The following is a 121,896-nucleotide window of genomic DNA, read 5'->3' on the forward strand; positions in this document are numbered from 1 at the left end:
TCACTTATGTTGCCGATCGGTCTTTATGCGGCTTGATGAACAGCGCCACCTACTGTCCCAGGGGTTAAAAACGAGATCGAGTTGGGGAACAAGACTCTGGGAATAAGGCTAAACCTAAAGTGGGTTTCAGCAAAAAACAGTCATGAACTCTGAAAACATTCTCTGGTTAAATTTGACGAGGAAACAAATTTGTACCCCGCGGGGCCTAGATGAGGTCAGCTGCGTACAAGTATGACAATTTTCTAGTCACATGTAAAGAGGTGGTTTTTTACAGTATGATATTGAGCGACAAGTAGTTGGACCGAGTGTCAAACGTGGAGGTTCTACAGCACACTCAATATGCAATCAGGCACACCATCCTCACGGTGCGCCGGCTCAGATGGTTCGGACATGTCTGTAGGATGCCACAGGACCGTCTTCTCAAGATAGCCCTCTTCAGCGAAGTCAACACTGGAGCCCAAGCTCGAGGGAGACCACTACTCCGTTTCCAAGACCGCGTGCGGGACGACTTGCGACACTGCCAGATAGAGAAACGCGGAGTGGAGGAACTTGTTGCTGAGAGAGAAGCGTGGCGGAAAGCGGTCCACGAGGGGGCAGCTGCAGCAGAGAAGAAGTGGCGCGAGGAGGGACGGACACGCCTGAAACAAGCAGACCAAGGCGCGGTGGCATGATCCTCATGGATCTTAATACGCGGCCAACAACAACATCGAATACCTAACTTTTTGCTGCGCGCTAATACTGTGTGATGACTATCTGTTTGGTCACCTAACTAGACTATATAATCTTCCAAGAAAGATTTAAATTGTAAAGCGAGCTGAATACGGCATGGGACATTTCTTGATACTTATTGCCCGTGTGAGGACATTTACGGTAAAAATAAAATGCAATCTAAACAACATCTATCATGCAACAATTTTAATCTACGATTAGTAAGGAGTAAAATAAGATCGATCTTGTAAGATATCAACAACAAAAGTAAGCAATAAATAAAAAGACTACTTAAAAAAAAAAAAAAAAGGAACAAGATAAACAAAATAAGTTAAAATACGTTGGAACTATTTTGAGACCTTCAATCGTGGATAATGATGACGAGAAAATGTAAAGTTTACAATTTCTAATCTTAAGTAAATCACTTCAACATGTCCGTCATCATCTCATCGGTAATTTGTCGGTGGGTAGGTTCAGCAATCAAAAGCGTCATTGGTTCTTATGTTTTTCGTTGCAAATTATTCTAGAATGAACTGAGTTTATCTGGTGCGGTCTGCACAAAGTAAAATCAATCCGGGGTTGTTTTCTATTCACTAACGTAATATTTTTTGCATTGATTGTTTTATCCGACCTGAACGGCGGAATTGACCAACAAATATCCTCTACCAATACATAAAAAATAACAAGAAATTGAACTTTAAACGTCCAAAAAATAAATGTCAAAAACAAAATTGAACAAGAAATTGAACATTAAAAGACAAAATAAATTGTAGGAAAATCCAAGGGTAAATGAATTTAAAAATCAAATAAGGTGTCCAGTAAATTGAAGCAAATGATGTTGGAGCCTCCAATATGAGGAATCGCATTTTAAATTAAAAACAATTGTTGTATATATCAGCTCTGAGAAACATTCCCAAGTTACTCAGTTCGTTGGTTTTGTACTGGTTTGAGATACGAGTGCGGCTTAAACGGTTGGGGTATTTACTGATATATGTCTCACTATTATACTGCAAACTTGGTTAAACCAAATTACCAGATGTTAAATTTGAAGGCATTCAGGTTCTTAAACGTTTAAGCCATGATTATGCGAAGTGCAAACGATTTTCTTCTCATCGTGTAGCCGGCCAGCAGTCTACATAATGAAAATTTGACCGTTTGGTTTTAAAGTGATACTGTTTGCGAAATCAGCAAATTATTTCGCCGATGATTCTGACCATCTTCCGGATTCCCATCCTTCTTAAACTGGACACCTGATGAAACGAACAAAAGCTAAAAACTAAATGTTAAAATTTAAAGCATGCAGCAGGTTCGCCAACGTTGAAGTCACGAAGTGGGTTATGCACACGATTTAATTTCACCGTGTAGCCGGCCAGCAGTCTACACAATGAAATTCAACCGTTTAGTTTGAAGTGATACTGTTTGAGTGTCTGTCTAGTAAAAATATTTGGTGATCATAGCCGATGACGTTGACTTGGTATCGTTGTTAAGAGCTTCAGGGTTGATGTGGCAAATATGTTCTGACGCATCTCTGTGGCCGTCCATCGTGGGGTCAATTTAGTCTGTAGTTGCCATCTTGCAGATGTGTGGCCACACATTGTCGCATTTGGCGTCATTCCATTTGGCATACTTGTACCGCATGTGAGCACACGGCCTACTAATGGAGTTGTACTTGGGTCTGCCATCGCTCCATGCTGTGAAACCGACCGGTGATCCATCCGTCCAGATGAAGTTTTTTTCCCCTGCCTTGTCAGTGCAGCCGATCCACAGTGCACCCGTTTTTTGGGGCTCACTGGCCGACTTCCACATCGTGAGGAGCAGATTATTCTCTTCGGCGCTGGCTATGGACGCCACATGACCCTGGCCGACTTGAGTGAACTGCTGGCAGTACTTCTCAGCTTCATCGTAGGTCTTGCCAGTGCCGAAGAAACGGTAGCAGTTGCCCTTGTAGAAAATCCACATCGGTGGACACTTGGGGCATCGTGGTTGACATGCCGCGGCCAAACCAACCAACAGGACGAAGCACAAGGAACGGATGAAAGCCATGCTGTTTACAAGTTGTCTTCCTACACCGCTGAATGTCACAAGCCAAATTGCAGTTGCAGAGTGAGGTTAAGAGATGACAGACACCGCTTATAAACCCCTCGATTGGTCCCAGTTTGGTATAATAAACACCCGACATATTTAAGGCTTCATTGGCGTCAAGCGTCACGTGGAGTGTTTTAACTGGCCAATGAAAGTTGGAGGTGTGGCCAGAGCCACATTTCCCACGAAAAAAAACATTTGAACTGTATATATTGTATTACTGAAAACTACGTATCACGTCATCCTCTCTTAGTGCCATGGTTGGTCAGTATTTTTCAGCGATTAATGAATTTTATGCACGACACCATTAGAAGTCTGACTAGAATTCTTCCTACACCGCTGAGTGTCATAAGCCAGAGTGCAGTTGTAGAATAGGGTTAAGAGATGATAGACACTACTTATGGTCCCAGTTTTGTATAATAAAATGCACATTCGACATCTGTGTGAATTTACATTGCGAAATATGAGAGGATCGGTTTTTTTTAACCCGAATGGTAAATAACAGTTGGAGTAATTAGATTACACTTACATGTGCTTCGCCCGTAAACTCGTTCAAAACTTCAAATAAAACCCTCAAGAATCCAAGACAAACGCATCAAAAATACTCACAGAAAGAACCACAAAACGTAATTTTCAATTTTTATTTTGCCTTTGATTCCACTCTGCAGACGATTATAACCTTAAATGCAAACCATTGCAATGCATTGCTTCTTTTCATTTGTATTTGGAATTGTTGTTTTTCTAGCAATATAAAAGGTATTCACGATGAACTCGATCTTTGAATTCAAGCATTTTCCTGGTAACAAATACTCCTCCTTAAATCAATCAAACTAATATGTTGTATCCCCTCGACCCCGAAAAACGGGGCAACCAATGCCCCTTTCTTCACAATGTACAAATCGAAAACCCCGCCAAAAATGTAGACTTACGAATATGGCACGCCAAAGCGGAGTTTATTCAACCCTGCACGGCAACTGCCAACATTATAAAATACATCGCAACTTGTCAACATTTTAAAAAAAGGCAACATTTTTATTTTTAAATATGTCATTATTTTTTTAAATGTCAACATTTAAAAACAAAAAATATGTCAACATCAAATTCACAGTTTTCACAGTTTTATATTCCTATCAAGTAAACATGCATGCTTGCATCCGGGAGCGCCAACTTCTAACGATGACTGAAAAGCGCAATGGCCAGGAAATCTGAAAATCCCCCTCCATAAAAAAAAATAATAAATAAATAAGAATTAACATAATAAAAGAAGTAACTTGCTCTTCAGCCTACAAATTGATCAAAAGAATAAACTTAATTAATGTAAGTTTAAAAGAAACTTTTTTTTCATCCCAAAAAATTGTTCGTGGTTTCCCAAATTTTTCTCGATTCTTAGATTCAAAACTTCATCTAAAAACAATGCTCCTGCAGTTAAAAAAAAATTCACAAATCGTCTAATTAAACGAAGCCGTTTATGGGTCTAAAATGAGAACACGATAAAGTATTTGACAACTTAGACGGGACAGATTTTTAAAATTACCATAACATTGCATGTAGAGCCTGAAATATATGACGTGATTATCGTGATAGGTAGTTTCCAGTGATACACATTAAACCTTTACAACCTTCAATGGCCAATTAAAACACTCCATATGGCGCTCGACACCAATGAAACCTTACAGATGTCGGGCGTCAACTATTACACCCAACTGGGACCACGCGAGGAGCGTGATTTGAACCTACAATCGCTACTTAAAAGTTGAAAACAATATTTACGATGTTTCTTTTGACTTTAACCAGCAAATTTTGTGTCAAAAACGGTCTATTTCGTTAAGAGGATGAGACCGAATTGCTGTCCCATCTCAGGTTTCAAGTTTCTATTTTACAAATCGAGTCAACAAGTGGGAGAAAAATAAGTTTCTTTTAAAATAATATAAATTAGCTTAATTTTTGTATCAATTTGTAGGTTCAAAACTAAGTTACTTCTTTTATTTTGTTAATTCTTCTTATTATTATTATTATTTTTTATATGAAGGGGGATTTTCAGATTTCCTGGCCATTGCGCTTTTTAGTCCACCGTTAGAAATTGGCGCTCCCGGATACAATTATGCATGTTAACTTGATAGGGATTTCAAAGAACTGTGTCAGCTGTGAATTTAATAGAACGTGCATGGCTAAAGGGGTGGACGTGCGAGTCGTGGTGTCGCCAACATTCCGTGAAACACCCCCCCCCCCCTTCCAGAATTTTTTTTTTTTTAAATAAATAAATAAAAAACAGCAAAAGCAAAAACAAATGTTTTGCATTAATTCATGAGGCATATATAATTGTAATTTTGCAAACAAAAACAATGCTTTTCGTGTATGATTTCCGGAATATACACCCGGAACTAGTCCCATCTGTTGATAGCTTGATGGCGCCGTGAAAATGTCTGTGAATATAATTAAAAATATGAAACTATGATTTTCCTGCTGTTAAATATCAAAGCCATATAGGCACGGCATGTACGTAAATTCTAGATTGCCAACAACACGCAAAACGCAAACTGTAAGGAGGCCATGGAAAGTTGTTCTCTTTGTAACTATTGCCTAACCAAGGGCGGATCCAGAAAACAATTTTTTGGGGGCCCAAAAAAATTGTGTCTCCCAAAAAGTTGGTCCAAACATTACGGCGTGGGGTTCGGGGCCCGCTTAAGGGCCCCGAATTTTTTTGGATTCTCGATGCTCTGTGTTGCGATCTGAGGCAATTTCTGACCACTTTAACCAATGTTTTTTGAGGAAAAGATGGTGGTGTACTCATTGCCTGCCTTTATTGCGACGTCACATAAAAGAAACCAATTGGTTTCGTTTTGGGGGGGGGGGCATGGCCCCCTTTGGCCCCCCCCCCCCCGGATTCGCCCTTGTGCCTAACTGAATAACTGACTGATCGACTGACTAAATGTCCACAGTGGCGTATCCAGGATTTGGTTTGGGGCTCACAATTTTTTTAGAAGTTTGAATTTTTCAAAAAATATTGCCCAAAATTGTGGGCCGTAGCAAAATAATTGTATTTATTTTTTTTTGGGGGGGGGGTTGATTTTTTTTGGGGGGGGGGTGGGAGAACGGACTATTTTGACGTTGGTGGGGCCATTTACAGCCCTATTATACTACTCGAAAATATGCCACATACATATCACCACCGTCTAATCATGAATAATGATCTTCCATTTATTAGTTACGGTTTATTAATTATCTTAATTAAGCGTCAGATTGCTGCAAATGGTGGTAAGTGGCCATTACATTGTCTGCATATGTATAATTATGTACAGCCTGTCTCAAAAAAAATTGAACAATCAAAAAAAAAATTGGTTAAATATGTAATTTCAAAATAAGTCATTCTTACTTGGCATAATATTAATTAACAAAGACTGGGTTTTCCAATAGTGTTTGTTTGATCTTATTTGCTTTTGTCAATTCAGAGATATAATCAATTTAGTGCAAGCTTCAAACGATTGGTCGGCGTACTGACTAGACAACATGTGTACTTATATCTTATCTCATTTTTTTGTTTTGTCGGCAAACGACTGAGGGCGCATGCGTTCTTCGGCTCAATCGTACCAAACCTCGTTCTCAGGGTTCATTTTTCATTGGACCCTGGAGAAATTACTCCTCACTGTGTGATTTACAGCTTTAAACACATTCGCTGAGTGCGAAGGTGAGTCAGTTTATATTTGTATGATGTTTTTAAAAGTGTCACCGCTATGATTTTAGTCCTGAAGTAAAGAAAGTTGTGAGAAATATTAATTTCAGATACTTTTGCTTTTAATTAGTACTATTTACGAAGTAATCTTTAGGCTTAAGTTGGTGTAATCTTTAGGCCCACGACTTGATTTGGATTATTTACTGTCTACGTGCAGTCGGTAAATAGCACGAGCTGGCAAGCACAGCCAAACGACATTAACGGTAGATGGCGCTATCGACGAGACGAACCGAAATGCAGGCTATGCGATTCGGGCAGGCCTCCCCAGAAATTTCCGAGCATATCCCACGCACGTATTATCATGAATAATAGAGCATGCGCATAGACGCAAAACCCTCGCTGCGCAGACTGGTGCCTTTATTTGTACCGGTGACTGTCAACGCCGCGCGGAGCCGGTCTCGCGCTGAGCTGGAGACCGGTGTCACGGTCTCACTTCTCCGGCGTGCTAGCTTCTCCGGGTAGATTTGGCGGGTAATTGAGCACGTTACAGTGCATGTTACATGAGCACAATTCATGCTCATGTGTCCGCTGTGATAACTTTTCCTCGGGCTGTGAGGGACACCCAAGAATGCGTTATGTAACACTTCCTGTGGGTCAAGTCATATTGCAAGCGTTCTGAAGTTGTGTTCCCATCGTCATTGCGTGTGCGTTGAAGAATAATTAAGAACCGTGTTCCTTGCTCGGTCGTGGTCCATCACATGCATGTCCAATTTGCAACCACGTTCAACCACTATTTAAAATAAATGTGCATCCTTCAAGTCTTTTTGGTTATAATTAGGATGTTGGTTTATAGTTAATTGCGCGCTAGTTCTGGACTCGATGGTACCCTGTGACGTATACAAAAGTGCACCAGTAAAACCCCAAAGAACTCAGCACACAAATAAAGTTGGCGAAAATGAGCACCATACTGCGCAATTTTGTGCATGCGTGTTGAAGCGAAATGTCCAACTTGGAGAAGCTAGCACGCCGGAGAAGTGAGACCGTGACACCGGCCGCAAATATTTTATTTACACCATAGTACAGGGTACCCATTTTTCAGGCGACTTGAATCACGGTTAAAGGATTGTAGAACCTTTTACCTACGCGCGCGTGCGTATACTCTCTCCACATTGTGTAAAAGTATATAATTTTTGAATTGCAGAAATTTTCCGAGCACTGTCGTTTCCTAGCGGTTAGGCATGCTAGCTAATGATCCGAGGTCTCGAGTTCGATTCCTCGCTCTGCCCGCAATGATTTTGCTCTTTTTTTCAACAATTTAAAGTTGTATCTTAAAAACGTTATTTTCAGTCGGATACTACTTGTATAGCAGCAATTTCCTTTTTCTTTTCCTGATCTGAGGCTCTGGAGGATTTTTTTTAAAAAGGGAAATAAAGTCCGAAATCCGTACCAAGTTGAAAAAATAGTAGCCTCCACTCAAGCCTGGTTATAAAAACCAAGCCCCATAGGAAAGCGCACAAAGTACTCCAGATAGTTGTGTAAAAAAAAATATCGCAGACCGGCCGCACCGCGGTGGGCGATGTGGATGAACGCCGATCATGATGCGGCCGCGCCGATGACTGGCGAGCATTTTCGCCGCAAACACGGCGACTACGGCAAGCTCACAAAATGGTTGACGGTGTTGAATTTGTGGTTGCAGGTGCAAAAGTATTGCCTCCTGTCAAAAAGTGGGTAATATACCCCCATCCCCCGGATTAATGCCCCTGCTAATAACAAACCCCAATACAAATCAATCAGTCTGAAAACTAAAGTTGAAGTGTAATTTGATAATTTTTCTTTCTTTTCTCAATTAATCTCTTTTTCTTTCTCTAAAACTTAATCACGATTTCTTATACTTAAAAATGGCGTGAAAAAAGACATATTTTGAACAGTATTATTTCGATACATTTTTGTGTGACTGCTACTTTTCAGTTATATTCAAGCAATACTTTTCGTAATTCCGGGGAAAACAATTAATTTAATTCCAAGGCCAACGTCGACTAAAATAACTGTCATTTTCACTATTGGTATTTGCATACACAAAATCCAATTATTGCCTAGAAACTCGATAAAGACAAACATCTGTCGACACAATTCAGAAACTGTATAATATTTCACATAAATATAATACTTCACTAGAATGAGGTTTTTGTTGATTAGCACGGAAAATATTACTCGGCAACAGCATGGTTAGGCCTACCGGTGTAATATGCCATTCTGAATTGAAAATCTGTATTTTTGGAACTTGCGACGAGAAATGAAAGCAATGACATAAAGTATGTTGCAAATTAATAACAGTCTGGTTTGATGAATAATTTAATTGTTGTGATTAACCTTACCCCCAATGTTTTAAGCAACATTTTACAAAGAATAAACGTGTGAATAGAATGTTAAAATAGTCTGGCACCATCCCATTCAGTGGTTTCCAATTTACAAAATACATACAGGGAACACGACAAAATGGCTTATTCGTGAATATGGTTGATCATACCTTATAAGGACTCTGCCTCTAACACGTGACCCTGTCAGGTTTCTTATTGGTTACATTCCAGTATAGCTTACACCTGTAAGTAAAATCTTACACGAGAGCGTTCGAGTAGTGATCACGTGATCATCGTGTCTGCCCGGTGTGAACCACCACTGCCTCAGCGCGCGAGCGGATCTCTGGTGGCGTTTTTAACACATTTAAAACTTTCGATGCTTTTTCCGGACAACTGAGGGCGATGTTGCTGTGATGACATTTCAGGAAGAGACTGTTCAGATTAGGGGTTTCTTAGTTCAAATTGTGAACCAAAAATTTGCTCATTGAAAACATCGCACGGTGAAAAAGATTTGCTCATTGACTTACTGCCGTGTACTGACACAACAGTGAATCCGCAAAGAAAATTTACAACAGCAAGAGACAAAAGTTCTGGTGTTCAAATTTGTTTTTGTGCTTAAATAGCTGTAACATTCAGGTTTCTTCCCAGAATGACATCACAGTTTTGCTAATGAATGTGGATAAATGCATTAGCAAAGAAACAAAAAAGCACCAAATACCCTGGAAATGGCAAAACGAAAATTTAAAAAAAAAGTAGTAAAGTGGGACAAGAAGGAGAAATTTCAAGGATCGCATCAAAAAATGACATTGAATGAGCCCTTTAAGCACGGAATGAAAACCCGTGTCATTTGAAAGTGTGAGTCCTAGATGTTATTTTGCTCACATAGTGCTAACAACATAGACATGCCAAATACAAATAATGAGTCCGCATTTCATAGAGTTCAAATTTCTTATCACACCGGCCAATGGCCAAATGTCACGGAATGTTGCCATTGAGTGTACGCTTGCTTTTTAACCCTAAAACTTAGGGCCGGGTTATTTTGACCATCTCTCAGCCGCAGATCTCGGCCATCGAGTGACGAATCTCGGAACACGCATAGAGCAACTCATCATAAACATACCCAAGAAATTTCATGACTATAGTTCAAAGGGTTTTGGAATTATGGCTAATTAATTATTCATATGTACGAATGGTAATTCTGCTCTGTGTACACGACATGCCGCAGCAAAACCAACCAACAGGACGAAGCACAAGACTCGCAGGAAAGCCATGATGTTTACAAGTTGTTTTCCTATATGCACGCCGGACTGAATGTCACAACTTGAAGCCAAATTGCAGTTGCAGAGTGAGGCACCGCTTATAATTCACGCCTATGATACATGTATATACATGTACAATGTACTTCGTTTGCGTCGAGCATCACATGGGGAGTTGCCAATGATCGAAGGTTGAAGGTGCCGGCAGCCATGGTCACATTGTCACATGAGGGAAAATTGGTTAAAGGAGAACTACGTCCTGAAATGTCATCCCTCATTTCCACGATTTGTCAGCATTTACCAGCGATTGGTGAGTTTCATGCACGAGACCATGTAGAATTCTCACTGGCTGCCAAGTGCATTTACATTGAAAAAATACAAAGAAGATTATATTATTTTTGAAACTGAATGGTTATACACTTTAACAGATTAGATAACACTCGCATTTGCTTCGTCTATATACTCATTCAAATCTTTAAGGATGATTCTTTTACAAGCCACGATTCGGCAATTCGCCAAGCTAGCTGCTGGATTCTGCTCACTATATCGCTCTTTGTAATTGGACCACGTGTCAATGTAATCAAGCATTATTGTAATGGTATTATGTGCACACATAGATGCAACCGATACACTTTCCATCGAACAAACACACTTTCATTTTTTGAAATTATTCTGTGCACTCGGTTGTTGAAGAAGACTGTTTGAGTTCCGTCGAGTCCGGTTCGTCCGGTAGAACACTGGTATGAATGCACACCATGGTGTTGTACTTAGGATTCAAGTTACAGCAAACACAATTACTGAGCTCGATCAGAAATATCTCGGAAGGTGCGGGCCAACGAATTCGCGTTAATTAACCCTTTCCTTACCATGGGCGACTTTTGTCGACAAGAACTACCCGCCTGCTGGTTCCCATGGGCGGCTTTAGTCGACCAGGAAACCACACACAAAACACTCTCAACACAGACATATTCACTATTTTTCAGAAAAGTGGCATGTTGATATGTTTGGCCGCCCATACATCAACTATATACCAGCTGAAAGAGTGTTTTCGGATCTTTCTTTTGGTGTGGTTTATTTATAGTGTTATTATTACAAAAAAATGAGACAGGTGCTTCAGAAGTATCCACGCACAATTTCACGTGATTGTGCCATGTATTGCCTGGAAGGAGTAGTGTTTTGGGGAAAATGTGACCGAATCCCTCGAAATGAGTCTTATAAGGGCAATTTTTTCCGTTATTAGTTTTTAACCTGCAGTAAAAAGCACATATTATTTGCTCTTCGTTTTGGTACATCACTCAAGTTGATGACACCTTATTATATTCAGATGTTAAGTGGCGAAAAGGTTGATTGTTTGTATTGATTTCTATTATGTAGGATTCTGTTAAAAGGCCTATAACTCAAAAGTAGCCCTAGTGACTTGTGACTCATTTTGTTGGGTCGGGTCACAAAAATGCTTATACCGGTACCTTGGGTAATAATGTGCAACGGGTTTATGTCAACAGCATAAACCCTGCGAAATAGCGCGAACCTCACAACATGCACAAGGTAATACGCACTCGGACCACTTCAAGTATTGACATTCCTTCAAAACCATGTCGGTGAAGAGCACAACTCAATCTGACATTTATATCTCTCCAATGCAAACTCAGTCAGAATTATAAAATGTTTGGTTACGGTACCCGCTCTTGCATCAGACTTGAACCCGGCGACCCCGATCCGTGGTTAAGTGGTAATAAAACGTCTGCACTAGTACACATGAGGTCGTGGGTTCAAGTAAGTCCCATCGGATATGGCTTATGAATCCGTTTTCTCGTAAGCAAACATTCATGAAACTTTGTTGTACGCGCAGCACGCCAGGCTTGACGCAATAGCTGATCTAATTCGAAACAACAATAATTTTCATTAGTGAGTCTGCGATTAATTTCGGCGGGGTTTTCGATATGGAAAAGTAAAGCTTCAGACGGAATTGTTTTCCTTTTCTCCGCGGGCTGGAGACGATCAAAAAAGTGGTTTCCTGGTTGATTTTGGGAGACTCGGATCATTTAATGGTCAAGGAAATACTGTGAACACCTTTATATTGATATAAAAACACCAATTCAAGAATGAAATCTATTTTGGGGGTTATTGCAAAGTAGCATATGTATATCTTTCAGATTATAATCGTTTTCAGAGTAGAATAGAAAACGAATAAATATTGATTGTAAATGACTTTCATACTGTTCCGCTATAGTGGGGCCCTTCCAAAGCGTTTGTCTTGGATCCTTGAGGAGCTTTCTTTAAAAATTTGAATGAGTTTATAGACGAAGCAAATGCGAATGTTATTTAATCTGTTAAAGTGTATAACCATTCAGTTTCAAAAACAATACAATCTTCTTTGTATTTGTCAATGTAAATGCATCTGACAGCCAGTGAGAATTCTACATGGTCTCGTGCATGAAACTCACCAATCGCTGGTAAATGCTGACAAATCATGGACATGAGAGAGGATGACTATTTCAGGACGTAGTTCCCCTTTAACCAATTTTCCCTCATGGAACAATGTGGCCATGGCCGCACCTTCAACCTTCGACACCCCACGTACGTGCGTGAAGCTCGACGCAAAGGAAGCATATACATGCATTACTCGGACACTCTCGATAGAAGTGACATTTAATTGAATGTACACGTGTACAAACCAGAATGAGCCAATAAGACAACAGCGCCGATGGTTTGTGCACTGACAGATACAACCAATGAGAAAGCATACAATCACTGGTGGTCATCGGCCCAGTGACCTTGCCTAGCTCAGCTATCAGTGAGATTTACGTAACGTTGCGTAACAAAGTGTATGTGGGGAAACTGTGGTCAGGGCCCTGGCCCTGCACAAGGCCATGCATGTGCATGCTATCTTAATATGTTAATGTAACGTACACTTTGTACAGTTGAAACCTTATAATTCTTTGCTTCTATTTCTGGACAAGGGATTGCTGCTTGCACTTTAATATATTAGTTGGACATGGTTGTACGGAAACTTGGAGAACGAAAATCTAAACAGGAATATGCTGAAATGTAGCGCTCACTGAGAAAGAGAACTGGAGTTCACATGTACATGTCAACCGTGAAGACAAGTTCTGGGAGAGAATATTCAACCGACGGCGAGATTACCAACACAAGCTACAGGATTTAATGTCTTCATTATCTGGGCAATTCCACCGTGATTGAGATGTCTAAACAATTACAGCCAACTGAACCATGTTTGGCAAAGGGGTTACTAGGACCTACATACACAATACAGTATTGAATCTTTGAAATTTCATGGTTAGCTTTTTTGACTTGGGGTTGTTTAGTACCGTGATAGTCCGAAAATTTGGGAATCTCAATACTGTGTATGAGAGTCCCAAAACGGGAACTAGCGGGAACTAGTCTCAATTTACTACAAATTTCTCCATAGTCAAGCCACCAGACTATTGTCTTTGAATGAAATGAGGTCAGTCTTTTCAAATAGTTGGACCATGGTTGAACATGTACCAGTCTAGTATTTAGCCCCATTTTGAAAACACTTGACTTCCCTCTCATGTGCAAAATATTAAAGAAAAGTCTCCTTTAAAAATTGAATTGAGTCTGCAAACTTGGTTGGTGAAATACTGAGGACATTTTCTTTGCCCCAGTGGAATTTTTGGAGAAATTTGCTGGCTAAACTGTGAGTAAAGTGGGCCTGATTTAGTTTTGCACGTTTCAGAGCACTCCAGAGCCCTGATTGGTGCTGTGACTGACATTAAAAAAAGCGATGCAACCCAAAAATGTCAAACATGTTTTTAAAATTTCTCTTCAGGTTAAAAGTGCTGCAGATCAAAATCCATTAGAACATTAGAGCTAATAGGGTAACTAACGCATATAGTAAGATGGGGGGTGGGGGAATCATGAATTTTTGCCTGTTAATATAAAACAAATTAACACCCAATTAAAATAGCCTCGTCTGTCAACAATAGAAGTTGATATACCTAGACCCCGTGCTAAGAAAACAATGAAGGGCAGATTTTTATTGCTATCCTGAATGCTTTTATGGAAAAAGCATCGTTTTTTTGTGACTGACATTACACTAAGCCTAAGACCGTCACTGACATTACATTTTTACTAATTTTGAATATCAATTCAGCTCTCATGTGTAAACAATTAAAGCCAACTGAACCATTGTTTGGCATGGGAGTTACTGGGACCTGAATACACAATACGGTATTGAAAATTTAAAATTTCATGTTCAGTTTTTCCAATTAGAGTGGTAGTTTACTGTCGTGACTGACATTACAAAAAGCGATGCAACCAAAAAATGTCAAACATGTTTTTCAAATTTCTTTTCAAGTTAAAATTTCTACGTATTTAAATCCATACGAGCATTTTAGCTTATAGGGTAACCAACACATGCAGTAAATGTGCACAACTTTCATGATTTCTTTTAATATGCAAATAAACCTCTGTGACTGACATTACCGTGAATGACATTACGCATTAGATTCATAATACCTGTTAACAACAAATTAACACTAAAACAATACAGAGAAGAGAAGAGTAAAATGACTGTTTATGCTATATTTAAAGGAATAATTGTAACTTTAAGATGATTAAAGGTTGGAACATGGAGTGTATACAAAATACACTAAATACATACAAGCGCATTACGCATGACTGACACTTTTATTGAATTGACCAAATCTTTAAATAACAATTATTTGCCCACTTGGTAACATTGTTGCCGGGTTATTTTGACCACCTCACAGCCGGGGCGGATTCCCCTTTCTTCTCTTGGCACTAACATGCTGCAAATTCACGCCCCTCCCCCCCCCCCCCCCCCCGAGTGACGAAAAAAATACATAGAGCAACTCTTCATAAATATACCCAAGAAATTTCATGATTATAGGGCAAAGGGTTCTGGAATTATGGCTAATTAATTATTCATATGTACGAATGATTATTCTTCTCTTGGCACTAACATGCTGCAAATTCACGCCCGCACCCCTATTTTGCCTTCCCGCACCCCTTTCTTCTCTTTGCACTAACATGCTGCAAATTCACGCCCCCTCCCCCGAGTGACGAAGAAAATGCATAGAGCAACTCTTCATAAATATACCCAAGAAATTTCATGATTATAGGGCAAAGGGTTCTGGAATTATGGCTAATTAATATTCATATGTACGAATGATTATTCTTCTCTTGGCACTAACATGCTGCAAATTCACGCCCGCACCCCTATTTTGCCTTCCCGCACCCTTTCTTCTCTATGCACTAACATGCTGCAAATTCACGCCCCTTCCCCGAGTGACGAAGAAAATGCATAGAGCAACTCTTTATAAATATACCCAAGAAATTTCATGATTATAGGGCAAAGGGTTCTGGAATTATGGCCAATTAATATTCATATGTACGAATGATTATTCTTCTCTTGGCACTAACATATGCTGCAAATTCACGCCCGCACCCCTATTTTGCCTTCCCGCACCCTTTCCTCTCTATGCACTAACATGCTGCAAATTCACGCCCACTCCCCGAGTGACGAGGAAAATGCATAGAGCAACTCTTCATAAATATACCCAAGAAATTTCATGATTATAGGGCAAAGGGTTCTGGAATTATGGCTAATTAATTATTCATATGTACGAATGATTATTCTTCTCTTGGCACTAACATGCTGCAAATTCACGCTCGCACCCCTATTTTGCCTTCCCGCACCCCTTTCTTCTCTTGGCACTAACATGCTGCAAATTCACGCCCCCTCCCCCCCCCCCCGAGTGACGAAGAAAATGAATAGAGCAACTCTTCATAAATATACCCAAGAAATTTCATGATTATAGGGCAAAGGGTTCTGGAATTATGGCTTATTAATTATTCATATGTACGAATGATTATTCTTCTCTTGGCACTAACATGCTGCAAATTCACGCCAGCACCCCTATTTTGCCTTCCCGCACCCCTTTCTTCTCTTTGCACTAACATGCTGCAAATTCACGCCCCCTCCCCCGAGTGACGAAGAAAATGCATAGAGCAACTCTTCATAAATATACCCAAGAAATTTCATGATTATAGGGCAAAGGGTTCTGGAATTATGGCTAATTAATATTCATATGTACGAATGATTATTCTTCTCTTGGCACTAACATGCTGCAAATTCACGCCCGCACCCCTATTTTGCCTTCCCGCACCCTTTCTTCTCTATGCACTAACATGCTGCAAATTCACGCCCCTTCCCCGAGTGACGAAGAAAATGCATAGAGCAACTCTTTATAAATATACCCAAGAAATTTCATGATTATAGGGCAAAGGGTTCTGGAATTATGGCCAATTAATATTCATATGTACGAATGATTATTCTTCTCTTGGCACTAACATATGCTGCAAATTCACGCCCGCACCCCTATTTTGCCTTCCCGCACCCTTTCCTCTCTATGCACTAACATGCTGCAAATTCACGCCCACTCCCCGAGTGACGAGGAAAATGCATAGAGCAACTCTTCATAAATATACCCAAGAAATTTCATGATTATAGGGCAAAGGGTTCTGGAATTATGGCTAATTAATTATTCATATGTACGAATGATTATTCTTCTCTTGGCACTAACATGCTGCAAATTCACGCTCGCACCCCTATTTTGCCTTCCCGCACCCCTTTCTTCTCTTGGCACTAACATGCTGCAAATTCACGCCCCCTCCCCCCCCCCCCCGAGTGACGAAGAAAATGAATAGAGCAACTCTTCATAAATATACCCAAGAAATTTCATGATTATAGGGCAAAGGGTTCTGGAATTATGGCTTATTAATTATTCATATGTACGAATGATTATTCTTCTCTTGGCACTAACATGCTGCAAATTCACGCCAGCACCCCTATTTTGCCTTCCCGCACCCCTTTCCTCTCTTTGCACTAACATGCTGCAAATTCACGCCCCCTCCCCGAGTGACGAAGAAAATGCATAGAGCAACTCTTCATAAATATACCCAAGAAATTTCATGATTATAGGGCAAAGGGTTCTGGGATTATGGCTAATTAATTATTCATATGTACGAATGATTATTCTTCTCTTGGCACTAACATGCTGCAAATTCACGCTCGCACCCCTATTTTGCCTTCCCGCACCCCTTTCTTCTCTTGGCACTAACATGCTGCAAATTCACGCCCCCTCCCCCGAGTGACGAAAAAAATACATAGAGCAACTCTTCATAAATATACCCAAGAAATTTCATGATTATAGGGCAAAGGGTTCTGGAATTATGGCTAATTAATATTCATATGTACGAATGATTATTCTTCTCTTGGCACTAACATGCTGCAAATTCACGTCCGGACCCCTATTTTGCCTTCCCGCACCCCTTTCCTCTCTTTGCACTAACATGCTGCAAATTCACGCCCCCTCCCCGAGTGACGAAGAAAATGCATAGAGCAACTATTCATAAATATACCCAAGAAATTTCATGATTATAGGGCAAAGGGTTCTGGAATTATGGCTAATTAATTATTCATATGTACGAATGATTATTCTTCTCTTGGCACTAACATGCTGCAAATTCACGCCCGCACCCCTATTTTGCCTTCCCGCACCCCTTTCTTCTCTATGCACTAACATGCTGCAAATTCACGCCCCCTCCCCGAGTGATGAAGAAAATGCATAGAGCAACTCTTCATAAATATACCCAAGAAATTTCATGATAATAGGGCAAAGGGTTCTGGAATTATGGCTAATTAATTATTCATATGTACGAATGATTATTCTTCTCTTGGCACTAACATGCTGCAAATTCACGCCCGCACCCCTATTTTGCCTTCCCGCACCCCTTTCTTCTCTTGGCACTAACATGCTGCAAATTCACGCCCCCTCCCTCGAGTGACGAAGAAAATGCATAGAGCAACTCTTCATAAATATACCCAAGAAATTTCATGATTATAGGGCAAAGGGTTCTGGAATTATGGCTAATTAATTATTCATATGTACGAATGATTATTCTTCTCTTGGCACTAACATGCTGCAAATTCACGCTCGCACCCCTATTTTGCCTTCCCGCACCCCTTTCTTCTCTTGGCACTAACATGCTGCAAATTCACGCCCCCTCCCTCGAGTGACGAAGAAAATGCATAGAGCAACTCTTCATAAATATACCCAAGAAATTTCATGATTATAGCACAAAGGGTTCTGGAATTATGGCTAATTAATATTCATATGTACGAATGATTATTCTGGTTTGTGTACGCTGCGTATATGGGAAAATTCGCATGGCGCCGGAAAATTTTTCGCTGCGCAACAACCCCTGGTCTGATTTTTATATTTTTTTGTTGTCAAAAGATGTGCAAGGCTCGAGGCTTAAAAGTCATAACAGCTCAGGTTGCGAAAAAAATTGTTTTAAAGGCTATCGCGGAAAATGTCGAGGGGGTGGCGAATTCCGCCCCCGGCTCTTTTAGGGTAAAAAAACCCACATTTTGGATTTTTCCTTCGTTACATCAAAAGTAAAAACTACGCTGGGTTAGGTTTATCCGTCGCCAAAATGAGGGGGACGTGAGGGAACACGTATCTGCCCCGCCCCGGAAATCAGTATCAACATTTCCAAATTATATCATGAAAGTGTGCTCCGTGGAATATGGTGGCGCAAAGGAACTGCTTTTGGTGGAGGGGGGGGGGCATGTACAGCTTACATGTTTAATTGTTTGCAATTGCTTTTTTCATTAAATGTATGTATTAATTCATGTTATAGGGGATTCCTACTCGACAAGCTCTGCTTTTTGGAAATACCCTTCCTTCATCTCTAATTTAAAAATAATGCGCTCAAAGTCTATAAATATATTTCTTTAAACCAGTACCCTATCAATTCCTTAATATATTACATAGTGGTGTTTCCTAACTTGGCACACTTCGACGTTTACCTTGACTTTCCTAATGTAGTGTTGCCAAACTTATTTGTTGATAAACTTCAAATTCAGTCCGTGAAATACTGGTACTTACACCTTATTACTGCGGCGGTTTATACCTCTGTAAACTATTTCGGTGTCATGAGATTATATTCCGAAATTGGTTGGGATCCGGAAATTGGGCACACAAACGGCTGAATGTTCCCTAACGTGGCGCACTTGAATAAATATCGGAAAATTCCATTGAAGAATTCTGTAAAGTTGATAAAATCTGATAAACAATTATTATATACCCAACTAGAAGTTTGTCAGAAAATTATTTCCTCTTTTTGGGGGGATATTTTCAAAGGGTTTACCCATGCACTTTGCAATAAAATAGGAAAATCATGTCGAAATAATGTTTTGTTGTAACTTTGTAACAGGAATCGGATTAACTCGTGATTTAGGAACGGGAGTGTTTAGAACTCGATGAAATTATACCGGTTTTTGTGAAAAGTTCAGTACAAAACTGTTGCTCTAGATAGCGCGACAGACGAACAAGCAAAGTACACCACGTCAGTGGCGGCGCCATGCTATGTTACATCATACATCAACAAATATCTATTTATGCCTTGAATATGGGATTTAATGGTAATACCACCAGTCCAGTTAAAATGCAAAGAACAACAATTTATTGTTTGTTGGTTTATAAAACAGGTTTGACAAAAATTAATGACCAGTAATAACAGATTAATTAAAATAATCACGGCCGGACCATTTGGAATAACCATAGAGCAAGGAAGATGAAAACATTAAATCTTTTACAGTTTTAGCTTGTGTAAGCATGGAGGTGTTCCTTCCTCCATGGTGTAAGTAATCTCGCCGTCGGTTGAATATTCTCTCCCAGAACTTGTCTGCACGGTTGACATTCATGTATTACAACTCCAGTTCTCTTTCTCAGTGGGCGCTACATTTCAGCATATTCTCGTTTAGATTATCGTTTTCCAAGTTGTATTTTTCTATTCCTTCCTCCATGGTACAACTATAGGTCCTTGCTATACAACCATGTCCAAGTATTATTATAGTGCATGCAGCAAACCTTAATGTCTGGAAATAGAAGCAATTAATATAAGGTTTCAACTGTACAAAGTGTACGTTACATTAACATATTAAGATAGCATGCACATGCATGGCCTTGTGCAGGGCCAGGGCCCTGACCACAGTTTCCCCACATACACTTTGTTACGCAACGTTACGTAAATCTCACTGATAGCTGAGCTAGGCAAGGTCACTGGGCCGATGACCACCAGTGATTGTATGCTCTCTCATTGGTTGTATCTGTCAGTGCACAAACCATCGGCGCTGTTGTCTTGTTGGCTCATTCTGGTTTGTACACGAACCATCGGTACCGATGGTTCGTGTACATTCAATTAAATGTCACTTCTATCGAGAGTGTCCGAGTAATGTGTATCATAGGCGTGAATTATAAGCGGTGTCTCACTCTGCAACTGCAATTTGGCTTCAAGTTGTGACATTCAGTCCAGCGTGTAGGGAAACGACTTGTAAACATCATGGCTTTCATGCGAGTCGTGTGCTTCGTCCTGTTGGTGGGTTTGGCTGCTGCAGCATGTCAACCTGACTGCGCCAAGTGTCCACCGATGTGGACTTTCTACAATGACAACTGCTACCGCTACTTCGGCACTGGCAAACCCTTCGCTGAAGCTGAGAGGCACTGCCAGCAGTTCACTCAAGTCGGTCAGGCTCACCTGGCGTCCATAGCCAGCAGAGATGAGAATAATCTGCTCTTCACGATGTGGGAGTCGGTCCGTGGAACGACAGAAGGCGGCCTGTGGATCGGCTATAATGACTTGGTAAATGAAGGGTACTTCTCCTGGACGGATTTGACAGAGATCACCTACACCGGATGGAGCGATAACGAACCCGGCGGCTACGGTAGTAATAGGGACTGTGTTGAGATGATGCGGGATAACGGTGGCCAATGGGAAGACAAAGCGTGTGGAGGCGAGAAGTCCTTCTTCTGTAAGCTGGCAGTTACAAAGTAAATCGACAGTCGACACCACAATGGGCGACCACGGCGATGCGTGAGAACATCACACCTGAAGTCTTCAGTCACAATCTATACCAAGCCGATACCAAGCGGTTATGATCACCAGACAGTCTTACCAAACGGACACTCGCAAACAGTATCACTTCAAAGATAAACAGCTGGATTTCAATAACCCACTTTGCATCTTCGTGGCTTCAACGTTTACGAACCTGCATGCTTTCAAGTTTAACATTTGGTGTTTAGCATTATGTGTTTGTTTTACCAGTTGTCAAGGTTAGTATTGAGAAGGATACATGGACGAAGATCATAAGCATCAGTGAACTAATTACCTGGTGCCACAACATGTATCGGTCTAAAAACTGAACGGTTGAAATTTCAAGGTGAAACTCAAATCGTTCCCATAATTCAAGTTTAAAGGGGCACTAGGTCCTGAAATCCCCGAAAATTTCTTGTTTTGGATTGTTTATTTAGCCTATTTCAAACTTCTGGTTGAAAGGAAACCAACCTTATGTCTTACCGTTCCCGAGAGAAGACGGGAAAAAACCGCTTGTTTACATCAGACACAACGGAGTACGAATACGTTTTTCGTGTCGTTCTCAGTGTACGATATACACGTTGTGTGTCTCGGAAACAGGGTGACCAATCACCAATGCAAAAAAGAGGTTCTTCAACGTCCGCAAAAGGCGAGAACTCAACGAATGAAATCACAACTAGCATCCAAACAGTTCGAATTTATGGGGTTGCAAAAGTGGACCCCGAAATTCGTTCTCGCACGCATAATACAGGAATAGCACAAAACGCCCAGTTTTGAAAGAATAGTTGTGTGGATGTTTATATCCTACTTTTAAATGTTCTTTCCGATTCACATCGTCTGGTTCAAAGCGCGTTTTGTAGCCTAATTGGGGTGTTCCAGGACCCAGTTTCCCTTTAATGCGTCTATTTTGCCGTTTAATGTTAAACTTCTGGTTAATTTTTACGTAATGGTAGTGGAGATTTGTTAAAGTTAATTTTGCTGTCAAAGAAAAGAAAACCCAAATCTCAGATGTTGATGGACAAATTAAAAACTAATTGCTTAAGTAAAATAAAACAAACCGGATAATTGAATTATGACACAGACTAAACTAAACTTGATTTTTTTGAAACGGGATTCATAACCATTAACGTTAGTTTCCGGTGCTTAACGTTCCCACCAACAAATTACAACTGAGATGATGACAAAAAAATGTCGAAGTGAATTCTTTAAGATTTGAAAGTCTGAACTTTATATTTTTTCATTTCACCATTATCCTCGATTGCAGTCTAGCAAAATAGTTTCAAAATGTTTTAACTTAATTGATTATTTTACATTTTTCCTATTTTTAGGCTTGTTGGTTTGTTTGTGTTGGTTTGATTTTGATTATTTACTTTTTCGTTATCTTGCATGAAACATGTACTCACTTTACTCCTTAGTTATCGTAGATTAAAAATGTTGCATGAAACATTGTGTTGTATGGAGCGTATTTGTTTTTAATCGAAAATGTCGTTACATGCGCATAAATTATGATTTGCAATGGTGAGCGCAATGATAACACCCCCCCCCCTCCTTTCCGTGCCTATGTACTTTATGAATGACCCCAAACGTCTACTAATATTCAATAAGAATCATGATCATTCTTCGTTAAAACTGTCTTCTTTCCAGCTTCACCCCAGAGTTCTCTCTGACACTCTTGTTTATTACCCCGTGGATCTTTACAAGTTTTCCTTGGCCTGATTGGCCACTCCAAAAGGCGAAGGATTTTTATCGTGTGCATGGTGGTCTTAATTTTCAACTTATATTTTGTGTTGACGTAAATTGGATGCTCCTTTTTGTGTTCAAGATGTTTGCGAATTTTTGAAAGGGAATGGATGACCAAACCAAAAAAAAGGCTGCTGCAGAACTTTCGAGGTACCTCCTGTGATTTATCCCACTAATAACGTCACTCAAACGCCACCAATATATACAAACCTAAAGTAGTCAACCGATGAATTATGTGATTATCACATGTGTCTCTGCCTTAGGTGTACTAGCGCCCTCATTCGATCAAATTTCGATCTGTTCACATGGTTCATTCTTTTCAGACTATGACGTACTTGACTTTAATTATCTGGAGATTCATACTTCCTCAAAAAGGTTTCTGGGAGTTTTTCAAGGTTTAAGGGGTCCCGTCCCTCCCAATTTCTTTTTTATATTTTGAAAAAATCACTACAGTATTTTCAAATATTTGAAGCTTTCGGAATTATACACAACGTGAAATCTAGACAGCGCCCTTTCACGTCTATACACTATCGTCCATGCTCATAAGTCTGGTTCCCAGACCTGACAATTCCTCGACGCTATGATGTCTTATTGTAGGTCATGTTACCGCCACGGCTAAGGGTGCACCCAAGTTTAAAAATTCCAATACATGTAGACACCAGTGTTAAATCCCCACACTTCAAAATTATTTTAAAATACTCAGAACTCTCACATGTGTTCAGGCTGCACAGACAAATGATGATCAACATGTCATCTTTCACTTTCTTTTCAATTTTTGTTGGGTTGACCATTGACTTTTTTGGAAAAATTCTCACCCAAAGAAGACCACCCCTAGAAAAGTAGCCATTTTGAAAAAGGATCCCTCCACAACATGGCTACATAGCGCCACTTTTGGACCCAATTGCATTCAATATGCTCAGAATTGGAAGCCCAAGTTCAGGCCAGAGGTGTAGTGCCATTATGTCTTCAAATCCCCAATTCCATGGCTCTCAGAACTCTCTAATATAGGATAAAATTGTGTTTTAAAGTGTTTTTGGCCTATTATCTTGGCTGTACCCCTAAAAGTAAACATAATGGCCCTAGAAGCTCCGCTTCGTTTTCAGTTGGGCTTTATCATCAAAAGATTATAATGTATCGACCAATATATTCGATGACTTGCTTCGGATATATCACACAGGTTGATATTTCTGCAAGAAAACATTGACTGATGTTGACCTGAAAGCTTTAACCCTAAAAGGGCCGGGTTATTTTGACCAGCTCTCAGCCGGGCCCCCCCCCCCCACCCCTAAGATCTCGGCCATCGAGTGACGAAAAAATTTGAAACTCGGTACATGCATAGGACAACTCATCATAAACATACCTGAGAAATTGCACCTGAAAAAAATCGGACCCGTGGTCCGATTTTTATGGGTTTTTTTTGTATCAAAATATGCCCAATGCTCGAGGCTAAACAGTCATAACAGCTCGGGTCGCGAACAAAATGTTTTCAAAGCTATCGCAGAAGTTGAGGGGGGCACGGATTACGCCCCAGCCCTTTTAGGGTTAAAGTTAGGGAGCCAAACAGCAGGCGAAGCCAAAATGGAGACAAAGCCGAGTTTTGGAATACCTCTGGGTACAACCGTCGTTAGATTCAAAATGGTACATGACGCAGCAAAGCTCATCCCTGGTACGATCCGACTGCATACTTCATGAACAAAGTCGTCGTTGAATTTCCATATGTTTTTTTTAATGCAAGCACTGAATATATGAAGTCATTTTTTTTTAATAAGCATGGAACCTATTTTATACCCGGAAATACCCGGGTGCAATCCGAGAGTGTCGACGAAATGCTTCGGTAAACTTCGGACATTTTCGGAAACGGGAGGAATTCCTACCATTTTGGTCACACGACATTGGCGGCTGCCTGACCTAAGATTGGTCAGAAATCGTCAGAATATTTTGGTCTGGGGTACCAGACTACTATGCTGATATCCTCAACAGCCCAAGGGATCGCTCGGCGAGCTGACTAAAAAAAATTGCATATTCAAATCTCGGTTCATTTATTTAATTTTGGTGAGAAAACGACGGAGGGCACTCGCTGTTGTCGATTTACTCGTTAGCTTGCTCGATCTCAGAGTCCACTTATTTTTTTATAGTGGACCCTGAGATCATAATAACAACTTTGACATATATAGCTCGACGGTAAGTCAGTACAAATTTGTATGATTGTTTGAAAAGTGTCGCCGCTGTGATTTTAATCCTGAAGTAAAGAAAGCCGTGAGAAAACATTTCAGATACTTTTGCTTTTAATTAAACAGCATCTACTTACGATGCAATCTTCAGATGCATTACAAAATATCTATAAAATAAGCTAATCATAACATATGAAGGAGTTACTGAGTTACGAGCTAATAATTTGGGGAAAAGAGGACCAGCATATTCTTATATTCATCTTAACAAAGCAATACAAATGGCACTAGACTTCATATTGTAGCGGTACTGCCTCGGACGACTGCCCCGGCGAGTAGCGGCGAACGGCCTAGCCTCTACGGTCGGGTACGCAGATCCGTTTCGGCGGAGATTTACCGCCAGGCCCGCAGCAGACTACCAAAGGATCACCCTCGCACGCACTCTCGCTCACACAACCCAAGCGGACTAACTAGGGGGACTGGGGAAGGATGGGGACCTGACACCAGATCTGTGTTTCGGAAGATTATTTTATTCGCCTACCCAGGCGCCTCGCCTACGTGATCTTATACTCAATCACTTCCCTTACAAACTCAGAGATTACATAATTATCTGGATTATGATGCGGGAATCATTTATCAATTACACTCACACAAAGTACGAGGCTCCCTCCGCTGCGACTATAGGTGATTGGTGATTGGTTAATTGTGGGAGATTAGAACAGTGCAACTTTTCCTAAGACCGCGCACGGGTTCCGGCCACAGCAGAAAGAGGGCGAAGCTGAGCGCATGGCCGCTTATATACACTGGCGCTAATTGGCTGGTGCCCCCATAAACCTGGGTGTGTGCACGCGCACCCCGCTGGCTACCAGTAAAGAACTAAAGTGCGCCCTCTATAAAATGCATTGCGCTACAATATAAACATCCTCTCAACCTGAAACTGTACCAAGAACTCCGGATTTCCTTATAACCAACCCAGGTCCTCGTCTGCATGGGGAATGAATGAAAAACTACATGGTGATTAATCTTTGATCCGCTGTGCATTTATGTTGAGGAAACTGATACATCCCGTCCTGAAATGTTCAACCACAAACTGTGATTGAAGATAACAGCTTTTCATGAAGTTTATAAAACTCATGACTATAATTCACGTTAATATAACTACAGGGTGAATCAAAAAGGAAGTTACTAGGAATATAGTACATGTTCTTGACTAGTTTTTTGTGTGAATATTTCACGTAATATGCGTACTCTATTCACAAGTTATATCGAATATCCCAAAATTCAGCTGTCAATCACCGCTGCTCGTTTACCTATTCGCATTGATGCATATCCTTTAAATACAATGAACCATGCATGGAGGTTTTCCTACCTCCATGAACGAACGAAACCTTACAATGTAAAAAGGACATAAATTATCATCATCATCATTACAGAAAAAAACAAGATTTGTTCCTTATGTACAAAACACAAAATCTGACAATAAAATTAATGTTTCAGTCTTGACTCAAATTATCATGAATCTCATTTGTATTTTTGCCTGCCTGTGATCACACATTCTCGCTGCAAATTCAAATGATATTCCATGGACTGCTGTAAAAATGTGTTCTTTTAGTAAAACCTGCATAACCTTGGATCAATTTCAATATTTGTTTTTCATTAGTGGAAGAACATGCACGTTTTACGACTTGCTTCATTGGTGAGTTTAATATATTTGCTTTTAAGGGGGGAAATCATTAATCAAGGTGGATTTCTTTTGACTCACCCTGTATTTAGAGGAATTATACTACCATTGTTTTGAAGCAATATGTTTCACAGCGACTCGATATACCAAGAGTTAGAACTGTATGGCGAAAAACGTTTCTATTCTGTAATCTGTTCAGTGTTGCCTTAATGTTCTTATCCTTGCACACGGAGAATGAGAGTTACAAAGTTGCTATCCTTGTGTAATTCACAGTATTTGGACGGTTACACAACACAACACAACGGGCTTCTAGTCATGAAGAGTTCGGGATGTAATGATACTCATCTACCTGGTAGTCTGGCTCGAGAAGTTTGGTGATTAGCGAAGAATTGTGTGGACAATCTAAGATCGTACAGATCAAGAGGTCTTTATTGGTCGTGCATGATGGATTTACTGGTTGTCTTTTTCCTCCGCGGTGGACACCTTGCAAATGTACGGGAATTCGTACTGGCTGCAGTTGGCATCATTCCATCCGATCGCGCCTTGCCAGTTGAAGAAGTTGAGACAGTGCTCTGCGTTACCACTGTTGCTCGGTTCGCCGTCCCGCCATGCCCCGTAGTTGAAGGGCGACCCGTCGGTCCACTCGAAGCGAGATTCGTGGTCGATGTCGTTGGCTCCCAACCAGGCGTGGCTACCAACCCCGTCCAGCGAGGGCAAGGAGCTTTCCCACAGCTCCAGCAAGACGTTGTTCTCAGCTTCACCGTGGATGGACGCCAGGTGACCCTGACCGAAGCGGGTAAAGAACTTACGGCAGTGGTCCTCAGCATTTTGCCATGTCTTGGGAGGACCGAAAAACCGGTAACAGTGATCCCCAAAGCGGGACCAGAGCGGGCCGCATTCTAGATCCGCCCTGGCGATGCTGACGAGGACCAGAAGGATCAATGCATGTCGCATAGCCATCCTGATCGATGTTGCTTAGCCTCGTGATAGTTGAATAGACTGAAAGTGTCCTAATGGTCTGTCACTCTTTATAGCATCCCTGGTTTGTCAGGGGACTCGAAGAGTCACGGTTTCATTGGTCATTGGTCGTGGCGTGATAAATCGGTCAATGGAGTACGTGACAGTGTGGCATGTCGTAAACATCCACGCTTTTGAAATGAGAGTTTCTAATCTAGGGTAAACTTCTGGAACTTATGCCCATGGCGATCCTTATACATATATAGTGAGGCATGACTGCGACATTTTCTACTGATACTTCCTCGTTTCCAGCAGTTTCACCTCGACCAACTGCGCATGCTCATTTTATGGATACAAACATTTACCATGGAGCGGCATTATCATCATTCGCCATATGTAAAGGAAAAGTAAGAAAGGAGCCATTTCAAGCATGATCACGTCACTCATTAGACATTCTGAAGATGGTTTCAAAATGGGACAAACTAAATATGAATTCCACTTTCTATGAAGTGCTTAATCAATAATAAAATTCTCCGTGGACCAAAATGATAATTAAGGAAATATATTGAATAAAAAAAATAAAAAGCGTTATTTGGTAAATTTATTAAAAACAAAACTTTTAAATGGCAACACTGAATTTTGAACAAATGCTTCAACTGAACTTGAAGGCCAAAATCGAAAAAGAATATACTATTTATTTTCACTAATTGAAGGAATCACACAAATGGGATAGACTTGGATTGCGCAAAAAAATAATAATAATTATTATTATTACCGAGAATGGGTCATTTGGGAGACATTCCCATAGAATTGTGCACACAATGTGCCCTAACCCAATATTCCCTTGTCCTTTTTCCACGAATGTCGGTATTTTTACTAATTAGACCACGCGCAACAAATATAACCTACTTGCGACAGTAAAATGGTGCCTCTAAAGGGGGGCTGTGACATTAGGGAGACATGAAAAGGTCTCGGTCCTTCATAAACACAAGACAAGGCAAGTCTATAAAGGCTGGTCCAAATAAGCACACAATTTGATTCAAGCGATTCAGAATAACTATTCACTGGAAGTTTGTTCAAGCATGTGGCCTACACAATGGGCCGGATTGAGCCCGTTAATCATATCCCCGTGTGCGGTGGATTTTTGCTGACTTTTCTGCCTCGCGAGGCCATGAGGAATATGTCTATCCTGTCTTTCCGCCTCGCGAGGCGAAAAACTCACCGTGTATGGTCTACCTGAGCTATATACGTGCTGAGCTAAAACAGTAACAAGCCAATGAAAGCGCATACTTTGGTCACGTGATTTCAAGATGGAGGTCCCCTTTGAAAGTGTCAGCGACTTTGTCAGCGACTTTATTTTAGAGGACTAGCTGGTTGAGTTGTGGTCAGATTATCCTTGTTGTCGGTCGCGTGATTTTAAACATGGATACAAACGCCAGCAGGCTTTAGAAGAAATTGCAAAACAATATCATGAAGTCACGTGTCCAGAGTATTTGCTTTCATTGGCTAATAAATCTTTTAAGCTCAGCACGTAGCTCAGGGTGACCGCACACGTTGAGTTTTTCTCCTCGCGAGGCAAAAGAAATCAAACAGGGTAGATATTTGCCTCACGGCCGCGCGAGGCAGAAAACTCAGCATAAATTCACCGCACACGGTGATATTTTGCGAGCGACGTACTGAGCAAACGGCCTCCAATGAGTTTTTGCACGGCACGAAGCTCTCAGTGTGCGGCGGGCTTAAGCAAGTCAAACATTTATTAGTGAGTGAGCCAGTGATTCAGCTGTAAACGGGACTGTTTACAGTTTATTGAAGTGGGTGATGATAAAAACAAACCGTCACTTTCAACATGTGCATGGGCTCTTGCAGTTCCTCGAACCGGCGACCCACCATGTACTGGCACCGCCTGTGTTTGCTTCCGGCGAAATCTGAACCGTTGTTTTTATTACCAGAAAAACCTCAATCACTTCCTGTCCTCGGTCTCAAACCATAACCACGGGGCTACATTTTGTCGACTCATGATCTCAATATCCATATGCCTACACCGGGCTTCTGTAATACGTGCAACGGGTTTATGTCAACAGCAGCCCTGCGAAATAGTGCGAACCTCACGCCATGCATAAGGTATGCACTCGGACAACACTTGAGGTTACATTGCTTCTACAAATCCGCCGGCGAAGAGAAAAACCAAATATAAAATTTACATCTCCCCGATGCAAACTCCATCATAATTATAATTAAAAAAATAATGTGTGGTTGCAGTACCTGCGAATTTCATCACTTAAAATGCGTAGGATTTACGTAGGATTTATGATTTACCTAATAGACTTTAATTTGTCGTACCCACAGTACATTGCTAGACTGCTATAGAGCCAATTGGAGGAACCTCGTGACAAGGGCGGATCCAGAACAAAATTTTTGGGGAGGGGGTGAGAGGGCTAGAGTAGTTTATTTTGATAAGGGGAAGGGGATTAAGTATTATAGGATCGTGCGCTAGTGCCGCATTTAAAAATTTGAACTAAAAGGTATTGTAGCTGATGGCCTGCAAGGGCCCGGAGATACGCAACGTTTTAATCGATTTCCGAAAAATAAAAATAAAATGGGGGGAAAAATTGAAAAAATAAATCGGGTCTTGGGGGGGGGGGGGGGTGTGCCCCCCGTTGCCCCCCCCCCCCCTCCCCCACCTGGATCCGCCAATGCCTTTTGACCGGCTGCGCAGCCGATAGTTGTATAGTGCATGTAGTGGCATTTTAAGCAACGAATTTGTCGCGCAGCTGAGCAATAACCTTACGATCGATTTTACGAAACTTTTTAACACAAACAAAATAAACTTAAACTGTTTTATGAACTGTTTTTGTTTGATAACAAAGCAGTCGTTGAATTATCCTGTCCGCCATTTTGGAAATACATTTGCCCGACTTTCTTTGGAATCGTGTGGCAACGCTAAAAGTTTTGTCATGGGCAAAATAGCAATTAATTTACTTCAAAAACAAGTTGTGAGTTCATTGTATCAACCTTGATAAGTCGGACAATGACAGGCTCCACATCGATCACGATTAGTCATTAAAATATACATATTCAGTCGCTACGCCACAACCTACGCCGCCTAAAATGATTGCGTAAGTTGTACAATAATATGTAAAGTCACGGACATTGAGCAGTTTCTTAAAATCGGCCGCAGTTCCATGTGCTGTTTTAAGCAGGAATTGGGAGGAACTTTGCACGAATATTCTGGGTAATTTCAACCGGTGATTACATTTGCATGTTATTCCTGCATCAGTTTCTGTTTCAACAATAAACATTCACGGAATGCTGCACGCTACAAACAAAACCATCCGCTTCCTCTCGATTAAACATGAACTTTCATCTAGTCTGATATCGCTACATAAAAGGTGCTCTGAAAATTACTTCATGTTCATTACATGGTAACAAACCCGATCGTCAACGCTTCATTTTGCAAGAAGCATTTTGTTTTTGAACTCTGAAGTGAGAAGATTACCGTTTTTCCGTGCAATACGTTTTAGACGTTCGAAAAGATGCTAACTCGAGGTAAGTGCAGTTAATACGCGTGATTTTCGAAATGAGTAACGACAGAAAATCAGATAAACGAGCCCACAACTGTGTAGTCCTCGGATCATTATTCATCTAAGATACTAGCGTTTTGTTCACATTTATTTATTTCATCATAGAAACTAGAAACAAACAATGGACGTTACTTTATGCTCAAAGCAGTGGCGGCGCTACGAGTGAGGCAGGGGCATGGGGGCATTTGCCTCCCAAGTTTTGTCCTTGCCCCCCCCCCCCCAGTTTCCTCCCCCCCTCCCCCCTCCCCACAGTTTTCCCCGAACGAACACTTTATCTACAAGTAGATTAATTTTGTTTTATTTTCTTTGCTGCTAAGATTAATTCAATTTGGGGCCAATGAAGGCATTAAAACACGCCACGCATGCATTTATAAGGCCGTACATAGTGCGCAGCCAACGTGTTTGTACATTTCGTCACCGACACCACGAAGTAACACTCTACCGTGTTAAAGCCTATTTTTTTCGATTTTCAGTTTTTTGGATTTTTAAACATTATTCATCAAGGCCTACCATTGCACGAAGTTTCAAAGCTTCAAAAGCTTTACTTTAATAATTACGCTAAGTATCCATGGCAACTTTTGCGCAAAAGTGACAATGTTCTTTTTCACGAAGTAACACTCAAGTTCCATTTTCCATTGCAATGCATGGCGCGCACTCTGCTCACAAGTGAGCAAAAACGTTTTCACGAAGTAACACTCTTCTTGTAACAAGTTGTATGAGCGCGCGCGCGCTGACCTGAAATTGCACTTTCCTCGTGTTAAATACATTGAAGAGTGTTACTTCGTGAAAACGAAAATTTACAGTTTCGCAGCTTTTTCGGTTTCACGAACTAACACTCATTTTTTTTCTCTTATTTCTTGTTTATTTAATACACAAACGAGTGAAAACCAGCAGATTTAATCAATTCAATTCATCAAGTGTCCACAACTAGAAACCCAACTGAAAATACTCTGTCGTTTTGACGCAAAGTGTTGTTTTAGAAAGCGTTCAACTTTAGTTGCCGTTTTCTCCGACTGTTAGTTTTTACTGGTATGTAGATGGGTGTTACTTCGTGGTGTCGGTGACGATTTGTACAGTCTTGTCATACACCATTCTGCAGTATGATACATTTCTCATTCATAAAAACGCCAACACCTCTAAGTCGTTCTAGTGGCTTATTTCCGGACCATTGACAATGGTACGCGAGCGCGTACAAAGGCTTGATTATTTTCGATTCCCCCCCCAAAAAAAAATTGGTTCCTTTCCCCCAATTGCTCCCCCCCCCCCCCCCCCCCCAATAGAGTCTGGCTCCGCCACTGGCTCAAAGATGGAAACTGCTCAAAGTGCAGCCGTGCTTTTGTTGTGAATGGCGAATGGGTACAAGGACCAGGCGCGGTTCTAGAGCCAATATTTTGGGGGGCTAGCGAGTTGGATCCAGAACTTTTTTTCAGGGAGGCGTGCTGATGTGTAGACAGGTTATTTTCTCCAGACACTTAGGCCTCTGAAAATCAATACGGGGAGGGGGGGGGCGAGAGGTGAGGTGGGGGGGGGGGGCTTTTGCTATATTTTCAATGGGGAGCGCTGATAAAATTCTACAATCAGGCACACTATCTAAAAGTGTACAAATGCACCCTTCTCATTTAGGGGGAGAACGTTCCCATGTACGTCAAATTCTTACATTTTGCTAGTGCATTTTTTTATGGAATTGTTTTTTTTGGGGGGGGGCTAAAGCCCACCGCCCCCCCCCCACCCCCCCCCCCCCCCCCTGAACGTACCGCCACTGACAAGGACATATTTCTTGCTGTCATACTCACTTAACCCCACATAATCATCTCTATCTTCACAATTTCTCTCCTCAGGTCTCTTTGTGCTGTTCAGCACTGCTGTCCTCTTCTCTGAGCCGGCTCATTCCCAGAGAGACGCAACTCTTGAACGCGAAACATTCGGCACGGCAGTTGTTGAAGCAACCAGGTTGAACATCGATCGTCTGAATAGGGCTCTGCGTGCGAATCATAGGTTCTTTCGGCGCCTCGCTTGGGTTGAAACTGCTGATGGTACGTCCTCGATCACCTACTCCAACCGGACGTATCACGGCGGAATATGGAGAGTGGATCGCTCTGTCTATGAAGCAACCTTGGCATTGTACAACGACCCGAGTTACGCTTTCACCTTTAGTGACATTCAGGGCCAACTTGGCATAAACTGGAGCACCAGTACGTGGGAAGATGGCCGTAGACCACTGTACTCGGCACTCGCTGCTCGACTCTATTTCCTTAGCTTGGGGCGTGATATCCCACAGGTAAAAAAAAACATGGTTTATAAAAGCCGTTCTTGTTTCCTTGTCCAGTTTCGGTTAATAGCTTGTTTTGTTTGTGTTCTGACATGGGAAGAAACCTTTCTGATCTCTGCAATGACTGTGTTGTTAATTGACAGGAATCTATCGCTAATTAAAATGTGAGGAGTTTAGAATATAATTGTATAATTACCTTTCAATGACAAATAATCCGATATATTCTAAAGATTGAGGTACTAATACCTAAGAAGAAAAAAATCGGTTATATTTTTTGTTCATACAGGATTTGAATGGTCAGGCTATACTTTGGAGAGAAGAATACCATGATCAACCGACAGATACGGTGGACAATTTCATCAGGAAGGTCCAAATTCTTGAAAGTGAACAAGGTTAGACATAGAAAACTTAAGATTTTGTTGTATTATATGTATATGAAATGGATTAAATCCGCAAAATTTAGGACAGACTGAAATCATTGTTTGTTTGTCGGTTGTCGATTTGTTTGTTGGTTTGTTGGTTGATTGGAGTGGGTTGGTTGGGGAATCAAGAACTTCAACTTTCCAAATGGTCGTTGTTCCATCGATCGGCCAGACAAACGATCTGTTGGCTGGTCGGCCGATTGGTCGTTCGGTAGGTCTAAGTAGTTCGGTCATCGGTCGGTTGGTTGATCGGCGCGGTTGAGTCGGACTGGTTCAGGTATTGTGGGGTTTTGGTTTTAGCATTAGGTGAAATCTGGTGATAAGTTATTTGTTTGATTTATTTATCTGGATTTTATTTTTCTCCAAAGGATGTTCCGTCAAGGGCATAGACCTTGTCTTTGTTTTGGACAGTTCATGGAGTGTGACATCCCTTAACTTTGACATAACCAAGAACTTTGTTGCGAGTGTCGTTGACTCGTTTGACATTGGTGCCGACAAGACCCGAGTCGGTGTCATCAAGTATGCCACTGACGTTACAGTCGAGTTCAACCTTAACGAATACACCGACAAAGCACTACTCATTGAAGCCATTGGAAACATCTATTTCACCGGTGGGGAAACACACACAGTCGAGGCACTGGAAACTGTGGAAAGTGAAGCCTTCCTAGTCGCGAACGGAGCCAGAGCGGACATGAATGCGGTACCTCGAGTAGCAGTTGTCATCACGGATGGCCGTTCACAAGACGGGCCTGCAGCCGTGGCAGTACCGGCAGACCGGGCTAGGCAGAGAGGAATCACCATCTTTGCCATCGGTGTGACCGATAATGTGAATGACGCCGAGCTTAACGCCATTGCTAACCAACCAAATGACACCTACGTGTTCCGCGTCAGTAGTTTTAACACTATGGACAACATTATGGCCACTCTTCAAGACAAAACATGTAATGGTAAGTTCACTGGAACAACTGCTGTTAAAGGCATCTGATGCATCATATCATATTGCATATTATTTTCCTCGTTCTCGTGCTTATTCACCAACGCCACCACTGGCATCTTCAACCTAATCCGGTTAATAAGTGACTGCGTCATTCACGCGCACGCACCACTGATTCTTAGCGCCTATTGGCTAAACACGCCACTTTACACTTCTTCTGGTTCCAGTGTTCCATTACAATCTCGTCCCCATGAATATGAGATCTTGCTGCGCCATGTTGTTTCCCATCATGCCTTGCGCGATCTTAGTGAAGGAACGCGCACGCGCCCATGGAGTCGAGGCTGGTTCCATTCCCACTACGAGTGCAGTAGGCGTGGTTTAAGTTGAAAAGAAGCCACACTTTCGAACCAGATTGACCATCACCAAACCAACCTCCACCAGAAAACAAAATAAATTATTAAAGAATAATCAACCTCTATTTGATCTGCATATTAAACAGCTCCCAGCACTCTCCGAGTACCAGTACTCAACAATTCTCTCAGTCTTGGAGACAAGCAATTCTTGGCACAGCCCATCACTGAGGAAGGAGTCACCCTAGACATCGCAGCTGCAGAAGGCAACGTGGTCATGTACGTGTCCACAACCACACCCAACCCGAACGAGGCACTTCATGACTACCGTCTGGAAGCGACAGAGGGCCAGGGAAGGGCAGAAGTCTTCATCGGACCTGAGGTATTCGTGGACAAGCGGATATTCTCTCAAGATACTGATGGTGGCCGTATCCGAAGACAGGTGAGTGAGAAAACAACATTCCATGACTCTTTTCATGTGTAAACATGGAACTAATAACCGCTTGACATAATGAACCAAGGAACTGACAGGGGTAGGGCACGGACCTATCACCACCGGAAAACCATCCCATTGTCCGTAAAATACTGTCTTCTGATCATCTGTATTTATAGGCACCGAGTCAGAATGACACCAGAGATGGTTCCACCATCGGCACTGTGTATATGACCCTGGAGGGCCTGCAGGATACCAACGATTTCGTGTTGAGGGTGACAGAAGGTGACGTCACTGCCGAGCTAACCACTGTAAAGCCGGAGGCTACACCTGCAGCTGGGGCTGCTAAGACCATAGCTTACATTGACCTAAATCTGAAGGCACTTGTCGCTGCCGTGATGATGAAATTGGCAATGTTTTAGACTGGGTGACCTCGAGTAGCGCGGGGTCAGATTTCCTCAGTGCCCCAATGAGTCCAGTCAAAACAAAAATCGCTTTAAAACCGTCACCTTCGAAGGACATTTTACTCAGACCAATTAATGCATTTGAAAACCATCAATGTCATTACTTAATTGAATTAAAGGATAAGAACACTTTAGAACGGTGTTTTGGTAAAACGGTAAGCGAACATAAATTAAATTACCGTATAGTGTCTGGCTATTACTCTTAATAATTTGGCTGTGTACTATAATATTCTTCATAACAGAGCGATCCTTTTCGGTACTGTACACACACTCTGAGTGCGGGAAAGACGTGTGTAGTAACATCTGTAAGTTCTAACAACCACTTAAATCTTTGCATTTTCCCCAGAGTACAGAGTACTCATAGTTCACCCCCAGGTATAAATTGTGGCAAGTGGTGGCAATACCGTCTGCTGAGAAACCCTCGCTGCAGGCCCAGAATATAATGGCCCAAATTAGATAGTAAATAACGATATAAGATACTAAACTAACACTTTAGGCACATCCTATTCAGAGCATTGCGAACATATTTTGTGACAGTTGAAGACTTGTAGACTTGTAGGTTTCTTCACTTACTGCTCAAAGCTTTCATGCACTTCTTCATAAGACAAAAAGTAATTGCCTACATTATGGTATTTAAACAGAATGGTACACAAAATGACGGCTTCCTTGTTTCTGTTGACAGGTGCACTAAAAGGTTGAGAAAAATCATTGAAAACTTATACTTATACGATAGAGCTAGGAACCTTGCCCTGTGCTTTAATTGCAAAAGCAATGGCTGGAAGCCTCACCTAGTGTATCATTTACATGGTATTGTCTATGCATGGTTGCAGGACCGTACTACCGTTTGCAGTACACGTTTTAATGGGGGGAAAATAACTGCTAAACTATTTGCTATCAAATTTAGGTTGTAAAGTGGTCAGAGGACTGCAAACAGCCGTTAGTTTAGCTTGCTGACTAGTCTTGTTAACAGGATGTTTATTATTCATGCTCACTCTCAACGCTATATTTGGCAATGTTTGAGTGAGGAACTTGTGAAATATTTAATTGATTGGCCAACAAATTTCGGGGTAATTAAAACCAACGTAATAGTCACTACAAAAAAATAGTACCGACCCTGCAGCGTTTCTCAGCAGACGGTATTGCCACCACTTGCCACAATTTATACCTGGGGGTGAACTATGTGTACTCTGTACTCTGGGGAAAATGCAAAGATTTAAGTGGTTGTTAGAACTTACAGATGTTACTACACACGTCTTTCCCGCACTCAGAGTGTGCGTACAGTTACCGAAAAGGGTCGCTCTGTACTGTTATGAAGAATATTATAGTACACAGCCAAATTATTAAGAGTAATAGCCAGACACTATACGGTTATCTGTTTTATTTCATTTATCATTACATGTTTTTTTTTTCCCGGGGCTCCCTTTGTCACTTTGATATCTTAAAGGAAAATCTTCAAGAAAATGTGATGAAAATCCTAATGTGCGCAGCTTCGTTATTTCTCTCACAATTCCTCGATCTTTAATTACTATTATTTGTTTTTTTAAACAAAATTTAATTTAGTTATTTATTAATTTATTTATTTATTTGAGGGGGGGGGGGGGGGCTACTATGACAGTTCCCTTTTTCGCTCTTCCTCCAGCTTTCAGGAAACTAGCTTTCAGGAAACGAGGGGGAGTATAAGCTGGGGGTTGAGTCTAAGGCGTGCCGACGTGTAGGGGGTCCATGGCATGCCATGGAAAATCATAAAATCTACGATGATTTATCCTGCATTGTAATCCAATAATACATTTAGGAATTTTAGTATTCCGTTTAATATTTTTTGGGTCAATTTACTAGTTTCATAAGATTGGTCACAAGCTGAATGGGGGGGGGGGTGCAACCGCTCCCCCTCCCCACTCACCCTCCCCCACCCCCCGCCCAGATCTGATTTTCCTTATATCAGATTATCCTTATTTCTGGTCCCTTGTGTGTTTGTATTTGTTTTTGTTTTGTCTTCTTTTGGAATTTGTCTTTGATTGTACCTCTTTTTTTCTGGGTTATTGTTAATGTCTGTGTTAAGATCGTGTGTGTACCAGGCTGGTCTTTACAAGCTAAGGCTCACCGGCTCAAACAGCCCCATACTCCAGTTTTTACGATGATATTTACTGTCCATTACCGCATTATGCGTCTATTGTAATATGATTTTACATGACATGTAAAGAATTATCCCTTTTATTTGTATATATTATTTCCATTTCTGAAAAAAAGTATTGAATTAAATAAAAAAACTAAATCAATGGGAAAGGTACGTGTGACTATATACTCATCAGTACCATGTTAATTACATGGTTAGAGCGCCCTCTGCAGGCCGAAATCTTTGTCTGCATGTTCTTAATCTGCGGTGCACGATATTGGAATTAACGAATCGGGTCAAGAATTGTTATGGAGACTCGATTCGATGATCGCGAATTGGAACAAGTCCTTAACCAGCCAATCGACACTTTTTATGGCCCGGACGCGATTTTTTTTCCCCCAAAGTACATGGGCATACGGCATACATGGTTGTTTAGCGCCCTCTGCGACACTTTTTTGATACGTACGCAGGTATATTTTTTCCCCAAGTTTCGCAGAGCAGTACGATATAGCTCAGTCGATACAGGGTCGTGATTTTGCACCGCGAGGTTGCGGATTCGAATCACCGTTTTGTACCCGAAATTGTTTTCTTCTCTAACCCGAGAGGCATCGGAGGATTTGTTTTAAAAGGGAAATAAATTCCGAATTTCATTACGTTCGAATTCGGTTTTTGTTTCTCATTTTATATTTTCTGTTCATGTTTTTACAAAAGTAAAGTCCAAAACGTCATAGCGTACACCCATATCCGGATGTCGTTTGGGAGAAAAAAATTCACGGCCTGGACATAATTAATGCCCGGTTTATATTACAAACATCTTATTCACTAGTGCACTTTATGGGATTATCGTCGTTTGCATAACAAATAATTCAATTGGGAATTAAATATAAACATTTTAAAAGGGTTGTAAAATGACTTGTTTGAATTTGTAATATAACAGCTGTTCCTGAGCATCAGGTCTCATTGTAATGCTCAGCTGTAAATGTTTCAGTCGACTGTTCGGGATACAGGTGAGTTTTATTAATATAATTTAGTCTTCCAAACATTCTGATACCGGAACTAAGATGTCATTAAAACACAGGGTTTGTTCCGCCTTTTGGAGCCAAGTTGGTCCGTTCTGCGATCGTGCGGTCATAAAACATACTTTGTTTCCTTTTCTTTCTTTTGTTTGTGTGATTTTGCCAGCCGCTCTTCGTTGTGTTGTGCTTGCCTATCGCAACAATATAGCCTGCATGACTAACGAAGAAATGGTTCCTGTCGGTAAACTCACACCTTGTCGATATAAATCCAAACCGCAATGAATAACAATACCCCCTAATGTGCTAAACAGGGTGGATAAAAAAAAAACGAAACCCAGATATTATTGCTAATTGGAACAGAAGTAGGGCACATGTGAATCAAAGGGAGATATCTTCTATTAGGGTTGAATCCCTCTTTAAAATGACACCCTGGTCATGACACCATTACATTCACGGTTGACTGAGCAGTGACCAATTTTATGAAAGGGACTATATTGCCCCACTTTTCAATTGTGTTTTTTGTTGTGTCAGTTGTCACAGAGTGAAAGGCTGTGGTTGCCAATCAAGGCAGGTGGGGAAAAAAAATTTCACCATGAAAAGTGGCGCAAGTCTCTAAATAGACCTTTTCATAAAATCGGTCACTGCTCAGTCAACTGTGAATGTAATGACATGATCAGGGTGTCATTTTAAAGAAGAGATTCAACCCTAACAGAGGATGTCTCCCTTTGATTCACATGTGCCCTAATTCTATTCCAATTAGCAATAATATCTCGGTGTCGGTTTTTTCTTTGATCCACCCTGTAGTGTCCAGATTCAATGAATTAAAGAACATTCCATTAATCAAAGGGTGTCCTGTCTTCTCTAAATTCTAAAGAGTGAAAATTCACTCCATTCGAATGAAGATTCACTCCCACGGTCGGAAACTAGGGACTACACATTTTAGAGTGGAATTCCTTCAATCGTAAAGATCGAGGTTTCACTCAAGCTTCGACTGAAGTGGTTCATTTTTCAGACTATGAAAATGAGAGTGATTTTCACTCTAAAACGTCTAGTCTCTAATTTCACTGTTTGGAATTTAGAGAGTCCTCCCCACCCTGCTAGATCCCACCTCTCCCTTTGCCACAGCATTTGGAATGTTGCTTCGAGCCTGAAAACTGCAAGTGGAGACAAGTTAGACCAACAGCCATCTCACAACCTCCCCTGCAACCCCCTCACCCAGTGCTCACATAAGCAATCCCCTTCCAAGAAGCCAACATCTACGCGTCGTGTCTAAGCTGCAATGAAAAATAATGCCCCGTTGTACAATGGTGTCCAATGTCCTCTGAATTGGAAAGCATCTCGTCATTAAGATGCTGTCTAGTCCCCCGCTCCCCCCTTTTTTGTGGCGGCAAAAAGTGTCGACCGGGAATAAAATAGTGGCTACATAGTGGTATATTTGTTACTTACTCCATTAGGCCAAAAAAAGTCTCCGGTTTCTGGTATGTGCGCGCGTCGCCGTAGCCATGCGCGTCGGCAAAATGAAAAAGGTTTTTTTTTTCAATAAAAGATGATGTCTCAAAACCGCCAAACTCATTGGTTTGACTGGAATCCTGCTGCTGCACAATTTGTAAGTGTTTTTAGATGGGGTTATGATCGAGAATAAGCTTTATGTGGCCTCTCTGTACCAGGCGCGGTTCTACAGGGGGGGGCTGTAGCCCCCCCCCCCCCCAAAAAAAAATAATTGTGTCTAGCCCCCCCAAAATAAATTCCGTAAAAAAAAAATTACATTAGCAAAAAGAAGGATTGTGATGTGCGAACGGTCTCCCCCTAAAGAAGAAATAGCCGTGACAAGGGTGCATTAGTTAATATAGTGTGAATGATTTTAGGATTTTATTGGCGCTCCCCATTGAAAATATGGCATGAGCCCCCCCCCCCCCCCCCCCCGATTTAGCAATCGAAATTGTTGACGTCCTAAGTAAAGAGCGGACACTTATAAAAATGTATCACAAATCTATACATTATAATTATCGAAAGAGTTCAACTGAAGTGCAGCCACAAGCATATACGGCTAAAAATGTGTCCAATTTACTTTTTTATAATCTTAGTATGAAAGGTAATATACAACACTTGAACACCACATTCCAACAAATTTATCAAATTATTATCAAATACCTTACTTCAGTATCTTACATTCTGAAATCATGGCACTTGGTGTGCTGTCATTTTCAAGAAAAGTGTTTTTGTTTTTTTTAATTTCCAATGATTGTCGGCCGACCATCGTTGGAAAACGAGCATTTTGTTTGCAATCGGTTACACATCCGTGAACTGGTGCAAGCCAGCAAGTCTGGTTCCCTGAAATCACAATTCCCGGACGTGTATAAGTTACCACGTTTCGTCTGAAGCAGGGTCAGTGAACCAGACAAGGACAGCTTTTTTTTTCAAACCTTTAACACAGGTCAGTGTAACAATATTCGCTAAAAAAATACTAACCCCGAAGTCTATCCATTTCTGAAAATTGCAGCAGAAGCAAATGTCGTATATACCTTTAAGGACGTTTCAATTTACACAAAATGGCCGTGCCCCCATTGCTACAAAATGACCAAGACGTTAGTGCGAGAAAGTTGTGCTAGTCTTGGGCCAAGACCAGCACAACATATGATTTACTATCAAAATTGTATTATTGAAGCTTTGAACAAACATCGCTATTCATACGCCGGGGCTTTAGTTGGATTTTTAACAGGAGGACGGGGGCTTCTCACAAATGTAGCAACGCTCGTCTCCTGTGAGATGATCCATGTCGTTCCACTTGCTGTCCGACATGCGTACCTCAGCGGCATCCTCGCGTCCGTTGTGGTTGTTTGGCTCCTCTGGCTGCCAGTTGGTGTAAGTAACGGGATCTCCATTTTCATCCCATACCCAGCTTTTCTCATTTCCGATATCATTCGCCCTGTATGAGTACATATAGGAAAAATCAAGATTACCATTTCGCAAGAATGTAAGTACCTATACCTAATACCTTTTTGGTGGGAACGGCGCTGGGTGGAATGCCTACCTACAACGAACGTGACAGTCCAACAAAACTACACATGCGAACGCAAATATTGTTTCAATCATAAAACTTACCCAATCCAGTAACCATCAGAACACGGACGAGGACTGTGTCTTTGGTAGAAGTCGGTGACCCAGTTCTGGTCAACTCCGTTCCTGATAGTGACCAGCCAGCCTCCTTCAAGTCTGCATCTTTCCCGTGCCTGGATCCACAAGTCTCGATGAAGCGATACTTTGTAGCAGTTGCCATAATACCCGCGTCGGGTGTAGCCGTCGCCGCATTGCTGCACTGCGCACACCATCCCAATCACAACCACCAGAAACGCAAACACTAACAAAGTACGACCCATGGTGATAACTGCTCTCAACTCAAGGTAGATCTATATCGAAAAATGATCAAAAAACGGTGTGCTTCGTAGGCAAGAATTCTGGCTCTTTTTATAGGGTTTAGAAGCCTCGTCGGAGCCATGCCAAGGAAGCGAAAATCAGAATTTTCGACCTTGGGAAGTAGCATACGAGAAACCAGGATCTTGAAGGGTTAGGGGAGAGTGGGGGAAATCCAAAACACCTTTCCCTTTTGGCTTTTTAACAAGCTAAGGCCAAAAACAAAATCAAATCTCCGGTTTCTGGTCTGCGCTGCGCACGCATCGCCGTAGCCTAGTTGAGTATCATCCGTTCTCCACGCAGCCCATCTCTGGTAGAACGTCTGATAAACTAAGCATGCGTGACGTCATTTCATTCCGAAATCAGGACTAAGATTGTGATTGGTCAATTTCGATGCCACTTTTTTTTTGTAATACAACAACCTGTACACAAATTCTACTCATCGTGGGCGTGATGTTTACGCACGTTTGGAGCTCGCATTACGCGCGTATAGAAGGCGCCTGCTGATTTGTCAGTTTCTCCACGGCAGTCTAGTTGCATAATCGCCGAATCTGTTTACGTATCATGCATAGACCATGCACGGTCAGCTTCGCCAGGGCCAGGGTCTATCACATAGACTAGCCGTAGCCATGCGCGTCGGCAAACTTGAAATGTTTTTTTTTTCAATGTAAGATGTTGTCTCACAACCGCCAACTTCACTGGTTTGACTGGTATCCTGCTGCTGTACAAACGTGTTTTTAGAGGGGATTACGATCGAAGCTTTATGTGGCCTCACGGGTTCCAATATATTTTACACTAAATTTAGTCGGGCACCATTTGCAGACGGTGTTGTAATTTTGTAATTGTGCATCTTGAAGCCAGACTGCAGGGAGCGATGGTCGTGTATCTGGAACCTGTAAACGCTTTTTAATTAGCGCAATTAAAAAGGAGCACACTAATAACCAGCCTGGCAGCAGATCGATGCACGATGTCGGTGTCGCTGTATTTTTGCGTGTATGGTCTGACGTTACCGTTTCCTCTGATTTTTCTCTTGCCTATATCCCAATTTCCCGAAGAATGTTCGTGTAGGTCGAGATCGTAAGTGGGTGCAGAATTCTCAAGCCTTATGGCCTTACTGAGGTCACCTCAAGCTCCACTCTGAAGGATATTTTTGAGAGTTTTAGGGGGATCGAAGCGTCATCTGCAATATCAGCCGACAACTTTGTTCTGAATTCTGTGCCCCAACGGAAAAAGTGGGGGGGAAAACGCGTCGCCGCACCACTTTTAGGGCAAGTTCCATATCAGAAACCGGAGACTTGGGGGGGGGGGGGGTGTCCTAATAAGGTTCGTGAATATACAGAAGCTAATTCGTGCCAGGTTTGCAGAAACAAATATTGTTTATTGCGGAATAACGCAGTAGTAATTCTTGCGATATAATGACGCAATAGTTTTTGCGAAATAAAAGTCCGCAATTTTGCAAATACCTTAAAGGAATGCATTGTGTCTGTAGGCATTGGCCTTAATACTGGCCTAGTACGGCAAATTATCAGGCTAGCACGGCATTCGATAAAGTTTTCGCGGTGTAAAAGCCTAACCGCCGGGTGCGGCATGTTGGATCCTGGATTTTTGAAGGGGGTTGGCGACGGATGTTGAGGTAAAAAAAAAAGACAGAGGGATCAAAGGCCTAAAACAATGAATCTAGATTGTTTAACGAATGATATTTCGTGAAACCTAAGAAACATTTGGATTTTCTCTCCAGTTTATTGGGATTTTTTTCCAGCCTATAATAATGGCCCAATCTTCGCTAATTCAGATAAAATATAGTTTCAAGAGTGATTCTTGATGCAATTCAGGCCAACTTTTCTTTATTTCCAAATCAAATTGAATTGACTTGTTATAGATGTAGTTTTTTTTGGGGGGGGGCGGGGTTGAAATTGGAGGAGGAAATCCTAAAGGTTGGGAAATATTTCGTATGTAATTGAAATAAGCTTGAATTTAGTAGTTTTCTTTATCGTGGTGGAATATTGAGCGTACAACTGACGCCCAAAAAAAATTATATCTAAAAAAATATCAATCAGTAATAAGAATAATAAAAAATAAGAAAAACAACAACAACAACAACAACAACAACAACCACCACCACCAACAACAACAAACAAACAACAACAACAACAACAATAATAATAATAATAAAAGTGTTTATAAAGCGCTTTCACAAGATAGATCAAAGATCAAACCATCAGTACAGCTTGCTCTGCACTGTGATATGCATCCTATAGTCAAGTGATTATTCTCATTCTTCTGTGGGGTTCCTTCAATGGAGCTACAAAGCGGAGTTCCTTTCCGTCAGTGTGTTCGTGATTTATGCCCATTTTGTGGAAAGATTTTTTTTTTAAAACCTTAAATTCCTTTAGCCCCCCCCCGGAATAAATGTCATAGAAGTGTCCTCTAAATGTCAACGTTTCCTGAACATCAAATCGTTAAAATCTGAAAAGATCAAACTACTTTTTTTCCCAACACCCCCCCCCCCCCCGCTATAAATAAGGCCAAAATAACATAAGCGCAACTGACGAATCGAAATGACGGAAATTCACTTAGACAATGAAAAATTAATTACTCCATTTAATTCGGGCCAACAAACTGAACACCCGGTGTGTAGTTTGTACATAAAAGTATATTGAGTTATTTCGCAATATAATATTGCATTATTTAAAAAGATTTTCCAGTTTTTGAACCTGGCACGATCGGGCTTCCGTTGAAAAGAGAGAAAAAAAAATTAACCATCGTGATGTACATCTCATTGAAGTCAGTGCACAAGCACAAGTTCGCATTGAAGTAATGCATTAAGAGGCACCTTTTCCCTGCTGGCTAAAGAAAGATATGAAAGTTTTCGGGCTATGATACCCCGCGTTTGGGATTACCCCCACTAGCTCCCATACATCAAACCAGGATATCTTATTAAGGGTTAATCATGTTATTAAATCACACGCAGGATGTGTGCCGGATAGGTTGGCAAATACTTTTCCGGTTGGCGCAATGCCCTGTACCGAAGCTCAGGTTTTGGGCCAAGTCGGTGTTGCTATGGAAGTAAACCACGCGAGGTCGGCAATGCATCTTCCACAGCTCCATCCCATCCATCATATTTCAAAACATACTGCTTGTTTATAGCTGTCGCAGCGGTGGATCAAGGATTTTCCAATAGGGGTGGCTTTGGTGTTGAATTCTAGATGCTTTGTGGTGCGATCTGCATGAGGCCATGGACGTCGCCAGGATTGTTTCTAGGGCGGGGGGGGGGGGGGGCAAAGCACCTTTTCCCCCGAAATCCCTGTATTTTTCCAGCATATTCTCGATTTATCATTTTTCGAGGGTGGGCAGGGACATTTGCCCCCCTCCATCCCCCACTTATTAACAGCAATATGACTCACGTGCCTATTTTTCTCCCCCTTTTATTCTCAGGGGTTTTTTCCTTCGGGGGGGGGGCGCCCCCTTGGCGCGACGCCCATGAGGCAATTTCTGGCCACTTTAACCAAATTTGTTTTGAGGAAAAGATGGTGATGATCGCAGTGCCTGTTTATTGCGACGTCACCTACAAAAGAAAAATGAGTTCGTTTTATAGGGAGCCATATGGCCCCCATTCCCCCCCCCCCTTCAGTGCCCCACCCCCATCCTGGCGACGCCCATTGTTGCAGGTGTAAGGCCAAAAAAAAAAAATCGGTCTCTGGTCAGACCGAAGTTCTATTGGTTGGTGGCTTTTTTGTTTTCAAGCTTGAATTGTACAGACAAGGTGGGTACTATTTTGCTTTTTTGTGTCCTCATTATACATTGGTGTCCTCCATAATTTGCCTTGGTGCCCTATATCATTTGCCTTGGTGCCATTTCCCCAATCCTTGGTGCTCCTTGGTGCAAAAGTTTGAGGAGGTGCGGCAATAGAGGGCGCTGTTGTAGCTTCCGTGTTAATTTGAAGAAGAAAAAAGGTTGACGCGCATGATTAAAATCGACGCGCGCGCTGACCAGAGACCGAGTATTTTTGGGGGTTTTTTTTGGGGGGGGGGCCTAACCCTCCTTTACCTCGGCTATCCGCGGACACATTGTCAGCCTCTGAACCTCAGCGGTTGCTCATTTGAAATCTGTGTTATGTTGTTTTCCCATCATGGGGGCACACCCCCGACCCACTTTCGAGGCCGCTGTGACACCCCACACCCCATACTCCCGCTCAGAATTCACAAAGCCAAAAAAGAAATTGCTTTTTACATTGTGGACATCCTTTGAAATTCCCGTCTAGAAAATGAGATTCTTTAAGTGTCCCGAGTAGAGAGAGAGCAAGCGCACGCCACTTCCTACAAGTGTAGGCTTGCACCATTAAGTTTCGTGTTTCTATAAAGAGTCACCTGCTGAGATGTTCTTTTTTGTCATCCGTAGTTTGCTGATATTCATCAGTATGGAACCCATCTTAGAAAGCCTACTTTTATACTTACAAAAGTCGGGTGCCAGACTATACCGTTCAACGCCACATCGGGCCCACGCAAACGATACTACATGCTACCGGTAGTACACTTGTGTCTTGTGAATGTGACGTTTCTGTCAAAGTTGACATCTAAATCATTGTAAAACTAAGTTTTTATGCCACAATGCCTCCCAAAAAGAAGAATAGGAAGCAGAACGGTTTCTACATGTACATGATCGACAAGAAGCGAAGCTTTGAGATTGATCTGAACAGAGACTTAACGATGGCGGATTTGGTGTCACTTGCGCATCCGGGATGGAAGGTTAGTGTGTCGTAGCCCCATAAATGTGGCCTATTTACTGGACTGCCTCCGTAAACATAGCCTAGGCCACACATCCACATGTACAAAAACGGGTCGCACTTTGCCAAATTTAGATTTTCGCATTAAGGCTTAGTTTGTAGGATTTTTTTGCTTTAGAAGCATACTCACCCTCTTTATTGGCTAATCAGAAAGTGCTGCCTTTTTCAGATGTATATTTTTCGTGAAATTTTCAGATTCATTTTTACACGTTTGCGTATCAAAATTTCAACATGAAATTTCACAAAAATTAGACATCTGAAAAAGGCAGCACTTTCTGACTAGCCTATAAAGAGGGTGAGTATTCTTCTAAAGCAAAAAAAAATCCTACAAACTAAGCTAAATGTGAAAATCTAAATTTGGCAAAGTGCGACCCGTTTTTGTACATGTGGATGTGTGGCCTATGTTTACGGAGGCAGTCCAGTAAATAGGCCACATATATGGGGCTAAGTGTGTCGATGTCCGATGTCGCAGCCTGCCCTCGAGGCTCGATGTCTGGCATATCTGATCTGACTGACTGACTAGTGACAGTGACACTAAAGTGACAGACAGTTGTGTTTTTAGTGCTGTGAATCCCGGTACTGTGCATCTTGCATACTGTGTGCACACACTGCAGACTTGGCTTGGAAAACCCAGCTCTTATCTTATCATTTTTTTTTTCATTTTTTTTTTAAAATTTCACCCAAGATGAGCTCCGGCAATGTGAAATTATTTTAGGAAAAATATGGGTTTTTTTTAGAGCACATTTTGGATGCACACGTGGTGCAGAACTAAATTGGAGGTAACCGGTCATATACATGTAGGCCTAGTGACTGAAGTGTCTGGAAGTGCAATACGTCATTATGAATATTTAAATTCTCTTTATTTCAACATTTTCAATGGATACTTTAAATACGTCCAGATATTGATCATTGCAACAAGTGATCGTACGTGTTCTAGTTCTAGGGGATTGTGTTTCAAACTAGCCCCACTAGTGTGCATATGATGCAACATTTGAGACCAGGTTCACAGACCGCACGTCATGTAGTATACACTACACGCTACACACTTTTCACAGACCGCACGTCGTGTAGATACACTACACACTACACACTACTGAGCACCCGAAACATCCCTCAATATAATATTAATTGGAACTAGTTTCCGCCAAAGTGCCAAAGCTTTGATGTCTACAGCATCGACACAGTGCTAAGGAGGTCTACATCATCTACACAGTGGTTAAGAGGTCTACAGCATCTACACAGTGGTTAAGAGGTCTACAGCATCTACACAGTGGTTAAGAGGTCTACAGCATCTACACAGTGGTAAAAAGGTCTACACTATCTACACAGTGCTAAAAGAGGTCTACAGCATCTACACAGTGGTTAATAGGTCTACAGCATCTACACAGTGCTAAAAAGGTCTACAGCATCTACACAGTGGTTAAGAGGTCTACAGCATCTACACAGTGGTTAAGGGGTCTACAGCATCTACACAGTGCTAAAGAGGTCTACAGCATCTATGTACACAGTGCTAAAAGAGGTCTACACTATCTACACAATGCTCAAGGGGTCTACAGCATCTCTTTAGGCACTGTGTACTGTGTACGTATCGGACCCAAGCCAACTCGGACCCATGCCAATTCGGACCCACTACCAAATCGGACCCACAACCAACTCAGACTCATTATGCACGTTTTCAAACATTCCCCATTCAGTTTAAGTTACATGTGTTACAGTGATGCTGTTAAGTATAATTTTTCATTGTAATTGTAATGCGATAACTCTAGTAAAACTTTTACTAAAAGTGTATTTTATTATTATTTTTTTTTTTAATTAACACATGTTAAGTGATATCGTTCATGCCATTTTTCTCATGTTATTTCATTTTTTATCCAAACTTTATACGTAACGAAATTAACACATCCAGCACAGATCTTCATAGAAAAATAAAATTGGAAAGCATGAACGTTGAAATATAAACACTTTCAAACAAAACATTATTCATTTGTATATACTACTGGATAAAACTAAAGTCAATAAATAAAATATAAGATATAAACCATTCACGGATCTAAACGATAACCAACTTCAAAACACCCACAAAAAGTCAGCATATTTTGAATATGAAATTAACAGCCTAGATGGGTAAAAAATAATATAAATAACTATAAAACTACCATACAGTTTGTATAAACGAAACGAGCCAAAAATTTTTCCAAGTGCCAAAAAAATATGAAAAAAATAAAAATGTTTGATTTAAAAGATACATCAACACCATTGCATACACTTTATAAGAAAAACGAAAGTTCCATATGAATCTATATAAAAAATTAAATCAAAAAAGTATAAAAAGTTAAACAAATCCGTTAAAAGAACAAAAATCAAAGTATAAGCATGGGAATAAAAAAAATAATCAATTACTTTTTTGCCTAAATAGTTATTTCAAATGAAAAACATCCTCTGACCTCACTGAAACACGTTCACTGCCTCGTAGTACATAAAAAATACCATTCGGTTACCATTTGTTTTACATCCTGAAAATAACAACAAATGTGTAGGTTACTGTTCGTCGTAGTGATCGTATATCAAAGATATGTAGGTCTACATTGTGCACATCTGTAATTGGATGCGGGCAGGTTACCGTTCATCACAGATCAAAAATATAAACAATTTGGTAAGGCCTTCCTTCAAATGTGCTTATGCCGTGTCGAATAAAATTGATTTAGTGTTACGTTAGCATGGCATAAGCGCGGCAGTGTCTTCAAACATCGAACTTAATTACAAACGCCTAGTCAAAATTAAATACCCCAACATGGCGGACCAACAGTCACAACGAAAAATATGATTTTGTGCTCTTAATCGATTACAGTTACATAATGTTTTGCTTCAACAGGCCTAAGGTTACCATTAATTGTAAGGAGCCAGGCTTTAAAGGGATTTAAAGTTGGTGTATACATACAGTCGTTAGTACAAACTCTGTTTATACAAAATTCTGGTTATAACAAACATAAAGCCTTGGTCCCGACTGTGCATTTATGTGCACAATGAATGGGACTGATGTTCCTCTTAATACAAAATTCTGATATAACAAACAATTTGGCTAGGTCCTAACGAGTTTGTTATAACGAGACTCGACTGTACATGTTTTGTTGGGTGTAGCACCTTGAACAAACATTTTCAAATTAAGTTGATAATTTTTAGTAATGAGCTTTACAATGAATCATCACACAACAAAAACAGCCCATGACAAGTAATCAACTAATTAATTTCAACTTTGGCGGGACGCTCCTTAAAACATATACCGTACCAACCTGTACAAAATGATATATGGTAGGCCTAATCTTTGGGCCTAACCTGCTTTACATGTACATGTACACATCTCTTGGTTTAGCTTCATATACAGATATTCCCGCCATGGTTAAGTCACGGTTTCGAAAAGCTAAGCACGTTGAGTTTCATGACGCTCAAAACGATAAGCGTTTAGCAACAACTTCCGTACACATCATAAAGTACCGCTCAGCGACAGCAAAAGAAAACGATAAATGCCAAATATATTACAGAATACATCAAACACTGTGAGATGACCTATAATCCCTGAAACTAATGATTGAATCATTGTTGGGTCAGAGTTGGTCGTGCTTGGGTCCGAGATGGTAGTGGTTCCGAGTTGGTAGTGGTTCCGAGTTGGTCGTGGGTCCGAATTGGTAGTGGTCTGAATTGGTAGTGGGTCCGAGTTTGCGTGGGCCCGAGTTGGCGTGGGTCCGAGTTGGCATGAGTTTAGTTGATTTGGGTCCAAGTTGACCGGAAACCAGATGCTGTAGACCTCTTTAGCATTGTGTAGATGCTGTAGACCTCTTAACCACTGTGTAGATGCTGTAGATTTCTTTAACCACTGTGTAGATGCTGTAGACCTCTTAACCACTGTGTAGATGCTGTAGACCTTTTTAGCACTGTGTAGATGCTGTAGACCTCTTAACCACTGTGTAGATGCTGTAGATCTATTTAGCACTGTGTAGATGCTGTAGACCTCTTAACCACAGTGTAGATGCTGTAGACCTTTTTACCACTGTGTAGATGCTGTAGATCTATTTAGCACTGTGTAGATGCTGTAGACCTCTTAACCACTGTGTAGATGCTGTAGACCTCTTTACCACTGTGTAGATGCTGTAGACCTCTTAACCACTGTGTAGATGCTGTAGACCTCTTAACCACTGTGTAGATGTTGTAAACCTTTTTAGCACTGTGTAGATGCTGTAGACCTCTTAACCACTGTGTAGATGCTGTAGACCTCTTTAGCACTGTGTAGATGCTGTAGACCTCTTAACCACTGTGTAGATGTTGTAGACCTTTTTAGCACTGTGTAGATTCTGTAGACCTCTTAACCACTGTGTAGATGCTGTAGACCTCTTAACCACTGTGTAGATGCTGTAGACCTCTTAACCACTGTGTAGATGTTGTAGACCTTTTTAGCACTGTGTAGATGCTGTAGACCTCTTAACCACTGTGTAGATGCTGTAGACCTCTTTAGCACTGTGTAGATGCTGTAGACCTCTTTAGCACTGTGTAGATGCTGTAGACCTCTTTAGCACTGTGTAGATGCTGTAGACCTCTTTAGCACTGTGTAGATGCTGTAGACCTCTTTTAGCACTGTGTACATAGATGCTGTAGACCTCTTAACCACTGTGTAGATACTGTAGACCTCTTAACCACTGTGTAGATGCTGTAGACCTCTTAACCACTGTGTAGATGCTGTAGACCACTGTGTAGATGCTGTATGCTGATTTTGTGTGGGGTATTCATTGTGTGCATGTGACCGTAAGAGAGGGTTCACGATTGGATATGCCAACTGTGTGTTCTGGAATTACATGACCGATTTTTAGTTCATCTATATGCACATCGCGCATGCTTCCATATTAAAGTTTTGTCACGTCGTAAGCAGGTTGTCCGTGATCAATCTAGCTTCATCCCTGCTGCCTTGTGAGGGCGCTTTTTTGGTGTAGGGTGTAGTGTAGCTACACGCACATAGTGCCAAATTTTTTGGTCTCAAATCTTGCGGGGTATACTAGTGTGGCCTCGTTATTGCTGCATTGGGAAGGATTTCCATATACGAAGTTCACTCAACTCAACACTCTGTGTACAAACCCTATGAGAGTGGACTGAAAAATTCTAAGTGTTTTCTAGGAAAATGCTTGTATTTTCTCACTGCTCAAATTGACTTTGATGACATGGAATTGCTATCTGCGGGCTTGTTAGTCAATACAGAGGAAAATTAGTGAACTTCGCATATGGTATTCTTGCCCTGCAGTAGGGGAGAAGGGCGGATACCAGACTTTGCCATAGGTCTGGGGGTAGTACAGGGCCAATGGGGAGAGGGGCAGGTACCAGACTTTACCCCTCTCCCTTTCCCCCACCCACTGGCCACGCCCCGCCCCTTGATCTCTCCCAATGATTTCCCTCCCCCTCCCAATAATCTCCCTCTCCCATGCAATGATCTCCCTCCCAAATATATCTCTCTCAATATCTCAGTCTCGAAATAAGGCCAGGCCCTCTATATTTATATTTTTCATTTTTGATCTTGTGTTAAATACGACTCGTACAAGTCTACTCCAACCCTGACTTGCAAAATATGAAGTGACTCAGGGTCACGGTGACACACTTTTGCAGTTGGCGTAAACATCTATTGAAATTCAATGGACCGTGATGAATTGCTTTTGTTAGTTGGGGCAGCCAGGATATGACTCATCGCAACGTCAGAAGCAAACAATGGTTGCTATTTTTAGTTCCTATATAAGCCAGATACCCTCACAGCGGATGGCCAGTCGGATTTATAAGGCGGAGTTCAGTGGTATCTAATCATATCCAGACTCGACAGCACTGTACAACTGTATAGCTTCATTTCCGAATACGAGCAGCTAAACTACCAACAGACCAACTTTCAAAGGTAATTATAATACGCTTATAACGTGTATTTTTTATACATCAGGTGTCCAATATGTCGGGGTGATTTGTGTGTAAAAGGCGAAAACCATAGGCGTCTTTACTTGTCAGCGGCCCCGAACACGTTGTAGTTGCGTCTTTTGCAATTTAACATGCCAGATACGAGTAAGGATGATTAGGCCCCAAATTATTATTACTGTATGTTTGTGTGTAACAAAATTTACTTATTAAGGCCTATTTCTCCTTTTTTTCAGATGAACTGTCCATCTAGTGTTGTAGATGTTACATACGGGCAAGATTTCGTCACATTGGCAAACAGCATGGTCAACACGGTGGGTGAATGGATCGTGGTCAAAATAGGAGATTTGACTCAGCAGTTAAAGAATGCAAAAACCTTTTGATATATGACAAACCAAAAAGCTATTTAAATGAGCTAATTTGAATAACAAAGAAAGAGCCACTCGGAGTGGCTTTTTACTGTATATATTAAGATGCCAGAAAAGCTATTTAAATGAGCTACTTTGAATGACAACGAAAAAGCCACTCGGAGTGGCTTTTTACTGTATATATTAAGATGCCAGAAAAGCTATTTAAATGAGCTAATTTGAATAACAAAGAAAGAGCCACTCGGAGTGGCTTTTTACTGTATATATTAAGATGCCAGAAAAGCTATTTAAATGAGCTACTTTGAATGACAACGAAAAAGCCACTCGGAGTGGCTTTTTACTGTATATATTAAGATGCCAGAAAAGCTATTTAAATGAGCTAATTTGAATAACAACGAAAAAGCCACTCGGAGTGGCTTTTTACTGTATATATTAAGATGTCATAAAAGCTATTTAAATGAGTTAATTTGAATGACTAAGAAAAAGCCACTCGGAGTGGCTTTTTACTGTATATATTAAGATGTATGAAAAGCTATTTAAATGAGCTAATTTGAATGACAACAAAAAAGCCACTCGGAGTGGCTTTTTACTGTATATATTAAGATGCCAGAAAAGCTATTTAAATGAGCTAATTTGAATAACAACGAAAAAGCCACTCGGAGTGGCTTTTTACTGTATATATTAAGATGTCATAAAAGCTATTTAAATGAGTTAATTTGAATGACAACGAAAAAGCCACTCCGAGTGGCTTTTTACTGTATATATTAGGATGTATGAAAAGCTATTTAAATGAGCTAATTTGAATGACAACGAAAAAGCCACTCGGAGTGGCTTTTTACTGTATATATTAGGATGTATGAAAAGCTATTTAAATGAGCTAATTTGAATGACAACAAAAAAGCCACTCAGAGTGGCTTTTTACTGTATATATTAAGATGTAATAAAAGCTATTTAAATGAGCTAATTTGAATGACAACAAAAAAGCCACTCGGAGTGGCTTTTTACTGTATATATTAAGATGTAATAAAAGCTATTTAAATGAGCTAATTTGAATGACAACAAAAAAGCCACTCGGAGTGGCTTTTTACTGTATATATTAAGATGTAATAAAAGCTATTTAAATGAGCTAATTTGAATGACAACAAAAAAGCCACTCGGAGTGGCTTTTTACTGTATAAATTATAATATATGAATATCAAATAAAGAGAACGTATGAATGATAGTTTTATCGAGTCCAAGTTCAATTATAATACAAAATCAATAGAGGGCGCTAATGGATATCAAAATAATATAAACCGAGGGCGGTTATGATAAATGATCGATTTATCGAGTCCAAGTTCAATTATAATAAAAGAAATCAACAGAGGGCGCCATTCATTGGTGGTGAGGTATTATAAACAGAGGGCGGTATTTAATTTTATGATAAGGAGTTCATGTACCGATAAAAAACAGAGGGCGCTATTAACGGGCACTAAGAGATCTGATTTCAATTATATAAAGAACAGAGGGTGATATTTAATTCTTTATTTAAAATTGCAATCATTTTTATTTAAAGTTTATTAAATAGATGGAATACTTTGGGACGTCACAACTTGGGGATAAGTGCGATCATCATATAATCATCGAGAATGGTTTTTTAATTTGTGAAACGTGCGGTGAAATAGTTTCACGTTATTTTGATTTTTCGGCAGAAAATGCGCAAGAAGATCGTATCAATTGGTCAATTTTAAAAAGAAACAAAAGAAAAACTGTGGAAAAACTTATTTTGTCTGTTTGTCCAGAGCAAGACTTAGAAGATGTCCAAGAAACAATCAATAAATATAACGAGCTCGTTAATTACAAAACATTGAGGGGAAACGGATGTGTCAAACGGTCGTTAATAGCCGCGAGTTTCCATCACGTCATTGGATTAGACAAAGAACGAGTTAGAGATTTATTTAAAGTGACTCAAAATCAATTTAATAAAGCACTAAAAAGATACGATGACCACTACAATAAAGGCGGGGCCGAGGGTGTAGCCCCAAGAGGTGAAATAGAGGTATAACTCGGTGGATCGCTTTCATAATGTTTATTTACCGAGAATTTGAACTTGTAAGTTTTTCGATAAGAGATTTTTTTTCTTTTGCCAGCCGTTCGTCTACCCGTTTTTTAACTTCTTTTTCAAAGTCTGTATCGTTTTTAATTTTTTGAAGCTTTGTGCTGGTCTTTGTTCTAATTTTTTGTTTAAGCTCGTTAAATTTTGCGAGCTCTCTCGTAATCAATATAAACTCTTCGTGCGATATATCTCCGTCGTTGATGGCTTGAGACACGTATTCTTCAATCGTGTTAAGTTTGGAGTCTGCTAATATTTTAATCTGGTCATGCTTTTTTAGCTTGGCGGATAATCGCTTAGACGCGATTCTAAGCAGAATATCTACACCAAAAGCGCCTATAAACGTTCCTTCTAGCACCAATCCAACGGGGGCTGATATAACACCCAAGAGAGCGGGAATACTGACAGCCCTCGCTATAGCCCCCAATCCTTCTAATCCTATCTCTACGTAATTAATAGTGTCGATCACTCTCTTTATTTTTTTATAAGTGCGCTCTCGGTGGTCTCTCTCTTTCAAGATTAAAGATCTAATCTCTTCAATCTTTTTAAGTCTGTACACTTTTGTTTCTTCGTTACTATTTAATCGGAGTACATCTCCAGAAATATCGGGGTATAACGCCTTACCATCTACACTCATGTTTTTAATATAAAAAGATTTTAAAATTAAAAGATCTCCAACTCGATAATGATACCCTCACCCTTATTGTTGAATACCTGTCCTTTTTCACCGCTGATAGAAAATGTCAGTTTGTCGATTATACCGTTTTTAAGATTTTTGAATCCCTCGGCTCTATCAATATCGGGTTTGCGCGTAGCCACGGGTACGATTTTTAAGATGTCAGAAGGACGACCATTAAAAAAGTTTTCACTCGTACTTAATTGCGGGCAGCGAATAAACAAAAATTTAAACGGATTAACGTCGTAAGACCCCGTATACACCACTTTGGGTACCAGTCTTCCTTTGGGTAAATTGAGTAATCGAGATACTTCTCTGTTCAAGCGCAATTTGAGATTTACGTCGGTTATCACCAATGTCACCTTTTTAGATTCTCTAAATATTCGAAAACTTACCCCGGGTATAGAATTTAAAATGAAATCGAACCAATCGACGTCGTACCACCCCGGTGCTATGATGACCGAACCGGTGACTCCGAGTGGCAACGGCGCTAAATGACTCGGAAGAATAAAATCTAAATCCTCACCCGTCACGATAAGACTTCCCCTTATAATTACCCCTGCTTCCCTACTATCTCTCAACTCGCTCAACTCGCTCGCACCCATTTTTCCTTCAATAAACTTTGAAGCCAATTCCTCACCTTCAAAGATTTTTCTTTCTCTAACATATAATAATCTTACTAAAGATTGAAGCGTATTAAGTTCTAATTCAGTTTTTGGTATTTCTGAAGACATGGCGGCTAAAATCAACCCTCGCCGTTCAGCTATAATAGCTCTTTTTCTTTTGTTTGATTCTAAAACGGATTCTAGTCTATCGTCTTCGTACGCTTTTATAAGATCGTTTATAGTTTTTTGTAAAACATTTTCATCGTTAATTAAAAAGTGGTATGGTATATCGGGTAACAATCGCTCTATAAAATCTCTATCTGGCGTTCTTATGTGTACATCTGAAAGAAACTCCGCGGGTATGGGGGGAGGTTTATCTGTGGTAAACGCGGGTCTCCCATCTATTTGCGTAAACCAATCAATCTCCGTGGCGCTGGAAATATTAAAATATCCGGGGTTAAACATTAGCCTTTTTACGCGTACAGATTTTTGACCGTTTAAATTATCTACGACGTCTTCTAATTTAAACGTCTGCTCATTTTGAAACAAGTGAAACGAATGCATTTATTTTAAAGTCTTTTTATATTAAAACTGAAACTAAAATAATGAGTGATTTTAAGTCGTTAAAAAAGCAGATACAATCGATAGCCGATCAGGTAACGAAACAAGTAAATCAAAATGTAGCCAAGGCAACCGAGCTAAAGCATCAAGCTGCACCCCAAGCAAAGTTTTTAAACAGCACTAAACCCAGTGAACTGGAAGTTATAGTTAATAATACCAACGGGTTTTTAACCTTGTTCCCCGACTTAACCTCAGACTATAAATTGTCTCGCATCACAACGGATGAGGATGTAGATCGTTGGAAATCACACCCCATGTCGTTTTATCAAAATCAGTTAAATTTTGCGATCTACTGCGCTACTACGGGCTGCGGTGTTGGATTCGATCTTTTAAACGCGAGCAACCGTTACGTTTGGGCCATCTTTAACTTTCATTTATATTTTACGGTTAGAAAGATCCTGTACGACTTTGCCGCTCCTTTACCGGGGGATGACGCATTTAAAGCTCTAGACAACAGTTATAATCTCAGAGCTTTTACCGATACCTGTTTGTTGTTTGGCATAGATCAAAACAAGTCTTTTAAACAGACGAGAGACACAAACTCTAACGGTTTAGGTATAGCTTATTACTGGGACACGTCTTACGTACCCGTACCCGGAAACGATTATGATACAACCGACCTTAATCTCGAGTATAGTCAGTATCGTAAAAATATGATGGGTGGAACTAAAATGGGGTTTGGTTTGGAAGATCCACCCAAGGGTTCGGGGCGTTACAGCGATTACACCGTAGCCTTTATCGAACAAAATGAATCGGTACAAAGGGCTTGGTTAGATTTTATACCCGACACGAGTTCGTTTACCCCCGCGGGAATCATAAAGATCAACGAATCGATCAGATCTTACGTGTACGCTTTACTCGGTGCGCAGGCTCAAACAAAAACGAGCGTATTATCACCAGGCACCGGATTAGACGCTCAGAGACAATTTAACGTCATCGTTGAAGATATCATCAATGCAGTAGACGACATGGAAACGAGTATCAATCAATTCCAAGACTCTTTGCAGTATGCCAGAACGCCTCTAAATTTTGTCGTGAAACCGGGGTTGTATTTAATTCCATCGGATATGAACTTGAGGGTTGGAACGCACGACGGCTATAACAACAATCTTCAAATCGCTACCCAGATTATGAAAACTGGTTTGGTGCCAGATTTAAACTCACAACCTCAACCGGACGACTCTTTTGATGACACCGATGACGTCGCGCCACCAACACCCCCAGAGCCTATGACCGATGTTGTATCACCAACACCAACACCAACACCAACACCAACACCATCACCATCACCAACACCAACACCTACAGTTTTAACCCAAGAACCCACGAAACTACAAACTCACCAAGACGAAAAATTATCGTTGACGGTAGGAATATTAGCTATCGTTGGCATGGGTATTTTAGCTTACGAGGCAACGCGATAAGTCACACTCTAATCTCACCAAAAAAAATTAAGCCTTACCAACTTTGTGCTGGTAAGGCTTATTTTTTTTGTTTAAACTTAATTACAACTATTACTACCATCGTTTTTGCAGGTACGCAAACACCAAGGCTCCCACACCCAAAAACAAAGCCCACACGTGTTCGGCCAACCACGATACGGACTTACTCAGCGCGTTAAATATCCAACTTAGTACGCTGCCTATGATACCCGGCAGAGCACCCAACGCGCTCACTCCGAGTTTTTGAAGAGCAGATGCAAAATTAGCGAGTTGTTTTGAAATCCACTCTTTGATACCGCCTTTTGGTGGTGTTGGTGTAGGTGGCGCGGTTGGGGCACCCACACCTCTCACGCTAGCGACGATGCTACTCACTATGGTGCTGATGGCTAAACTCAAAGCGGCTAAAATACTCACTACGGTCACACCTTGTTCTCTAAACAGAGTTCTAATCTTTTCCGCCAGAGTCGTGTCGTCGCCTAATATTTTATTAATCGTTTCTTTGATTCTAGCGATCTGACTTTTGAGCCCTCTTTCGTTGGTTTTTGCAGCTTCTAATCTGGCGGATCTTTCAGCGTCTAAGTCGCTCAATTTATCGTTTAACTCTCGTCGTTCTTCTTCGCTGATCCTATGATCACCTAATTCATGTTCGGCATCGAATATCTCTTGGTCTAGTTCTGTGAGACGCGCTAAATTAAGTTCTAGGTTACCTCTCAACGTCTGAAGACTTTTGTCTAAACCCTGGAGTTCTCTGTAATTTAATCCTTCCGTTTGAGCGCTGGTGTCGCGTTGTAAATCGTCTATAATCTCGGTTACCTCATCGGTGGCTCTGGGTAGTTCTGTCAAGGGGATACTCTCGGGTTGTACTTTTTCGAGTTTATCTTTTAGTTTGGCAAGTAGTGTTGGTTTATAGTCAACGATTTTGAGGGTGTCGCGAATAAATGCGGTACCATATTTATTTTGTAAGGTACTTAATTTGTAATATATTCTTTGACCACCTCGTCTATAAGATAATGGTTCTCGACCTTTATATGTTTTAACGTATAGATTTCTGTCTTTACCAATTTCAAAATCGTTGGGGTCGATAAACGCGGGGTCTATATTATTTTGTTTGTAAAATGAATCAACATCTTCTTTTATTAGTTCTATAGATAATCTGCTTATTGTTCCCGTGCCGAGGACGCTTTCTGTGTCTAGCGGTGGTGTAGTAGTATCAAAGTCGTCATCTACATTGGTCTCTGCTACATAATCATCGTCATAATCATCTGTTCTTTCATAGTCTGGATCATAAAATCCTCCCTCATCCATTTATTTAATAAACCTATTTAAATTATGCCGTTTTCATTATACTGCCCGGTAGTATACCCTGGGTCACCAACCAATTTTGCGTGGCCAGAGCTCCACTTATAATGCCCGTCAATTTAGCCGCATCTTCTACGCTTAGTTTGCTTAAATCCGGCGCTTTTATTTTGAGTAGTTTAGCTCCTACCATGGCGTATCCCATCACCAGACCCGATATGACGGCTCCGTGATAAATCGTATTAGCTATTCCGTTTGTGTCAAAGTTACTCATCGTTTTTAATATAACAATTTTTAAATTGCTGGTTTATTCCATGTCTAGCGTTTTGGGGGCGATGGGTGTAGTGGGTTGCGTGACTACCGGCACTGGCTGTACTACCGGCGCAGTCACCCTCCTTTTTAGTACCAGCAGCCCCACTCCTATTATAGACGCTATAGCTCCCCACATCGCCCAAGAGTTGTAGTCTGGTGAGCTCGTAGCTTCGTCCGATGTTACGTTCATTTTTGCTAATTTTAATTTCATCTGTCTATTGTGCTCGGCTAAAGCTTTACCCTGCTGAATTCGTTTAGGATTTTTAGTCTTGGTCACTCTCGTTACCGTCGGTGACGACGTTGTTTTTATCGGTTGAGGCGTCTCTGTCTCTGCTGGTTGAGCTGTGATCGCTGCTTGTTGATCTTCCATTTATTATATTAGGTTTATTAAATTTCAAATGTTTTGTTGTGATTATCGTAGCAACAAGGGGTGATATTAAAGTTCCGTACTTGTAACAAACGTCGCTCAACATACCAGCCATACTCGCGCTTATAATAGGATCAGAACTCAAGTCGTTGGTGAGTTCTTCTTCAGAATCTATAGTGACGTTATATCCTAAAACTTGTACGGGTGTAACCACAGCTAACACTCTCGAAAATAGACTTAAAGTGTATTTACCAACGGTTTTAACAATTTCATTTCCAAATTTAGTTTCGTACAGATGATACAGCTTTTCGAGTTCTTTACTGTCAAGAGCTTCGATTTGTTTAACGGTGTATTCCTTTCCCAAGTACTTTCTAGAGTTTCCAGCTGCTACGACACCGCACAAACGATCTTTATGTTCTGCGTTGTGATCTTGTTCGTTTGTTAAAGTCAGTTTTAGGTCTTCCATTTAATTAGAAAGGAGTTTAATTTTGTTGTGGCTGTTGCAACTTTGTTACAAAGGCAAAGGTACTCGTAGGTGTAAAACGATAAATTAATCGATATGACGATAATAGCCAAGAACTGCAAATACTCGAATATTGCTATCATTTACTAACAGCAAAATATAATTTTGTTGACGTTTGTTGATTAACAAATTGTAACGCTTGTGTAGTTTGTTGAATAGGTTGCTACTAAGCTAGTTATTAATTGTTACTCACCTAGTTATTAATTGTTACCCACCTAGTTATTCATTGTTACCCACCTAGCTATTAATTGTTACTCACCTAGCTACTCAAGTAGCTCGTAACTAACTGGAGGTTCGGTGTATACGACCAATTTACTATATTTCACATCTCTCAAACGTCGTTTTATATAATCTCGTTCTTCAATGGGTACGACGTCATTTTCGTCTAACGCTTGATCAAACGATGTTTTATCTTTGCAGTAAAATAAAGCCAACCAGGCCGTGTTTTCTCTATAATCTTTTAAAACGCTGTTGTACTTTTGGGTCAGTAACCAACAGCTGTGATTTACGTGTCTTCCGCTAAACGCCATCTTGCTTAAAGCGCACGTCTTTTTACGATATTTAATCTCTTGATCCGAAGAGCAATCGTCCACGATAAACAGCGTGGCAACACCTTCGAATATTTTACTGTAAAAATCGATCGCTTCGTTGAGCGTCATCTTGTACAATTCCGGATCGCAGAGGTATACCTCGGGATCTGCTTGAATCCACTTTCTTTCGATGTACGTTTTGTTTTTAAATATGGTAGGGCAAATGATGACTATCGCTTCAAATGTATTTTTATAGTCTGACTCTAACAGATCCAAAATCCATTTGGTTTTACCCGAATTTGTTTTGCCGACGATTAAAGCGCAATGCGGTTGTGTCATTTTAACTTAACAGAGATTTAAAATTTCCGTCTTCCAAGTTCAATTGAGCATCCATGACCAAAAATACGTACATCGTGAGGTCACCTTGACTTTCGGCTTCTCTGTTAAATTGAATGTTGATGCCTCCTCCGTCTCCGAGTTTCCTACCGGATCCGTGAGCGGAATTGTCGTCGTTACTTCTAAAATCGAGCCACAGACCGTACTTGTCTTTTAGGTAGTCTCCGAGGTCAAAACCCGTCAAATTTAAGTCTTTAGCTACTCCGCGCCCGCTTTCGGTATCGCTGTCTCCAAAGAACTTGCTAATTTCATTCCAGTGTTGATACTGAAACATGCCTTGACTGTAGAGTTGATTGGGTTTACCTTCTACGGTCACTGATGTTTTGGTTATTTTTGGATTGTAAAATCGCTGCGGGTTTTTGACCGCGGGATCTTTAAACAAAAACAAAATACCCTTGAGACTCCTGATGGGTTGATTGACGCTGACGTTCCAAAGCGTGTCCGATTTGTTGACGGATCTAACTTCTAGCGAGTGGATTTTATCAAACAGATATTGCATTAACCCCTTGTGTTTATTCCTGATGGTGATAGCTAGGTCTCTGTTGGTCACCACTTCGTATTCGAGAGACAAGTCTGAGATAGAATACATCGCCGCCGTATCTGAACTGTTGACTACTTTTTCGTGATCGTTAAACTTTATCTCGTACGTCAGAGGTTGTTTTAAACCGCTGGGGTAAAAAGGGTGATGCGAAGTCAGTATGTCAATGTCTAGGGGAATACAATATCTGTTACCATAGGCATCCGCGATAGCCTGATCTTTACCGCTGTTGGCGCCCGCGTTAGCATCTCCAGCCCCAATTCTTAGTTTAGACACGTTTTCTTTTTCTATGCCCGAGTACGCCATGTTTCGAGTTGCCGAGCTGTTGATCCAATTGTCTTTAAAGTTGTGGTACACGTCGGCGTGACGATAACTCACGATTTCGTGACCTTGAAGCCTGACGCTGATTTCGCTGACTAAATTTCTGGCCAAATTGCTAAAAATGGTTCTATTGTCGTCGCTTCCACCTTCGAGTTCTAAACTAAAAGCTAGTTTACAAGTGCCGGGTACGATCACGTCGTCTACGCCCAATTGAGGAAACTTAACTCTCAGCGTTTGCCCCGCCGATATACTACTGGGATTGTGGGTAATGACCACCTCTTTTCTCTCACCCTTGATAGATCTGGGTATTTTTAATAGTCTACTGGGATTGAGCTTTTTTCCGTACGCATTCATTTTATTTATACGAGTTTTAAATTTAAAGATATCTATAAGCCAAGAAACCCACCAAAAGCGTTCCTCCCGCGATAAACACCAGTTCTCTTTCTATTTGTTGGTCGCTAGGCTCGTAAAAATCTTCGAGTTTGGGTTCGCGTTGCAGTCCTACGGGTAGTTTGGTAGATTGTCCACTCACCTCGTTGTAGTAACGCAACGCTCGGTCTACGTTGGAAAATGTTTCTTTAGAGGCATTTTGTTTTCTGATACGTTCGTTGAGAAAATCTAGATATTTCGTTCGTTCTCGTTGCCACTTATCTTTGGCGGCCGAGAGTTGTTCTATCGCTAAATCGTGTCTCTTACGCTCCTCGTCGGCATCACTCTGTTTCAGACTTGAAAATAAAAAGTTTGAACCCGTAAAAGCTAAAGCGTTGACGATCGCGCCTCCAACCATCATAGCAAAGCCAGACATATTATTATTATAAACGTCTTTTATATTAAATAATATGCAAACATTATCTAAACTGTATTATAGCCCGAGTGGTTATTGGAGAGGTGAAAGCGCCGTCGACCATTTACACGATAAAACAAAAATCGATAAAAAGGTAATCAGAGATTGGCTTAAAAAACAAGCGATCTGGCAAATTTATCTACCGGGTCCCGCGTATGTACCCAGACCTACGAGTACATCGCAAGAGTTTGAAACACCAAACGATTTTCACCAAATGGATGTGCTATACCTACCCTGGGATAAAGTAAAACGCAAGACTTATAAATACGCTTTGACGGTTGTCGACGTAGCGAGTCGATACCACGAAGCAGAACCTTTGGTTTCTAAAACGGCGGATTCCACCCAAGATGCTATCGTCACGATTTACGCGAGATCTCCTTTGAGTTACCCTAAAACGTTGAGAGTAGACGCCGGTACCGAATTTAAAGGCGCATTTAAAAAATGGATGACCTCAAAAAACGTCGAGATTATCGTAGGTGAACCAGGAAACCACCGATCGCAGGGTATCGTAGAAAGATTTAATCGAACGCTAGCCGAGAGACTGTTTGGTCATCAGTACGCTCAAGAAATGTTAAATCCCGAGAGTAGAAACACGCAATGGGTCGAGCGATTACCCAGCGTGATCAAAGCTATAAACGATGAAACGACGAGATTAATAGCTAAAGCACCGTCAGAGGCGGTTAAACTAGAACAGGTCCGGCAATCGCCGGCTAACCCCGTTAAAACAAAAGAGCAACAATTACCGCAAGATGCTATGGTTAGATATTTATATTACCCGGGCGAGCAAGAGGGTGGAACCTCGAGAAGAGCCACGGACCCCATTTGGAGCGTAGACATCTTCAACGTGGAAAAAAGAACGAGTCAATTTAAAATGATTAACGGTAAAAAAGTCACGACGGGTCCTACTCTTTATTACCTTCAAAACGGCCCAAAAAGGAGTTTTGTGAGACAAGAGCTTCAAGTCGTACCCGAGGACACGCAATTACCGCCGTAGTGACCAAAAGCCAGCGTGTTTATACCATCCGGTAAAATGTACCTCTTTGTGTCCAACGGACTCAACGATAGTTTATTTAGAGATACGGTGTAAAGGATGTGATTTTCCGATCTAATGTGAGTCATGGTTTCATAATGAGATTTCTTGTTTAAGATGCAGTCGTAATAGTGTCGGTGTTTTAATTTCTTAGAGGTAACCGATTTTGTGACACCCTTGGCTTTTTTCAGGTTGATGTCAGCGGTTAAAATGGAGTACATTTTAGGTCTTATACAAACAACTTCTTTGACTATTTTACCTCCAAACTCGTCTTTAAATTTACCGATCACTTTCTTATTGGTTGGGTCGTACAAAGGATGATCCGTCGGATAATTCGAAAGGTCGTATTGTTGCCCGTTTTGCTGCATATCTTTGTATACGTCGTCAGTGTGCACTACGAGTACCAAACTGTCCGTATCTGTGTACATCAACCTGATTTTCTCTTTGTACTTGTCTTTCAAATGGTTGTAATAAAAATCGTACATCAGCGTCTTAGATAGATCCAAGATACTCACTCCGCAATAGATTGGTTTGTTTAACACGGTTTTAGTCTTGTACTTTTCGACAAATGACAATTTGCATTCTGAAAATGACGTCGTCGTTTTGTAGCTCGGTTTCTGTATAATTTTTTGGTATTTATCTCGATCGTCATCGTTATTGTCTCTGAGCAGGTAACCGTCAATCCGGTTTCTGACGTTTTCCATCGTCTTACCAAACACGCTGTTATTCATCAGTTTAAAAAAGTCTTTCTCAAAATCAGAGGTCGCTTTTGTTCGGAGTTGCGTGTTTTTGTCTATGTAAGATGCCATCCAAGGAGCTTGTTTAAATTGCAACACTCGATGTACCTTTTTAAGTTTCAAGCCGAGTTTGAGATACAACTGCAACGTGACGTAGTGCAAAACATATTTTTGTTTAGGATTAAGGGTACACGTTAATTTTTGCACGTTGCTACTAGGTTCGGTATCCAATAACTCGTTTTGATAATCAGACATCCATTCTTTTGGTATGACGATATTTTCTGGCGCTAGGGGATAATCGTTGTGCAGGTCGTGGAGATTATCCGGGTAATCGAGGTCTACTTCAAAGCAGTAACCGGTGTTTGACGTTTTCCTGAGAGATAATATCTTAGACTCGGTAAACGTTTTTGTAGACGCCCATTTAAAGTCTTTGTACGGCAGGTATTGACTCATGGCCCAGCCGTACAGATTGTTTGCATCGAGGTAGGTGATGTAACTCGACGGCTCGTTTGGATTATGGTCGGGTAGGTATTTGTTGTTGGCTTTGTGGTATCTCATACCACCCACGCTTGAGATACCACCTCTTTTTGCTTTTTCAAAAAATAAATGTTTGTCTACGTCTTGCAATAGTTCGAGTTTAATTTCCGAGTGTTTTAACAAGGCATCCCACGACAATCCTGGTGCTGTATAGTAATTAGCCGGATCTAACGCGTAGTTTGTAATGCACGTTTTCCTAAAGTTTTCAAATACGCATGCCAGTAATAACGTATCGGTAGTGACGTACAAATCGTGATATTCCCCCATGTTTTTAACTTTAAACTCGTTCCACGTCAGTTTAGCTCTGTCGTAGTCCTCTCGCGATATATTTTCGTCTTTTAGGCTGCTGTAAAATTGTTCGATGGGGGGTAGGCTGGTCTCTTGAAATCTGTCAAACGAGTCCATGTATTCATACGGATAAACTCCTTTTTGTAACAACGAGTCGATATTTTGACGATTAAAATGTTCTCTGAGTAGTTTAAACGACTCTCTCGGACAAGCTTTAGATAATCTATCCAACGAAGACGCCATAAAATTAAACGAGTCTATAAATCGCATATTTCCGATCGAAAACGAAATATACTTTTCTGAATTTCTAGCGATAACTTGTATTTCCTTTTCATCGTACTCTGAAATACTCTGCATGATCAAGTGAGCGTCGTAATTTTGCAGATTGTGAAAGACGACTGGTATGGGGGTAAAACCTGGTTTAACTTGTAATTTTAGATTGCAGTAGGCGTGCGCGGTACCTCTATATCTACCCGTGACGTGGCAGTGATCTCTCACCTTTCTAAATTTGTTGATTTTCTTTTTGCATTCGAGGCATTTAGACTCTGTAAATCCATTTTTGTTTTCGTACTGATGTTCTTTTATTTGTTTTTCTGTTTTTGGTTTTTGGGGTTTCTGGCACTGACAGTTGCTCGAGTAATTGGGATAAATTGGTTTCTCGCAAATCCAACACGTGTTTGTTGTATCATGATGTTCTTTAGCTCGCTCATTAAATTTCATGGGTTGGGGTTTTTTAAATATGCAATTTATGTCGCTTTGTATTTTTAACATTTTATTTACAAACTTTGATACAGCATCTTTACCTCTATAAGTCTCTTGATACGCATTGGTGCCGTCGCATCTAACTACTACCAACGAGTAACCGCTAGCTTTGTGAATGTTTGTCTTTTGCGTGTTGTTCTTTTTATCGTCCGAGTTTTTTTCTAATATCGATTCAAAGTCGGCGTAAACTACAAACGGTGCTTTTTGTTTAAACCTGTAGTTTTTAAATTCTAATGTTGGCACATCGTTTTCGTCGACTATCCACTCGTTATTTACATATTTTTGCTTAGCGGTAGGAAATACAATCTTTGACGGATGTGTATCTATACCGTTACAATCGGCCATGTGTCTATCTAATTTTACTTGCGTTCTATAATGACTCAGGCACCTTCGACAAAAATATTTCTTACTTTTATCTTTTGTAACGTTGTGAATCAATCTCGAAAAGTTATTTATCCAGCAGTAGTGATGCTTGTCGCCCTCAGAAAACAAAAACAGATCGATAGGTCGTGACTCTGGTTTGTAGTTTTTAGACACGTATAACGGATATATTTCCCCCTCATAACCGTATACGTTTATCGTTAAATTATTTTGTCTTTCTATCTTTGGTATCTGGTCGATCGGTGTTGGAAAGTCTACGCCTTTAAATTTGAGTCCGTCGTCTTTGGTGTATACAACAGGTTCTTCTTTATGAATTTTATATTTAGGATCGTTTTTTATGTTATTTTTTACTTTATCCGTATACAACCCAAGAGCAGCTCTCAAACACCATCTCAAACACTCGTCGTCTTTGTTTTTAATGTTAATCATCGCCGTTTTCTGTTTGATACATTTTGGTAGGTCAATATAAGAACTACCTCTCACAGGGTTAAACCTGTTGATGTTGATATACAACGCCATTATCTTTTTTAAAACCCAACCCGATCCTTGATTCGTATACCTTTCATCCTTTTTAAATATCTGGTCGATGTCTTCTTTTAAAACCTGTTTTATTTGACTTTGATTTAAAACGACTCTCTGATCGGTAAAATGTGTAGCTTCGATCGTTTCGATCGTACCATCGGGTTTGGTTTTTTCGTATTTTATTTTGATTGTGAGCTCCATTTTTAAACCTCTCAGCTCTCTCAATTCTGACTTGATTTTATTTACAATTTGATCTTTGTGCGTATCAAAAAACTTGACTAAATCGTCGTTAAAAAGTCTAGGAATCAGTTCCCAGTTTCTAAAGTTGTTTCTAAATCTTCTCGTCGCTCTAAACTCAGCCTCTTGAAAATCCTCGGGTTGCCTAGAGTTTTGAATCGCCGATAGTAAATCTTTTTTCAATAATCGACCCTTATAACCCGACGGGTTATATTCTAGATCATAATCGTCTACAATCTGTTTGAGCTCATGTAGCTTCTTTTTCCTCAAGTTTCTAAATTGAGCTTCGTATTTTTTTATCCCGTTGATGTAGACTTTACGCGTAAGAGCAACATTTTGATCGTACGGTATATTATATCGCTGGACGTAATCGCGCAGCGTGGCTTTATTCCATCTAGAAAATCCCTTAACGATTGGCTTGATCATACTCATCATTTATATATATCAATATAATTTTTTTTAATTTTTTTTAAGAGGTCAGACTTTTGGATTTATAAGCAATCAGACTCACCGGCTGGTGAGGGAGATCTTCAAGACGAGAGATATTGAGCCCCGGTTTTGGCTTGGGGCTGAGATATCGGGAGGGGCGGGTGGGGTGGGGGCGTGGCTAGAGGGTGGGGGAAAGGGGGAGGGATAAAGTCTGGTACCTGCCCCTCTCCCCATTGGCCCTGTACTACCCCCAGACCTATGGCAAAGTCTGGTATCCGCCCTTCTCCCCTACTCCTGCATTGTGCCTCTGGCCACATGCGAAGTACGGTACCCCGACCTACTGGGGAGTTTGTCCAAAAATGTGCAAATTGTTTAACATGTACCATTGTGGTACAAGTACGGACGCCACTTTATACATGTTACATGTATATGCCACCAGAAATGTCAGTTTTCACCTCACCTTGTGATTTTATTGAAGACAAATTCATTAGACTTGGCAAAACTGAAAACATGTTGGGAGTCCCAATCATCCAGCACCTTGGGGTCATTAGTTTTCACTATTTCCCGACAAACCATGTTGTACTTTTAAAGTATTGCATTACAGATCAGAAGGCTACCGGTATTCTATGTTGGATAAATTTTCAATAAAACTATAATAGAACGTAACGTACGAATGGATTTGTTCCGACAATTCTTTCCATTTCTTCTATTGTTATGCAAATTGGTCTGCAAAAGCGCATCCACTATGTAGTAAACAGATTAGCCTTGACCTTTGACCTTCAATGTAAACTTTGTCATGTTTGCAGGCCCACTAGTTTAAACGCCTCACTATTTACCCTAAAATAGTCTGATACATACCTGTACATGTAATTTATAAGCAACCAATCCAGAACTACGTATATAATCATGTGACACCATTATGTCATCCTGCTATCCTGGGGAATTCCCATGGACTGCAATCCTGAATTGCAACACACGAGGAAACCAAAAATAGTTTATGTCCTGGTACGAGCGGACACGTTAGACACTTTCCTGAATGACTACAAAAACATGTGTTTTCAAATGCCAGGGACTAGGAGGTAGGGCAGACTAGGATCTTGAGTGGAAAAAAAAACATACAAAACAAAATCAGGCCAACTTTACTCACTGTTTAGATGGCAAACTTCTCCAAATTTTCATGAGGCAAAGACAAGGTCCTCAGTATTTCACCAGCAGAGTTTGAAGTCTCAATTCAATTTTTACCCTAAATGGTAATTTTAATCCTCCAAATTCCTCATGGCGGTTTTGGAGGATTGAAGATGAATGGTGTTTGAAAAAAAAAAAGGATTGAGGAGGATTGAGGAGGATTGAGGATGAATGGTGTTTGAAGAAGAGTAGGATTTCGGATGATTGAGGATGAATGCATTTTTTGAGGCAGGACTGTCTGACGATTTTGAAGTATTGAGGTGCTGGATACCCTTCATTTGAACATTTGAACAAAATGTTGGAGGATTGAGGAAGATTGTGGATGGTTCCTACAAAATGTAGCAAAAAGGCCCTGGGGGTTAGGGTTACTAAATCACATGAAAATCAATATTTGGTGCAAAAAGATGAGACAAACTGCATTTTCAGATTTTTTTTTTTTAAACTTAGACTTGCCTGTTGATATAGTGGCAACCTCAACTTTGTCTTAAAAAAATGCTTAGAGGTTTTCTGGGCTGATATTTCTCCCTGATTTGTGTTTTGCCTGATTTCTTCAATCAACATCAAGGTCTCAGTCTTGGCTGGTCTGATTAGGCAGGTATTTTTTTCCAACCTAATAGCGCTACAGGTGCATTTTCGAATATTATAGTTTTCGATCATTTGACCTGGCATTTGATCGAATATTTGAATATTCAAACATTGACATTGAGGTAAAAAATTATAAAGGTAACATTTGGACATGCACCTATATTTGTTCGAGACAGCAGACTAGTTGATGTATGACATGTTATTCAAATTAAAATTCCCCACAGAAGCTTTCAAAACATACTTATGACTGTCCACAAATATTTTGCATTTGATGAAGAATAAAACCACTCAACTTATTTCAATATTAGGTTTTGCCCTTCAACCTAATAATAATATTAATAGGCCTATATAAAGTAACTAATCAAACACTCGACTTAAACAACTTACATGTTAACTTACATCACGGAGGTTTCCATCGTCTTCTTGAGACCACTCACTTTTTCAAATATTCTCTTTAAAGGGAATATACAACATTTGCAAACATCGAACAATAAAATTACCAAGTTTTTAACGAAATACCTTACTAGGATGTTGGTAAATGACAGTCCCAAGCATCTTGTAAAATTATGGCACCTGGTGTGAAGTCATTTTCAAGAAAATTGTATTTTTGTATACATTTCCAACGGTGGTCGGCCAACCAGCGTTGGAAAAACCTAACTATTTTTCAACTACTGCTCCAAATTTACCATTTTTTCAGTCCAAATTTTGTTTGCTATCACTATTGGTTACATGTTCATAAACGGGTGCAGGCCAGCTAGACTGGTTCCCTTGCTTTACAATTTTCCATCATCTATAAATTGATCTATTTTATCTTTTGTGGAGTCAGGGAACCAGACTACTTGAACATTTTTGTTTTTCTTGGTTATTCCAACCTTTTCGAACACAAAACTTCAAAAATGTCAGTGTAACAATATTTGATCTATTATACTAACCCCTCAAATAGTTCATTTCTGAAAGTTACAGCAAAAGCCAATGATGTACATTCCCTTTAAATAAAATGCTATTTAGATATATTCAGTGGATGATTGTACAGGGTGTTTAAAAAAAAGGAAACCCAACTTCAAATAATGAGTATGGACAGACGATATGTTTACTGGCTATAAAACTGGTATCATCTGAAAGCGTCATCTCTATGCCTTTCAATGATACCGTGTTTAGGTTTTCTGAGTCATGCATCACTGAGCATCATTGTCTTGAAAACTGGATGCAAAAATGCAGTTGGTTCACTTTCATAAAAAAAACACTGGGCACGGTGTGCCTATTGTTACAGAAATGTCTGTGAAATGGCTTGAATGTTAAAGGGAATATACATCATTGGCTTTTGCTGTAATTTTCAGAAATGAACTATTTGAGGGGTAAGTATATAATAGATCAAATATTGTTACACTGACATGTTTGAAGTTTTGTGTTCGAAAATGCTGGAAAAACCAAGAAAAACAAAACTGTTCAAGTAGTCTGGTTCCCTGACTCCACTAAATATAAAATGGATCAATTTACAGATGCCGGAAAATTGTAAGGTAAGGGTACCAGTCTAGCTGGCCTGCACCCGTTCATGAACATGTAACCAATAGCGAACAAAATTTGGACCGAATTAATGGTGAATTTGGAGCAGTAGTGGTAGTTGAAAAATAGTTAGGTTTTTCCAACGGTGGTCGGCCGACCAGCGTTGGAAATTTTTACAAAAATACAATTTTCTTGAAAATGACTTCACACCAGGTGCCATAAATTTACAGGATGCTTTAGACTGTTATTTACCAGCATCCTAGTAAGGTATTTCATAAAAACTTGGTAGTTTTATTTTTCGATGTTTGCAAATGTTGTATATTCCCTTTAATACTCGGGAAAATGGCACATTGTTTTGAACATGGCTTGGTCAAAACGAGAAATTCATGACAAACAATAAAATCCAGTTTTGAAACCAACCCGACTTGTTTTTTGGTTTCTTTTTATGCACTCGTATCTTCTTGAATAATTATTCTCATGCACACCATGCCTATTGTGTTTGATATGAAAGTGAACCAACTGCAATTTTGCATCAAAATCTCATGACAGTGGCGCTCAGTGATGCATGACCCTGGAAATGTAAACAAGATATCATTGAAAAGCATAGAGATTATTATCAGATGATACCAGTTTTATAGCCAGTTAACATTTAGTCTGTCCATACTGGTTCTTCGAAGTTGGGTTTCCTTTTTATTGAAACACCCTGTATATTGGGGTATTCAGTATTTTGTCTGTGATATTTTGCAATTTAGTAGTAGAAACATTTATTTCAATGTTGCCATTTCCACACAATCAACAATAAAATGTTACAATGCCGTGTTAACGTATTATACAGAGCAAAATGCAAGGAGTTAAGTAATTGTGTATAATAATGTACAGGGATCAATACTAGACAAATTTACGACAACATTTAGGTATAAGGTGAAGTGTCACGCTTTTGTACCCTAACCTATCGACAGACAAGTGGACATGACCAAGGAAAACAGAGACAGTGACAAAGGACAAAATGGACAACAGTGAGACACACAAAGACACAACCTAGAAAAACACAAACTGGTATGAGACGAGGGCATACATCTAGATTCATAAATTATAACTAGTTGTTCGAATAAACGTAGAAAAACACAAACTGGTATGAGACGAGAGCATGCATCTAGATTCATAAATTATAACTAGTTGTTCGAATAAACGTAGAAAAACACAAACTGGTATGAGACGAGAGCATACATCTAGATTCATAAATTATAACTAGTTGTTCGAATAAATGTAGAAAAACACAAACTGGTATGAGACGAGAGCATGCATCTAGATTCATAAATTATAACTAGTTGTTCGAATAAACGTAGAAAAACACAAACTGGTATGAGACGAGAGCATGCATCTAGATTTATAAATTATAACTAGTTGTTCGAATAAGAATTGAGTAGATGTGATCTAAGATTTTTAACAAAGACAGAGAAGGAAGGTGCTGATTTTAAGAAGTCATCTAGACTATTCCAGTATGATGTACCACGTTGAATAACGCTGTTTTTAGACAATGTTGTTCTGTTGAATTGGACATATAATTTTCTCCTACTAGTGCTTCGGGTATTATACAAATGAATATCAGATGTTTTGTTGTTGCAAAATTTGCATCCTCGGGAGCTTTCAGATGAGGAGAAGCTCAAGTACAACGTGCGAGCCAAGACCTACAGCCAGGAACGCAAATATGAGGAAGCTGAATCATCAGGCAAGATGGACTGCACTGGACAACTCATCAGTGTGAGTTATAATCAGGCGCTTCACATTGCAGAGCGCCACCAATAGTTTGCCACGGAGATTTCATTTTTCCCAGTGCATTGTGGGAGATAGTTGACAAATCCGCAGCGCGGAACATTTGAAATTGTTCGTTTTTTCCGGTCGCTGGTCAGTGGTTTCATAAGCGAATGATTCAAGTTTATATTTGCCCTTTTCTTTTTGTTGTATTAATATGGTGATTTTTGGTAAGGCGGCAGAACGCTATGCCCCAATCTATAACAAATTAGCTCAAGTGTCTACTGACGCTTAGTCCAATGGGCCATGTTTTGTCGACCGTAAACTTGAAAAGTTGACTCTCCACGGCAAACTCGTGGTGGCGCACTGCATTGTGAATCGTCCGATTTGGGGTTGGGTGTTTCGTAATATTTTAACCCTAACCTTCCCAAATCCTCCAAAATCCTCTTTGCAAAATGGAGGATTTTGCAGGATTGAGGCTATGCGGTGGCAAAAATGTGTGGCAGATTTTTGAGGATGCACTGTGTCGAGGTCTTTGGCCGGACCTTGTGTTGTTTATGCTCAGCCGTGCTTTTGTCCGATCTCACCCCTGGTGATAATAATGCAAAGTGCTTTCATCTTAGTTAAAAGTGCCATAAGTATCCATTACAATGTTTTTTATATATTAAAAGCCCTTTCAAACTATGGAAAAAATCTGTGTGATTGACTCATGTTGAACTCTGAGATTTTGAGAGCCTTTTTCACACTGGCGAGTACCCAACACGCCTTCTACATGGATTGAGCCTTACCTGGGTTAACCTGGGTTAAAGATCAAAAATCTACAGCTGACCTATGTAAAAACCAGTGTGAGTGTGAACGGTATGCCCTGTTGCCCTGTGTTAAATCAGACCCATTTCTGCTTGCCATGCTTACCATTTCAACACAGGCATGACGATAGTGCTAGATCATATGTACGTGACCTGACCAAATGAAACGAGTCACAAATATCACAAGAGCTGCATTTTGAGTTATTGGCTTTCTTGAAATCTTGCAGGATGAAAACATAATCACACTCTCTGCGTACCGGTACAATTGAACTCAGTGATACATCAAAATGATTAACAGAGTACATAGTATGTTTTTGGCTGTACTGCATAAGAAACCGATTTGGATGGTGGGTCAGAGTATTAAACAAATTTAAACAACTTTGTCAATTTCAGTTGAGAATTATCAGCTTTTCTTGTTTCAAAGTGCTTTGCCCGTTTCCCGGATTTGAAATGTTTTCTTATCCTCTTTTTTTCTTGCAATATGCAGGAGAGAGTGGATCGCATGGCACTGAACGAGACTAGAAGGTCCAGAGAACGGAGACAGTTGATAGAGAAATGGCCAGCAGGACATGGTGAGTATCAACGGAATGCGTGGGATGTCATCATGATTGCAACCTAATTCGGGCGATTCACAATGCAGAGCGCCACCAATAGTTTGCCACGTACAGTTTATTTTTCCCAGTGCATTGTGGGAGATGGTCGATAGAATCCCAGCACAGGAGATTTGAAATTGTTCGGTTTTTTTCCGGTCAGTAGCTTCGTAAGCGTATGATTCGACTATATGTTTGCCCCTTTCTTTTCTTTGTATCAATATGGTGATTTTTTGTACGGCGGCAGAACGCTATACCCCTATCTGTTAACATAATAGCTCAAGTTATCATTCAAATGGGCCATATTTTGTCGACTGTAAACTTGAAAAATTGACTCTCCATGGCAAACTCTTGGTGGCGCACTGCATTGTGAATCGCCCGAATTGTTAGGTCATACTATGCGGCAGTAATAATAATGATATCGGAGTCTTATATAGCGCACGTATCTACCAACAATTAGGTACTCAAGGCGCTCCATTATTAAAGAAAGGTAAATAAAGTTTATGAGAAATGTAAAACCTTACAAGATGCTGCGGCGCATATTGCAGCCACTGCCAGAAACACCGGGGCAAACCCCTTCTCTTAGCGATAAGTGTTACTGGGTTCTTTGACGTGCATTACACAACACAGGGGACCTATGGCTTTACGTCCCATCCGAAGGGCGAAAGCAATAATGGTAAAGTGCCTTGCTCAAGAGCACAAGCACCATGTTCCCACGGTCAGGATTCGAACACCATAACCATTGGACCACAGCACCCCAGTGCAGTGAGTGCTGAATAAGGCCAAGTAAGAAAATAAACCAGTTTGTCGTCCCTCGCTTGCTTCTTTTTCCTGCCTGCCTCCTTTTTGTTTGTTTGTTTGTTGGGGCATTTGTTCATTTGTTTTTTATGCATGTCACCCATCACAAGGCCAAAGGCCACTCGAGGTGTGGGCTACAGAGGAATGTGTGGAAGAACCAGCCCCTCACACTGAAACAAGACAAGATAATCTAATCTCTTCATAGTATGAATGGGTTCGGGAACTAGTGCAATGTAAGGCACCTCTATCCATAATGAGTAATCTTGGGCGTCGCCGGGGGGGGGGGGGGGAGGCAATGGGGCGCTTGTCTCCCCCCCCCCCCCCTCCCCCTGAAAAGCCCAACTAGAAACAGGAGGGAAACCAAAGAAAATCAAAAGAAAAAGAGGCGGAAAGTCATGTTGATGTTACTATAATGGGTTGGGGGGGGGGGCAAAAGTCTGTGCCCACCCTCAAAAAATAGTCAATCGAGAATTTGTTGACAAAGAACTGTGATTTCTAAGGGGAAAATTTGCTTTGCCCCCCTCTAGAAAAAAAATCCCGCCGATGCCCATATACATGTAAGTAATGCACAAAATATGCATTGATGTTGACCCGAAAAGCTCCTTGTATTTAAACTGATATTCATGTGTAGTGAAATATCGATTAATTAATATTTCTGATCTTGCTCGCAGCTGTGTGCATGGAGACATTCTACATGATAGCCTTTGAGACGCTGTGCGAGCTACCCAATGACCAGGGCTACCTGCCGTGTGAGATTTCCTGTGTGTCGTACAGCTTGTACGCCGGCATTATCGATGTTTTTCACAAGTTTATAGAGCCGGGCAGGCTGCCGGTCGGATATCGATTCCAGTGCCAACACAAGAGTGAGTTTCATCTTGATTTTGGTATTGATTAACCCTAACAATCCCCATCCAGTCAAACTCCAACACCAGGGTTTGTGCTACTCGGGGTTCGACCAGGATGTGCTACTCAGAGTTCGACCTTAAACTTTTTTCACCAGCCAGCTGAGCTACTGAATCATACTCTTATCTCTTTCAGTGCCCGCGAAATTTGAAATGTTTAATCCTAAAGTGCCCAACTTCGAGCGTTTTTGTTAATTGTTCAAAATTCTGTAAAAAAACAACAACTAAGTTTTACTCACTAAATTTGTTGTTGTTGCTCTCTGGTATATCCTTGGTAAGTCAATAGTAGTCACATACATAGTGATACACCCTGAAACACTGTCCTGCACACAGGGGAATTCCGCACTTTTTGCAGAAAATACGAGTGTCAGTGTTGCGCCCTCTCGCAAGAACTCGAATGAAACAAATCAATACAGGTCGTAACTGAATGAAAATGATATTATTAGAAAGAGCGAGAGCGCCCCCTTGTGATAACATGCTTACTGTACCTCGTATATGTACGAGGTTTGGCAATTTTAAGTACGAACATTACCTCGCAGATGTACGAGGTTGGCGATTTGGAACTAACAAATATACCTCGTACATGTACGACTTTGGCACTGAAAGAGTTAAGTAGCCCGCATTCATTTTTACACTAGCCAGCCTGTTTTTCATGTATAGAGTGTCTCATAAACAACAATGTGCCGCATGTACATGTAAAACATATATCCTGAGGCAATCTTGTCAGTGTTTTTAAAAAACAGATCTAATAATTTAGCAGAATAATAAAATTAGACACAAATTGATACAGGTTTGTTTTCTTTCTGAATTCAATGATTTATATTTTGCTGTCCTTTCATCTTTGCCGTAGCCCAGTAATTTTTGACTGGCCAGCTGGGCTAGTTAAGGAATAGTTTGACTAGCCCGCCGCTGTTTTGACTAGCATTTGGCTAGCGGGCTACCACTAAAGTCGAACCCTGCTGCTGCACTAGTAAACTGATAATGGACCCTGGTCCAATGACCAGATTATCTGGTGAGGAGGATGCAGGCTGATCGCTTAGGCGTTGAGTGCTCACTGAGCTGTGTCAGTAGCGGGTAGGGTGGCAGTAGGTATCAAAACACAGGGATCAGATCGTTTAGTTTCGCAACCAACAGTTTCTTTTCGGAACCACACTTCTCAAAAGAGATTCGCAAACCTCACTGGTATACACTACCACCGTGCAAAGTTTCAAATCTTATTGATTTATTTTGGTTTATATATTTATGATTTAGGTGATAACACGCACAAGATTCCCATCCAGTATTTTGAGCTAGCGACAGACAACTATCGTCAACTCTGGCTGGATCTGTGCGACTTCCTGAACCCACAACGTCAGTCTGCCTTCCCTCCGGTGTTTTGCCAGGTGAATCTCAGATTTCTGAAGTTTAGATAACATGATCAATGTCGCTTTTATGAACGCAATGGAGTCCAAGAGTAGATTGTCTGGTACAAAAATCATTTGTTTCAGTAATTTTCAGCCATTACTGTGTGTAAAATGTACAATTTGGGAGCCCATGGGGATATTCGTTGAAGCCAACTGTATGGTGAAGTGGTATAATTAAAGAGGTTGTGGAATGCTCGAAGACATTTCCGTCATTTTTCGGGTATATGTAGCCTATGGTGTGATGAAATAAAAACGACTATTGTGTCTGTCATAAAATGAGTACAAAAGGTACTTTTGAGAGCTGTTTTTCAAGTCCTGTCATGCCTGTTTCGACCCGAACGTGCAATTTGTATAAAAGTCGTCGTTGCGGGCAGCAAACAAAACACAGTAAATCGTGACGTAATAAACAGGACTCCCGATGCAGAGTAGCATAAACGAGTGAAATGTGTGAAATCATTGGAGACCATTAGCAGTATATTTTGACTTTTTATTTGTAGCTGCAAAGGCGTAATGAGGTGGAAGGATGTTTGCGATGGCTTTCAGATCGTGCAGGTGAGCGCAACATTAAAAATGAGTTCAAACAGGTCTCCTTTTCGGTTGTCTTGAAGAATTAAAGCTGCATCTTTTCCGAGTGGTCCCTGCCTCACTTTGTTCCCAGACATGGAACATTTTTCATATATCTAGTATTGTGACTTGGGACGCGATCCAGTTTTAAGTTGTGTGGTTTCTGCATATTGTCCCAGCACAAAGACATTGACAAACTAGGAGACCGTTAGCAGTGATTTTGATAGCTTAGTTGGTAGAGGGTTAGTGCACACATATTCTCAGTCACTTTTCTTCTTTGAGCCTAATAGAACACTGAAATATCATTCTATAGGTCACAGGTTCAAATCCCACAATATTGAATTTTGTTTTGCTGAGTTAATAGTAGCATGTCGGTACAGCATTCCAGCGGTTGGGAGTTCAAATCCCTTGGAATCAATCATGTTTTTTGAGTGGGTAAACCACAGGAATGTAGGTTACAGATTGGTAGAGCTTTGGTACAGCATATGAGAGGTTTGAGGTTCGCATCCCCTTAGTCACTGATGTTTGTTGAGTTGGTAGAGCTCTAATCTCATTTTTCTTTGCACAGTTGGTAGAGCAATGAGACAGTATTCCAAAGTTTACAGGTTTAATACCTGCTTTTGTCTTGTTTCTTTTGAACCAAAAAGTTGACTTTGTCCCCTCTATTTTTTTCCAGGTGTGCCTAACAGGCTGGCCAAAGTCTTTGAGATGGAGGTCTTAGTCTGCGAGTTGTTCGTCCATGGGGGCGCCAAACCACCCTCGCATTCAGCCTGTACGGGTCTGCTGACGACCTCGGCGTTTGACTACGAAGCAGATACACGGTAGGTTGTTTAAAAGTTGAAACCGTTCACGATTGGACAGGGGCAAGTTTGGGCAAGGACTGTAGTATACAAATAATGAATGTTTGTGAGTGCAATGGTAAGAATAATTTCATGAGGTGACAGATGAAATGTTCCATTCTACGAGGCGAAGCCGAGTGGAATGGAACATTTCATCTGTCACTGAATGAAATTATTCTTTCCATTGCACGAACGTGAAACATTCATTATTTGTTTTATATAACACCTGAATAAATCCTTGTCATCTGATTGGTTGACTTCTAAAAGCCAATTTATTCAGGTTAAAAACTGTTTAAAAGTTCGACAAGTTCATCATATTTATATGAATGCAAACTGTTCGACAGGCTAAGAACAATCAGATTCCATTGCGGGTTACCAATTGCAGCATGCAACATAACGAACAGCGGGGACCAGAAACAAGAAGTTTTGTGACTATAAAGTCATTCGCACAAGTGCAAAGGTTAAAGTTCCATGTACGTCATGAATCAACCACTACTCGACTAATGGTCCTTGCCAGAACTTGTTTCAGGTTGTCAGGCTTGTTTCAAATGTCTATTTTGCAGCACATAAAGAGCTTGGAAAATACAGCCATGTGGCTGTTTTGACAATATTGATTTTTGCATTAACCTTGAGCAAACAGTTAAAGGTAATACACAACGTTTGCTTTTGCTGTAATTTTTAGAAATGGATGGATTTGGGGGTAAGTGTTTTTATAGTATACACATATAGACTGGCAATGAGGTCACTTGTGCATGTCTATACGCCCCAAGGGACTGTGAGTGACCGGAAGAGGGTTGGCCGAGGGATATAGGACCCTCTTCTGGTCACTCACATGCCCAAGGGGGGCATAGACGTGCACTATTGACCGAATTATGCCAGTCAATATGTGTTTTGTAACTCACCTCTGTCCAAAATATAAAATAACAAAAAAAACCTTTTAAAGTTTCAGGGTTTTATTAAACTGTTTTAATTCAACAATTAACTCATAAGCAATTCAACTGTAAGTAATTCAACAATTAAAGGAATGCTTTTAGTTTACCTAGATTACATTTTTGAGTTTGAGTTTTGTCAGAGAGCGCTGTTACCAGTCAAAAATTGTTGAGTATAGTGCCCGATCAGACAACTGTACTCAACACAAATGTTGTACATTAGCTTTAAATATTTTTACTCTTTGTGGGTAGACGTCCTTGAAATGTGTTTTTGTGTGTAACTTCACAATCACTTTACAAGATAGTTTGCATTGATAGTTTCATTTTCTGAAGTTCGTAATGGATGTTGAATTTTCTGATTGTTCTCTTTCCAGATGTAAATACCATGAAGACAATGAGGTTGCCATGGACAACTGTGCCTTGGGGAAAGCCAAGAAAAATTGGTGAGTACCGGTTTAGGATTGTCATTTTTGCAGGTTTATGGCTAGTGACTTCTTGAGCAAAGACATTTACCAAATTGGGGAACCGCTTAAAGAGGGCTGGATAGCTCAGTTGGTAGAGCACCGGAACGGCAATCCAAAGGGCCCCGGTTCAGACCCCAATCCAGTCAACAACTTAAAAAAAAAACCTGGGCTTTAAAGGGCCGGGTTATTTTGACCATCTCTCAGCCGGGGGGGCCTAAGATCTCGGCCATCGAGTGACGAAAAAATTTTAAACTCGGTACATGCATAGAGCAACTCATCATAAACATACCCACGAAAATTTCATGCCTATATGTCAAACGGTTTGTGAATTATGGCTAATTAATTATTCATATACACAGGAATGGTAATTGTGCTCTGTGTACACGACGTATATGGGAAAGTTCAGTTTTCACGGCGCGTAGCGCACAAAAAATTTTCAGATTTTTATGTTTTTTGGTATCAAAAATGCGCAAGGCTCGAGGCTAAAGAGGCATAACAGCTCGGGCCGCGAAAAAAAATGTTCAAGGCTATCGCGGAAAAAGTTGAGGGGGGGGGGGGCGGTTTCTGGCCCTTTTAGGGTTAAGGCAGAAACCTCAATTGACAGGTTCCCTGAAGAAATACAAAGTTGCTCAACCTAAGCCCGCGGCAGTTTTCATAAAACCCTTACTAAAAATTCCATCATCGCTGACATTACAAATTTTTTTGGTACTTCGAGAGCTCAGTGAATAAACCTGAAAATGTATTTTTCAAATCTTGCTCATCTTTAATCAAGTAATGTGGCTCTGTCATGGCCATTGCTGTGTCTTCCGTATCACTAGAATGGGAGACTTTTGAGCAATGGTGGCAGCATACACACCGGTCCTTCTTGCATTGTTTGCGTCGTGTTGAGCATGCGCACTTAAATACATGACGTAAACAATTGAAAAGGAACGGTGTGTTTGCTGCCACCAACGTCTCAAAAGTCTCCCACTGCTCATCACTGAATAAACCAATCCGAAATGCCAACTTTTTTCAGTTTGCTGTTTATAGGACTTTGTTTATACTCTGTCACTCAGTCGGTCCGTAACTCGGTCATCCAGAGGACAGTAAGGCTGGCTAGTTAGGTAAAAAAAAATGGCTCCAAGAAGTAACATTTATTTTTTAAGTAAATAAAAGATATTTTTTTGGACTTGAGTTACAGAGCTCGTATCAGGAGCTTGCGACGCTTTCACGGTGTCTTTATCAACTGGTGTTGTTGAGGCCCTCACGTGACCCGTCACATGACCAAGCTTGGTCGCACGACAGGAGTCGGTCGTACATGAGGGCCAGCTCGTACCCTCCATCTCTGTTTTCGCCTCCTGTCATGTGGCCAAGCTTGGTCACGTGACGGGTCATGTGAGGGCCTCAACAACGCCAGTTGATCAAGACACCGTGATGGTTTCGCAAGCTCATGATACGAGCTCTGTAACTCCCAAAAAAGGTATCTTTTATTTACTTATAATGGGACTGGAAAAGAAGTCTCATGCTCGATCTATTTTTTAAATTGTGTGTCTAGTTTTTGTCTGAGTGACTCTCTGGCTTCAACCTACAACATCGAGCTGACGTCGAAACATCTCCCCGAGCGTCTAGATGTCTCCACCTGCCTCGTTATACCGCCCTCAGTCTACGGCATCCAGTTCTCCAATGCCAAACCCAAGCCCAAACCGCCCCCGAGCTCAGTCGCTAGGGGGAGGGGTCTTGACGTAGACCACAAACGCAGGGAGCCGACGCCTGGTGCCAACGCAGCTACCAACACAGCTACCAACTCAACAGTTCAGGTACTAGACCTGTCAGCCATAGGCCGCGTCCAAGTTATTTGGCTACAGCTTATAATTACACGTGCGCCTATGGAAGCAGTTGTAGCCACTTCCAATAGTTAATGTATGTTACTCTTAGCCATAGCCAAGAAATTGGGACGTGACTGTGTTCTCATTCAGCCATAGGCAGCGTCCAAGTTACTTGGCTATGACTTGTCTTAACACATGCTCCTATAGAAGCAGAGTTGTAGCCACTTCCAATAGTTTAGCCATAGCCAAGAAATTGGGACGTGGCTGTGTTCTCATTCAGCCATAGGCAGCATCCAAGTTACTTGGCTATGACTTGTCATAACACATGCTCCTATAGAAGCAGAGTTGTAGCCACTTCCAATAGTTTATCCATAGCCACGAAATTGGGACGTGGCTGTGTTCTCATTCAGGAGTCGGCCATCTTGAATTGAAAACGAGGCGAACCTTACACATTTCAAGGCTTCATACGAAGATGATGCAATAGACCATATTCACTAGGTAGCCATTTTCGATCATGTTCCCTGAATCTGTTTTATAAATTGTAAACTGTTGAATGGGATGGTGCCAGACTATTTTATGGTTGGAGTGCATTCCAAGCCTCACTTTAATTTTTTTTTTTAATGTGGCTTAAAACATTAGAATGTGTTTCATCACACATTTTAGATTATTCATCTTAGCAGACTAGTCATAATTTGTAATGAACTTTTATTTTATTGCTTTCGTTTCTACTCGCAAGTTCCAAAACCGAAGAGGTTACCTCACTTTCAATTTAATATGGCCGACTTGTGAATAAACTCTATATATAGAGGATAATTATAGATTAACCTCTCTGTGCTCTGTAAAATAACTCTAATTTTCACAAAAAAGTCTTCTTATGTTTTTTTTGCCCAAATGCAAAATGTGTTCTGGAATTAAAGCGAATGTGTCACTCAAGAGCACGGCTTAGATGGTTTCTATTAATATGAAAAATTTCTCATGTAGGCCATCAGCCTGGGGGTTTGGTCGGTATAAAATGAGGGGAATAATGGTCATTGTGATTTTTGGCATGGTATGCACCCCTGTAGTTGGAAAATGTGTGATAGCATTGCAGCAGTGGCAGCTTTTTGGTACCATCGCTTTAAAAAAAAAATGGCGGCCAAAACATGCTTGTTACCATATATAGTAAATCCAGTAAGCGTAATTTTTATTCCTAGGAGGGTTAGGGGCAATGTCATGAATAATTCATGTTTATCCATGAGAACGGACAATGACATCAACAGCATTGTTGTTAGTTACTCAACTAAAGAACGGTTGTCGTCGAGCTACCACACAGTAGCCTAGTGGATAGCGAGATGAGCTATGGATACAAAGATCCCTGGTTCGAATCCACGTCGTCGCTGCTCATTTTCATCAGCTATTTTTCTTCTCCAAATTTATCACTGAGATAATTTTAAATTAAGGGGAAAATAGAACGAGAACCTAAGTCTTGCAATGATTCAAAGGAAAAACTGAATTATTCATGACATTGCCCCTAACCCTCCTAGGAAAAAAAATTACGCATCCAGTAACAATCATAATGGCGGCCATTTTGAGAAAAAAAAAATTTAAAGGTGATACCGCCTAAAAAAAATGCCAAGGTTCACACTTCAAAGCTATCACAAATTTTCCAATTCTAGATGTGCATACCTTGCCAAAAATTGCTATGAGCATTGCTCATTCCATCATTTGATACCGGTGGCCCAATTTTTTGATCGACGCAGATAGCCTCATTGGGTGCATGATGCTTTCCCACTTTAACTGGTGTTTGTTTAGTTGTACCTGGAATACGTACACATTCTTAAAACTAAAATAGATGTGTATGTTAAACCACGTTCATATGGATCTTGTGTTTTTTATTCTATTAAATGTTATCAATTCCTGTATATTTTGCATCGTTTACGTTTCAGAATGGCATGGATAAGCCAGCTGCACAGGAAGAACCACTAAGGAGACCAACATCAGTCAGTAAGTCCCCCCCCCCCCCAAAAAAAAAAATTAAAACTGATCATCATTGAACCCAGTATTGACTCCTAGGCTCTCCATACTTTGCATAATAAGCCAGCCAGCAATTACTTTTTTTCTGCAACCAAGTAGAGTCAGTGACCATAATGCGCATGCGTCAGTTAGTAATGGAATGGTTCTCGGATTTAACTTCCCTTTAAAACAAAATCCTCAATAGCTATGAAAAGGTGAATTTTATTTTATCGATCAGCAGGACTCGATTAAACCCAATTTAGGAAAGAAAATTCACTTTTGTGGGAAAAAAATAAAAATGTAACATTTTTGGGATTCGAACCTGCAGCCTGCAGTACGACCTTAATTGGATAACTCGTTATGTTGTGACTCTTGTTACAGGTGTGACTGGCATGCTGGCAACGAAGCAGGTGCAGCCAATGAAAGACCGGGAGATGGGAACCAAAATGGCCATGCTGCAACCGAGTGCTGGTGAGTGTTTATAGATAGTGTAGCGTTTGACCAATGGGTTCTAAAGGACGGATGCGAATTTTCCTAGGAGTTTGCCGACAGAGTACTGTAACACAATGACAGACTGAACAACACGTTGACATAGACGAAGAAATGTGACCAGGAGACAGTGCCTCAGTTTTTATCTTTTAATCCTCAACAAATCATTAATAGGTCAATCTCATTATTCAAGCAGAGTAGCTGTCCGTCAAGGGAGATTCGGGCTCGAGTCCTTTTTGGAAGTTCCGCAGCGCACAACCGTTCAGCTCCAAGCTAGCACAACATTAACCTTTTCGCGCGCGCGTAAACCAACTTAATACATTATCCTGCGCTGCTAATCTGCGCATGCGCACCCGGCCCTACTCTCCGGACGGACAGCGCCACATGTGATAATCGCTACAATAGATATAGCAGTGTGGTAGTCCAGCCCATCACTCTCAAGTCAAGTTACTAGCTATTCAAATGAACTGTAGCAAAAGCATTCCTTTGTCTATTCATAAGAAGGAATTTGTGCTGGGGTGATGTAAAGCAATATTAGGTTTTGCCCTTCAGCCAACCGATCCCGCAAGCTCGGTGGTCGAGTGGTAAGACATCTGCACTAGAAAGCAGCAGGTTATGGGTTCGAGTCCCACCCGAGTGATTTTTTCCAACTTTCACTCGGGAGGTAAAACACTGAGTATACAGTGATTATACGTCGGTGAATTGCAAAACCTAATATTGACAATCATTTGTCTTTGTTCACCCCTTACTTGTGACTAAGACTACAACACTGGCATAAACTGCAAATGTTTGTCATCCATACTAGTGATACAATGCAAAGGTCAAAAAGTTTTATCCACATGGGGACATGAGTGGGAATCGAACCAGTGCCAACCCAAACGTGCCAATTCAAATTCCCACATAGACCAATCCGTGCTCGCCTTCAATTCTGCCGTGAAGGCCCCCTTCAATGGCGAAAGCGTTGTGCTAGCCATTGTTCAGATAATTGTCGCGGGGTTAGTTGCTTTGTACAATAGCCTCAGTGGTGTCTCCATTGAAGGGGGCCTCATGAGTGCACAGTGATCAAGTTCAAATTCTCCAAGTCTTCATCAGAGAGTGATTAAACCCTAACTCACTAGCATGATTTACTAGGAACAGGGGTGTGAAATCTCAGCTTTATAGCTGATTTCAGCTTTTTTTGTTTTGGATTTCAGCTATTTTCCCTCACTTGCTGTGTACAAAAGTATAGGGGATTTCCAAAGTTCAGCTTTTTTTACACCTTTTTCAGCTGTTTTCAGCTATTTTCAGCTATTTTTGTCAGAGGTCACTCACACCCCTGTACTAGGAACCATAACCATCCTGGCAAATATGGGAAACTGAACACACATATTTCTGACTTTGATTCTGGAGTTGTGCCAACCCAATGTAAAAGACTGCCAGTTTAGGGGCACTGTACCCATCCTGACAGATTCCAACAAAACATGCCGTTGGGGTTTTATGGGTTGAGTTCTGTTAGGGAATAAGTTTAAAACATTTTGTAAAGCAAAATTTATTTGTGTAAAGTAATTATGAAATTTTGTTCAGCAAAACATGAAAAGTGCCCAACATTTTGTGACACAAGTCAATGGAAAGCGCACACTGATCAATTTGAATTGTATTATTTTGTCAGTTTTGAGAAAAAATTAAAAATTGCTCTGCTCCTGGAGGATATTTTTCATGGGGTTAATAGAAGAATTCTATGAATAGGATACAGGTTTGAAACTGTATGTTTGTGTTCTGATAAGGCACTTTGTAGTCCAAGCAATAAGCAAATCTATAAAATTTGGCCTTTATCAATCTGAGTCAATATTATTTGTTGATTTCCTTTTTAAAACTTTCCTTTTTAAGCAAGCATTTAGTGATTCTTAATTTCTGCCTGTGCGTCTGACTTCTGGGGGGAAGGGGTTGTTTTTATTTTTAATTAATGGTTATTGTGTATTTTTGCCTGTGAGTTTTGATATTTATTTGTGTGTGTTTGTTTTTTTTGCTAATTTTTGTAATTGATTTAATTATCTGTTTACTTTTTACTTTATTCTTAAATATGTAATGCGCTCTCGAACAAACTGGTCCTGGAGAGAGCGCAATAAAGATGCAATAATAATTATTATTATTATTTGTTCCATCAGGCGCTCCATCAAAGTTTGCTCTTCCAGCATCTGCGCCTCCGCCCACCTCCCTGCCCCTCCCTGTGCCATCATGGCAGGGCACTCCTGGTGCATCGTCAGACCAAGGTCAGTCCACACATCACGTTTTACGACCGATCATTACTCCCGCAAACCAGGGCTCTCGAAATCGCCTGCCCAACGTCCCGGGACAACCAGAATATTTTGTTGGACAACCAAAAGTTCCAGGTTGTCAGCCCGACGGGCAACCACTGTTTTTCCACCAATACTCACACATTTTCACACTTTATTTTAGTCCATGGGATTTTCGAAAGTTCCAGAATCCCATAAGCACAGCGTTGAACAATAATCATGATAATATCGCCATTTTGACTCAGTACATACAGTCCGGCTACATCATGCGTTTCGCGTTCATGAATGTAATCCTGGACAAGTATTACATTCACTGTGTGGACTTCCGAACAAAAGATGTCCACATAAACCAGGTAGCAGCGACGTTGTGTGGACTTGCCCACGTCCACACAAGGTTTTCCCCTCTCTGGAAAACAGGTTTAGAGGCATTTTTGGGTTAGGTTTATCCGTGGCAAAATAAAGAGAAACACTATAAGGAATCATAGAAAAAAAATTGGGGTGAAAGAGTTTCACAGTTTGAGAAAAATGAGTTTTTTTCACTGGTTTTTCTTAACGACACGAAAACAAAGGAATGTCCACACTAGGTATGTAAAACAACATGCGTGTGTGTACGTGTGTTTCCAATAATAATGACCGGACCACTGTACGCCATGTACCAGCGCGGCGCAGAGAACAGGTACCTTACACACGCACGCAACAACGGTCGGACACTGCCGGTGTCACGGTCTCACTTCACTTCTCCGGCCACGCACGCTTGCAAAATGGCGATAGCGCAGCGGCTGAGTACAACACCGGACAGCCAATTTTGTGAGCCCTGAGCCACTTCAGGTAAAGCAGCCATGTACATTATTAGGATTTGGCCTTCAGTTTGGGGCAATATTTAAAGTTCTTTATTGGGCAAACTGAAAATGAAATTCAGGCAACCAGATTTCAAGAACCCCTGCCCGAAGGGCAACTACATTTTTTTAAATTTCGCGAGGCCTTCAAACCAAACCTCACAGAATGATGTGGACGTTTGTATGGACTTGAATCTTATGTTCTTCACATTTGCAGGGGATCTGCCGAGCAACGCAGCAAGCAACATGCCAGTGCAGTCCAGCTTCGGCTTGGGGCGAGGTTTTGGGCGTGGAATCAGACGCGGCACGAATCCTAACCACTAGACCATATATCGGAACCCTGATATGATAGTAATCTTGTACATACATGGCAGGGTTTTTTCCCAATGGGAAGATCGAATTGAGACATTTTGAGATGTGCAAGTGCAGTTGAAAAACCAAACTGATTGGCTGGCTGGAGTTAGACTGGGAGAGAATTTGCGCCCTCTGTCCATCAGTTGAGGGCGCTCTTGTTTATCGACGAAAACCAACAAGGTTTTCCAAACCTCAACTTTGACTCCAGCTTCACCCTGAGCTCCACAATCATTTGTAAGTCTTTATCCAACCTAAATTGAAAACACACTTAATTGAAAACCTCCCAAATTTGGCATCGGACTTGACTCGATGTTCTGTGAATCAGAACGTGGACCTATATTCAGTTTGGGTGCCAAAAAGGTAGGGGCCTAAATTCTGCTGATGGTGGAGCTGGGATTGAAGCCCAAGTTTTGAAAACTGCCTCTGATATTAAGGCAGGGCATGGCAAGGGGTCGAGATGCCTCACTTGCAAGTTTCAACTGGTAATTAGAGTGTAAACAACGGGAAAGTGCAGTTTGCGTATATTTTAAACGAGAAGAACGGGTTTTTATTCATCAAGTCAAAAGCGGAGGACCTTTGAAAGAAGATTTTAATCACCGTTCTCATGAATCCTTTGAGAAAAGCTAAAGAAGGACAAGTTAGTTTTTTAGTTTTACAGATGGAAATCCCCAGAGTTGTTCATTCTTAAGAAAATCCTGGAACAGTTTCATTGATAAAAAAAACCAGAAAAAATATTTGATTAGAACATTATGTGCTGAGCAATCATTGACTAAGAATCAGTACAAAGCGTGGCTTTGTGGGTTTTGCCCTTTACCGACGTCTTTTTATAATCGCTGTATACTGGGTGTTGTCTGACTACAAGTTTTTTTGAGAGAAAAAACTCGCAAAGAACTTTGGGACTCCAACCCACGACCTCCTGGTTAGGAGTGGAGATGAATTACCACTCGACCACTGAGCTTGCCGGGGACGGCTGGCTGGTCAAAATCGGATATAGCAGCAGATGAGTGCACAGTGTTTATAAAAAAAATTGTTGGATACCAGTCGCAATATTGTATTAACATCACCCAGACGTAAAATTTCATCTTGCAACATATATTGGCTGTCACTTGTTTCTGACAAGCAGACTTTTTTCTAAGCTGAGCAATTTTTTTTGAATATTAGCTTCATGATATAGGATAGGATAAGAACCAGGTCCACACAAAGTGGAAGGCAAGTGTCGTACCACTGTGCCAAGGGGGGCCGTTTCATAAGTCCGACGCCTCATAGGTCCGACGCCTCATAAGTCCGAAATGTCGTACTTATGAGGCGTCGGACTTGTGAGGCGTGCAATTTATTTATTCCACCTCATAGGTCCAAGGCTTCATAAGTCCGAGCCCTCATAAGTCTGACACCTCATAAGTCCGAAGTCGGAAATACAAGGCGTTTAATTTGTTGGACTTACGAGGCGTCGGAGCTATGAGGTGTCGGACTTATGAGGTGTCGGACTTATGAGGTGTCAGACCTATGAGGCATCGGACTTATGAGTGGACCCCGCGTGCCAAGCTGCATGGTTTTGAAACAATATGCTTGTAAATTTTAGATTTTATGACTGGTGTAATAAAACTGTCAACATCACTATTTTTTTATCTTTAATTCATTGTTTGTCATTATAAGCCTAACTAACTACCTGTAGGCCTGTAGTTTATTCTAAACCTTGTACAGTCTAAAGGGCTTTGATATATCTATCCTAGCTTAATCTTTCTCAAATGCAAAACAAAAACAAGAAAGTGCAGAAATATGTCACTACAAAAATACAAGTGAAATATTTTTAAAAAAAAATTTCTGTTACCTAATTTGCCTCATGACTTTTGTTCACAAGCATTTAAATTGTTTCTTTATTTGACATTTTTCTTCGCTAGTTTAATACGTTTATGTTCTGTCGCATTTATTGAAATCATGCTTCAATTTTTGTGCCGATTCATTGGTCACATTGACATTGTCAAAGTATTGTCTCAGGTATATAGCAGGATAAGCGCTGTTTTTATTTGTTTATTTATTCATGAGAGGGTCTCTGTTGAGGGAAGTGTCAGTGAGAGTAATTTCCTTGAATATCTAGATGTAAACTTGGTGATGTGGTCACTTTTTTTTCTAGAAAGGGTGTTATGTTTTGGGGAGTTTGAGCCTTAACATTTGCCAAATATTCAGTATAGCTAATCATGCATGTGAGCATGTACATAATTTTACCGTGTGCACAGTTAAAGGACCGCCATTATTTTGGCTTCTTCTGTTTGTACTTCAACTGTTAGGAACACCCGTTATTTCATTTTTGAATGTTTTTTTTTTTAGGACAAGTTCTATGTCGTCCGCTAGTCATATGTAATGTCTCTGTAATGCATCCCCTATTTACATTATAACGAAAGCAAATGCATGGGAAAAATGTGAGTTTACCGAATAAAGTTATTTGATTTTAGATGTCGATGTTTATCACCGCTGTCAAATTGTTAATTATAAATTCATGCATGCATGAAATCTGTATTGTCCTCGTCAGCAATCATCGTGGAGGGCGTGATCACAGGGACACGCCGAGTCAAAGTCCGTCAGCATTAGCCACGCCCCTTTTGAAGGAATTTTTTACTATTCAGTATAGTCACACCATGGAGGTCACACCCTGCTCTTGCTGGGCCCACTCTGATGTGATGCTTGAAATGTTTTAGACACATAAAAAAGAAAAGATCCATGATGTTCATTACTGGATGTGTATGTTTTATTTACTTAAAATTAAAATACCTGGGGATGTAGCTGGGGTTTTTTTTGGGGGGGGGCAGTTTAGGCGTTTGCAACCATTTGAATAAAATAATATCTTTTGGACGTGCTTTTTTACGTACAAAACGATTCGCTGAATCATTGTAGGGTTGCAGAGCAGGCAATTTTAGCTCGTACCTCCCTCCCCCCCCCCCCCCCCCCCCCCCCATTTTCAAACAGGGGGCGGGGCGGGTGTGACAAGCGAAACGACGATTATGACTCGACTTGTCAAGAAGGACCAACGATTGGTGGCGCTATTGTTTGGCAACATGAATGCCGCGCGGCCGTAACCATCTGACCATTGTAAGATGTTATCGTCGTTTCACATGGAACTTGGAAGACTAGACGGACCTTTGTGTAAGTGAAATATTGAACAATATGTTTCAGAACATTTCTGGATTGGGAAAGGGGCCTGGCAAATCCAAACGCACCGCGAAATCGGAAAAACTACGGGGTCAAAAAAATAAGGACGGCGCCCTTTTTTTGCTACTGTGCAAAGTGAATGGCGCCCCCAATCGCCAATTAGTACTGTCTTGACGGGTGTCGGACGCTTCGCCCCATTTCCACGTCGCCCCATGTCACTTCGCCCCTAACCACTTCGCCCCATCCCCACTTCGCCCCATCCCCACATCGCCCCATCTCCGCTTCGCCCCATCCCCGCTTCGCCCCATCCCCGCTTCGCCCCATCCCCGCTTCGCCCCATCCCCACTTCGCCCCATCCCTACTTCGCCCCATGTAGTATGAAAAAGGTGAAGGCTAGGGGTGCAGACCAAAGAAACTGCCAAAGACCCCAGATAATAAATGCTCCCAATTCTAGAAACTTAGGAAAAATACAAACTCTCTGATGAGGTGCTCGAGACACAGATGAGAGAAATGATGGCTCTATCCCATTCAGAGACGCCTCTCCTATTGGCTTGTGATTAAAATCATCAGCCGCTGGATTCAAAAGAATCCATAGGTATGGGTCAGTGAGTTAAAAGGAACTCACTGCCTTGAGGAAAATGTTCCGTCAAAATTTGTCTGATATGTGACACTTACAACTTCATTTAGATGAAACTGGTTCCTCCAAGAGTGAAATTAGGATGTCAAAGGTATTGTCGTTCTCAGATAGGCCTAAGTGGGAGACGGGTTGGTATAGCCGGGTTGGGAACAAAGTTGGATCTTTTACTTCAAGCTTTTTTCTCGGTAGGGGAGAGCCTAGCTCGAGAGGTTGGTTTTTTTTAAGCCAATAAAATAGATGAGATTTTTTTTTATTACATGTAACGGCTGGGGCGAAGTGGGGATGGGGCGAAGTGGGGATGGGGCGAAGTGGGGATGGGGCGAAGTGGGGATGGGGCGAAGTGGTTAGGGGCGAAGTGACATGGGGCGAAGTGGAAATGGGGCAAAGTGTCCGACATTCGTCTTGACTTTAGTTCAAGCATGGAACTTAAGTAGAATTCTACCTCCATGGTTCAAGTTTCCCTGTTTTATTTATGGGAGGGGGGGGGGGGGGTTGAAATCATCCTGCAGGCTAGCTCCATAAATGTGGCCAATTTACTGGACTAGGGCCTACCTCCGTAAATAAAGGCCACACTTGGAACATGTATGTACAAAAACATGTTGAACTTTGTCAAATTTTGATTTCCGCATTCAAGTCAATTACAAGTCACTGCATTCAATCTCAAATCAAGTCACAAGCTTTTCAAAGTCGCTAGCTATTCAAATGAACTGCAATGTCCCGTCTGCCAGGCTGATTTTACTTTGTCACTATATACTGCCACTGAATCTGATATCGAAAAAAATGTTGCAACCTGACGCCACTCCCGCGATTGTGTACAAAGTCTATAGTATCATGGAGGAATAAGAACATAGAGAGTCAAGAAAAATTTTAAGTATTTCCTAACAAAATTGGAAATATTTCTCAGTCCCAGATTCATGTTTTATCATTTTTTGCAATGAATGACCTTCATTGAGATGATATACGAAGAAATTAAGTGGCGTCAGGTTGCAACATTTTTCCCCTGACATTATAGTTTCATGAATTGTTAAATTCGATTTGAAATAGAGTGTTGACTTTGAGTTTATGGTACATAACTTAGACAATGACACCTTACAGATTGTTTGTCGCAGTTCTTTGAAAGAAAACAAGTAGTGTCAATCTGTCCCGTCTGTCATGCCATAATTAGTCAGATATGTAACATAAATATCTTTTTGTAGACTTTTTCGTTGCAGAGGACCGCAGTGAGTGAGTGACCACCCCCCACCCCCCTTCACCATGGCCCTAGTGTTTGGTATCGGTGCGGGTCTCTTCACTCTCGGCATAATATGGGGCTTCTCTCTACTGATGTGCATCATTCTGTCCCGGGCTGCTGGGGGTGCCAAGTGAGTAAATGTGGGCCTGTCTCTAAATGTGATATGGTTAAATTATGAGTCTTTTGTCGGGAATTTTCATTTGGAGATTCAGGCTAAAATAGGGCCACTTCATCACGTCACTTCATCACATTTCTTTGTGTTCCGACTTTCATAATATTTTGAACTAAGTATGGTACCAGCATGCAGTTTTCACAGCAGTAATGCTGAGAAAAATTTTGGTCCCCCAAAAAGTGGGTCTAAAAAATTATGGCAAGGGGTTTAGGGGCTGCTTAAGGGTCCCCAATTTTTTTTTGGGGGGGGGGGGGATTCTAGATGTTCTGTGGTGGGATCGAAGGCAATTTCTGACAACTTTAACCAAATTAGTTTGTGAAAAAGATGTATCGGTAGTACTAGTGACCATGACAACAATCTTCCTGGCGAGATTCTGCAACATAATGATGAGTTTCTAATTTCTATTCTACAGAATATATCCTATCTGGGATTTTTCTCCCACAAGTTTTCTTGGATTATTATTGAGATAAATCCATAGTGCTAATACATTCCAGTATGTGTCTTTTAAATCTTTGTAGATATGGAGGTTTTGCCTTGATTGTACTAGCCGGTGTGATAACCGTCATACTGATCATCTACCCCAAGGAAGGATTGGTGCCAGAACCGGACATACGGGTAAAGTCAGAAAAACGAACCCCAAAACCAAACAAACAAACAAAAAACTTTCCATCACAGTGAGCGCTTATCCTTGATTGGCATCATCAAATGTGAGCCAATTTGAACTTTTTGCCGCAAAACATTTAAAAACTATGTATTTTCAAATAATTTAGATTTTAATCGTTGGAACTTTATTTGATCAAACATCAGAACATCAGAACTCAGTGTGTTACCTCCAGAGTGAAAGTTGGAAAAAATCACTTGGGTGGGACTCGAACCCACGACCTCCTGCTTTCCAGTGCAGATGTCCCAACACCCAACCACCGAGCGTACATCTACTCTAGAAAGAAGGAGGTCGTGGGTTCGAGTCCCACCGGAGTAATTTTTTCAACTTTCACTTGGGAGGTAACACACTGAGTATACAGTGTTTATACGTCGGTGTAGGGCAATGATCACAGTTGTGAACAGGTTTCTGTTTTTTACTCACTGTAGCCCCTAAAACTGCCTGAGCACTCTATGGTTTTATGGATTCATCAGAGAATAATTACTATGTAATACAATGTAATACAATGTAATACGATGTAATACGATGTAATACGATGTAATACAATGTAAAACAGCGTTATACAATGGAATACAATGTAATACAATGTAATACAATGTAATACAACGTAATACAACGTAATACAACGTAATACAACGTAATACAACGTAATACAACGTAATACAACGTAATACAACGTAATACAACGTAATACAATGTAATACAATGGAATACGATGTAATACCATGGAATACGATGTAATACAATGTAATACATGTACCATGGAATACAATGTAATACAATGTAATACAATGTAATACCATGGAATACAATGTAATGCAACTGATAACCTTTGACCTTTAATTTTGTCTTATTACAGATAACGGACCGCATGTTTTGGCCTCGTGTCATCATCCTTACACTCATCAGCATATTTGCTCTTCTCTGCTTTGTCTTCATGTTCATATTTCATTGGACGGAGCCAATCTACGCCAAGCCAATCAAGAGCAAGAGATTCTGATAAGTGGAATATCACTGAGAGTGACACCAGTGAATTGTAATATGAGGAGTGCACTAGTGCACAGGAGGTCGGAAGTTGCAGTCCCACCTGAGTAAGATTTTGAAGTTTACTCACAACTTCTCGGAGAGAAGTGTTCAGTGCTTGTAATACAACAGTGGAGTGTATGTGGAAATGTGCTGCGTGAATGCAACTTCTGATGGGATTTTATGGAGATAGCATTTTCAACATTGCTGTTCCAAAGGGCCCTGAAGTTCATGTACTGTAACTTCTTTTTTTGCAGAGCAGCGGGCTGTGGATAACGTTGGTTGGAACAAATAATTCGGTGACACGTGATCAACGACCCACCAAATAGTGCATCCATGTTGGTGGCGGGACTACCTTAGCACCTTGGATTGTGAAAGCAGAATGGCATTAAACACAAGTATTGCCACAATGGAGTACAGGAGTTTGATGTCAGCTGTCTTTGTTCTGATTCATGCGCTGGTTCACTCGCTGATGTCTTCACACATTTAAAGATATAGTCCATCATTTGTAATTTGTGCATTTTGTTCGTTTGAAGCAACAAAAGTGCTCAAAATTCAATGAAGGATACTGAAAAACTAACCTGATGAAGTTTCAGCTCGGCTTCAGCTGTATATTCCGAGAAAAACAGCATTCTAGGATCTCAATTTCAAATCAAAAGTTGCTGAATCATGTTTTGAATTGTTTTGAATTGCAGCTATGCGCGATGTTGCGCACTGATCCGACGAATTATAGCAACCGCGCGCGCCTGTGCGTCGTGCCAATGCTTGCGCGCGCTGCGCCGAATAACAAAACAAACTACTAGTTTAAATTTTCCTAAGATGCACTGTTGGAAAGGCCTTTTTTCGTTGATTACTTCAACATGATAGCTTGCCAGAAAGATTAATTTTACAGGGAGTTTAGTCCACTTACTATCTTTCAACCAAGTATGTTTTTTAACAATAATACGCCAGTTACTTTTTCGGATGGCTGCAAATGATGGACTGTAGCTTTAACCTATGCGTGGGTACCAGAATACGCGGCACGCTTTGGTACTCTATGACATCAGAAAACAAGGCTATTCAGCAGTCTTCAGCTTGTTTTTTCAGGAGTCGTCATGTCCGGGGTTGTAAGGGAATTGGGATGTACATGTAGCTGTGTAGCTCCACGTTTGACTGGATATTGTCTGAACATTTGTTTTATTGAACCATGTGTCTTGAACAGTGTACAAATTGCATTGAAAAGATTTCTGAAATATTAAATAAATATGTGTACATATGCAAGGTGTTTGTAGAGTTGAAAAGGCCAGAGTTCATACTTGACGTGAAAGGGAAAGTGAAGCAAATTTCACTTCAACAACTGACGTTTCATTGTGATGTTCTCTGTTACCCTAACAAATTTGCTTCGCATCGACATCTGCATGACATACATGTATGAACCAGTTTTAAGTCAAATATCAATTGCATGTAACAATGCTATTTGAGAGGACTGCAAAATTTGTAGATTGAAAGTACATGTGCTAACAAGACTCATGCTACTGGATAGTCATTGAATTTCTGTACTGTATGAAGAGTTATCAAGAGTACCATTTGATTATTAGTTAGAATCAGATCTCTGTAAATCCGTCCAGCCAATTTTAAGAAGAATCACAATCTAGTGATTTAACAGTGAGGTACTTTTAACAAGGTTATTGACTCCGTGCGCGAACAGCAGATGGCTCTAATACTGCCCTCTGGCCGGTATGGAATTCCATGGAATACGATCGCGCATGCGCAAAACCAGTAACCAACGCACTGACGCAGACCAGACATCGGCGAACAAAAGTGCCAGGAATTTAACGGTTTTTCGCTGTAAAACTGAAAAAAAATCCCTACTCGCCAATGGTGAAGGGTGAAACAGATAAAAGTGCAGCCAGTGGCGCACAAAAACAAGACACGACAAAAACGGGAAAAGACTTTTGAGAGCTCCAGGGCACAGGACATACTGTACGTGTTCATCTTTTCAAACCGTGGACGAAAAATACCAGAGAACAAAAGAGAACAAAATCGTCCACGATTCCCAGCATACGTCCGCGATTGGGGTCGTGAACAAAACCAATGGGAGTCTTCTAAAAAAGTTAGAGTACAAACAAACGAGGGACAATAGGTCGTCCACGATCGACGGTGAACACATGTTTGCATAACGTGTGTGCGTGTACTGGTTCCTGTGCATAGGGCGCGAAGTATGCATGACAAGATTATTCCGAGCGTGCACAAGCCTACAGAATCTTTGCGTGAGCGTCGGTTGTTGTCGGCAGTGTATTCTAATGGCCAGTCCCCCCCCCCCCCCGCAACTCTCCCTTTGTCACCGTTGAGGGGGTACTTGTGCACGGAGTCTATTACTTTCAAGTCTGTGAAAATGCTGTCATTGTCGTGTTTTCAAAATACTCAAAGTTGGTTTGCAGCTTTGGATGACATGAATAAAAATGGTAATTGGCAACTCCAAAGACCAACGAACTGCTGGGATTGCATTTTATATTGATTTCATGTTCAGCGCTGAATTTTACAACTTCACTGATTAACCCAGTTGCAACACAGCATTGCCCCATGGAATTTGTTAAAAGTTTTGTGTTTTGGTGACAAAAACTAAACTTGGAATTTTCTTTCTGAGCCTATGTGTGTTCCAGGCATGAGAATGAATTTAAAAAAAAAGAAGGAAACTTGTGGAAAAACAGGGAAAAAAGATGTGATCAGGCAAAAAAATAACATAACAGGCTCAAAATAAATTTTAAAAAACGCGGAAATTTGGGCAACAAAAAACCCCACAATTTCCTGTTTAGGCCAAAAAATATGGTGCGGCGACGCGGCTTTTTTTTAAACCTTTTTCTTCTTCAAATGTCGGCTGATGACTGTAAATGGTGCCCGACTAAATTTAGTGCAAAATGTGTGGAGCCCAGAGAGGCCACATAAAGCTTATACTCGATTGTAACCCCATCTTAAAACACGTTTCAATTGTGCAGCAGCAGGATTCCAGTCAAACTAGTGAGTTTGTCAGTTTAGAGACATCATCTTACATTGAAAAAAAAACTTTTTAATTTTGCCGACGTACATATTTTCCCCTCCCAAAGGTTCACCTGAAAGTTTTTTCTTTTTTCAAAAAATAATTGACATTCTCCCTCCACCCATAGAGCAAGGAACTGTCCACATTTAGTCGATAAAAATGTGCAATTTCTTGGAATTTGATGCAAGGTGTGATGTCAATGAATAACAAATGCATGCATATACCCACGAACAATACTGTAAAAGAGCATATAAAGTCAAGAGAACAATAAACTCAGCCAAACTACACTGTAACAAATATTTTTTTTGTCACAAATTTATCTATTATTTTATTCAGTTCATTATATACAATTTCATATACATGTACAATGCAGTTGTCTTTTCCAAAATTAAGAAATTTCAAGAATTGACAATTCCCGTGTGCAAACCCTAGTTTTAAACAAAACATCTATTGTCTATAATTTCAAACAAACTGTTACAATGAACCTAAAACAATGGAATAGAGATAATTCATATCCAATACTCAAACATTCAAACTACTATTAATAATAGTATTGTACAAGCCAATTTTACAGGGAATAAACTTCGTTAATCAAGGTGTTAGGTGATGACATATGCTTGAACGATTGGTTTCAGTTCATGACCAGAAAACAACCATTCAAAGCACACAAAAAATACTCATACGCAATGCAATAATGGAAGATTTACACAATAAAAAATATTGGTATTGTAATTATGTACATATTTACAGCAGAATGAAAGAAAAACCCAGTCCATCAATGAGGTTTTTCTTTAATTAATGTAAACATTTTAACCTCGGATGATTTTTGTTTTTAAAGATTAGAAAAAAATTACTGAAAATGAGAGAGAACTTGTCTAAATTTCCTGTGTTGTCTGTTAAATGTTATTTCAGTTCAAGTTTCAATTCAAATTGAACATATGGTGACATGATGTAGCAATTCTTGGACAGTTTTGACGGACTGCTTGAAAAGTTTGTAAAAGTAACGTGTAATTGCCACGATAATCAATGAAATTATCATGGGAAAAACAGATTTTTAGCAAGCCTAAAACCCATAATAAACCCATTTGCAATAATCCTACATGTCTTCACAGGTGCTAACAAATCAATAATAGTCTTCCAGTCCCAAGTCCGGTCACAAACTATCCAACGGAACTGTTACAGAAGTTTTCCTTTGTGACTGTTCATCCACTGTTAATTGTTATTCTGGAATTCAGCTGTACTTTCAGTCGGATACTTTTCGTATTTTTTTTCTCTCTTTTCTACCTTGTAATGTGTTAAATAAGGAACCAGGCCACGTACAGGCATTTGCTTTTTTTGCCTGATATCCGCCATTCATCACCCCCTGTGCATTTTTGTGAATAACTGTACATTATTTATTGTGATGTATGGAAATAAAACAATACCAATACTTGTGAAAAGCCTTGTGATTAACTTGTGATGGGGACTTGGGAATAGCCTTGTGATTTGGTTGTGACGGGACTTGTGATTAATTTAATGCAAGTAAAAACACTAAATCCTGCATGAAGAAGACCATCTCAGTGTAGAGACTCTTTAGGACAACTCCTAGCTGCCTCAGACTGTGCCATCTCCTGGGGATGTCTCCTCATCTTTGACTTGTCCTGTTGCTATGGTTATACTAGCATCCTCCTGAGTGGCCGAGTGATTTGCTTGTGACGGGACTTGTGATTAACTTAATGCAAGTAACAACACTTAATCCTACATGAAGACGACCAACTCAGTGTCAAGACTGTTTAGGTCAACTCCTGCCTCAGACTGTGCCATCTGGGGTTGTCTCCTCATCTTTGACCTGTCCTGTTGCTATGGTTACACTAGCATCCTCCTGAGTGGCCGAGTCGGCGGTCTGCTTGCCGCTCTTGTTGGACTGGCTGGAAGGCGGGGCTTGGGATTGGGCAGAGGGCGGGAGTTGCTGGTCCTCCGACTGTGATGACTGGCTAGAATGCACAGGGGGCGTGTCCTGGGTCACGGCTGGGGTAAGGGCGTCCTCCTTGATCGCATCTTGCTGAGGTGCTGCATCAGTGGTCTCCGTCTTCTCTGGAGGCTCATCGGCGACGGGGTCTTGGTGAATCTCGGCATCTGGCTCGGGTTCTTCAAGCGAGGGCTCCCTCTGATCCTCACTGTCAGGGACTGCCTCAGCCTCCGCAGGCGGGACATCATCTGAGACTGGACGCTGGTCGATGGAGGGTTCTGCTGCTGCTGCTGCTTCGGTTGAGTCTTGGGTAGCATCTTTGTCGGTAGAGGGCGCTGTTTGGATGGTTGGTTGCTCTTGGACAGGTGAGGGCGGTGTTTCCTTGACTGGCTCGGGCGGGGGTGTGGACGGCTGCTGGGGCACTGGGGAAGTTCTAGGTGACAGTTTAGAAACCTACAGGGTAAAACAAATCAAGTCAGAGAATAGGTTTGATGAACAGTTCGGGTCAGCAAGCAAAGCTATCTATGCGATAGGAAATGAATTTAGCTTGTTAGTTGCTGTACCACCTCAAATCCCTCTACCTGTTACTCCCTATACCGCCCACAACTGGCCCAGCACTACAAGGTTTAATGTGCATCCTATCCAGGGGGAATAGACCCACTGAAACTGGAGATAAACGCCGGCCTAATGGGCCATATGGACTTGCGACAGACTTAACTTTACTTATATGGAAGTGGTTAGACAAAAGGTTTGCAGACAAAAGGCCTTGTATAAATATATTTCCATATTAATGATGTAGCACCTTGAGCACCAATACTGTTGGATATGTGCGCTTTATAAAAACGCATTATTATCATATTATTATTATTATTATGCCAAATGGTATTTAAAATAAGCTTGTTATGCAATAGGCTCACAAAATGCACACAATCACATGAATAGGTATTATGTAATGTGAGTAACAATCTGAAAAACATGAAAAGGAGATTGAAAATCAGGAAATCTGTTTTGCATTTATGAGCAAAAAGCGGTTTGTGACTTACACTGCAAACGTGAAAGGGTGGAGAGAATCAAGCGAGAAAATTATTGAGTGGCTTGAGCAGAGCTGCTGACAACCTGGTGAAAGAAGCAGAGAGATGGAACACACAGAGTGACAGACAGGCAGAGAGAAGGCAGGGCAGATAGAGTGGCAGACATAGCAAGGCAAGGATACTATTACTGTTTGAGTCTACTCCATTACAAGATGCATTACAAAGCTTGTTACAAGAAATTCACAAGTCCATTCACTAGTCCGGTCATAAGTAAAAGTGGGTGAACAGTAACAAAAGGAAAGCCTCTGTAACAGTTTCTTTGAATAGCTTGTGACTCAATATTAGGTCCTGCCCTTCACCGACGTATAAACACTGTATATTGAGTGTGTTACCTCCAGAGTGATAGTTGGAAACTCGGGAGGTAACACACCGAGTACACACGTGTTTACGTTACAGACCTAGTGTGGACATTCTTTTGTTTTCGTCTATGATTCTCTTCAGTGTTTCTCTTCATTTTGCCATGGATAAACCTTAACCCAAAATGCCTCTAAACCTGTTTTCCAGAGAGGGGGAAACCTTGTGTGGACGTGGGCAAGTCCACACAACGTCGCTGCTACCTGGTTTATGTGGACCTCTTTTGTTCGGAAGTCCACACAGTGAATGTAATGATCGTACAGAGTGTTTATACGTTGGTGAAGGGCAAAAACCTAATACAGTCGAGTCTCGTTAATACAAACTCGTTCGGACCTAGCCAAATTGTTTGTTATATCAGAATTTTGTATTAAGAGGAACATCAGTCCCATTCATTGTGCACATAAATGCACAGTCGGGACCAAGGCCTTATGTTTGTTATAACCAGAATTTTGTATTAAAGCCCGAGTCCATCATTTGCAGCTATCCAAAAAAGTAACTGGCGTAATTATTGTTGAAAAACATACTCGCTGAAAGATAGTAAGGGGACTAAACTCCCTGTGAAATTATCCTTTCTGGCAAGCTCTCATTTTGAAGAAATCAACGAAAGAAGGCATTTCCAACGGTGCTTCTTAAGAAGCACCGTAGGAAAATTTAAATTAGTTGTTCGTTTTGTTATTCGGCGCAGCGCGCACAAGCATTGGAACGACGCACAGGCGCGCGCGGTTGCTATAATTCGTCGGATCAGTGCGCGACATCGCGTAAAGCTGCAATCCAAAACAATTCGAAACATGATTTAGCAACTTTTGATTTTAAATTGACATCCTAGAATGCTGTTTTTCTCGGAATATGAAGCTGAAGCTAAGCTGAAACTTCATCAAGTAAGTTGTTCAGTATCCTTCATTAGATTTTGAACACTTTTGTTGATTCAAACGAACAAAATGCACTAATTACAAATGATGGACTATAGCTTTAACAGAGTTTGTACTAACGGGAGTCAACTGTATTGGTTAACATCACCCCGATGCAAATTCCATCTTATGAAAAATAGCTTGTGACTGGACTTGGGACTGGAGGACTTGTGATGGACTTGTGACTGACTCTTGATGGACGTGACACTATGGAGCCCACATATGGGCGGTTCTGCCCCAGATAGGAAAGGGGATGAGAGGAAGGGACTTTGACACTAGGAACAGGCATATTGGGTTTTCATGATCGTGAAACTTTGTTTCATAAGATTTTTTTAAGACTCTGTTGAAAATGTCAATTCAGAACGGGACATGAATTTTGGGAATTGGGATATATGATTTTGAATGTCTATTTTTGAAATTCACATCCTGCTAAATTCTGGATGTAGAATTTCAATTTGCGCATTCCTATTGTGCAAAATCAAAATCTGTAAATTCCTGTGCAGGAGCTTTCGAGGGGATTTCGTTTCCAAAAAAAAACCAACCAACATAAGGATCTATTTAGCATAGAGGTGGGGGCTTCACCTAGACCAGGGCAAGAGACTGGCAAGATGTTTTAGGCGTGGTTTGGGGGAGGGCTATATAGAAAAAAAGGAAATAGGCTAATTCTGGTAAAATTGAAAAAGAAAATTGTCCTAGAGGTCGTATTCTCTAGTTTCCAGTCAAAAACACATTGCTGCCTTGCTCCTGAGCATCACCAGGTGGCGTTTTTTTCCGTCCAATATTGTGTTGTTTCCTACGAACTCGTATCTAATAGAATGGAACCCTTTATACGTCTGAAGGAACCCCTATATTTTGCATGCCAAAGATTTAAGGGATAAATACTGTTAGCAAATCTTTTTCTGATGTAATTTATGACTTTCGATAGAAAACTTTATGGAATCTTGAGGCCTGCCAACAAAAAGCAACTGTCTGTTTCAATACACGAGTGCATTTCTTTAAGCGGACTGAACAACAATGGACTTCTGTAATGTACAAAACGCAGTACACAAGATTATGTACAAAATACGATCTAAAGTGTTTGTCGAAAGATCTGTGCGCAAAGTAGTGTTGTACGGTAGTTGAGTCCATCACAAGTCCATCGCAAGTCCTCAAATATACTCAAAAATATTCACAAGTCATACAATTCCAAGTCAAGTCATAGATTTCTCATATGAACTGTAACCAAAGCATTCCGTTGTGACTGTTCATCCCCTGTTACTTGTGAATAGATTGTGACCGAACTTGTGATGGACTTGTGATGGATTCACTGCCAACACAGCAAACATGTGCTTGTGAAGCTCCACTGCAAACTGTGAGTTAATGCTCCAGCGATTCCAAAAACAGCACCATGAAAAATTGAGCGGTGACTACCTACCTTTGGTGAAGCTGTTCTGGATCCAGCAGCGGATCCATCTGACCTCCTCCTAGCACTCCCAGGCCTGGGCTTGGGGGAGCTGGTACCGTCAGGGGCAGGGGAGCCACGCCGGGTGCCGCTAGGGGGACGGGAGTTGGCGGGCGAGGCTGGGGCCTGGCCTGTGGGTGGTGGGGTTTGACTGATGGACTTGGCGGCAGAACCTATAAAGTAATTAAAATGGAACAGCAATTTAACCCTCGTATTTAAAACCCATTTATGACTGCTCTTCCCTTTGTGAACACCTAAAGGAGACCAGACGTTCTGGTGTGATGACATGCAGCAAAGGGTTCAAAATATAATTTTCAGGTTCAGGCTCAAGCTTTCCTTAGAAGACTGAGATCTAAAAATCTTTGTACCAAGAGAACATCTTATGTGCAGCAGATTGGTGATAAGATTGTTCAGTTTGATGCTAAAAGCCTGAGATCTGGAACACAGTCAGAGTATGTCATGGGAAAGATCTTTGGCAATAGGGCCATCGCAGATTTGTCCTTTGAAAACAATATTATAGAATAACAAGCAATTTTCACAATTTTCGAAATGGCGGCCACTGCATGGTATCCTATGATAATTTTTTCAAAGGACAAATCTGCGATGGCCCAAAAGCCAAAAATCTTTCCCATATACTCTGTCTGTGTGCCAAATTTCATGCTTTTATCATCAAATGAACAATTCCATGATATTGTGCACCAATCTGCCCGACTGTTAGCACTTGGAACTTGTAAAGTCTATCTCTTTCAATAACCTCACTTAAAGGAGAATTAACGGACACAAAACGGACACAAAAATTCCAATATCATTTAAAAGAAGGATTTACAACCAGTGTGTCCAAACGACGATGACTTATGGGGCAGAGACATGGGCACCAACCAAAGAGATGGAACAAAAATTGACAACAACACAGAGAGCCATGGAAAGGAGAATGCTCAATCTATCATTACGGGACAAAATCAGACATACCTTCATAAGACAAAAAACAAAGGTCAAAGATATCATAGAGAAGATCAAGGAAATGAAACGGAGATGGGCAGGGCACCTAGCAAGAAGACAAGACAACAGATGGACCAAGAGACTCACAGAATGGCAACCAAGGACAGGCAGAAGAAGAAGAGGTAGACAAACAAGGAGATGGAGAGAAGAAATCACCACATACATGAACACGGCAACATGGAGTAGAATGACAAACAGAAGAGAATGGAAACTGCTTGAGGAGGGCTTCATCCAACAATGGCTGACCACAGCCTGATGATGCCAGGAGAATTTGTGCCAATTTATCCGACCCTAACACTCTTTGTTTACCAACACCCCTTTACCCCAAAAAAATGCAACTGTTGTAGGAACTGTCACTCACCTGGCCTGGATGTCTTAGTAGGTGTGGATCGCCCCTCCTTGGCCGATCCAGGCTTGGGTGACCCGACTGTCTGACCTCGTGACCCTTGACCTTTGACCGGAGTGGGCTGCTGAGCAATGACCTCCTCTGTCTCTTTGTGGACTATTTTATGCGCCGCCAACAGGTGTTTCCTCTGCTGGATTTTCACTATTGAATAAATTTTTAAAAAATCAGAAAATGGATGACTTATTTGTTTCGATGAATGAATTGATTCAAGCTGTCTCTCGCTTGTTACATTTGAATGACTGATGACGAGACATTACTTCTGATTTCAAATTGCACTGAATAACCAGTTTGCGCCGGGATTATTTTGACATTGACCGGACCCAGGCGCGGGATTGCTTTTCACGAACCTTGATGCCAGACGGGTTCAGACCATCATCTGCAGGTAGCACACCCTGATATTTCCAGCCTCGCTCGCATCGATCGCTGCAAGCGGGTCACTGACAGATATTTCCGGCCTCGCTCATTGCATGTTTAATTCGTCATCCGTTCCGAATACCTCAAAACCGTTGTGTGTATACACATCATCCGACGTGTACTGGTTAAACAAATACACCGCTGCGATATTGCATGATTCGGGCAGCTGCACTTCATTCTTGCCCATTGTGAACAAGGGTACATGGCACCTCTATTATGTGTGTGATCATTTATGCTCACCCTTCTCTCTGACAGTGATTTTCTGTACTTCAGGCAGCAGAAACGTGGAGACCAACTCAGCCACTATCTCTTCCGATTCCAACTCCGTTTTCCTGCAACGGTAAACAAAAATATAACCATTTCAGTTTCGTTTACTCATCGAAGACAACTTTTGTGGAGTGACCTTTAATAATATCTGGGCTGCACAATAGGGCCGAAGTACATGGCCTGAGAAATAATACACACTTGTAGATCCAGCATAAAGTAATTAAGAAAGGTCACCTTCATCCAGAGTTGTTAGAGGTATGCTTTGAAATACTTCTAGATGGGATGGTGTATTCAAAAGGACATCACTAAATTTCCCTCAATCAAATCAGTATCATGAAATCGAAAGCCGTATTTTAATGTGACTTGGAAGTTCCGTAAGTTATCCTGGACTCCTGTGGGGATCTCAAGTACCTGCACACATCCTCCTAATTCTATTTTTGCCATTTTGTTTTTCGACGTAGATTATATGAAAAGCTTTCGCAGAGACCACTCCGTAATGTTGCAACTACAAGTCCCAGAAAGTTTATCAAAGGTCCCCACAAGTCACCCACAAATTACCACAAGTCACCCACAAATTCCCACAAGTCACCTACAAGTCACCCACAAGTCACCCACAAGTATACCCACAAGTCACCCACAAGTCACCCACAAGTCACCCACAAGTCCCCACAAGTCCCCCACAAGTCACCCACAAGTCACCCACAAGTACCCACAAGTCACCCACAAGTCACCACAAGTCACCACAAGTCACCCACAAGTCACCACAAGTCACCCACAAGTCACCCACGAGTCACCCACAAGTCATCCACGAGTCACCCACGAGTCACCCACAAGTCACCCACAAGTCACCCACAAGTCATGCAGCCCGAAGTCAGCTCACAAGCTATTCAAATGAAGTGCGACAAATAAATCCTTTGTCCTCATTCCCCTGTTACATGTGGCTAGACTTGTGAAAGGACTTGTGATTTATTGGTGATCGGACCTTTGAAAGACTTCTGCTGGACTCAAGTAGTCAGGGGTAGTCAGGTTGGCGCAGTGGTTACTGTCCTCGCCTTCCACCGCTGTGGCCCGAGTTTGATTCCTGCCCAGGTCCACACGTGGATTGGGTTTACAGTCCCTACCTGATTCCGTAGGTTTTCCCTAGAATATTCTTCTGGGCTTTTCCTCCCACCTCTAAAACTGTAATTTCTTCTCATTGTCTTCTCTCTACAGGTTTCTTCAGGCTTGCGAGCTACAGTACCAAGGGCACTTTTGAGGAATCCTTGGTTTCATTTACCAGAAATTAATAGATAAACAGATAAAAACTATAAGAGTTTTGGAGCTGCAAACATGCCAATGTACCTGTCTTCCATGTCATAAGCTACTTCATTGATGCGCTGTGCCATCACCTGGATCTCCTCCCTGGCCTGCTTGTCGGCGGTGTTGTCCATGGAAGACAGAATGATGTCCTCCAGGTAGGTGTCCACTGAGTTCTGATGCACCTTGACAACCTGCCACATGGGAGTAGGTAAACTGCTTATTAGGCTTGACACTTTGGCCACGTTTCTAATCTGTCACGACCAATATGGCCCATCAGGCCAGCGTTAATCTTTGGGAGTGTGGCCTAGTGGTTAGGGTTCATGACTCATGTTGTGCCCTTGGACAAGCCACTTCACCCCCACTTGCCTCTCTCCACCCAGGAGTATGAATGGGTACTGGCATTAGCTGGGGAGCTACCTAGCACTGGACTGGCATCCCACCCAGGAGGAATAGAACAGTTGGTTGTTTCATGCCAAGGAAACCAGAGTTGCTACATAGTTTAAACAAACACATGCAACTTTACCACTCCTTAGTAGGACACTCACATTTGTGTGTGGATTCAAATAAAAGGACCAGGCTAAGACTAATGGCATACCTGTTTGAATATCTCATCTTCTTCCCGCCGCCTCCTTTCCTCCACCTGTCTCCGCCCAGATTCCTCAGCCTCCCGTATGCGTCTCTGCCTCTCAGCCAGCATGGCGTAGGCGTGGATGCGTCGCTCCTCCTGCAGACGGATCAGTTCCTTGCTGAGGAAGTCCATCATGTCGCCCACGGACTCGCCTTCCAGCTGGGACATGGCCTCGTCGATGAAGGATTCCTGGACAAGTGGCAAAACAAATCACGATTGTTGGTTACCGTCTCAAAATCATGTGCAATGTAATGGTATACGGCTTCAACCCCTGACAGGGAACATGGTTGTGTTCTTGGGCTAGACACTTTTCAACGACTGCCTCTCTTTACCCCGGAGTACAAATGGCTGACTTTGAGGGTAGAGACCACATTGCATAGATCCTGAGGTGCTGCCGTAAACTGGTCTCACAGCCTGATGAACAGGGTAATAATTGTGAAGCGCTTTGAAACGTTGGTGCAAACAACTTAATAAGCACCACATTATAAACAAGACCATAAAAAAGCTGCCCTTCATGGCACAAATACTGCTATCAACAGTGCACCACCAGGGAATGCTGTTTTAAATACTGCCAAACACAGACATTTGGAATGGTATTCCCTGCGAGTTTTGATTTGTTCCAGTAGGTGAAATGGAATCAGCGGTATCTACGTTTCTTGAAATGTATACGTTTAGTTGAATAATTAACATTTTTCTATTTTTGAAGCTTCCAGATGAATTTGTGGGATATACCTTACATGCATCCTGAAGGATTAGTAATTAATTGCAGGACAACATACATACAAAGTCTGCCGTGAAGATGAAAAATGTTGTGCTTGAGACAAACACTTAGTAGCTCCTTGGCAGCCCAACCCCGTTACCTTGTGTTCATGCAGTCTGCGTTGTCTCTGCAGGTTCAGCGTGGATTGTTTGTCCTGTTTCTTCATCTGTTGCTCAGCTGACTGCAGGGCGTGGGTGCTGCGCAGCTCATTGATCAGTTCCTGACGCTTCTCCTTGCCTTCAAACATCTGATGAAAAAGAAATCACAAATATGTCATGTTCAAAATACCGCCCCAATAACTGCAAAGACAGAGTTGGGATAGTATCAAATTATTTTTTTTTGATTGATGAAGATCATTTTAACGACTGAGAATAGTAAGGACCTTGTATACCCTAATACATGTCACTTTCCCATGTCAGTTGAGGACAGACATATACTTCTCACTCTTCGTTCAACAAAATGCACAAACTTTTCAAACAAAATAATGGCAAGTTGCATTGCACACATCTTTGTTATAAATGTATGTGCAATCATAAGACGGGTCAACCAACAACCAAATCCTTTATTATTGTGTAAACTATCTTTCAACAACTGTACAACAACTAGTACCATCATTAAAGTTTATTTCCTGGGTTTCAACAGAATTTAAATGAGAGCTAATTGTGATGATTGTGCAGTTTTACCATTTAGAGTGGACAGACCCACATCACGTTCGTGTACTGGTCCGCACACATATAGCGCAATAGCAGCGCCCTCGACAGTACATGCGCAAACCCATTAAAACACCAGCTTACCATGTTCTATTTTGCGCAAAGTATTCACTACTAATTTTAATCTGAATGTGCACAAAGCCACAGGGTCTTCACGTGGGCGTCACGCGTCAAATGTCTCTTCCAGTGGTCTCCCCCAACTCTCTCTTTCTTACCACTAAAGGAAGATAATTAAATAGCCACCTCTTTCTCTTCAATAATAGCGCCCTTGACAGTGAACGTGCCAACCCATTACAACAGCAGCTTACCATGTTCTGTATGGCCCTGCCGCGGATGACCTGCTGAAGGAAGATGATAGCCAGTTCCTTCTCTTCTTCAACCAGGTTGGGTACCTCCACGGATGGTGTGGGTGGTCGAGGGATCGGCTTCTCAATCTTCTGCAGGAATCGCAGCGGTTTGGGGGCCTCCTTGCCTTTGGTCTTCACATCTTTGATTCCTAAAACAGCAAAAACAGAGCGTTATCTTAAATAATATTTTAAAGGATATTCCAGTGAGCCTTCTTATGTATTCAGGGTTGTCTGATCAGTGCATTGTGGCACGTCTACAATTTATTTTTTTAAGTTTAATTTTAATATTGTTGAGAAAGCCATGGCTTTTTTTTACTTAAACAATTCATTAACCTGGGAACGTAATTCTTCTACACTTTCAGTTGTTCCGAGTGCTTGAAGTTTACACAGTTGTCCTGCAAATTTCTTTATAAAAGGAGTTACAGATTTCTTGACACTGGATTTTGTCTGTTATAGCCACTGTATCCTCACTTCTTTCTAAGAGCTTATGGAAAAACTTTGAGAGTTTATTGGAAAAACCTCTGCTAACTCAGAGGGACTCGAACCCCCTACCTCTGGATTACTAGTGCAGACATCGTATTGAATAACCCGCAAACTTGTTGGGAACTACTTTAGAACCTGAATGGTGAGGCAGATTTTGTTTTCCTGAAATTTGCGAGGCATTCTGGCAAAAAGGAGACAGAACTGGACAGAGGTCGAAATGTGGATTAGCGGGTATTAGGAAAGAGAATACAATTCTCCTTACAATGCTGTTTGTTATGTTGCACTTCAATTAGACATTCAGTTGACAAGTTATGGCTGTTTAAAGTTCGCATTTATCAACCTGTCGAAAAAGTAAAATGCTGAGAAAAAGGCCTTTAAAGTTTTGAGTTTTGTATTCGTGAAAATGAAAGATACCAATTGTTTTTCCTTAAAAAAACTCTCTCATTCCACAATTTTATACTATTTCTTTAAAACATATGTAGTAGACATATCAAAAATTACAGATACCAATAAATCTGGAAAAAAAAAAAAATCAACCCCCATTCGATTTTTAGCATTTTTCTCCACCACGGCCTGTGCCCAGTTCCGTCACATTTTGTCAGAACGCCTCACATTTACGCCTTGAAGCATAACTGTCAAGTCTTTGCTTATACCTTTGTAGATTTCATCCAGTTCGTTCTGTCTCCTCTGGGCTCGTTTGATGAAGCCTGTCTTGCCCTGTGACTTGGGTCTGGGAGCCACCACCCTGGGCTGGGTCACAAAGTCTGGCAGAGAATGCTCCAACTCGAGCAAACCTGTCAACAAAACAGAATGAAATTAATCAAATTAGAATACAAAAGCATAGTAATGTATCTGTGAGGATGCTATTCAACTCGTTAGCATTGTGGTACACATGGCATGGGCCAAATAGTAAGACATTTTCTGTGTGGAAAAAATTGTTGCTCTTCATACGCGAGTTTTGGAATCACACCCTTCTACACAGATGCACGTCTTACATAGCAACGATCGATTTCGTCTGCAATGCCTGAAGGGTCATTTGATAAATTAAGGGTCCAACGTGTGACTTTTTTCCTGTCCCTGTTACCTCTGCGCTTTGTACTTTGCCATTCACGTATCATTAAGAATGACTGTAATCCGTTTTGAATTTGTTGGGTAGGTAGTTTGCAATTCATAATCACTCTTGGAGGACGACTCCACTAAGGAGTGTATTAGAATTATAAACTCATAGAAGTCAGATGTAACAGGGACAGGAAAGAAGTGGACCCCATATTTATAAAATAACCAAAATGGAGAGTAAAGGTGCAGCTACATTTTCACAATACATGTGTTTGAACATTACATCAAAGGGGATAGTTTTTTTAATCCCAATGAACCAACACCAAAGAAGACAGTCAGAGCATACTGACCAGAACGTCGAGTTTATACCTCTGGTTCTTTTCAGAACCATTCTCTTAGTTGAGAAATTATTCGCACATGGTGTTTCCGCAAACTTTTCATTATTTAGTATCTCCACCATGCAAAGCCTCAAATCTTACTCAACACCAAAGACTTTGGCCTTGTTATGCCCCGACTACGGCGAGGTCCCAACTATAGTTGGGACAGTCCTGACTATGGTTCAAACAATCCCAAACACTAGTTGGGGAATTCATAACTGTAGTTGGCATCGTCCCAACTATAGTTGGGACGATGCCATAGTCGGGGCATAACAGGAAATTCCAGCTTTCCAACCTTTGGCACCCGAGTACTCAGTGGTATGTGATTTTATTTACTGCAGATTGATTGGAGATTGTTGTTTTGTTGTTGTTGGTGTTCTTACCTTGGTAAGTATCCAGATATCTACTCTTGACCACAAACTGCTCAGATCCCTTATCCAGGAAGACGCCATGCCTGGTTCGTGGACCGTACACCTCCGAGTCGTACTTGGAGTACTGCTGCGTGATGTCACGTCGCTCCAGGTTCCCTTCTACCCGACTGCGTTTCAGCGTCAACTTCCGAATCGCTGGAAAAATGAAGGATATAGTCCCATAAGACAATGACAATACGTCAAGTGCCTGGCAGAAGGGCATATGAGCGTTCTAACAAAATCATTTTCAAGATAATTGCATTGAAAGCTTCTATTGTTCCCCCGCTCGTATTATGAATCCAGCGCTGTCTTCGCGTAATATAAATCTTATAAATTTGATATTTGTCACGCGTATGTTTTTGAACACCACTTGTATTAATCTCTGACAAAAATGTTTAAATTTCATTAAAACAGTGGCAGTTTTCCGCATATGCCCTTTTGCTGGGAACGTTTTGGTGATTAGGCGTTCGCGCATAAGGGCATACGTGCATATGCCCTTCTGTCAGGCACACGACGATTATAATAACACAGTGCTTATAAACACCTTTTGCATTCAGCAGACATCTTTGAGGTTTATTTTGTGATTTAAATTTGTGGCAAGGAATACACAAGAGGTCTACTCATGTCTGTCTCCATAGAACAAAAGTGCATATCTCAAAGATGGCCACAACGCAATGGATCTATGACTCTGTAATATATATCAAACAGGTGCATTTTTTCGACGGGCCCTGCACTAGTCAAAGTCTCAATGCACTTCACACATGATTAGGGCCCATCTCGATTCACATCCGGGACGAGTTCAGGACAAGTTGAGGGTAGAATCATTCACTTTGTTAGAAGAAGCTCTGCATTTGTCCCGGACATGTTCCGGGGAAATTTTCATAAGCAACTGCTTGACTCAACAATGCTGATAACTTCATTGCAGGAAGATTGCGGGGAACTTGTTCAGAATCTGCAACTTATACCCGATACAATGTCCGCAACTTGTCCAGAACTTGTCGGGATATGAATCGAGACGGACCCTTACCCCTCTTTACTAGGTCATGAGTTCAACTTTCAGTTGGAACTCTAGATTGGCGTGACTGTGTTCTCTACCCTTACGAGAACCCACTTATACTCCTGGGTGGAGAGAGGCGATTGTGGTAAAGTGTCTTGCCCATGAACACAAACACCGTGATCTCCCTTCTCAGACCTTCAAGCATGGTTGACTGTTCAGTGCACTACACTGGGGGGTGTCAGCCCCTGACAAACAAGTCCGTTTATTAGAGGACTTACATTTGATGTGTTCCTTGCGTATCCAGTTGACCTTCCTCTCCCGTTCCTTTTGCTTCTTGCTCCAGAGTTTATCCAGCCTCTTGCTGTTCAGCTCTACGTGATTCTCCTCTCTCTCTCGCAGGATCTTGGTCAGTAGATCCAGCCTCGCCTCCTGAAGCCTGATAAAAAAGATTTACATGTTAAAAAAACACTATGTTATGATGGAAATTTGTGTCACGGAGATTTCCAATTCAGTATCAACTGGGTTTTGCCCTTCACCATCGTAATTTCATAAAATCTGCAGAGTAGGTGTTGTCCGAGGGCTTGAGAGTCCCACCTGAGTAAACTTGAGATTTTTTTCTCACAAGCCCAACAGACAACACTGAGTATACAGTGTTTATATAATTACGCCGCTGATGGCAAAACCCAATATTGAATTTAACGTGAAAAATGATTCGACAAATCAGACAACTGACAAATTGTCCAAGTAGTCTTTGCATCTTGGAGTCTCTTTTGATGACCTTGAAAGTGCACGCTATTTGCTTGTTACTTCGGAAGAAACCACCTCATAATGCATAACATCAATATGACATTTTTCTGCTTTTGTGAGAATTCGGTTAACTACTCGATCATGAGTACTCGACTACCCGCGAGCAATATCTTCGCAAGCACTCACTTTGAAAAATCCACTACTCGCCAGGCGTACATCAAATATAAAGGCAATTATTTCCAAATTCAAAAAGTTAAACATGTGGTGGCAGTTACACATGCACCAATGGGAGTAGCCTTGGTCAAGGCGCTAGTTGTTATTCATCCCGGCCATAGCGCGGTAAACGATATCCTCGCTAGCGCTATGCATGCGGTGCATTAAAAATACAGCGCGAACAGCGACCTCACGCGGCCACCATTTCTATGCAAATTAGTTGGACCCAATCTAGCGCCTTGGTTCAATCGTCAGCAAAAGCTCATGTTTTTCTTTATTTTGCGCTGGATTTCTAGCGCACGACCTCGTATGCGAATACAGATAAGTGTAGGCAGGGCTAATAATGTGAAGTGTCCAATCACACCTTGGTAAATCCGGACGTCATCAAATTATCTGCAGCTATTCGCCTTTTGCGGACGTGACAGGAACCACAGTTTTTGTGAATTGGTGCCGTGTGCAGAGACACACAACGTGTACGTGTATGGATTATGTACGGTGCCACGTTTCACTATGCAAGTTTCCACGCAACGATCAACCAATAAGAAAACGACATTTAAGGTCAGCTAAGGCTATTAACATAATGAGCACCACCCCCAAAACCTCACATGGACGATTGAACCAAGGCGCTAGATTGGGTCCAACTGATTTGCATAAAAATAGTGGCCGCGTGAGGTCGCTGTTCGCGCTGTATTTTTAATGCACTGCATGCATAGACATATGACTGCATGCATAGCGCTAGCGAAGATATCGTTTACTTTACCGCGTTACAGCCGGATGAATAACAACTAGCGCCTTGACCAAGGCTACAATGGGAGTGGCTTAAACAACTTCCATAGACATGTGTGTTACTGACAGCCGTAGCCATGTAATTCACACAATGGTCTTACTTTTCAATTTCTTGTTCTCTGAGGCTCCATTCTTTCCTCTCCATCTCATCCATCATGCGTTTCCTCTTCTCCAGCTGAGACACGTCGTTCAGAGACGGCAGGGTCGCCTCCCAGGCTCTCTTGGCTCTGGCTCTCTCAATCATCTCAACCTCGGCAAGACCGGCGGGTAGACCGTGACCTACAATATCCAGTGAAAAAATTGAAAGTCAGGTGAAAATTAAACTCACTACTATGTTAGTCTGAACACAGAATTAAACATGGCAGACCATGGCGGGCCGTTTTAAGTCTGATAGCGGCCAGCACATCAATTGTCAGGGACTTGGTGTCTACCTAATATAATTATCTACCCACGTACCTATCAGATGCTGAGTTACGCGCGACGCATGAGTGTGCAGGAGAAGTAGGCCAATCGATCTAAAGGGGAGGCGGCATAGCCAAGACACCAGCAAAAGATATCTGAAGCACGAGGCCATTGCCTGTCCCCATGTACACGTTTGTTATGTGGTCAGTTAAACTATTATTCATAAATACCTCAGACAGTTAAGCTATTCCTATTGGTCGAGAGCCCGTCACGTGGCCGGTCTTAAACGGATGATAAAGACATGGCTAGCTGGTCTTAAACACTTTTCCAGTGTCACAATAAAATGTGGACTCCTAAAAATCCGGTGCCTCTTACCGTTTCATTGGTTGAACGTTCACAATCCTCATGTAGGCATGCGCAACACTACATGCGAGTCAGAATTTTATAGTTCTAAATTCAAAACGCAACGCCCCAGGTGCGTTCTGCGTGACATCGCGCAGAACATGCTACGCGCGCGTCAATCTCCATAAAAGGGTTGTTTACATCTTACTCGCCAGCTGAACACTCCATTATTTTGCTAGAGGGATGTTTCAAAAAGCATGAAGTGAACTTGTTGAACAAAATCGGGATTTTTTGAACGAATTATTTGATATTTTTTTACGGATAAGGTATTTATGAATGGGAATAAATATGTGCTCGGTCGGTATTTATCACTCTGTTTAATATCGCTTAGAGTCTGGGTGCTGATAATTACCCTCGCCTCCGGCTCGGGTAATTATCAGCACCCTGACTCTAAGCGGTATTAAACAGAGTGACACATTTATTCACTTATTAAACCACAGCTGATCCTTACTTGGAGATGGTACTGTCAACAGGGTGACATAACAGTTGGACATCGGGCATTTACATGTACCCATGTGTTAACTGTAGTTTTCGTATCGGAATGTGTGCTGAATTTACCCTGAATTTCTCACGTCAAATCAGTACCATTGTGAGAGAGTATTAATTGATACTGAAATATCAAATCAATTTAGTTCTGGAAGATACACAATTCCTTTTTAAAAGGCAATCAAGCCCGAAATTGGTCTTGGAAACACAAATTTGTAGTCGTCCAGTAATAGCTGAAAGAGGATGACCTTGAACAATAAATTAGCTTTATTTGATATCTTAACAACTTCTACTGGATGACTGAGAACATACACTGTCATATTAAGGCTCAATATTGATAGTGAATCTTTGTGCATACCATATGACAGAGTGGCCAACGTCAGTAGTTCTGGCTGTGAGCCTGGCCGGACCACATATTCAGGCGTATACGGATCTGTCTGTGTTTCACTCTCCCGGTAATCCGTCTGCACGTCCACTGTTCTAGTCAGGGGTGTTGGGGACCGTTCCATCATGACTTGTTCCTGCTGGCTAAAGGGGTCCAGCCTGTAAAAAAAACAGACAAAACGACAAACCATTAGATCAAGACTGACACACTTGTCATGGTGTTTATATAACCAACAATCAAACTTTCCAGCGCTGCATTGTCTTGTAAGGGAGTCAGGTTGGCGAAGTCATTACTTTCCTCGCTTTCAACCGCTATGGCCCGGGTTCGATTCCTGCACAGACCACATGTGGATTAGGTTTACAGTCCCTACCTGATATTCCGTGGCTTTTACCCAGAATATTCTTCTGGGATTTTCCTCCCAACTCTAAGACTGTAATTTCTTCTCATTGTCTTCTCTCTACAGGTTTCTTCAAGCTTGCGAGCTACAGTGCCAAGGGTGCTTTTGAGGAGCCCTTGGTTTCATTACCAGAGATTAAAAGATAAATAGATAAAAAGTGTAAGAGTTTCGGAGCTGCAAATATGCCAATGTACCTGTCTTCCATGTCATAAGCTACTTCATTGATACGCTGTGCTTCTCCTTGTCTTCTCTCTACAGTTTTTTTTTCAGGCTTGCGAGCTACAGTGCCTAGGGCGCTTTTTAGAAATCCTTGGTTTCATTACCAGAAGAAATAAAACCAAAAATTTTTTTTTAAAAATAAATAAAAATTGTAAGTTTTGAAACTTACTTTGAGGTGTGCAGGACCACCTCCGGTGGCACTTGCTGCAAGAACGGGATGATGGGACGACGGAAGAACTTGTATCGGTCCTGGCCCCCGACATCGTGCTTGGCAAACTGGACGGCAGGAAGCTTGACATCTGGGGCGTAGTTAAACCTGAAAACAACGTTTACAAAATACAGATATCAAAAATATCCCAGTTTTCAACGTTGAGGGAGTAGCTGTGTACAGATTCCATACTCACGTCTTGTATCGAACCATGGCTTCTCTGGCTTGAGTTGAGTAGCCACGCCACTGACGCGAGATGAATCGCGGCACGGGGTCTGTGGTCTCCAGACGCATTTGGAACCGTGGGTGGTGACGCAGGGCACTGAACATCGTGTTGTACAGGGGAACCCTTTTCTGCAAAGATAGTATGTGCGAAACACACACAAAATATTAAGCTTGTGCTGTACATGAATGTTCAGGGCCTGAGATAGCCCCATAAATGCGGCCAATTTACTGGACTACCTCCGTAAACATAGGCCACACTGCCACATGTACAAAAACATGTCGCACTTTGTCAAATTTTGATTTTCACATTTAGGCTTAGTTTGTAGTTTTTTTGCTTTAGAAACACACTCACCCTCTTTATAGGCTAATCAGAAAGTGCTGCCTTTTTCAGATGTCTACTTTTTGTGAAATTTCATGTTGAAATTTTGATACGCAAACGTGTGCAAATGAATCTGGAAATTTCATGAAAAATAGACAACTGAAAAAGGCAGCACTTTCTGATAAGCCTATAAAGAGGGTGAGTATGCTTCTTAAGCAAAAAAAACCCTACAAACTAAGCCTAAATGTGAAAATCAAAATTTGACAAAGTGCAACATGTTTTTGTACATGTGGCAGTGTGGCCTATGTTTACGGAGGCAGTCCAGTAAATTGGCCACATTTATGGGGCTAGGCCTGAGAGAGTGATGCTAAATCTTTTCAATTAGCTTTAGGTTTTTTTGCATATTGGGCTTAAATTTTTCAAGATGTTCAGTTTAGTAGATGTATATTTACCCTTTGGCTCAAAAATGTATCCTTAAATTGTACCATAGACATGCTACATTTAGGTTAACTGCATTAATTTTAAAGCATTTCTCACAACAGCAACCCAATAAAATATTTTTTTTCATTCAATTTTATCAGTTACAATGCTCAACAACACTATTGTAACAAGGCGACTAAAAAAACAACAAAGACACAAATACAGTAAAAAGAATATTAATTTGTTTCACTTACAACCCTGTCCACACTGGTGTGGGCCTTGAACATGTGTCGGGCATGGTCCTTCTCGCTAGATAGTGTGTGCACATTGTCTGAAAAAATATAACATAAAGAATGCCTTGCTATAAACTTCATTTATTTAAAAAGAATTCATTATCTCACAAACATATACCTTAACATATAATGTCATTAACTAATCAAGCATGAAAGTTCATTTCCATTAGGTACCTTAAAAAAACTGATCAATATTTACGATCAATATAAATTTACGATGTCAATGTAGGCTTATGGCTATGCTTATAATATTTTATTAATTAAAGGGAATATACATCATTTGCTTTTGCTGTAATTTTCAGAAATGGATGGAATTGGAGGGTTGGAAATATATAGCAAATATAGTTACACTGACTTTTTTGAGGGTTTGGGTTCGAAAATGCTATAAAAACCAAGAAAAACAATCATTTTCATGTAGTCTGGTTCCCTGACTCCATATAAGATGAAACAGAACAGTTTACATACATTGGGGAATTGTAAGGTCAGGGAACCAGTCTAGTTGGCTCGTACCCGTTCATAGGTTTGTAATCGATTGCAAACAAGTACAGTGGTCAATTGGGGCCAGTATTTGAAAAAAAAGCCAGTTGTTTCCAACGCTGATCGGCCGATCAGCGTTGGAAATTGATACAAAAATACCACTTTTCTTGAAAATGACAGTATACCAGGTGCCATGATTTTACAGGATGCTTTACACTGTCCTTCACTAACAGTCCAGCAAGGTATTTCAAAATGATTTGGTAGTTTAATTTTTTGATGTTTGCAAATGTTGTATTTTCCCTTTAACTAATCAGTAGTAATGGTTAGTATTAGATATGACACACAACTGCAATTTGTCTATATTTAAATTACGTTGTACAATGTAAGACTAAAAGTAGAACAAAGTCAACCTGCACCTGAAACCTAACTTGAAGAGAGAATGAAAAAAATATGAATGAATGATTATTAGGCCTAAAACAAAATGAAAACAAATAAATCTGCTGCAGGCTGCATGCTTTCTTAAAAGAAAGCATGCAAAACTTTATTTTCTGTTTAAAACTTGAGCCTGAGGGAAAACTTTCAGAATTTTTTTTTTTTTTTTAAATATGATGGGGGCGGGTAAGTTGGTCAGGGGGAAAGTCACGTCACAACTCACGGCCCCCACTCATTTTGAAACCTACCGCCGGCTAAATCTGATTAAAGTCTTGAAGAAACACTATTTTAGGAGTGCAAAAACTCTTTGATAATAGGCCAACTTTAACTTTTTCTGTCATTGTCCATAGACTTTGTGCAGGAGGTCTGAGTGGAGGCCGTGTATGGAATTCTTTCCCGAGTTGGCAAGGGGGCGAGTTGATCGGGGGCGAGTTGACCTACAAATACAATCTTGTGCACAACGGCATGACAGTTGACACCGTCACCAACATGACCAATGAAGAAGATGACGATTGAAAATGACGGCAGCTCACCGTAAAGATAATCGTGAGTTCTTGTCTGCTGCACCCTAGGCGCTCGCATCGTCTGTCCCACCGACATACTGCTGATTTCTTTCCCAGTTTATTTTTCAACAAGTTATCATCATTGATTTGACTTTTGAGTTAAAAATCGCTTCCATCTGGACATCAAAACGAGACAATCGCTTCGCCGTATGCGTGCAATGATAATATGCTTACTCGATGTAGTCATGACGACACAGCCTCGTACGGCTAAAAATGTCCATTTTAGGGGTGCGGAATAAAAACATATTATTTTGATGCATAACACTTAAAAATATTTTTTTTCGGCAAATTATATTTAATTTGACACTCCAATAAATTTATTTTTGTTAGTTTATGAAGGAATATTGTATGTTGCAACATCAATCAAGGTGGAAACAACTATACGCAACATGTAGTTCGTGTACGTGGGCCATGAGGCACACTGAAATGGGCGGGGACATAGTCAGGATGGAAGTGGCCCATAAATGGGTGGGGCGGGCACTGGGGTAAAGTGGAGGTTAGCAGCAAATATTAGTTGATATTCGATCTAGATATGTTAATTTTATCAGTAGCTTCAACATATTTTACTTTTACTCGCCCTTAAGTTTTTTTTAATAGCTATATCCATAAATGAGTGGCATCTTATTGTTTGGGGACGGAGGAGGAAAGATGAAACATCAGTTACAGCCAACGATAAGATGACATGGGGGCTTTAATTTCGGTCATAATATTAACGTACGTACCAGGCTAATATTTTCTTTTTTAACTTAATGATTTTGCCCCAAAATGTGACCCCATGCATGCTCTTAACATGACTGGATTTGTTTTTCAGTTTGTATATAGCACGTTGTCTCAGTCGTAAAAGTTGCCACCTCCGTACTGTCTTAACTTGTTCTTTAAAATGAAACTTGCGGTCGCTGGCGAACTTAATTGAGCGTGATGGGGAGCAATAAATAAAATAACCG

General features: G+C 41.0%; 8 protein-coding genes across 12 annotated transcripts; 4 read left to right on the forward strand and 4 right to left on the reverse strand.

The window, feature by feature from the left end:
- Positions 1 to 2,143: 2,143 nt before the first annotated feature.
- Positions 2,144 to 2,798, reverse strand: LOC119735522 (alpha-N-acetylgalactosamine-specific lectin-like). Its single transcript, XM_038209251.1, has one exon. It carries the CDS (start codon positions 2,749 to 2,751, stop codon positions 2,263 to 2,265), a length of 489 nt encoding a protein of 162 aa, XP_038065179.1. The 5' UTR covers positions 2,752 to 2,798; the 3' UTR covers positions 2,144 to 2,262.
- A 17,373-nt stretch (positions 2,799 to 20,171) lies between these two features.
- On the forward strand, positions 20,172 to 21,058 carry LOC119735942 (alpha-N-acetylgalactosamine-specific lectin-like). Its single transcript, XM_038209898.1, has one exon. It carries the CDS (start codon positions 20,490 to 20,492, stop codon positions 20,979 to 20,981), a length of 492 nt encoding a protein of 163 aa, XP_038065826.1. The 5' UTR covers positions 20,172 to 20,489; the 3' UTR covers positions 20,982 to 21,058.
- Positions 21,059 to 25,027: 3,969 nt separating this feature from the next.
- Positions 25,028 to 27,809, reverse strand: LOC119736230 (alpha-N-acetylgalactosamine-specific lectin-like). The gene has a single exon (XM_038210268.1). The coding sequence runs from the start codon at positions 27,567 to 27,569 to the stop codon at positions 27,060 to 27,062; it is 510 nt and encodes a 169-aa protein (XP_038066196.1). The 5' UTR covers positions 27,570 to 27,809; the 3' UTR covers positions 25,028 to 27,059.
- A 3,205-nt stretch (positions 27,810 to 31,014) lies between these two features.
- Positions 31,015 to 36,207, forward strand: LOC119735515 (collagen alpha-1(XIV) chain-like). The gene is made up of 6 exons (XM_038209240.1): positions 31,015 to 31,112; positions 32,986 to 33,425; positions 33,703 to 33,808; positions 34,207 to 34,785; positions 35,272 to 35,564; positions 35,735 to 36,207. Exons 1-6 carry the CDS (start codon positions 31,100 to 31,102, stop codon positions 35,975 to 35,977), a joined length of 1,674 nt encoding a protein of 557 aa, XP_038065168.1. The 5' UTR covers positions 31,015 to 31,099; the 3' UTR covers positions 35,978 to 36,207.
- A 5,561-nt stretch (positions 36,208 to 41,768) lies between these two features.
- On the reverse strand, positions 41,769 to 42,567 carry LOC119736272 (perlucin-like protein). Its single transcript, XM_038210317.1, has 2 exons — positions 42,251 to 42,567; positions 41,769 to 42,074 (listed from the first exon to the last, which is right to left on the reverse strand). Exons 1-2 carry the CDS (start codon positions 42,523 to 42,525, stop codon positions 41,861 to 41,863), a joined length of 489 nt encoding a protein of 162 aa, XP_038066245.1. The 5' UTR covers positions 42,526 to 42,567; the 3' UTR covers positions 41,769 to 41,860.
- Positions 42,568 to 47,037: 4,470 nt separating this feature from the next.
- On the forward strand, positions 47,038 to 89,912 carry LOC119735966 (protein maelstrom homolog). 2 transcript variants are annotated; one of them, XM_038209942.1, is made up of 14 exons: positions 47,038 to 47,304; positions 74,045 to 74,164; positions 75,449 to 75,533; positions 77,021 to 77,212; positions 78,503 to 78,633; positions 79,152 to 79,206; positions 79,895 to 80,039; positions 81,361 to 81,429; positions 82,985 to 83,246; positions 85,181 to 85,238; positions 85,629 to 85,718; positions 87,881 to 87,985; positions 89,063 to 89,172; positions 89,209 to 89,912. In XM_038209942.1, exons 1-13 carry the CDS (start codon positions 47,167 to 47,169, stop codon positions 89,167 to 89,169), a joined length of 1,557 nt encoding a protein of 518 aa, XP_038065870.1. In that variant the 5' UTR covers positions 47,038 to 47,166; the 3' UTR covers positions 89,170 to 89,172; positions 89,209 to 89,912. The 2 variants fall into 2 exon arrangements, with proteins under 2 accessions (XP_038065870.1, XP_038065869.1); XM_038209941.1 differs by having other exon boundaries at positions 89,063 to 89,912.
- Positions 89,913 to 92,235: 2,323 nt separating this feature from the next.
- On the forward strand, positions 92,236 to 96,210 carry LOC119735967 (transmembrane protein 218-like). Of its 2 annotated transcripts, none has more exons than XM_038209943.1 (4): positions 92,236 to 92,337; positions 94,177 to 94,341; positions 94,902 to 94,998; positions 95,904 to 96,210. In XM_038209943.1, the coding sequence occupies exons 2-4, from the start codon at positions 94,235 to 94,237 to the stop codon at positions 96,042 to 96,044; spliced, it is 345 nt and encodes a 114-aa protein (XP_038065871.1). In that variant the 5' UTR covers positions 92,236 to 92,337; positions 94,177 to 94,234; the 3' UTR covers positions 96,045 to 96,210. The 2 variants fall into 2 exon arrangements, with proteins under 2 accessions (XP_038065871.1, XP_038065872.1); XM_038209944.1 differs by having other exon boundaries at positions 94,192 to 94,341.
- Positions 96,211 to 99,380: 3,170 nt separating this feature from the next.
- LOC119735968 (cilia- and flagella-associated protein 91-like) lies at positions 99,381 to 121,135 on the reverse strand. Of its 3 annotated transcripts, none has more exons than XM_038209945.1 (18): positions 120,923 to 121,135; positions 119,442 to 119,518; positions 118,420 to 118,577; positions 118,185 to 118,331; positions 117,373 to 117,557; positions 115,826 to 116,003; positions 114,257 to 114,414; positions 112,955 to 113,137; positions 111,792 to 111,932; positions 110,617 to 110,804; positions 109,699 to 109,845; positions 108,806 to 109,027; positions 108,253 to 108,401; positions 106,885 to 106,976; positions 106,186 to 106,371; positions 104,799 to 104,998; positions 100,917 to 101,484; positions 99,381 to 100,723 (listed from the first exon to the last, which is right to left on the reverse strand). In XM_038209945.1, the coding sequence occupies exons 1-18, from the start codon at positions 120,987 to 120,989 to the stop codon at positions 100,677 to 100,679; spliced, it is 3,093 nt and encodes a 1,030-aa protein (XP_038065873.1). In that variant the 5' UTR covers positions 120,990 to 121,135; the 3' UTR covers positions 99,381 to 100,676. The 3 variants fall into 3 exon arrangements, with proteins under 3 accessions (XP_038065873.1, XP_038065874.1, XP_038065875.1); XM_038209947.1 differs by lacking the exon at positions 99,381 to 100,723 and adding an exon at positions 102,075 to 102,147 and having other exon boundaries at positions 101,346 to 101,484; positions 120,923 to 121,134; XM_038209946.1 differs by having other exon boundaries at positions 99,381 to 101,484.
- Positions 121,136 to 121,896: the final 761 nt, after the last annotated feature.

The sequence above is a fragment of the Patiria miniata genome, unplaced genomic scaffold, assembly GCF_015706575.1.
Source record: "Patiria miniata isolate m_02_andy unplaced genomic scaffold, ASM1570657v1 HiC_scaffold_29, whole genome shotgun sequence".
NCBI lineage: Eukaryota > Metazoa > Echinodermata > Asteroidea > Valvatida > Asterinidae > Patiria > Patiria miniata.

Excerpts from the sequence above, each read along its gene's own strand:
- LOC119735522 (XM_038209251.1), bottom strand. The coding sequence starts at position 2,751 with ATGGCTTTCATCCGTTCCTTGTGCTTCGTCCTGTTGGTTGGTTTGGCC.
- LOC119735942 (XM_038209898.1), top strand. The coding sequence starts at position 20,490 with ATGGCTTTCATGCGAGTCGTGTGCTTCGTCCTGTTGGTGGGTTTGGCT.
- LOC119736230 (XM_038210268.1), bottom strand. The coding sequence starts at position 27,569 with ATGGCTATGCGACATGCATTGATCCTTCTGGTCCTCGTCAGCATCGCC.
- LOC119735515 (XM_038209240.1), top strand. Across the intron at positions 33,426-33,702 it reads TGGGGCGTGATATCCCACAG|GATTTGAATGGTCAGGCTAT; the intron begins GTAAAAAAAAAC and ends TTGTTCATACAG. Across the intron at positions 33,809-34,206 it reads AATTCTTGAAAGTGAACAAG|GATGTTCCGTCAAGGGCATA; the intron begins GTTAGACATAGA and ends TTTTCTCCAAAG.
- LOC119736272 (XM_038210317.1), bottom strand. The coding sequence starts at position 42,525 with ATGGGTCGTACTTTGTTAGTGTTTGCGTTTCTGGTGGTTGTGATTGGG. Across the intron at positions 42,075-42,250 it reads TCTGATGGTTACTGGATTGG|GGCGAATGATATCGGAAATG; the intron begins GTAAGTTTTATG and ends GTACTCATACAG.
- LOC119735966 (XM_038209941.1), top strand. The coding sequence starts at position 47,167 with ATGCCTCCCAAAAAGAAGAATAGGAAGCAGAACGGTTTCTACATGTAC. Across the intron at positions 78,634-79,151 it reads TCCCTCCGGTGTTTTGCCAG|CTGCAAAGGCGTAATGAGGT; the intron begins GTGAATCTCAGA and ends TTTTATTTGTAG. Across the intron at positions 85,719-87,880 it reads CATGCTGCAACCGAGTGCTG|GCGCTCCATCAAAGTTTGCT; the intron begins GTGAGTGTTTAT and ends TTGTTCCATCAG.
- LOC119735967 (XM_038209943.1), top strand. The coding sequence starts at position 94,235 with ATGGCCCTAGTGTTTGGTATCGGTGCGGGTCTCTTCACTCTCGGCATA. Across the intron at positions 94,342-94,901 it reads CGGGCTGCTGGGGGTGCCAA|ATATGGAGGTTTTGCCTTGA; the intron begins GTGAGTAAATGT and ends AAATCTTTGTAG. Across the intron at positions 94,999-95,903 it reads TGCCAGAACCGGACATACGG|ATAACGGACCGCATGTTTTG; the intron begins GTAAAGTCAGAA and ends GTCTTATTACAG.
- LOC119735968 (XM_038209945.1), bottom strand. The coding sequence starts at position 120,989 with ATGTCGGTGGGACAGACGATGCGAGCGCCTAGGGTGCAGCAGACAAGA. Across the intron at positions 114,415-115,825 it reads AGAGAACAAGAAATTGAAAA|GCTTCAGGAGGCGAGGCTGG; the intron begins GTAAGACCATTG and ends CTTTTTTATCAG. Across the intron at positions 101,485-104,798 it reads CCAGAACAGCTTCACCAAAG|GTTTCTAAACTGTCACCTAG; the intron begins GTAGGTAGTCAC and ends TTTACCCTGTAG.